We start from the raw sequence: 135,080 nt of genomic DNA on the forward strand, positions 1-135,080 counted from the left end.
CGACGCTAGTATGTAGCTCCATTTGCCCTTTCAGGAGGGCAGGATGGTTTGAAGAGGGATGCATCTCCAAGAATTATGTGATTCATTGGTAAGTATCTGTAGGTATCTGTCATCACTGTCATCCCTTCCATACAAAGTGAAACCAGGTGTGGTTTGGGCAGGAGGAGCAGACCGTATGGGTTGTTTCCCCACAACACCTTCTTCCCTTTGTTTCTATTCCTGTTTTGAGTTTATGTGAATCCTCTACCGTAGACTATCAGTGGCTTTAAAGGGAGGCATTGCTAGGAAACAACACTGAGGGAAATCCCAACGTGGCCCCAGAAAAAAAGGCTTCCTCTACCTTCTCGATGGGTCACCTGTACGGCATTACACTGCAGTACTGGCAACAGTTACCAAACGCTAGATGACCAAACTTAAACAAATTTAAGATTTTAGAACAGAAGTCTCAAGGTTGCTCAAAACCAGGCATTCAACTTTAAATTCTATAGAAAGGGCTGGATTTTAGAGGGGAGGGACTCATCTTCTAGAGGTTAAAAAAGGGTTTGTAAGTTGTGTCAACCTGGGTACGTGGAATGGATAAACATCATTGGAAATAGTTTTATCATTAAATAGCTGAAGAACTGAGGACAGGGTGTTGGATCTGAGGGAGAAATCTGCTGAAATAAGCAGCCCATCTTCTGCATCAGCTGAAACTGCACTATAAGATGCCAGCCCAAGGTTTTCCTAGGGTGATGCATGGCTTCACTCCCTGACCTGTTTCATCCCAAACCATGAATCGTTCATCACTCAGGAGCACTGAGGTCTTCAGCAATGATCCCATGGGGTGCCTGACAATGAAATCTGGGCATGAACTTCTCATTGTCTGAGGTTCCTGTCCCCCCATGCCAGGGCTGGAAAACAGCAGCTCCCTGCTTATAGGTTCCTCCACCTGTACTTTTAAAGCTTGAAGTGGGACATGTGTTTCGTGTTTGTTTCTTAGCCAGGAGGATGGGAACAAATGCTTCCCATTTCCAGACTCAGTAGGAAGGTGTCTGTGGAGTCTAATGTGCCTCATATCAGAGTCATAGGAATGAACGCGCGTGGGCACGATGGGATAAATTGCACAACGCCCCCTTCCTGGAGCATGACTTGGAAAAGTGGGGTAGTATCTCAGGCATGTCAGCATATTGTGTTTATGGATAAACTTCTGAGCAATCTTTGTTCCATGAGGCAATCAGAGAAATAGGAAAAAGCAATAAAAAAAAATATTACTCTGCCAGAGTAATGAGAAGAACGCAATAGTAATCACCATCACTGAGCAAAATAATTGCATTATCTGGGGCAGTTGCAGGTGGAGTGGATTTTTGTTTGATAATGCATTAGGACATCATACATGAAGAATGTTTCACATCCTCCTGATTGCCCAAGAAAAGGCATAAAAGCACTCACGGTTCTGGGCTGCTCTAACCATTTCTCCTGACTTGCTTTTGCTGTGAAGGGGTAAGTCTGAGCTTGACACTGTTGCTATTAGGATGTTGCTGTAATTGGGACATGCAAACTTATTGAGAGTAGGATTTAGTGAATCGCGATTTCCTCCAACCTAACCATCTTGCCTTTATGAATTTGCCTTATTTTGTTCGCGTTGACTTGCAGAGGTGACTACCAAGAAAACTAACTCTGAGTCTCAGAGTGAACTAGGAAGCCACCATTAGCAATAATGTTTTGTCCTGTTCTTTGCAATTATTTCTGCATTAATTTGGGGACTGTCATGCATTAGTACTTGTTATTGTCAGGACTTTATTCCTTTTTTTTATTCCCAGGCTTTCATTTTATGGGTTTTAGTAAGGCAGGACAGAGATCAAGAGGAGCTGCAAATTGATTTTATGAGTGAACAAGTGATCTTATGTTTCACACAGCTCCTAGTTCTGCCACACTCATCTGTCAACTCAGCCATCTTTGGCAGGACAGCTGGGACCACATTCACAGGGGTCCTAAATATACTGGAAACCTCACTGATACTGCATTCCCACCCCAAGGTGGGATATCCTGCCAAGCAAACTTTTTATGAGCTCTTCAGGGATGTGGCTGCTGCTCATTTTATCTGTGTAAAGCACGTGCAAGGGAACCTTGGTGCCAGCTGTGGCATCTGAAAGCCTGGGGAATAACACTGTCATTAACCACCAGGCTTGTCTGAATTTTGCCTCATGAAATGGCTCTGGGCAAGACGTTCACTTCTCAGCCTCAGTTACCTCTTCCTTAAAGCTGGAATAACAATGACTTGCCTCATACAGTTGTATTGATTACAGGTGGTTCAGAACCAGCACAGGGTGCTACTATGTAAGTGCTAGCCAGTGTTTCTGTTCTTTTTTGCCATTGTTTATAAGAGAAATGGTTGAGTGTCACAGTTAAGTCAGATTCAAAAAGCAAATGGTAGAAAAGAGAAATGGTAAAGGATGGGGCATAGCTTGAGTTCAAATATGCGATTTCTTTTATTGTTAATGATGATTTTGTGTATCAAATTGGCTCCGTAATTAGGAGTCAAAAGAAACAGAGTTTGTTCCAGGGAAGAGGAGGAGGAGGGCATGAGAAGCTGAGAAAAGACACATGGCTGCTGAGACAAATCAGAAACCTTCAGCCTTCTTCTGGTCTTGCTGTCTTTTATTCTTTCTCTGCCAAGCTCAATCTCCATTATATTAGTATCTGAGCTTTCACCCTTGTGTTGCCTCGGTGCTGTGTGTTCCAGATTTCCCTCCATTCCCAGAAGATGTCTTCCTACCGAGGGATGATCAGCTCCCGCTGCCTTGTGCCCTGCGAGGTGACCTGTATGCAGCCAGTGGCGAATGCCTGGAGCCAGCCCTGTGTTACGTCCTGCGGTGATTCGAGGGCCGTAATCTACCCACCACCTGTGGTCATGACCTTCCCAGGACCCATTCTCAGCTCCTGCCCTCAGGAGAGCATAGTGGGCAGCTCAGCACCATCCAGCATTGGGAGCTTGTTTGGATCCATGAGCTCTCTGGGTACCAGGGGCTCCTATGGTTCCAGGAGCTTGTACAGTTATGGGAGGTCATATTCTTCCTATGGATCCAGTGGTTATGGTTTTGGGAGCTGCAGACCATGTTAAACATGCAATGAATAAGGAGCAATCACCCAACATGGAGGAAGATGTACCTCCACAAACCCTGTTGCTGACACCTCTTCCCTGGAGCGTGAATTGTGCATCTCTTGCATATAATTCTCAAGCTAATGGTTTAATTTAGTTTTCTGACAGTTCTTTCCAGTGGCTCCTGGTAATACTGGCCTCAAATTAGTTATATCAATGATCTTTGGCTGGAGGAAAGTGGGACAAGATTGTGTAAGTCTTCCCATGCCATGAAAAAGCAAGAGTAATGTATGTGGAATGCATAGCCCTGGAGCAGTTCTTTGCTTGCAGCCTTGAGACCCTGGCAACATTTTCCCATGTTTTTCATTCTCAATAAGATCTTTGGCTTCTTACTTTCTCATTAAATTACTGTGCATCAAAATCCTGAGCTTTTTTGTCTTTATTGTCCACCAACAAATTTGTTTAAATACAATTCTGGGTGAACATCAATCTCTGTAGCGAAACACGACAGCGTTTGCTTTCTCAATGCCTAAGGTTGAAAGGTGACCAGGACCATTAAGCAGGAGTAAGCATCATGACTGCCTTTTTTCACAAAAGTAATTTTATGCTGGATAAACATGTTTTGTAACCCTTACAACTAAATTTGAAATTTCCTCCAGGACAGGTGTGGTTACAATGTGTATTTGCTACATGCTAGCAAAGAAAGTTAAACACCCGAGTAACTTTGAAGAGCTTCCCTGAGTCTCACTACTTGCCTGAGGCTCCAACTTAATTACATCCCTGTATACTGGTTTTATAATATTCTTCATTGTTTAAAAATAGCATGTAAAAATCTGTGGGTAGAACTTTCCTTTGAGTAGCCAACAGGAATTCTCAACTGAATGGCAAATCTTTGCTGAAATTCTGTGAGATTGTTAAACTTTCCCATTAATACCTCTAAATTCTAGTAAATCCCAGTTAAAATAAAGAAAAGAATAATGCTTAAGTCTTCCCTGCAGAGCATCACATATAATTCAGACAAAATAATATTTCCATGTCATGAATTTTACACCCAAATTTCAGGCTACTCACAGGTGATTGGGGGTACTGGACATGTTCAGCACATCTTTGTTCAACAGCAACAAGGTTCCGGGCTTCTCAGCATGTCCTGTAGAGCTGTTTTTCTAGTGATGCAATTTGCATACAATTAGTACAGCTATTAAGTGGCATTCACCCCATCCTGTGTTTGCAATGCCAACCAGGACTCTGATAGAGCAGACGTCAGACACCGCTCAGCACTTCTGCTCTTCCCTGCGTGAAGGTGCTGTTCCAAGGAGTACCAGCAATACACTGACAAGCTCCGCAACACTTGGCAGGCTAATTCCAGGCAAACCCCTGTCTCACGCTGCAGAAATTTGTTTGGACAGGAGCAAGTATGTGGTAATAACTTTAAAGGGTTGGGAGGTGTGGCTTCGCTTGTAAAACTATCTGAAATGAGGTGAGGCTACAGTGAGGTAGGCAGCCAACACCTCTTTCTTGTCAGGATGTGTCTGAAGTCTTTGTCTTATTTTCATGCTTTCTCGGTCTGCAATGCACTGTGTCATTATTTTTGGAGTCGCTAGGATGCTGGCAAAAAAACCCTGTACTGATTTGTGCAGGTATGTAGAGTACTAAAGCAACCAGATCAGGTATTTTCAAGACGTGTCACTCTGGTGTCGATCACTACAGAAGTCCTCATTTCAAGATCTTTGATTTTATCCCACACAGAAAAACAGAATTACACCAATCCTTTTCTCAGCCTGTCTTGCAGCACCTCTGCACTGGACTTGCAATAGCAGCCAGTTTCTCACTGTGGGGGGAAAAGGTGCGGCCAGGCATCCTTTGGTGTGGATGCTGTCAGCATACCTGGATGAAGCTGCTCTGCCTACGTATTTGTTCTACTACAAAAAAGGCACACGTGGGAGCTAGAAGTTAGAGCCCGGACTATAAATAGATCACAATAGCATGTTGTGATTGATTGATGGATGCTACTGACTTTGAATGGTGTTTGAAGGCGTAGCGCTCCATTATTTTGTAAAGTAACCTGCAGAGGCGTCCCTTGGAGAGCAGGGAAGGGCAAAATTTGCATTGCCGATTCTCAGCTGCCAGCCTGAGTTTGCATGTTATGGCTATAGACCAGAGCAAACGCCAAAGGACTGTCCTTTAACTGCCTCCCATTGCTCTGTACTGAGGCGGACCACCAGCAGCCTGCCACTTCCCAAAGGCACTGGGTTACACTGTCATGCAAGCGTTTTCATGGATGAGCACGGTAGAAGAGAACCAGTTTCACTGGCAGCCCCAGTGCCTCTCGGGTCACTTCACGTGCAGATATGAGATGGGAGGAACACCAACTACTGTTTATCATGATAATTTGGAAGCGGTGCTTCTTGACATTTTCCTGGGCATGGCATCGTGGGGACCACATCTGGCTGTGAGGTCTCTGCAGTTCGGGGTCAGCCATGGGATGTCCAACCTGTTGACAGCACCAGCAACTCAGACTCCTGTTCCTCCTGCCATGAAACAAGTAATTACCCACAATAGGAAGCAACAATAAATGAAATCACGCTGTCTCATCTTGAACTACAGAGGTCACTACACTCTCCTCTGTCTTGTCTAAATGTGCTCTGAGCATGTTTTTAAATCCTAGTACAAGGTAACACTATTGTTAAATGAGATGCAATCAGAAGCTGATTCATAAAAGTGATGTAAACACAGCCTGAAGTGTATGTCCTCCCCACGCACTAAATCACAGTTTGAGACAGATATGTGTGGGTGTTAAGCCTTTCATGTTTGATTTAAATAGGTGGATTTGCTAAATATGTAGTCACTGCTAAAGCCTAATGGTTTTTTATGTGGTTCAGACTCACACCACTGGTAAATAGCCTGCAGGCACATGGCTCAACATAACAGAACCAGAAATAAGCCCTGATGAATTCCAGCTTCCTTCCAGGGCTTGATTCTGGAGGAATTAGTAAAGTCACTACTTGCACTCTACCTTTTATCACTTTTGTAATTGGAGAATCTGAACTTGAATGTTTCGGATGTTTTAAATAAAATACTCTATCAGAGAAACCCGAGGAAAGGAAACTTTTTTTTTTGTTTTTGTTCATTCTCCTCTTTTAGAAAGACATTATATAATAAGCCATGTCTTGAATCCTTAGGTTACATTTGGAAATGTTCAAAGCCAGGTTTGAGGGGGCTTTGAGCAACCTGATCTAGTGAAAGATGTCCCTGCCCATGGCAAAGGGATTGGGATAGATGATCTTTAAAGGTCTTTTCCAAGCCAAATCATTCCTTGATTCCACTATTCTATGATTTTATTTATTTTGTTTTATTTAAATTCTGTTAAATTTCCTTTGCCCTGTGTACTACCGGCCATGCCACATACCATCTTTCAGCCAAAACAAGCAGAATTCAATGAAAACATGTCAGTTGGATGGATTATCTCATTTTCAGAGTTCTATCTTAAAAGTATTCAGGACATTTTCATTTTCAGCATTATTGACTCACTCAAAGCAGTCAGAGTACTGACCTAGATTACAGGCAAATTTGAATATTAATATGGAGATTGACATCATTGAAATTCTCCCTGTTCCAATATATGCCAGTGCTCTTGATGCCACAGCAAAGAGACAGACAGGAATATTCCATGCTGTGCTCCTTATCTGGAGTTATTTTCCTCTTTTCCTGAAGGAGATGAGCGTAACAATGAAAAGCAAACCTGAAGCTAACTGCTGGAATAGAAAACCAGGAACAGAGACCATATGTCAGTGGTTAAATGGGGATATTGGAGAGTTCAGTTCTAGGCTTTGCCAAGAGATTATTTTGTCACCTGGGGAAGATATTTACTAATGTTTTTATCAGTATGGAAAACATGGCCTCTAAACTGTATAAAAGATGCCTATCTGCAAAAAAGGGGAAAAGAGCAATGATGTTCATGCTTTGCTTGTCTATTTACTCTGGAAGCACTTGAGGACAGGGATTGGGTTTATTCTTTGCACAGCACTGAACATGCTGCACCTGTAGCTTCATTACAATTTGCGTTGTTGCTGCTCCTGATACTGCACTACAGCTATTTCTTGGAGGAAACAGGGATTAGTCCTCCTTCTTGTTGGGGTGGAAAAGCTGACAGCTGCAAGGAGGAATAACTATTAGCTGCTTGGGATGTCTGGAGTTTAAGTACCACTGAGCAAGTTGATGCTGTAAGTTGAGCATCTATAGGTGCAAATTTACATCTGGAAAGTACTCTGCTGGGCACCCACTTTGGTGGCATCTGTGGCCATGCTGAGCTCAACATGGAAACCCACAATTCTCTGGCTGCTCATAGAAAGGCCCCACTGAAGTCATGTCTAAATAACAGGAGTTAAAATGCTATGTTATTTTAAACTTTTCATATCTTCAAAAGGTGGAAAGCTGCTACTCAGGAGCGTCATTACAGAAAGAGTTGTGACGCTGTAAATTCAGTCTGTGCTCAAATGTTCTGCAGTATTACTGCTCAGTTAGCAGCTTGGTCCTGCCCGTGGGAAGATATTGCCCAGGATGGGCTGTGGATGAAGGGAGGAAGGGAAACCAGAAGGCTGCTGTGAGATGCAACAAAATTTTAATGAGCAAGAAATGCCCGTGTTTGCAAAGCGAGACTTCACAGAGTACGAAAAATCTGTTTCCAAACAATTTCAGAGGATGTTCAATAAATGTCCTGTCCAGAGGTATTGCTCAGCTGGATTTCTTCTGTCTGCTGTGCAACTACTGAAGAAGACACTTGTCATTATGAGCGATGTCCATACACAACAGGCCGCCCCACGTTGGTTAAAAAAAATGGGAAAGCTGGAACAGGCAACAATAGCAAAAAAAAAATTAGAAATTGAAGGGCAAACAAAAATCAGAAAAAAGACTGGGAAGGGTAAGTGGCAGTAGCTCCATCGCAGGGCTGCAGGAACACTGAACCCCTGTCCTCATTGCTCTGCATATGGATCTTCATGTGGCTCTTCTGGGACCTCTCTGCTGCCTTTAGCAAGGCCCACAGGTGCTGCGGAGGAACCGGCTGTACTGGTGGGAGGAGTATGGGCTGCAGTACCCGCTGCTGAGTGTGGAGAGGGCTGAACTCCCATAGCCATACTGGGCCCCATATCCCAGAGAGCCCCCATAACTGTAGGGGCTCCCAGTGCCGTAGAGGCCCCCCAGCCCCAGGGAGCCCCCAAAGGCGGGTGCTCCGGAGGAGCCCACCACGGCTTGCTGGGGGAAGGAGCTGAGGATGGGGCCGGGGAAGGTGACGACCACGGGGGGCGGCTGGATCAAGGCCGTAGAGTCCGGGCACTGGCGGACACATGGCTCGTTGCAGCTGTTAGCAATGGGCTGGGGGCAGGCGATGCTGCTGGTGGTGGGGCACAGGTCGTAGCAAGACATTTCTTTGTGAGGATGAAGGTGATCCTGAAACAGAGAGCACAGAGCTGCATAAATACAAAGCACAAGATTGACTGGAGCAACAGGTCAAGGTTTGGTGATGGGTTGTTGGGGAACAGGCACAATGATCACCAGATGCATGAGCAAAAATGTTGACCCTATTCACAAACTTTCCTGTCAATCAGCATTGCTCTGATCTTCCCCATCCAGCAATCCCTGCACTTGTGACATCCACCAAGCCTTCTGAAATTGCTTCTGCTTTTTTTCTTCTTTTAATTTGCCTTCATAGAGTGTTGGTGGCACATTTTTTACTAAAACACCAGCACTCCTTCCTGGTGAATGTGGGTAGAAAGCCAGGAGCTGCAGGAGGCTACACCAGAGTTGACCTTCTCATTACATTGAATGGGACAGAAGCAGATTTTGTACTGGGAGCAATGGGATGGAGTCAAGAACCCAGCACTGCTTTAGCCACACATTTCTGCAGCTTTTCCTGGTCCTTGTTTCTTTTCAGGCTCTTTGAGGTACTATACTTTGAGTTTGTCCCCTTTCAGTTCTAGGCTCTCTTAATCTCTGTAATCCCTCTGGTAAAACCCCCAAAGCATTTGAGCCTTCATATAGATTCAGATACCTGATGTAATAAGTAAATATTCCCTATAAAATATTTATATCCAAATATTTCTTGGCATAGCAGTGTAATTTCATATGGAGCGTGGAGCAGATTGGTAAAATGTAAGGAGCTGATTTCCTTCATCAGATAAAAATTCAGTTTTCAAACTACCATTTCAGCTACGTCTGGTCCCAAAAGCTTGTGGCTTAGCACTTTTCCCAGTAAAAATAGGGAATATTATTTTGTTCACTTGATCAGGCCACCGGTCTACTTCCCTTATTATTGTGCCTGGTGAAAATAACCAGGCTTTAAAATAAGCAGGATTTAATTTTTACCTATCCATAAGAACTAAATACAAGCTAGGATTATTTTGCAATAATATTCCTATGTAGATAATGCTCTTTCTTCAGCTGGGTTATCAAACAGCTTAGGATATGGCCATGTCTCTCCAATTCAATCATTTACTGAAATGGTGCAGGAGAATTCTGCATTTTAAATTTAACGGCTTCCTACATTTTCACTCTGCTAACAGTACAAGAATGCCCAAATATGAATTGTAGTGATATAAATGCCTCAAGCCCTGATCTTGACTTCTAAAGACTACCATACTTGCCAACATACTGAAAAAAAAAAAAGAGAGAAAAAGAGAACAAATCAAAAAAAAGTCCTAAACCCCCAAATGTAATAGTGAGCAGTATTCTAAGCTGCAGTGCAAAGGCATTTTGGCATTAGGAAAGAGATGAAATGGCATCAGACTTACCTGATGTAGAAGAGAGTGCTCAGGAGCTGGAACAGGTCTGCGTACCTGCTCCTTTTATACCATCCTGCAGATTGCCTGGGGGATCTGTGGCACATGGTACACATGAAGTCATAATCACCAACCAGCCCAAATTTGAAGCACATATAACTTCCCAAAGTGATGAAACTGGTTTTGCTTGAAGTTTGCAAAATCACCCTAAATCTCTGAAGAGCATGACATGCACATTCCAGCTCCCAGTTCTCTTTCATCTTGAAGCTTAATTGACCAGCTTCATTGCTGGTATCATTCCACCCTCCTCATTGGCATCGCAGGAGGAATTAAACTGGTTCTATTTATTTAGCACTTCCTTTATTAACTTCCCATAATGATTTTAATCAGAGCTATAACCTGCTGGCATACACAGGTTTGTATTTAAGTGCTTTAGATCTAGGCTGTAATCTAATCTACTCACACATTTTGCAATGAAATGTTCAGTGAGGTGGAAGACACCTTCGGATGCTTTTTCCACCCACAACCACAAAACATGAGAGAGGTGCTGGACCTGTGACAATCATGGCCATTGTTTAATGGTCTTTGATTTAGAAATTCTGGATTTTCCTTGCTGCTTGGCAAGACCAGCAAAAAAAGAAAAAGTATTTTAGTATCTGAAATGGTGTTTAAACTAAAAGCTGAAGTTTCCTCTGAAGGGTTATATGTATTTTTTTTTCCTTATTTTTCACCTGGAATCTGCAAATCCAATCTGCAAATCACAGAGATTATCTGGCAGGTTCAGCAATGCAGAAGGGCTGCAAATGCAAAGGGATTAGCAGGGAATAGCTGCTCTGTGTCAACACTACACAGCTCTGAAGGAGAAAGTAACACAAGGCAGTGGTGAAAAAGGTGCAAATTTCTTGGTTTCTTTTTGGCATTATACATTTCTGTCCACCACTGCATTCAGTTAGTCTTTATCTTTTCCTTCTTTTTGTTCATATGATGAAGATCTAGTTTGCCCTTAGATCTACTCTTCCATCTTACAAAGGAATTGAACCAAAGTTTTGCTGAAGGATGTCACAGAAACAATTTTTGAGTGCTTCCTTCCCAGAATAAGTGGCAGAAAAAGCAATAGAATTATCCAAGGAATAGTTATTGCAATGATAGATATTTCACCCCCCACCCCTCAACCCCCCCTCTTCTTTCTTTCTGGGCTAGCAGGGCTTTGCCTGCAGAGTGCATACTGTTGCAGAGACCAGTTTCGACTGCCCAGGTTACAAGTGACTTGTCACTTGAAATTACTCAGGCTTCCCCAATACTTATTGGGGTGGGACGAGTATTACTGCAAGGCAACTCATCCCATCTCAGGTGCTTACCTTACCAGAATTGGTATCATCCTCAAAACATACCAATTTTGCTTTCATTGGCTACGGAGACACACAACAAGCTCAACCGAAACACCCAGCTTTTAAGCAGGGAAGGTTTGATGAGATGTGTCCCACCCATATTCCCACCTTCTGAAAGTGTGTGCAATGAACGGTGCCTGGACCAGCCTCATAAATCCTCATTTGCCTGTGGATCAGTTGTTTGGTAATAAACACTGCAACATTTCTACCAGAAGTTATACTTAAATTATGAGGTTCTTTCCTCCAGACTTTGAGGTGGCCCTAGGGGATTACAAGAGCAGTAATACCCACAAAGGGTGTTCAAATACTTTTTGTGTGTTTTTAAGCGCTTCCCAAACCCTCCTTAGTAGTTTACGCATGAAGTCATGTGTCATCATTGTAATATAAGTGTGTGGTTGGATTCAAACAGCCCAGCATTTTTATTTATTTATTTATTTATTTATTTATTTATTACATTGCACTGGTCAAGCACATTCTTCCTCTTCCCTTTACCACCTCATGATTTCTAACCTTAGGATTTCAGTTGATTTAATTTTATAATTTAGGTTTTTCTGTATTTGTTTAAGTTTGTGTACCGGCTCCTTCAGTGCTGATGTATTAATTCACATCCCCTTCACTGTTTGTAGCAAAAATTGCTGCAAAATCTGCCTTTGTTCCCATGTTTTGAAAGTTTTTCCCAGGACTTTCCTAGTCTGAGAGTGGTCTACCTTTCTTTCGTGTTTTAAACAGATGCTCAGCTTCTCTAGGAAGCTGAATACATAATATGATATATTTTTATATTTGTGCATTTATATATATAGTGAACATGTTGCCTGTAATCTGGTTAAGAAACTGTTTACCTTTGTTGTGACCAATGAATTTACTTCTCAAATGTGAAGAAATGGAACAACTGGGTAGTCTGGGAGAGAAGGCATGGGCCTGGCTGATTTTTAAAAGTATTTTGCAATATATCTTTTGATTTTTCCTTCTAAAAAGCACAGAATGGGCCTGTCCAACTCTGAACTTTGATTTCATATACAGGTTGGTTGCTGATTCTGCAAGAAAGAGGCTGTGTTTTGCATCTGTTATACTTCATCTAGCATAGGTAACAAAGAAGGGAAAAACCCCTGCATATTCAAGCAGATGGCAATTACGATTAACATTTGAGCCACCATCATTATGTCAGCCAATAAAAGAAGAGGTAAATAAATGAAGCCAGCATAATTCCTCCTGTCATTCTACTGTATTTAATGGAACGTTACCAGGAATGAATCTTGCCAATTAAGTGCTAAGATGAAAGAAATATTTGTTTTGTAATTTGCATTTCATGCAGCGTGAGAATTTGAATCAAGTAATAAACATAAATATTGAGCAAAGCTGTTTCATCATTTTGAGGTGAACCATGTGTGATAAATGTGGGCTGGTGTTAATGGGAGTTTCAGGTTCTTCAGGCAGTTTGAGAAAACATATATAGTCCCTCCTCAAAAGTTTCTTGTATTTACTTCTCTTGCCACCTTCTTCCCAGAGCCAGCTGTTTTTTAGATATCAGACTGTTCTTTTTCTGTAAATTCAAATTACTCTTTTGTCATTTATGAGGAGGTAATGTTATATACAGGTTTTAACAGCTATTATACCAGGAAAACTGGTATTTTCCACAATGGATTAAATAGGAGATGTCAGCTCTCCACTGGTTCAAATGTCAGAGTTATAATCTGCTGAACTGACACTAAAAGACAAAAAAATCCCATGGGTTGTAGTCCTACAAACCACACCACAAAGGACTCAGTCGCTGCCACATTTAACCGATGCTATGTCCTCTTGATAGTTAAAGACTTGGTCTTCCAGCTGCTCTTTCAAATTAGTTTGTATGGAAGAAAGCCAAAGCTTGAAATGTATGTAAGCAAAGCCTCCTTATAGCAAACAAAAGACCTCCAGGGTGCTGGGAATCAGGTGAGCCTTTGGACAGTTCATTCAATAAATTCAATAATTTATTTGAATTTGAATGAAGTTTGGACAGTTCATTCAATAAAGCATCAGGAGTTTTACAGTAAACTTCAGACCACGTGGAACTGACTTTTAGCAGAGACAAGGTATAGGGTAAGAGCAACCATTGGTCTGAGGAAGCATGTGACTTTCTATATTCCTGTGTTTCCACTCACTAACCATCACTTAAAAATAGTTTTTCTTACAAGGTTTAAAAAACTTGAGGAATTACATCCACAACAGCAAGCAGATCTTGGTGGGGTAGCTACGATTAGATGGGATGGATCTGGAACTAAATGAGTGCTGCAGAGGATCCCGGCTGCTCTGCCTTTCCCATTTCCGTGGGATCTAAACTTTTCCTTTTGTTCCAAGGGAATCTGTGCGGTGGTACTCTTACACTTAGTCATGTTGCCAGCTGACCAGTTCACGGCCAGCACCAGCCTCAGTAGCTGCAGGGAGCTGATTGCCCTGACCTGAGGGCAGTGGCTCAGACACCAGCCATTGTCATCACTTTGTCAGCCCAGATACTTAGCTCCTTCCTTCAGGACAGCTTAGCAGGATATCTTAACACCCATACTTAAGGGCTTCTTTTGCTATGGGAGCTTTTGTTCTGGTCATCTTTACCACAACAGATTTGCTTACAGATTTTCCAGGTCCTGACAGCAAGCAGAACATCCCTTCAGGCTGTTGTTTTGATACCGGATACCACTGTGGAAGCTGTGGGTCTTGCTGGAAGAGCAATTCAATTTACCAGAGACAATTAAATGAAATAAAAGGCAGATTTATAGTTGGCTTTGTTGGGCAATGAGTGCTGAGAAATGTGCTGTGTGCACTGCTGCGTTATGGAGTAAAGTTGGGCATGCCCAGCAGCTCTTGTCCTTGTTTCTGCATCTTCAGCCTTCAGTTTCTGGTCAGATGTTCTCTGAACACTGCTGCATTATGCTTCACCATACTTTTTAATGTAGCAAAATATATAGCCTAAGATCTTTTGGCAGCTGAACCACAAAAAGAAAACCATCTTGTGAGATAAGCATCTTGAATCAGGAGATGGTGACATGCTTTCCTCATAACTTAAAAAGATATGCCACGTGGGGTGCAGTATTATTCCTTGGGTTTAGGCTACCTATATAATATTTACACAGATTCTATTGATATTTAATATATACATAACTCAAACCAAAGAAACCCAAACCCAGGAACCAGTCAGATGTACTGTGAAATTACGCACATGGTCCTTATTGTGGTTTTGAAGAATTATCATCTGCACACAGACAACATTTTGGAGAGTGAGACAATTCAAGAGCATGGATCTAGGCTACTCTGTGCTAGAGAGACACAGAATCTGAAATTCATTTATTATATCAGCCACCGATCTTCCGTGAAGAGCGGTGGCGGTGAAATTATTTGTATGACTTTGGATTAGAAGTCTGCAGTGGAATAAGCAAGAACTTAACTTTCAGGGTGCCAACAGTCACTTGTAGTTCAAAGAATTATCTCACAAACTCATGAATGGGGAGTCTAATAAAGTAATGTGTAGAGAAGGCTGCTCTTCATCCATGGCCAGCCTGCTGGGACCATGTTGTTGCAATTCAGTGGTGAAACAGGCCTGGCAAGGACTCCTCATGGAGACTTTCACTATGTGGGCAGGGTTTGCACAATGTTATTGCAGCCATATGTACGACAGGCAGCTTTATCCAGAAAAGTTGGCAAATTCAGAATGGATGAGGACACAAAATCACAACACACTTATTTTAAATGATGCAACACAATTTTAATGAGAACGAAAAGAATAAAAATACTTTGCAATAGCAAGGATGTATATCCAAGATGTCAGAGTCAAATGCATTTTGAAAGACGCTGTTAAATGTCTCACTGCATTCCGACAACTGTGATGAAGCAGAAGATAACAAGGAATTGGACCCCTGAAGAGATCAGGAAAACATTCAAAGGAAAAAAAGGAAAGGTGAGTAGCATGCAGAAGGCTCCGCGCTGAACAGGATTTGTGAGTGCTTTCACAAAGCCGTCACTCATCTGCTCACTGGTGAATCTGCATTTCGTTTTTCACTTTTGCATTATTCAGTGGATATTTCTGCTGTGTTTACCAGAACCCGCAGCTGCCACGGCTGTACCTGTTGGACCAGTAGGAGTAAGGGCTGCAAGAGCCAAACCCATACGATCTACCATAGCCATACAGACCTCTGTAACCCAGGGAGCCCCCACAGCCATACAGACCCCCATAGCCCAGGGAGCCATAGCCCCTGTAGCCATACAGACCCCCGTAGCCCAGCGAGGAGCCCCCATGGCCATACAGACCCCCATAGCCCAGGGAGCCGTAGCCCCCATAGCCAAGGGAGCCCCCGTAGCCCCCAAGGACGGGTGCTCCAGAGGATCCCACAACTGAATCCTGCGGGAAGGAGCTGAGGATGGGGCCGGGGAAGGTGATGACGACTGGAGGTGGCTGGATCAGGGTGGTGGAGTCAGGGCACTGACGGACGCATGGCTCATTCCCGCTGTCAGCGAGGGGCTGGGGGCGGTAGATGCCACCAATGGCAGTGGGGCACAGGTCGTAGCAAGACATCTTGCAGGGATGGAGGTAATCTGCAACACACACTGATGAGTAAACAAAGCACAAAATCAATGGGAAAAAGAGTTTGGAAGTTGGACATATGGACTAGAATAATGGCTTTATCTTTCAGGTCTTGGTTGTTCTTCTTTCTCTTCAGTATTTTTCATGAGACACCTCTCCCTCTTGTAAATCAGCATTGCCCAGATTGCACACTGAGCAGTCATCTCTTCTATGGTCTCGTCCCTAATTTCTGATGCTTGGTTCCCTTTAAGAAGCGTAATGGCTTTAAACTCAAAGAAGGGAGATTTAGATTAGGTACCAGAAAGAAATCCTTCACTGTGAGGGTGGCGAGGCACTGGCACAGTTTGGCCAGAGAAGCTGTGGATGCCCCATCCCTGGAAGTGCTCAAGGTCAGGTCAGATGGTGCTTTCAGCAGCCTGGTCTAGTGGAAGGTGTCCCTACCCGTGGCAGTGGGTTGGAGCTAGATGATCATTAAGTTCCTTTCCAACCCAAACCATTCTATGGTTCTATGATTCTGTGAAGTAGTTCTTTGTTCTACCCCACTGCCAAACACTGCAAAATTTTTACGCAGCCCTTTATTTTGCAAATGGCTTCCACTATACTTTGCAGCCACTCTTACAATGCCTGTGTCTGAAAGGTCATTTCATGTTTGTTTTGTACTAGCAAAACCAAAGCGGTGTAACCTGACAACCAGCAAAGTTGATATAGTAAATTAATGGGTAGCTTGAAGAACAACTCTGCCATATTGACCTGTAATGTGCTTCCAGAAGCAACAGCTAGAATCATGCTGCCGGTATGCTGAACTTGCTATAAACATGGATTAAATAAGGCATTCCCTGCCCTGAAGTGCTTGCAAAGTAGCTTGAGAGTCACAGAGTGGGTGAAAAGATTGTCTTGATTTCCCAGATGGGAAACTAGTACACTCAGATAACTAGGGCCAGGTTTCTACTGCAGGTAAGTATGTCGGGATCTGAGCTCTTCAAGAAGACTTTCATCATAGGATCTGATCCAATCTAAAAGAAAACCTGTGGCAGGACTAGGAATATCGCCTGTGAACAATTTTTTTCGTCATTAGAACCAATAAAATATTAGATTAGAAGAGAGTTCCAGAGCTCACCTAGTCGAACTCCCTGTTCAAAGCAAGGACATTGTAAAGGGTAGGTTGGGATTTCCTAGTTTCTTCTCCATTTTCCAATACTTGTTCTTTCTGGTTAAGCTTGTCCTCTCAAGAAATGCATACATTTACATAGACACATAAGAAACGTAGATGAAAAAGCCTTAAAAAATCCCTAGTGCTTGAAAAAGTCTTCTGTTGATGTTTTGGAAGCTGCTTTGATAGCTCAAATTTGTATGAACAGGAAACAGTAATTTTTGAAAAAACAGGTTTTACCATTTTAAACCTGAATACATGGATGTTCAACATCAAATAAGAAAAATAAGCATCATGAAATAATCCAACGTGTTTAAGAATCTTAGAATGCTTACAGATGATTCCGACCTTAACTAAAATTGGCAGAAAAGAGATACTCGAATTTTAGGAAAGAGATCACACAGAATGACACTTACCCTTTTCACCGAGGTGGATAAAGCAGGCAAGGTGGAATGAAGAGCCCTGCGTTGGAAGAGCTTTTATACAGTTCCCTGGATCATGGGGATCATGTAAGCTGCAATTTGTGCATGTGCCTAATTGGGGCAAACCCAAAACTAATATGACACGCAGGTCCTCAAAGTTTTGCTGACTATTTATGGTTCGAAGTCTCATGAAATACGGTAGATGCATTTCATCACAGAAGCCTCTTTCATCTCAAATGGTTACATGTCATATTCATTCCTGTTATCATTCCATTCACATCCTTGGTGTTACAACAAGCATTATACTAATGCTTTTCCTTAGCTTCTCCATTAATAATGGCAAAACCTGGCTGCTCGTTGCGTGACTGCGGTCATCTGATGTGCACAGATTTTTCCATTAAATCCAGACTGTAGAGATACCGGTCGGTAAAATGGAGTTCCATTAGAGCAACTTTGATGTCACCATTTTTATCTTTATCTGTGCTCTCAGCTACTTAACGTGAGACCAATACTGGACCCAAAGGAAGACACAGAAAACATCCTGTGGTCCTCAAATGCTTTTCTAGTGTCTGGCTTTTGCTCCTGAACACGATGATGGCCTCATCTAATGAACAAGGGACTTGGTGAAATACCCCTTGCTTTCTTTTGAGTGCATTCAGCTGTGGGTTACTCTCCCTGTCCTTTCCTCAAATACTGGCAAGTCTTTTGGACCATTTAAAGCAGAAGGCTGAGATAGAACATCCTTTCAAACCACCCACATTTCCCAGTTCGCTGTCCCCTGATACAAAGCCTTCAGGAATCATTTTTAGGTCCATCTTCAAATCAGGCAATACTGAAGCCTACTGAGAAATGGAGTTAAACGAAACATGACTGGTGGGAACTTGCTAAAGCTATCCAGAGATACACCAAGATAGAGACAGATAAATAATTTGTGTGGATAAAGTCTGACCATTGGTAGAACTGTAACATCTTGAGCAAATAATAAAATCCTCTCTTTCTGTGGTCTGATGTGCAGCTGAAAATTATAAAGATACACTGATTAAACACCTTATGAAATGTTTTATTGTGTTTAAAAGTTTATATTTCATTCTAGACTTCTACACCGAAAAAACCTGAAGATACACAAATCCCCAGTATTTAGCCATGAACTGATTATACCAGGGACACAAGTATCTTGACTTACACATTTAAATGCGGTGTCATTCCACAATTGCTAGGCGCCTAATTCCAGGTACATACCTTTCATCTAATTGTAAGAACACATTCACAAACCATTAGTGGATAGTTTGTGGCATTTGAAAAGACTTGCTCCCTGGAAGCTTGAAAATATTATTGTCCAAAAAAACTTCTAACCACCTCAAAGGCTGAGAAACCCACCTCATAATTTAGAGCTAACTTATGAGGTAGAGTCTGCAGTATTAAAATAGCACATCTGTAAACAAGGGAAGACCCAGCCTTTGTTTTGCATGGTGCACTCCAAGTTCCCAATTGTTCCCTGGTCACAGAAACTGCCAGCTCAGCCCTGTCCTGGACTTAAGTTTGCAGCAACAAAAATGTATTACAGGACATCATGAATTCTCGAGAATCAAAGTCAATAATTCATAGCACTTCTGTCACATTTCAATTTTTGCACCAGAGGATCCATTTGTACTGAGAAAGCTTAGGTTTCCTCAGGCATATTAAACATTCTCAAGCACAACCTTTGTATTGACAACATCAAACCCACAATACCTGGGGAAAGTCTCTTTGGGATCACCAATTTCTTTGTAGTTTTAGATAAATTCAGAAACTCATTCCTTGTTTATCTCTCAAAAAACAATTGCAAGCCTCAGGGATACAAAGGCTTGCTCTCTGTCTCCTACGCAAAACCCTGCAGACTTAACCCTACACATTTTTTGTAAGAGAATACAACTGTTCGAGTGACTGATGGATGGAGAAATCAATTCCACTCATATCCACATGAAAAGAGTTCCCAGCACCCCAAAATGAGGGGTTTCACCATTTTTTTCTGCTCAAAAGTAAATTTTAGTTTCCACATAAGCCCTATTTAGAGAGTGAAGCACGCGTTGCAGGTCCCTGGGGCTGCTGCTGCTCTTCTGAGCTGAATTGTCCCCATTACCGCCAGTGTCCAATACTACTGGAGAACATCATCAGGTCTCAATGGTGCCTTGTCCCCCAGCTGTAGGTAGGGATGCTAAACATGTAGGAACCACCCCCAGCCTTCCTGCATATCTCATTGACAGTCTTTAACTTCTTTTCTGGCAGGTTGTAATGTGAATTATATGTACTTAAACAAAATTCCTGTCCATGACAGCAGTTTCTAATTCTGATAAACCCATGAGACAGTCTCCAGGTGTTAATATGAGAGGAGCTAGCTTAATAATTTCTGTTGTCATTTTAAGGAAGTGACTGGAATAATGTCAGGTACTAATTTTCCCCAAGTTGTCACAAGATGAAAGAATTCTCTATAATCTGAAGTAATGTTTAGGTCCTTATTACAAACAAATTTGAAAGGACTCATAAACTCCAATAATGAACACAGCAATTTCATCATCTTGATGGGTTACACGTGTTTGAAATTGGGGCGGGCAACCAACGTTGATCTTGTACCTCCAGCTGCTCCGATATAAAAGCTGTTCCCTCTCATAGCTCTTCCAAACAATTCCCTTGACTTCTTGGTGACTTGGGTAAGTCTGATTCTTCTCTATTGCTATCAATGTCTCTTTTTGTGGCTGTTTTCAACTTCAGTTGATGTCCATCATCCATACTGTGGATGTATCTGTGTTGCCTTGAGACACGGATTCTAATGCTGGCTCTGGGGTGGCAGATACACCTGTTTGGTGCGTGGGTCTCTGTGGAGTTCTGTGTCAGAAACACTGGACCTTGGAGTAATTGGAAGACACTCTTAGTCATCTATTTCAGTTTTAGGTAGTCCTGCAAGGAACAGGGAGTTGGATTCAATGATCGTGATGGGTCCCTTCCAATTTGAGATATGCTATGATTTTATGATTCTTACTTCAGTGCATTTAATGTATTCCAAAGTTTGTCCTGGGAATAATAATGAGCTTTTGGAAAGACGTTAGGGACTAAAAGGCTGTTTATATTGAAACTCTCTAGATACTATCCATACAGTGGCTGCATAGATGGGAACTGGGATAATAACGTTTCCATCTGTCCTTTACTGTCTTGTCAACCAGCTTTCTGAGCAATCTGGCCAGTCACAATCCTATAATCTGTTGTTCCTACAACTCTCAGTAAAATTGGGATGAGTGGGAAGAAGAAGCTACTGTAATTAAGTCATATATAAACTACATCTCATGTAAACCTGCTGAACCCAAATCCAAGTTTTCCTCCTGACTCATCAAATGACCTTGAACAAAGTCATGCTCTTTCAGCTTTTGCTTCTCAGTTTCCAGTTTAATGTGTAGAAATCTATATAAGTTCTTCACGGGATAATTGTGAGTGACAACACTTTCACAGCTAGGTATAACATTTCCCATATGCTTTTGTATGTGTAGACATCTTTTGGACACTTTTTGAAAATCTACTCTTTGAAAAAAGAGGATTATGATTGCAAACTGTGAAATCAATTTATTTATACAAAATCCTGTACTTGATTCATTAAACTGATGAATTTTGAAGTCTTCTTCTACTTAGTCTAATCATCAGTGTTTGTTGCAGCTTACTTCCATCCTTCAAGACGTCTTGCTATGACCTGTGCTCCCCTGTTGTTAGTAGCATCAACCCTAATGTTTGATATTTCTTCAATGTTAACATAAATTACCGTGTCTTACAGACTGACTTCCATCTCTACGAGATGTCTTGCTACGACCTGTGCTCCACCTCTGCCTGTGGCGTCTACCGCCCCCAGCCCCTCGCTGACAGCGGGAATGAGCCATGCGTCCGTCAGTGCCCTGACTCCACCACCCTGATCCAGCCACCTCCAGTCGTCGTCACCTTCCCCGGCCCCATCCTCAGCTCCTTCCCGCAGGATTCAGTTGTGGGATCCTCTGGAGCACCCGTCCTTGGGGGCTACAGGGGCTCCCTTGGCTATGGGGGCTACGGCTCCCTGGGCTATGGGGGTCTGTATGGCCATGGGGGCTCCTCGCTGGGCTACGGGGGTCTGTATGGCTACAGGGGCTATGGCTCCCTGGGCTATGGGGGTCTGTATGGCTGTGGGGGCTCCCTGGGTTACAGAGGTCTGTATGGCTATGGTAGATCGTATGGGTTTGGCTCTTGCAGCCCTTACTCCTACTGGTCCAACAGGTACAGCCGTGGCAGCTGCGGGTTCTGGTAAACACAGCAGAAATATCCACTGAGTAAGGAATAACCGGCAATGGAGAGACAGAATCTTGATCCACAGTAGTGGTCCCGAAGGAGATGTTGTGAAATCCTGATCGCTGCCAGCCACTGCAGTGGAGCTGAGAGCACACCACACATCCTTAATTTCTTCACTTTCTACTCATGGTCATTTGGGCTTTTTTTCCAACTATGTGTATAATGAGTGGGATAAACCAAATATATTATATTCTTATAAAATGGCACTTCACTGTCTAACAAGAATAATTATGGAAGGAACTACTTGTACTCTGATGCATATTCTTGAAAATTCTACAATGCTTTTCTGTGAACATTTTTTTCTCATTAAAGTGATTCTACTCTGCATCAAACAAATCAACTTTTGGTTTTCATTTTTTCTGCTATGGATATGCAGCTCTCCTCTCTGTAAATGCGGGAAACTCACATCTTTACATAGAGTGAGGCTCAGACTTCAAAAACACAGCTGAAATGGTTCAGCTATCAGTGAATTCAGTCACCCTGTGTTGCAGACATTTGGGAGCAGGAATCCTCCCTCCCCAGCTGTCCTGGGTTACGATAATAACATTAGTTTAGAAAGAAACCACACTAAACCTCCATTCCCTAATGAGCCACTTGAACATCTTTGCTGATCACAGCAGAAGCAGAGCTGGTGCCTCAGCTGAGGCTGGATTCAAAGCAGATTATGAAGAAAAGGGTGGTGGATGGTGCCCTCAGGCAGGAGGGATTTAGGGAGAGAATGGTGAAGGTTATTTGCACAGAGCAGTTGAGAGGGAGAGGGTAGGAGGAGCTGCAACAAGGAAAACAGCTCTTCACAGGTGGGTAGACCATCTAATGGACGTTTTAGATGAGGAATATCATGGGAGAGGCTGCAAGTTAGAGCTGCTGAAAATGGGGGTTTATGTTGTGAGAACTTCACACGTAGAAGGAACTGGGAAACACAACAACAGTGTTGAGGTTATGTATGCTGCGTTGTGACTTTTTCTACCTTTTAAGCTTTTCAGGCACCATAACTATGTTCTACCCGTTCCAGCCATTCTCACTGGTATATAAGAATTAGCCTTTGGGGTAGCTGTCTGGAGTAGCTACTTTGACTTTTCTGTCAAAAATCATCCAACATCATCAGATTTTGTGATTATACAGAAAGACCATTCAGATTTAAAAGTTTTATTGTATGCCCCAGGAAAATTTCTTCAAGGATTTGACAGGAAATTAATTCAGCTTGCTGCAGAGAGTATTACTGAGGACAGAGTATAAGTATTTGAGTTAGAACCTGAGGTTCAAAGAGATTACTCAAAGATTTACCTGGAAGTAAGTCTTACTAAAATTAACACTTTTAGGAAAGAGTTTAAAATTAGTGACCTACTGTTTCATTTCTCTACCAGCAGTAATGTGGAACCAGTGGATGTACAACCAAGAAGCCAAATTCTTCAAAAATCTCAAGAATCTTTAGCTGAAAATGGGGAGGCCAGGGCAATAGCTCCTTCTCTGCTGAGGCTTCACAATGCTTTTGTACAATTGAAATCCCTGGGTTTTTTGGGGGCAGGACATTCCTCTACATAGTTTAGACTGATGAAAGCACAGGTTAAACTTCTAAAACAAGTAACAAGGGCAAAGCCATGAGAAAAGAACACCAGAACATGTAAACTTCGATGCAATAAACTTTTAATAACAGTGAGAGAAGGAATACATTTTCAGAGTCTCCAAGAAGTAGGAAACTGTTCTCCACTCAGGGATACGTTCACATATGATTGATCTGGGTTTTTTAGCTGTTGATTTGAACAAACAGGAACATTTTGAGCAACATATTGCCCCAAGAAATATGGAAATGTGACAGGAGAAGCATTAAGGCAGAAAATAAAGGCAGGAGTTGAGAAGAAAAATTCAAAAGGGGCTGAAGGGACACAGCTCTGTGGTCTTGGAACAGAGCAGTGGAGGTGCAGACCTCTTTAGCTGTGAAACCATCAGATCTCATTTATCAGTTATACCTCACTTGGGATATTTCTATAGGATTTAGCAGGGACCACAGCTGCCACGGCTGTACCTGTTGGACCAGTAGGAGTAAGGGCTGCAAGAGCCAAACCCATACGATCTACCATAGCCACACAGACCTCTGTAACCCAGGGAGCCCCCACAGCCATACAGACCCCCATAACCCAGGGAGCCATAGCCCCTGTAGCCATACAGACCCCCGTAGCCCAGCGAGGAGCCCCCATGGCCATACAGACCCCCATAGCCCAGGGAGCCGTAGCCCCCATAGCCAAGGGAGCCCCCGTAGCCCCCAAGGACGGGTGCTCCAGAGGATCCCACAACTGAATCCTGCGGGAAGGAGCTGAGGATGGGGCCGGGGAAGGTGACGACGACTGGAGGTGGCTGGATCAGGGTGGTGGAGTCAGGGCACTGACGAACGCATGGCTCATTCCCGCTGTCAGCGAGGGGCTGGGGACGGTTGACGCCACAGGCAGAGGTGGAGCACAGGTCGTAGCAAGACATCTCGTAGGGATGGACGGTCTTTTATGTTAACACTGAAGAAATAACAAACAGGAGGTTATGATGAAGCAATGCTACAGGGTGTCAGTAATAAATTTGGGAATTCAGCATATTTCCTATTACTATTCTTCCTAGCACTGTAATCTGGAGGCTTATTTTGACTTTAGTGTGACAAAGTCATGTACTTTTCTGTTGTATCTTTGGTATTTCCAGTTGAACTGATTTGATAGTATTACATTACTGTTAGTTGATGGCTTCAACTTAATAAGTTTCATCTTTCCTGTTATAAACTCAGCAGAGCTCTGCTAAATGCAGCCGTATACAACCACGTATATGAACTGGTTTTTATCTTCTAAAATAGACAAGGAATTCTCTGAAGTGCTAAAACGTTACAAGTTTGCAATTCAAAATTGCTTGATATGCCCCTCTGCTGAAGCGTATCTTTACAGACCCTAGTAATGAATGAGAAACCAAATATTATTTCCAGTAGCAAATGATCTACATATCACTGGCAGCCTTGCAGCAACTGAAGAAGGCTTGGTCTGGAGTTAATAAGTTTAGTAAAGTCTGAGAGAAATCTGACTTACCAAATTCACGAAGGCGAGTAAGGTGAGAGAAGTGGAATGAAAGGCTTAATGCAGAAAGCTTTTATACAGCTCCATAGATTGCCTGGAGGATATTAGGCATCCTTTGCGTGAGTTCATAATTAGGTACCAACCCCAAATTGTAGGACACGTAGTTCCTCAAAGTGCTGAAATTGTTTTTGCTTATTCCTTGTGCGTTGTAGGCACTTCAAACCCACGCATAGCGTGACATCCACCACAGACCTCTCTATTATCTCCAGGCTTTATGTGTGGAATTGTTTTTTATTTTTCCATTGCTCTTTTTAGCATTAGGGGAGGAAGTAGAGCTGACTTGATTTATTTAAGAGTCCTACTTAATTAAGATGACAGGAGGGCAGTCATTTCTTTTGTTCAATTACAGGTCTTTTAGTGTAATCAACAATATACCTGGAGACAAAATGAAATTTCTTTTGGGATTGCAAACGAAGGCTAGAGACAAGCAACAAGGGTAAAAACATTCTTTCTGCAAGGCTTAGCAGTTCTACCTCCAGCTACTCAGTACAAGGCAAACACCATCATCAGGAGCATCTTTTAATGGGTTTTGGATGTTTCTCCGCTAGTTGTCTTTCAGTCCTGGGGACAGAGAAATATTTCAGCCGGCAGTCACAAGTCACAATTGAAGCTGGTTTTTCTGAGTTGTTCCATTGAGCTTTGTTTTCCTTTATATTTTATCATGTATTCTTCTCCTGTTACATGTTAGAGAGATGTACCACGGAACATGGGATTAAAGAAGCAAGTAAATCAGGCAATAAGACATGACCACTGAAAAAGGGATTCTAGCCTCACACAGTGAAGATGGACCTCATTGTACCCTATATTGTTGGGGTGGTTTTCGTTAACAGTTCAGTTAACATAAACAGATTTCTGTTTCTGGATCAATGTGTAATAGAAAAGAACATAGATTTTATTTTTAAAGTCAAAGAAAGGACAGTCCAAAAAGTGTTATAAACCATGAACTGGTTACAGGAAAAACCCAAGTGACCTTAACTTACCTACTTTAGTGTGATAATCTCTTGTAATAGTGGGGTGTATGAATCCAGGCATACTTTTTATATAATTATGACACAGTATCTGCAAGTTAGCAATGGGTGTTCATGAGGTATTTGAAAATCCCTTGGAATGTCCTTGTAAAACTTTGAGATGGCTTTTGTTTTCGGTATTATAGCTCTGGAAATCATCATATGTATCCCCAGATTTGGAAAAGCTCGTAGTTTAGAAACAATATGAAGATAATTATGTTAACAATTATGATAACAATTATAATGATATAGTATTACAATAATGGCATAAACAAAGAAAGAAGCCTCAGCAAAAGCCAGCATTTGCCTTTCCCAGTGGATTCCCACCCCATAATTGCTCTCTACTGAAAGGTGCCATCAATGATGGGGTTAGCTGCAAGATCAGGATCAAGGAGCCCTGAAGGCTAAGCTAGAAAATAAAGGAAACTTGAGGAAAATGTACCCTCTCAAACTTGTGGATCAAACTGAGCTGAAAGTTTTGGTATATCCCTGACTGCTTATGATTTCAGATACTGGGAATCCGTCCACGTTTTGATGTCACTTTGATGACACTTTACACACTCTGATGTCTAAAAGATTGCTTTTCTCGATTAGATATGCAAGTGAAATAAGAGCTACAGAAGTCCTTTAACACCTGTGAACAGCCTTTGATTCAAGCAGGAGGTCTCAGCAAGTTTTCAAAAGCCAAAAAGGATCCTGTTTGATGTATCTGCAACCAGGTCAGAAGAAGGGCAGAGATAAAACATAGAAGATGAGTAAATGGGACACCAGTAAGGGTTGCTTATTCTGGGATGAATCCAGTGAGTTGACAATGCTATTAGACTGTGGCTTAGTCTGAAATCTCACTTCAAAGTGCTCTTCTTCCGAAGTAAACACGTTTTTTCTAATACAGTGAAATCTGGGGTTTCTCCAATACACCTACAAAAACACACAGTAAAACACAAATTTAGATATTAATTCAAAGTACACTTTGATTATTTTGAGCTTTCCATCCTGAGCATTAAAAATATAAATATCTCTCCTTTCAGAACTAAATCCAGCTTTAAGCTGTAGTTTGAGGGTCAGATAAAACTGAAGGCTGTTTTAGACATCTGCCACTGTGTGTTTGGGAAAGTTCACAATATAATTTGATTTAGAGAGTACTGAGAATCCTCCATGGATTACACTATGAATTGTATCACATCTGAAATAAACCTAAGTACACAAAAAGTATTGCTCACCTGCCTGAGAATTTAACAGGTTGTATTTTAACTTTAAGAAGAGAGAACACTTACGTAAGGGATTTCAAAAGAAACACCTGACAGCAGGTTATTTCTGATAAATGTCTGAGCATCATTGTCATATAGGACAGCAAAAGAAGAATATCTGTGTATAAGTAGCTTACTACATGGTGCAACTCCAAAGAACAGAAAACTGATATTCATTTCATGAATCATGTTTTAGGATGAAAGATACATTAATTTCACCCATCACTCTTTTAGGTGAAAGAACTTTGTGTGATGTAATATGTGTGTTATGTTACATGATAATTGAAATCAATTAATAAACAAAAACAGAAAACGAAACAATTTCATCACTTTGGAGCCATCAGTACAAAAAATGTGCCGTGTCAACTAATTAGATCCACGTTCACAAAACCAGCTTCTCATCCCTCAGGCAGTCTGAACAGTATAAAAGCTCTCTCCACTCAGGGTTCTTCCAACCTCTTTTCTTCCCTCGCTCCTCTCGGCAAATTGGGTAAGTCTGAATTGGCTCTTTAAGACTACTAGAATAGCTCTTTGCTCTACAGTTTAATCTAGGATGGTCTCTTCCATGGAGAACTAGTAGGTAAAATTTTAGGTGAAAAGATAAAGCTTACAAAAATGATTAGAAGTGTTATGTACAGCTGTGCTCTGCATTCAGGATTGGCATTTAATTTCAAAGCCAACTGAAAATTTCTTGATATGGAAGAAAATTAAGTTCATTATTAGGTCACTTCCAAGAGCTGAAGGAATGACGTAACTAGTTCAATATGCATTCCTTTTCTCTATTTTTTCATATGCATAACTGGAAATTATTTGAAAAAGCTTAAATCTTCATGGCTTACAGGGAAATGCTGAGCTTAGAAGCAGGCTTTCCATTGTCTCCAGTTTATTCTACTACAGATCACTCAAAATTCTTTTACATTAGTTCAAAGCATGAATATTACCAAAGACCAGGCACTGGCTTAGATAGAGTAGGACACAGAGAGGAATTGAGAGCTGTTGAAAATGTTCTGTAATAAATGTATTTCATGAAGAGGTTATGGAGAGAATTTAAGGAGCTGACGGATGAAGTGCTGGGGTTTTCATGTTAATGGGGGCAAGTTGTTTGGGGTAAGACTTTTTCAAAATAGTTTAGAGCCCAGAATCAAAACACTGTGTTGTTAAGCTAGTCGTAAATATCTCAGTACCCTGACTCAATTTGGAAAATGGAGACAATGATCTTTGAATTCCCTTGTAATGGTCTCATCAAACAAGTTACTGAGCAAATCTGCACAGACAATGACTTATAATCCCTGCTCTGACAAGGCTGAGCACAAAGATCAGTGGGAATGAAGAGTTAGTCATGAAATCATGCATAAGAATAAACTCCATTTTTGGAGTCCCTGTCCTTGCAGACCCGCTGACTCACCAAAGCATCTTAGCAAGCAATTTTGTTGTTCTGCTTCAATTTTCCTTTCTAATAGACATTAGTAAATTGGTGTACTTCAAAGCAGTCTTGTCTGAGGAAAGGCAGTGAACATTACAGTGCTTTTATGTGTGTAAATAATGTCTTGTACTTTGTAAAATCAACTCTTGTAGATTGACTTCCATCCCTGCAAGATGTCTTGCTACGACCTGTGCCCCACTGCCGTTGGTGGCATCTACCGCCCCCAGCCCCTCACTGACAGCGGGAATGAGCCATGCGTCCGTCAGTGCCCTGACTCCACCACCCTGATCCAGCCACCTCCAGTCGTCGTCACCTTCCCCGGCCCCATCCTCAGCTCCTTCCCGCAGGATTCAGTTGTGGGATCCTCTGGAGCACCCGTCCTTGGGGGCTACGGGGGCTCCCTTGGCTATGGGGGCTACGGCTCCCTGGGCTATGGGGGTCTGTATGGCCATGGGGGCTCCTCGCTGGGCTACGGGGGTCTGTATGGCTACAGGGGCTATGGCTCCCTGGGCTATGGGGGTCTGTATGGCTGTGGGGGCTCCCTGGGTTACAGAGGTCTGTATGGCTATGGTAGATCGTATGGGTTTGGCTCTTGCAGCCCTTACTCCTACCGGTACAACAGGTACAGCCGTGGCAGCTGTGGGCCCTGCTAAATCCTATAGAAATATCCCTTGATTAAAGAATGACCAGCAAGTGCATGATACAATCTTGATCCTCAACTGAGCTCCTGAGGAAGGAGCAGAGCATCCAAGACTTCCACTTAATACAATAGCATCAGTGTATCTCCATAAATTACACTTCTCATTTCCTTCTTCGTTTGGTTCATCTCCTCTTCCTTGCCCCTGCCAGTGGCCAAATGTGTGACTCCACCACCACCCCAGAGGACACTTGTCCCTGAAACTGCCACCTTCTGGGAGAAGCCTGCAGGAACACATTTCTTGAAGCCCTGGGTGACAACCTGCCTGCCTCTGCCTTATGTGTCTTTCTCCACTGCAATAAAACACACCTGCATCCAACGCCTGCCTCTCGACCTTTCCTTTCAATGCCCAGCCTTGGCTGTGGGGTTCCCTCGTCCTGCGCATGGCCCCTGCCAACCACACCAGGGCAGTGTCCCAACCCCAGCAGAGCCAGAAGGAGACATCTTTTGGGGAGACCTCACAGCTCTGGCCACACATAGCCCTGCTACTAAGAAACCTATCTGCCTAGTCTTTCACTGTTACTAAGCTGAAATTATTGTTTCCCTCCCCCTAATTATTCTAGCCGTCAAACTTCTGGTAGTTAGTCCAATTCCCCCCCACATCCCCCCCACCCCATTTAATTTAGTGCTGAAATTCCTTTTAATTTTCCACATTCCCAGATGGTATGCTAGAAATCATCAAACCATGCTCAAAGACAAATTAAAAAAAAGGTGGCCTGAAGTTCTGTCAAAGCCTATTCCGAAAAGGAAAAATGGGAGGAAGGTAAACAATGGGAAACAATTTTTTAGATAGGTATCTGATGAGCAACAATCACGCACTGCCTTTTTCTGTTAATCACTGCTATGATAACAGTTGCCTCAGGGAAGTTTTGGCTGAGTCTGTAAGTCATCTGGGTGAAATAAAAAGAATATGAACAAATGCGTTACAGAGGATTTACCACTTACTTCACTGAGACTCTTTCAAAGAAAAGCTCCATGCGTGAATGTACAATTTCTTGATCTCAACCCTCTGTCAGTGTCATGGAATAGCAAGTCTGATTTTAACAGGTAATTTCAGCGTGTGTCCCCCACCAGTGTAACTGCACACGTCAGATGGCTGTGTGCTATAAGCAGGAGCAAGTTGAAATGACAATTAGCCTATGGTACTAATGAATCTCACTTTTATTTTAAGGAAACACTATTTTATTTTTACTGATTAACGAATACTGAGAATATTTTGATCAAAAAAAGCCCTTCACTGAAAGATTCTCCACTCTCTGCCTGCTTCATCCTCCCTGTCCCAACACCAGCTGCCCTCATGGCCCTGGGATTTTTGGGAAAGGTCTCAGAAGGGACTGGAGCTTGCAGGGCCCAGCTGAGAGCTTCACTCCTGCCCCGTGAGTGCCTGGGATGTGTGAAGAGCCCAGGCAGCTTAAGTGGAGAGGAAAGGCTCCTGCCTTTTGGGCACAGGGAAATGGCACTCTGTCCCTGCTGCTGCTCTCCATCCTTACATGGCTTCAGGCAAGGACACTGCTGCCATGAATCCCAAGGAGCTCAGCAGCCCACCTCCTGGTTTGTGCTGCACCAGCCCTGCATCCCCTTGGCTCAGGTGCCTCCTTTGTGCTGAGCAAAGCCCTCTTTCCTCCCAGCTAGCTCAGCCCAGGACAGTTCCTGGGACAGCTTTACAGAACATACATGCCTGGTTTCCTCTTTTTCTCTTCAGCTTGACAGCATGATCTTTGCTCTCATGCACAGCCTCTAAGAGCTACTTCGGTGCAAATCATACGTGATCACCACTGAACACCTGAGCTCCAACTGCCAAGTTTTCTACTGATTCTCTCACTGAGGCAGTATCAGGCAGGTACCAGCCAGCACCCAATTAGATGTGTATTGTATCAGCAGCAAGTGCCTAGCCCAAGAAAACAAGACTGGTGAGAGCTAACAGGACCCAGCTGACATGATTACGTAGCTTCTGTTCGGGCTGGATACCTGTTCAGGGTGAGCTCATGTCTGATTGCAAAATACTACACAGACATACCCTTTCTGTCAGTGTCTAATGTTATATGGGAGTTATAGGAATGGAGGGAGTTTACTACATTGGTTAGTCAAGGATCAGTCTCAAAACCTCTATTTATGTGTTTGCATTAGTGGCATTGGCACATAATTTGGGAGCATTCTGTTTTATGTGCTAGTAACATGAAGCTGAATGGCATTAAACAGCAAGGAATCAGAGTTTAAGACTGGAAAAACGAGATGGCTTAACTGATGGGAGTAACAGTAACGGTATATTTAGCAACACAGGGAAAAGCCATGCACCTGCTGACTACAGAGGAAAGATCTGGTATAAAACAGGCTGTCATAAGAAAGAAGTGACAGAAGCAGAAAAATTTTCTGAGTAACCCCAAATAGGTGATGGTGAGGTATAGGGAGACTACATGCTCTTGAGTGAATCCATTGGAAATACAGAAAACCAGAGAGTAGTGGTAATACAAGCAGAACCGGTAAAAACAAGGGGAAGAGTACACCTGGTTTCCCTTTTACTGCCAACACAACAGTACTTCTCCACAAGACAGGGTGAGTCTGAGAAATAATCTTAAACTAATTAATTTCCCACATACAACAGTAAGGGGAAAAAGAATGCTGTGGGATGGGTCATCCTAGAGTAAAACTAGGAAAAAGATGCTCTGTGTTTGCTTTTGACCTAAAGGGGGTTACAATTACTTGAATATGATACAGTAGCAGATTTGTACAATTACAGTGTTTTGGAGAGTGACAGGACACAATCACTCCTTCTTCCAGAAGACCATGAACAGTAGCTAAGAATCCACACTCTAATATATGAATATTATCGCCCAAATATATTAATACATAAATATATAAATAAGTATGCACATATTTCTTGAAGAGGCAGCTGCAGACCATCCTCCTGCTCCCAGATAATTCCTGCAATTCTGCATTACCTCATTCTTCTTTCCTAGACAGTGAAAACATTTTCCCTGAATTCAAGAACTATTCATTGGCACCTGGATAAGAAGAAACCAAAAGAGGCCTCTCCTTTCATACGTACCACAAAATGTACGATATCCCCTGGTGAAGTCTGGAGAGAAACGCGTAAGTGCTGTGGAAACTGTGAGCATGAATCATTTGACACAAAAAGAGGGAGACATAACTTGGATGCAGGAAACATTTATTATGCCCAGAGCGGCACCAGGGGCTGTCAGGAGAGAGTAGACAAGATGCAAAGATTCTGGCTGCCATGTGATGGAGGAGGCAGAGGCACCTTCTCTGGAGCATGGCTTCTCGCTCCAAATGTCGCCTTGGTGAGGCATTCCAGCTGCCCAGGAATTGGCCCGTCAGCCCTGCAGGGCTCTTTGGGTGTCCCTCCTGCCCCATCTGACAGCGAGGAAGAGAGTGGAGAGGAGGAGAGCAGAGGGCGGGAGAAGAGGTCAGGGAAGGGCCGAGGCTGTGCTGCACTGCCAGCTGCGCTGGTGTTGTGCGGCGCTGGGGATGCTCAGTACTCCTCAGTGGCCCGTGCCCACCAGCTCAGCGCGGCATGGTTGGTGGTGGCGTTGGGCTGCGGCTGGGCTGGGTCTAGCAGGGCCCACAGGTGTCCCAGAGCTTCTTGCCGTAGCGGGGCCAGGCGCAGGGGGTGCAGGCCGCAGAGGTGTAGGGTCTGCCAAAGGTGCAGAGGCCGCCCGAGCCCTGTGTGGCCCCAGCGCCGTAGAGGCCCCCCAGCCCCAGGGAGCCCCCAAAGGCGGGTGCTCCGGAGGAGCCCACCACGGCTTGCTGGGGGAAGGAGCTGAGGATGGGGCCGGGGAAGGTGACGACCACGGGGGGCGGCTGGATGAAGGCCGTTGAGTCGGGGCACTGGCGGGCGCACAGCTCGTTGCAGCTCTCAGCGATGGGCTGGGGGACGGCAACGCTGGTTTTTGGTGGGCACAGGTCGTAGCAAGACATCGTGGCGAGGGTGGGAGAGCGGATCCTGAAAGACGCGGCCCAAAGACAGGTGTCATGAGTGAAGGAGATCGCCCGGCCAAGCCGTGCCCTGTTCCCAGGCCTGTGCTGGAGCTGGAGGAGCCAGAGCCAGCTCCTTGCCCGCACTGCCTGCTGCTTGCCCTTTGCCCAGCCAGCCCACCGGGTGCCCTGCTCTCCCCACACGCCAGGCACACAAAGCCTCCCCGAGAGCCCGTGCAGGGCCTGGCTCTGCGGGTCCCAGCCATGGGGCTCCCTCCTCCTCTTGCCGTGCCTCCGCCCACCCTGGCCACTGCAGCCCGCCGCCAGCACAGCTCTCCTGGCCATGGAGGCCCCACACCAGCCCCTGCCACAGGAGGCCGAGACCCCCAAGCCCCCACCTACCCTTGTCCTGAGCAGAGCGAGGCAAGAGTGGTGGATGCTGGCACTCGCCGACAGCAGCCCTTTTATGCTGGGGTGGCGAGCGTGGGGAGGAGCTGGCCGTGCTGGGGACACGTGGCTCATGGTGCCAAGCCCCTGCATCCTCCCCGTGTGGCACGGGGCTGTTGTGCTGATGCCGTTTCCTGGCCAGCCCCAACCCGCTCTATCAGCCCCTGCAATCACCCCACTCGGACGCTTGCCAGCTGCCACCTAATGCCACCAATTAGCCCCACTGTCTTTTCATTATCTCGCTGTGTAAGAGGGCACGCAGCGTGACAAAGGCTGACTGGTAGCGCCCTGCGTGCCATAGCTCTTCTCCAAGGGCTTGGTCTCAGGCTGGCCTCATGCCTTCATCGCAGAGCCACACGGCAGAGCATGGTCCTGCCGCTGGCCAGGAAGGCAGCCTTGCAAGGGCCTCCCGCACACCAGCCACCGCATGACGTACGCCGCGTGGCTATTATCTACAGAGGCACGAGGTTACGAAACGAAAAATCAAAGGCACTCCTCTCGGGCACTGCCTGCTCAGCACGATGCATCACTCGCCAGCCCAAGGGAACTGGGTGCCATTCCCCTCCAGGCACTGGCCATCGACTTCTGCACGTCGGGGGGCAAGACAGACCCCTTGTGCTCTTCCCCAAGGTGCATGGGGCAAGGAGCACCGATGCCCAACTGCAGCCACTTTGTCACAGGGTCATGTCAGCTGACCCCCAATGCGACCAGGTCCTCACGGGTGTCCCGGGAGCCCCATGTCTGGGGGATGGTGGTGGGCAGGGGCTGCCCTCGGGGTGCTGGGGAGCTGGGAGCCCCGTCTGAACGCGCAGCTGCAGCAGCCCCCGCTGGGCTGGCCCGGCTGGTGCTCGGTGCCGGCCCTGGTCCCGGCAGGGCCTGGCTGCGGGCACAGGGCAGAGATGTCCTGCCAGGGCAGAGCACAAGGCCGGCACCGTGCGCAGCCCCCAGCAGGGAGGTTCCTGCTCTCATTTAGCCCACGCGGCAGGACCGGGAGGAAGGCTGGGAAGCGGCAGGTGCTGGTCGGTGCAGGGGATGCTGACTCAGGGAGGGACAGGAGCCGGACAGCCCCGTTGTCATCGGCAGGAGGGAGTGCCGCCTCTGCAGATTGGCCCAGGTGGTGCTGAGCAATGGCGCGGCCGGTATAAAAGCTCTGCCTCTGCCCGGCTCTCCACACAACTGCTCTGGTCGCCTTCTCCTCTGGGAACAGGGTAAGTCTGTGAGCGCTTCCCCTCCTGGCCCCCTGCTCATGCCCCAGCCCCTCCAATTCGGGTGCTTACGTCTGCTGCTCTCTTTCAACCTCTGCCCTCTTGCAGAGCACCGTCCGATCCCTCGCCACGATGTCTTGCTACGACCTGTGCCCACCAAAAACCAGCGTTGCCGTCCCCCAGCCCATCGCTGAGAGCTGCAACGAGCTGTGCGCCCGCCAGTGCCCCGACTCAACGGCCTTCATCCAGCCGCCCCCCGTGGTCGTCACCTTCCCCGGCCCCATCCTCAGCTCCTTCCCCCAGCAAGCCGTGGTGGGCTCCTCCGGAGCACCCGCCTTTGGGGGCTCCCTGGGGCTGGGGGGCCTCTACGGCGCTGGGGCCACACAGGGCTCGGGCGGCCTCTGCACCTTTGGCAGACCCTACACCTCTGCGGCCTGCACCCCCTGCGCCTGGCCCCGCTACGGCAAGAAGCTCTGGGACACCTGTGGGCCCTGCTAGACCCAGCCCAGCCGCAGCCCAACGCCACCACCAACCATGCCGCGCTGAGCTGGTGGGCACGGGCCACTGAGGAGTACTGAGCATCCCCAGCGCCGCACAACACCAGCGCAGCTGGCAGTGCAGCACAGCCTCGGCCCTTCCCTGACCTCTTCTCCCGCCCTCTGCTCTCCTCCTCTCCACTCTCTTCCTCGCTGTCAGATGGGGCAGGAGGGACACCCAAAGAGCCCTGCAGGGCTGACGGGCCAATTCCTGGGCAGCTGGAATGCCTCACCAAGGCGACATTTGGAGCGAGAAGCCATGCTCCAGAGAAGGTGCCTCTGCCTCCCCCAGCACATGACAACCAGCATCTCGGGGTCTGGCCTACTGTCCCCCTGAGAGACCCTCCTGCCCCTCTGGGCACAATAAAGATTTCCTGCATCCAAATCTTGTCTCCGTCCATCCTTGTTCCATGTTGGGAAGACCCTGGGGTGGGTGCCTGGCAGGTGTGGGAGAGCAAATTCTAGTCCTGAGCTTCCCAGGAATGGTGAGTGTGGGCAGTGCAGGGACAGGGGTGATGCAGGCAGCAGTCAGGGGAGAGAAAGCCTTTTGGTGGTGTTTGCAGTAGCTGAGGAAAGGGCAAAAGGCAGAGAGCAGGACAGGCACTGGCAGTGCTGCTTTGCCTGGTCTTCTCAGCCTGGGAGCGGCACCAGATCCACCGTGTCCCACTGCCCCGCAAAAGCACGGCAATGTGTCTGTGCACCTGCACAGAGGTGGCCAGACCAGAGCCAGTCTTCAACCCCTGGGCTGAGAAATGACGCCCGACTGATGGAGAGCAGCTTGTCGGGAAAGGCCGTGGGGGTGCTGTGGCCACCAAGGTGAGCATGAATGTCCACATGCCTTGGAGCAAAAGCAGGGAGCAGAAGTCTGGGATGCATGTGGAAGAGGTGGAATGAGGAAATCCTTGCCCTCCACTCAGCACTGGCGAGGCCGCCCCAGCACAGGAGACATGTGGGGCTACTTGGAGAGAGTCCAGCATGGGGCCACGCAGACAATTGTGCTGGTTTGGACTGGGGTGGCGGCAATTTTGGCCTTACTGGCAAGTCTTGGTCTATACTTTTGATTTATACCGACAACAGTGTTGCTAATACCGGGATGTGTTCTTTAGAGCTGAGCAGTGACTACACAGAGCCAAGGCCTTTTCTCCTTGTCACGCTGCCCCACCAACAAGTAGCCTGGTGGTGCACATCGAGCTGAGAGGGGACACAGCTGGGACGGCTGCCCCGCGTGACCCAAGGGATATACCTTACCACCGGTTGTGATATTCTCTAGCCTGACAGTTTCCTCGCTTTTACCCTTCCAGTTGCCTCCTCCATCCCAGCGTTGGGGAGCAAGCAAGCGAGCAGCTCTGGGGTGTTAACTCGCTAGCTGGGGTCAAGCCACACAAATGATGAAGGGGCAGGGAGCATGCCTCTGCTGCGGAGAGCCTCAGAGAGACGGCACTGTTCCTGCTGGCATCGGGGATGCTCAGGGCAGTCTCCCCAATGTGCATACACGTCTGATGGGAGGCTTTCAAGAAGATGGAGCCAGGCTCCTTTTGGAGGTGTCCCTTGGTAGGACAAGTGGTGATGGGCTCCAGCTGAAACACCAGAGGCTCTGCCTCAACATCCCAATCCTCTTTTTCACTGTGAGGGTGAGCAAGCACAGCCCCTGCTTGGCCCGGGAGGTTGTGGTGTCTCTGTCCCTGGAGACATGCACCAAGTGTCTGGGCATGGCGCTGGCTGCACTGGCTGGAGGTGGCAGCATGAGAAGATGCCCTGCAAGGACTCCTCCCACAATGGTCAGGCTGTGATTTCTGTGATTTTGTCTCTGCGGCAGAGAAGCTATGAGCACCAAGTGTGTTGGTCAGTGCGTGGTGTGAGCACAGGGAAGGAGAGAAGAAGAAAAAGAAGAGGGAAGGGAAGGGAAGGGAAGGGAAGGGAAGGGAAGGGAAGGGAAGGGAAGGGAAGGGAAGGGAAGGGGAAATGTGTAAAGAAGAAGGAACAAAGAGGAAAGAAGAGGAAAGTGTAGGGTTTGAGCCACTGATGTCAAAGGTCTCTTCATCCCTAAATACTTCAATGATTTGATGATGCTACCATAGGGAACAGGACGTGTACGCCTTCCCTTTCCTTCCTCCCCAAGGCTCTCAAGCAGACCCAAGGAGGCACAAAGTGTGGCAGCCATGCCAGGTATTGCCTCTGGCTGGCTTCCAGCCCCTGGGGCATCCACGCTCCTCTGTAAGGAGGCTGGAGGCCTGCAAAGGGCCCCAGGCTGCATGTCCTGCTGGCAGGGGGGCAGCCTGCCTTCAGGCAGGGCCCTTGGACGTCGGGCGTGGGACCATGTATGGCCAGAGGCACCAGAGCTGTGAGGTCTCCCCAAAAGACGTCTCCTTCTGGCTCTGCTGGGCTTGGGACACTGCCCTGGTGTGGTTGGCAGGGGCCACATGCAGGGCAAGGGAACCCCACAGCCGAGGCTGGGCGTTGAAAGCAATGTTAGAGAGGCAGGCGTTGCATGCAGGTGTGTTTTATTGCAGTGCAGAAAGACATACAACTCAGAGGCAGGTAAGCTGACAAGCGGGCCCTCAAGAGCGATGTTGCTGCAGGCTTCTCCCAGGTGGTGGCTGTTATAGAGACAAGCCGTTGCCCTGTGGGACACTGGTGGAGTCACACATCTGGGCACAGGCAAGAGCAAGGAGATGGGGCCTCACAAAGAAAGGGGAAAGAGGGGAGAAATGAGAGGAGGCGTGAGCCTGAGATGGCCCAGGGACTGTGGAAGCTCTGGGGCTGGGTCTAGCAGGGCCCACAGGTGTCCCAGAGCTTCTTGCCGTAGCGGGGCCAGGCGCAGGGGGTGCAGGCCGCAGAGGTGTAGGGTCTGCCAAAGGTGCAGAGGCCGCCCGAGCCCTGTGTGGCCCCAGCGCCGTAGAGGCCCCCCAGCCCCAGGGAGCCCCCAAAGGCGGGTGCTCCGGAGGAGCCCACCACGGCTTGCTGGGGGAAGGAGCTGAGGATGGGGCCGGGGAAGGTGACGACCACGGGGGGCGGCTGGATGAAGGCCGTTGAGTCGGGGCACTGGCGGGCGCACAGCTCGTTGCAGCTCTCAGCGATGGGCTGGGGGACGGCAACGCTGGTTTTTGGTGGGCACAGGTCGTAGCAAGACATCGTGGCGAGGGTGGGAGAGCGGATCCTGAAAGACGCGGCCCAAAGACAGGTGTCATGAGTGAAGGAGATCGCCCGGCCAAGCCGTGCCCTGTTCCCAGGCCTGTGCTGGAGCTGGAGGAGCCAGAGCCAGCTCCTTGCCCGCACTGCCTGCTGCTTGCCCTTTGCCCAGCCCGCCCACCGGGTGCCCTGCTCTCCCCACACGCCAGGCACACAAAGCCTCCCCGAGAGCCCGTGCAGGGCCTGGCTCTGCGGGTCCCAGCCATGGGGCTCCCTCCTCCTCTTGCCATGCCTCCGCCCACCCTGGCCACTGCAGCCCGCCGCCAGCACAGCTCTCCTGGCCATGGAGGCCCCACACCAGCCCCTGCCACAGGAGGCCGAGACCCCCAAGCCCCCACCTACCCTTGTCCTGAGCAGAGCGAGGCAAGAGTGGTGGATGCTGGCACTCGCCGACAGCAGCCCTTTTATGCTGGGGTGGCGAGCGTGGGGAGGAGCTGGCCGTGCTGGGGACACGTGGCTCATGGTGCCAAGCCCCTGCATCCTCCCCGTGTGGCACGGGGCTGTTGTGCTGATGCCGTTTCCTGGCCAGCCCCAACCCGCTCTATCAGCCCCTGCAATCACCCCACTCGGACGCTTGCCAGCTGCCACCTAATGCCACCAATTAGCCCCACTGTCTTTTCATTATCTCGCTGTGTAAGAGGGCACGCAGCGTGACAAAGGCTGACTGGTAGCGCCCTGCGTGCCATAGCTCTTCTCCAAGGGCTTGGTCTCAGGCTGGCCTCATGCCTTCATCGCAGAGCCACACGGCAGAGCATGGTCCTGCCGCTGGCCAGGAAGGCAGCCTTGCAAGGGCCTCCCGCACACCAGCCACCGCATGACGTACGCCGCGTGGCTATTATCTACAGAGGCACGAGGTTACGAAACGAAAAATCAAAGGCACTCCTCTCGGGCACTGCCTGCTCAGCACGATGCATCACTCGCCAGCCCAAGGGAACTGGGTGCCATTCCCCTCCAGGCACTGGCCATCGACTTCTGCACGTCGGGGGGCAAGACAGACCCCTTGTGCTCTTCCCCAAGGTGCATGGGGCAAGGAGCACCGATGCCCAACTGCAGCCACTTTGTCACAGGGTCATGTCAGCTGACCCCCAATGCGACCAGGTCCTCACGGGTGTCCCGGGAGCCCCATGTCTGGGGGATGGTGGTGGGCAGGGGCTGCCCTCGGGGTGCTGGGGAGCTGGGAGCCCCGTCTGAACGCGCAGCTGCAGCAGCCCCCGCTGGGCTGGCCCGGCTGGTGCTCGGTGCCGGCCCTGGTCCCGGCAGGGCCTGGCTGCGGGCACAGGGCAGAGATGTCCTGCCAGGGCAGAGCACAAGGCCGGCACCGTGCGCAGCCCCCAGCAGGGAGGTTCCTGCTCTCATTTAGCCCACGCGGCAGGACCGGGAGGAAGGCTGGGAAGCGGCAGGTGCTGGTCGGTGCAGGGGATGCTGACTCAGGGAGGGACAGGAGCCGGACAGCCCCGTTGTCATCGGCAGGAGGGAGTGCCGCCTCTGCAGATTGGCCCAGGTGGTGCTGAGCAATGGCGCGGCCGGTATAAAAGCTCTGCCTCTGCCCGGCTCTCCACACAACTGCTCTGGTCGCCTTCTCCTCTGGGAACAGGGTAAGTCTGTGAGCGCTTCCCCTCCTGGCCCCCTGCTCATGCCCCAGCCCCTCCAATTCGGGTGCTTACGTCTGCTGCTCTCTTTCAACCTCTGCCCTCTTGCAGAGCACCGTCCGATCCCTCGCCACGATGTCTTGCTACGACCTGTGCCCACCAAAAACCAGCGTTGCCGTCCCCCAGCCCATCGCTGAGAGCTGCAACGAGCTGTGCGCCCGCCAGTGCCCCGACTCAACGGCCTTCATCCAGCCGCCCCCCGTGGTCGTCACCTTCCCCGGCCCCATCCTCAGCTCCTTCCCCCAGCAAGCCGTGGTGGGCTCCTCCGGAGCACCCGCCTTTGGGGGCTCCCTGGGGCTGGGGGGCCTCTACGGCGCTGGGGCCACACAGGGCTCGGGCGGCCTCTGCACCTTTGGCAGACCCTACACCTCTGCGGCCTGCACCCCCTGCGCCTGGCCCCGCTACGGCAAGAAGCTCTGGGACACCTGTGGGCCCTGCTAGACCCAGCCCAGCCGCAGCCCAACGCCACCACCAACCATGCCGCGCTGAGCTGGTGGGCACGGGCCACTGAGGAGTACTGAGCATCCCCAGCGCCGCACAACACCAGCGCAGCTGGCAGTGCAGCACAGCCTCGGCCCTTCCCTGACCTCTTCTCCCGCCCTCTGCTCTCCTCCTCTCCACTCTCTTCCTCGCTGTCAGATGGGGCAGGAGGGACACCCAAAGAGCCCTGCAGGGCTGACGGGCCAATTCCTGGGCAGCTGGAATGCCTCACCAAGGCGACATTTGGAGCGAGAAGCCATGCTCCAGAGAAGGTGCCTCTGCCTCCCCCAGCACATGACAACCAGCATCTCGGGGTCTGGCCTACTGTCCCCCTGAGAGACCCTCCTGCCCCTCTGGGCACAATAAAGATTTCCTGCATCCAAATCTTGTCTCCGTCCATCCTTGTTCCATGTTGGGAAGACCCTGGGGTGGGTGCCTGGCAGGTGTGGGAGAGCAAATTCTAGTCCTGAGCTTCCCAGGAATGGTGAGTGTGGGCAGTGTAGGGACAGGGGTGATGCAGGCAGCAGTCAGGGGAGAGAAAGCCTTTTGGTGGTGTTTGCAGTAGCTGAGGAAAGGGCAAAAGGCAGAGAGCAGGACAGGCACTGGCAGTGCTGCTTTGCCTGGTCTTCTCAGCCTGGGAGCGGCACCAGATCCACCGTGTCCCACTGCCCCGCAAAAGCACGGCAATGTGTCTGAGCACCTGCACAGAGGTGGCCAGACCAGAGCCAGTGTTCAACCCCTGGGCTGAGAAATGACGCCCGACTGATGGAGAGCAGCTTGTCGGGAAAGGCCGTGGGGGTGCTGTGGCCACCAAGGTGAGCATGAATGTCCACATGCCTTGGAGCAAAAGCAGGGAGCAGAAGTCTGGGATGCATGTGGAAGAGGTGGAATGAGGAAATCCTTGCCCTCCACTCAGCACTGGCGAGGCCGCCCCAGCACAGGAGACATGTGGGGCTACTTGGAGAGAGTCCAGCATGGGGCCACGCAGACAATTGTGCTGGTTTGGACTGGGGTGGCGGCAATTTTGGCCTTACTGGCAAGTCTTGGTCTATACTTTTGATTTATACCGACAACAGTGTTGCTAATACCGGGATGTGTTCTTTAGAGCTGAGCAGTGACTACACAGAGCCAAGGCCTTTTCTCCTTGTCACGCTGCCCCACCAACAAGTAGCCTGGTGGTGCACATCGAGCTGAGAGGGGACACAGCTGGGACGGCTGCCCCGCGTGACCCAAGGGATATACCTTACCACCGGTTGTGATATTCTCTAGCCTGACAGTTTCCTCGCTTTTACCCTTCCAGTTGCCTCCTCCATCCCAGCGTTGGGGAGCAAGCAAGCGAGCAGCTCTGGGGTGTTAACTCGCTAGCTGGGGTCAAGCCACACAAATGATGAAGGGGCAGGGAGCATGCCTCTGCTGCGGAGAGCCTCAGAGAGACGGCACTGTTCCTGCTGGCATCGGGGATGCTCAGGGCAGTCTCCCCAATGTGCATACACGTCTGATGGGAGGCTTTCAAGAAGATGGAGCCAGGCTCCTTTTGGAGGTGTCCCTTGGTAGGACAAGTGGTGATGGGCTCCAGCTGAAACACCAGAGGCTCTGCCTCAACATCCCAATCCTCTTTTTCACTGTGAGGGTGAGCAAGCACAGCCCCTGCTTGGCCCGGGAGGTTGTGGTGTCTCTGTCCCTGGAGACATGCACCAAGTGTCTGGGCATGGCGCTGGCTGCACTGGCTGGAGGTGGCAGCATGAGAAGATGCCCTGCAAGGACTCCTCCCACAATGGTCAGGCTGTGATTTCTGTGATTTTGTCTCTGCGGCAGAGAAGCTATGAGCACCAAGTGTGTTGGTCAGTGCGTGGTGTGAGCACAGGGAAGGAGAGAAGAAGGAAAAGAAGAGGGAAGGGAAGGGAAGGGAAGGGAAGGGAAGGGAAGGGAAGGGAAGGGAAGGGGAAATGTGTAAAGAAGAAGGAACAAAGAGGAAAGAAGAGGAAAGTGTAGGGTTTGAGCCACTGATGTCAAAGGTCTCTTCATCCCTAAATACTTCAATGATTTGATGATGCTACCATAGGGAACAGGACGTGTACGCCTTCCCTTTCCTTCCTCCCCAAGGCTCTCAAGCAGACCCAAGGAGGCACAAAGTGTGGCAGCCATGCCAGGTATTGCCTCTGGCTGGCTTCCAGCCCCTGGGGCGTCCACGCTCCTCTGTAAGGAGGCTGGAGGCCTGCAAAGGGCCCCAGGCTGCATGTCCTGCTGGCAGGGGGGCAGCCTGCCTTCAGGCAGGGCCCTTGGACGTCGGGCGTGGGACCATGTATGGCCAGAGGCACCAGAGCTGTGAGGTCTCCCCAAAAGACGTCTCCTTCTGGCTCTGCTGGGCTTGGGACACTGCCCTGGTGTGGTTGGCAGGGGCCACATGCAGGGCAAGGGAACCCCACAGCCGAGGCTGGGCATTGAAAGCAATGTTAGAGAGGCAGGCGTTGCATGCAGGTGTGTTTTATTGCAGTGCAGAAAGACATACAACTCAGAGGCAGGTAAGCTGACAAGCGGGCCCTCAAGAGCGATGTTGCTGCAGGCTTCTCCCAGGTGGTGGCTGTTATAGAGACAAGCCGTTGCCCTGTGGGACACTGGTGGAGTCACACATCTGGGCACAGGCAAGAGCAAGGAGATGGGGCCTCACAAAGAAAGGGGAAAGAGGGGAGAAATGAGAGGAGGCGTGAGCCTGAGATGGCCCAGGGACTGTGGAAGCTCTGGGGCTGGGTCTAGCAGGGCCCACAGGTGTCCCAGAGCTTCTTGCCGTAGCGGGGCCAGGCGCAGGGGGTGCAGGCCGCAGAGGTGTAGGGTCTGCCAAAGGTGCAGAGGCCGCCCGAGCCCTGTGTGGCCCCAGCGCCGTAGAGGCCCCCCAGCCCCAGGGAGCCCCCAAAGGCGGGTGCTCCGGAGGAGCCCACCACGGCTTGCTGGGGGAAGGAGCTGAGGATGGGGCCGGGGAAGGTGACGACCACGGGGGGCGGCTGGATGAAGGCCGTTGAGTCGGGGCACTGGCGGGCGCACAGCTCGTTGCAGCTCTCAGCGATGGGCTGGGGGACGGCAACGCTGGTTTTTGGTGGGCACAGGTCGTAGCAAGACATCGTGGCGAGGGTGGGAGAGCGGATCCTGAAAGACGCGGCCCAAAGACAGGTGTCATGAGTGAAGGAGATCGCCTGGCCAAGCCGTGCCCTGTTCCCAGGCCTGTGCTGGAGCTGGAGGAGCCAGAGCCAGCTCCTTGCCCGCACTGCCTGCTGCTTGCCCTTTGCCCAGCCAGCCCACCGGGTGCCCTGCTCTCCCCACACGCCAGGCACACAAAGCCTCCCCGAGAGCCCGTGCAGGGCCTGGCTCTGCGGGTCCCAGCCATGGGGCTCCCTCCTCCTCTTGCCGTGCCTCCGCCCACCCTGGCCACTGCAGCCCGCCGCCAGCACAGCTCTCCTGGCCATGGAGGCCCCACACCAGCCCCTGCCACAGGAGGCCGAGACCCCCAAGCCCCCACCTACCCTTGTCCTGAGCAGAGCGAGGCAAGAGTGGTGGATGCTGGCACTCGCCGACAGCAGCCCTTTTATGCTGGGGTGGCGAGCGTGGGGAGGAGCTGGCCGTGCTGGGGACACGTGGCTCATGGTGCCAAGCCCCTGCATCCTCCCCGTGTGGCACGGGGCTGTTGTGCTGATGCCGTTTCCTGGCCAGCCCCAACCCGCTCTATCAGCCCCTGCAATCACCCCACTCGGACGCTTGCCAGCTGCCACCTAATGCCACCAATTAGCCCCACTGTCTTTTCATTATCTCGCTGTGTAAGAGGGCACGCAGCGTGACAAAGGCTGACTGGTAGCGCCCTGCGTGCCATAGCTCTTCTCCAAGGGCTTGGTCTCAGGCCTGGCCTCATGCCTTCATCGCAGAGCCACACGGCAGAGCATGGTCCTGCCGCTGGCCAGGAAGGCAGCCTTGCAAGGGCCTCCCGCACACCAGCCACCGCATGACGTACGCCGCGTGGCTATTATCTACAGAGGCACGAGGTTACGAAACGAAAAATCAAAGGCACTCCTCTCGGGCACTGCCTGCTCAGCACGATGCATCACTCGCCAGCCCAAGGGAACTGGGTGCCATTCCCCTCCAGGCACTGGCCATCGACTTCTGCACGTCGGGGGGCAAGACAGACCCCTTGTGCTCTTCCCCAAGGTGCATGGGGCAAGGAGCACCGATGCCCAACTGCAGCCACTTTGTCACAGGGTCATGTCAGCTGACCCCCAATGCGACCAGGTCCTCACGGGTGTCCCGGGAGCCCCATGTCTGGGGGATGGTGGTGGGCAGGGGCTGCCCTCGGGGTGCTGGGGAGCTGGGAGCCCCGTCTGAACGCGCAGCTGCAGCAGCCCCCGCTGGGCTGGCCCGGCTGGTGCTCGGTGCCGGCCCTGGTCCCGGCAGGGCCTGGCTGCGGGCACAGGGCAGAGATGTCCTGCCAGGGCAGAGCACAAGGCCGGCACCGTGCGCAGCCCCCAGCAGGGAGGTTCCTGCTCTCATTTAGCCCACGCGGCAGGACCGGGAGGAAGGCTGGGAAGCGGCAGGTGCTGGTCGGTGCAGGGGATGCTGACTCAGGGAGGGACAGGAGCCGGACGCAGGAGGGAGTGCCGCCTCTGCAGATTGGCCCAGGTGGTGCTGAGCAATGGCGCGGCCGGTATAAAAGCTCTGCCTCTGCCCGGCTCTCCACACAACTGCTCTGGTCGCCTTCTCCTCTGGGAACAGGGTAAGTCTGTGAGCGCTTCCCCTCCTGGCCCGCTGCTCACGCCCCAGCCCCTCCAATTCGGGTGCTTACGTCTGCTGCTCTCTTTCAACCTCTGCCCTCTTGCAGAGCACCGTCCGATCCCTCGCCACGATGTCTTGCTACGACCTGTGCCCACCAAAAACCAGCGTTGCCGTCCCCCAGCCCATCGCTGAGAGCTGCAACGAGCTGTGCGCCCGCCAGTGCCCCGACTCAACGGCCTTCATCCAGCCGCCCCCCGTGGTCGTCACCTTCCCCGGCCCCATCCTCAGCTCCTTCCCCCAGCAAGCCGTGGTGGGCTCCTCCGGAGCACCCGCCTTTGGGGGCTCCCTGGGGCTGGGGGGCCTCTACGGCGCTGGGGCCACACAGGGCTCGGGCGGCCTCTGCACCTTTGGCAGACCCTACACCTCTGCGGCCTGCACCCCCTGCGCCTGGCCCCGCTACGGCAAGAAGCTCTGGGACACCTGTGGGCCCTGCTAGACCCAGCCCAGCCGCAGCCCAACGCCACCACCAACCATGCCGCGCTGAGCTGGTGGGCACGGGCCACTGAGGAGTACTGAGCATCCCCAGCGCCGCACAACACCAGCGCAGCTGGCAGTGCAGCACAGCCTCGGCCCTTCCCTGACCTCTTCTCCCGCCCTCTGCTCTCCTCCTCTCCACTCTCTTCCTCGCTGTCAGATGGGGCAGGAGGGACACCCAAAGAGCCCTGCAGGGCTGACGGGCCAATTCCTGGGCAGCTGGAATGCCTCACCAAGGCGACATTTGGAGCGAGAAGCCATGCTCCAGAGAAGGTGCCTCTGCCTCCCCCAGCACATGACAACCAGCATCTCGGGGTCTGGCCTACTGTCCCCCTGAGAGACCCTCCTGCCCCTCTGGGCACAATAAAGATTTCCTGCATCCAAATCTTGTCTCCGTCCATCCTTGTTCCATGTTGGGAAGACCCTGGGGTGGGTGCCTGGCAGGTGTGGGAGAGCAAATTCTAGTCCTGAGCTTCCCAGGAATGGTGAGTGTGGGCAGTGTAGGGACAGGGGTGATGCAGGCAGCAGTCAGGGGAGAGAAAGCCTTTTGGTGGTGTTTGCAGTAGCTGAGGAAAGGGCAAAAGGCAGAGAGCAGGACAGGCACTGGCAGTGCTGCTTTGCCTGGTCTTCTCAGCCTGGGAGCGGCACCAGATCCACCGTGTCCCACTGCCCCGTAAAAGCACGGCAATGTGTCTGTGCACCTGCACAGAGGTGGCCAGACCAGAGCCAGTGTTCAACCCCTGGGCTGAGAAATGACGCCCGACTGATGGAGAGCAGCTTGTCGGGAAAGGCCGTGGGGGTGCTGTGGCCACCAAGGTGAGCATGAATGTCCACATGCCTTGGAGCAAAAGCAGGGAGCAGAAGTCTGGGATGCATGTGGAAGAGGTGGAATGAGGAAATCCTTGCCCTCCACTCAGCACTGGCGAGGCCGCCCCAGCACAGGAGACATGTGGGGCTACTTGGAGAGAGTCCAGCATGGGGCCACGCAGACAATTGTGCTGGTTTGGACTGGGGTGGCGGCAATTTTGGCCTTACTGGCAAGTCTTGGTCTATACTTTTGATTTATACCGACAACAGTGTTGCTAATACCGGGATGTGTTTTTTAGAGCTGAGCAGTGACTACACAGAGCCAAGGCCTTTTCTCCTTGTCACGCTGCCCCACCAACAAGTAGCCTGGTGGTGCACATCGAGCTGAGAGGGGACACAGCTGGGACGGCTGCCCCGCGTGACCCAAGGGATATACCTTACCACCGGTTGTGATATTCTCTAGCCTGACAGTTTCCTCGCTTTTACCCTTCCAGTTGCCTCCTCCATCCCAGCGTTGGGGAGCAAGCAAGCGAGCAGCTCTGGGGTGTTAACTCGCTAGCTGGGGTCAAGCCACACAAATGATGAAGGGGCAGGGAGCATGCCTCTGCTGCGGAGAGCCTCAGAGAGACGGCACTGTTCCTGCTGGCATCGGGGATGCTCAGGGCAGTCTCCCCAATGTGCATACACGTCTGATGGGAGGCTTTCAAGAAGATGGAGCCAGGCTCCTTTTGGAGGTGTCCCTTGGTAGGACAAGTGGTGATGGGCTCCAGCTGAAACACCAGAGGCTCTGCCTCAACATCCCAATCCTCTTTTTCACTGTGAGGGTGAGCAAGCACAGCCCCTGCTTGGCCCGGGAGGTTGTGGTGTCTCTGTCCCTGGAGACATGCACCAAGTGTCTGGGCATGGTGCTGGCTGCACTGGCTGGAGGTGGCAGCATGAGAAGATGCCCTGCAAGGACTCCTCCCACAATGGTCAGGCTGTGATTTCTGTGATTTTGTCTCTGCGGCAGAGAAGCTATGAGCACCAAGTGTGTTGGTCAGTGCGTGGTGTGAGCACAGGGAAGGAGAGAAGAAGGAAAAGAAGAGGGAAGGGAAGGGAAGGGAAGGGAAGGGAAGGGAAGGGAAGGGAAGGGAAGGGAAGGGAAGGGAAGGGAAGGGAAGGGAAGGGAAGGGAAGGGAAGGGGAAATGTGTAAAGAAGAAGGAACAAAGAGGAAAGAAGAGGAAAGTGTAGGGTTTGAGCCACTGATGTCAAAGGTCTCTTCATCCCTAAATACTTCGATGATTTGATGATGCTACCATAGGGAACAGGACGTGTACGCCTTCCCTTTCCTTCCTCCCCAAGGCTCTCAAGCAGACCCAAGGAGGCACAAAGTGTGGCAGCCATGCCAGGTATTGCCTCTGGCTGGCTTCCAGCCCCTGGGGCATCCACGCTCCTCTGTAAGGAGGCTGGAGGCCTGCAAAGGGCCCCAGGCTGCATGTCCTGCTGGCAGGGGGGCAGCCTGCCTTCAGGCAGGGCCCTTGGACATCGGGCGTGGGACCATGTATGGCCAGAGGCACCAGAGCTGTGAGGTCTCCCCAAAAGACGTCTCCTTCTGGCTCTGCTGGGCTTGGGACACTGCCCTGGTGTGGTTGGCAGGGGCCACATGCAGGGCAAGGGAACCCCACAGCCGAGGCTGGGCATTGAAAGCAATGTTAGAGAGGCAGGCGTTGCATGCAGGTGTGTTTTATTGCAGTGCAGAAAGACATACAACTCAGAGGCAGGTAAGCTGACAAGCGGGCCCTCAAGAGCGATGTTGCTGCAGGCTTCTCCCAGGTGGTGGCTGTTATAGAGACAAGCCGTTGCCCTGTGGGACACTGGTGGAGTCACACATCTGGGCACAGGCAAGAGCAAGGAGATGGGGCCTCACAAAGAAAGGGGAAAGAGGGGAGAAATGAGAGGAGGCGTGAGCCTGAGATGGCCCAGGGACTGTGGAAGCTCTGGGGCTGGGTCTAGCAGGGCCCACAGGTGTCCCAGAGCTTCTTGCCGTAGCGGGGCCAGGCGCAGGGGGTGCAGGCCGCAGAGGTGTAGGGTCTGCCAAAGGTGCAGAGGCCGCCTGAGCCCTGTGTGGCCCCAGCGCCGTAGAGGCCCCCCAGCCCCAGGGAGCCCCCAAAGGCGGGTGCTCCGGAGGAGCCCACCACGGCTTGCTGGGGGAAGGAGCTGAGGATGGGGCCGGGGAAGGTGACGACCACGGGGGGCGGCTGGATGAAGGCCGTTGAGTCGGGGCACTGGCGGGCGCACAGCTCGTTGCAGCTCTCAGCGATGGGCTGGGGGACGGCAACGCTGGTTTTTGGTGGGCACAGGTCGTAGCAAGACATCGTGGCGAGGGTGGGAGAGCGGATCCTGAAAGACGCGGCCCAAAGACAGGTGTCATGAGTGAAGGAGATCGCCCGGCCAAGCCGTGCCCTGTTCCCAGGCCTGTGCTGGAGCTGGAGGAGCCAGAGCCAGCTCCTTGCCCGCACTGCCTGCTGCTTGCCCTTTGCCCAGCCAGCCCACCGGGTGCCCTGCTCTCCCCACACGCCAGGCACACAAAGCCTCCCCGAGAGCCCGTGCAGGGCCTGGCTCTGCGGGTCCCAGCCATGGGGCTCCCTCCTCCTCTTGCCGTGCCTCCGCCCACCCTGGCCACTGCAGCCCGCCGCCAGCACAGCTCTCCTGGCCATGGAGGCCCCACACCAGCCCCTGCCACAGGAGGCCGAGACCCCCAAGCCCCCACCTACCCTTGTCCTGAGCAGAGCGAGGCAAGAGTGGTGGATGCTGGCACTCGCCGACAGCAGCCCTTTTATGCTGGGGTGGCGAGCGTGGGGAGGAGCTGGCCGTGCTGGGGACACGTGGCTCATGGTGCCAAGCCCCTGCATCCTCCCCGTGTGGCACGGGGCTGTTGTGCTGATGCCGTTTCCTGGCCAGCCCCAACCCGCTCTATCAGCCCCTGCAATCACCCCACTCGGACGCTTGCCAGCTGCCACCTAATGCCACCAATTAGCCCCACTGTCTTTTCATTATCTCGCTGTGTAAGAGGGCACGCAGCGTGACAAAGGCTGACTGGTAGCGCCCTGCGTGCCATAGCTCTTCTCCAAGGGCTTGGTCTCAGGCTGGCCTCATGCCTTCATCGCAGAGCCACACGGCAGAGCATGGTCCTGCCGTTGGCCAGGAAGGCAGCCTTGCAAGGGCCTCCCGCACACCAGCCACCGCATGACGTACGCCGCGTGGCTATTATCTACAGAGGCACGAGGTTACGAAACGAAAAATCAAAGGCACTCCTCTCGGGCACTGCCTGCTCAGCACGATGCATCACTCGCCAGCCCAAGGGAACTGGGTGCCATTCCCCTCCAGGCACTGGCCATCGACTTCTGCACGTCGGGGGGCAAGACAGACCCCTTGTGCTCTTCCCCAAGGTGCATGGGGCAAGGAGCACCGAAGCCCAACTGCAGCCACTTTGTCACAGGGTCATGTCAGCTGACCCCCAATGCGACCAGGTCCTCACGGGTGTCCCGGGAGCCCCATGTCTGGGGGATGGTGGTGGGCAGGGGCTGCCCTCGGGGTGCTGGGGAGCTGGGAGCCCCGTCTGAACGCGCAGCTGCAGCAGCCCCCGCTGGGCTGGCCCGGCTGGTGCTCGGTGCCGGCCCTGGTCCCGGCAGGGCCTGGCTGCGGGCACAGGGCAGAGATGTCCTGCCAGAGCAGAGCACAAGGCCGGCACCGTGCGCAGCCCCCAGCAGGGAGGTTCCTGCTCTCATTTAGCCCACGCGGCAGGACCGGGAGGAAGGCTGGGAAGCGGCAGGTGCTGGTCGGTGCAGGGGATGCTGACTCAGGGAGGGACAGGAGCCGGACAGCCCCGTTGTCATCGGCAGGAGGGAGTGCCGCCTCTGCAGATTGGCCCAGGTGGTGCTGAGCAATGGCGCGGCCGGTATAAAAGCTCTGCCTCTGCCCGGCTCTCCACACAACTGCTCTGGTCGCCTTCTCCTCTGGGAACAGGGTAAGTCTGTGAGCGCTTCCCCTCCTGGCCCCCTGCTCACGCCCCAGCCCCTCCAATTCGGGTGCTTACGTCTGCTGCTCTCTTTCAACCTCTGCCCTCTTGCAGAGCACCGTCCGATCCCTCGCCACGATGTCTTGCTACGACCTGTGCCCACCAAAAACCAGCGTTGCCGTCCCCCAGCCCATCGCTGAGAGCTGCAACGAGCTGTGCGCCCGCCAGTGCCCCGACTCAACGGCCTTCATCCAGCCGCCCCCCGTGGTCGTCACCTTCCCCGGCCCCATCCTCAGCTCCTTCCCCCAGCAAGCCGTGGTGGGCTCCTCCGGAGCACCCGCCTTTGGGGGCTCCCTGGGGCTGGGGGGCCTCTACGGCGCTGGGGCCACACAGGGCTCGGGCGGCCTCTGCACCTTTGGCAGACCCTACACCTCTGCGGCCTGCACCCCCTGCGCCTGGCCCCGCTACGGCAAGAAGCTCTGGGACACCTGTGGGCCCTGCTAGACCCAGCCCAGCCGCAGCCCAACGCCACCACCAACCATGCCGCGCTGAGCTGGTGGGCACGGGCCACTGAGGAGTACTGAGCATCCCCAGCGCCGCACAACACCAGCGCAGCTGGCAGTGCAGCACAGCCTCGGCCCTTCCCTGACCTCTTCTCCCGCCCTCTGCTCTCCTCCTCTCCACTCTCTTCCTCGCTGTCAGATGGGGCAGGAGGGACACCCAAAGAGCCCTGCAGGGCTGACGGGCCAATTCCTGGGCAGCTGGAATGCCTCACCAAGGCGACATTTGGAGCGAGAAGCCATGCTCCAGAGAAGGTGCCTCTGCCTCCCCCAGCACATGACAACCAGCATCTCGGGGTCTGGCCTACTGTCCCCCTGAGAGACCCTCCTGCCCCTCTGGGCACAATAAAGATTTCCTGCATCCAAATCTTGTCTCCGTCCATCCTTGTTCCATGTTGGGAAGACCCTGGGGTGGGTGCCTGGCAGGTGTGGGAGAGCAAATTCTAGTCCTGAGCTTCCCAGGAATGGTGAGTGTGGGCAGTGTAGGGACAGGGGTGATGCAGGCAGCAGTCAGGGGAGAGAAAGCCTTTTGGTGGTGTTTGCAGTAGCTGAGGAAAGGGCAAAAGGCAGAGAGCAGGACAGGCACTGGCAGTGCTGCTTTGCCTGGTCTTCTCAGCCTGGGAGCGGCACCAGATCCACCGTGTCCCACTGCCCCGTAAAAGCACGGCAATGTGTCTGTGCACCTGCACAGAGGTGGCCAGACCAGAGCCAGTGTTCAACCCCTGGGCTGAGAAATGACGCCCGACTGATGGAGAGCAGCTTGTCGGGAAAGGCCGTGGGGGTGCTGTGGCCACCAAGGTGAGCATGAATGTCCACATGCCTTGGAGCAAAAGCAGGGAGCAGAAGTCTGGGATGCATGTGGAAGAGGTGGAATGAGGAAATCCTTGCCCTCCACTCAGCACTGGCGAGGCCGCCCCAGCACAGGAGACATGTGGGGCTACTTGGAGAGAGTCCAGCATGGGGCCACGCAGACAATTGTGCTGGTTTGGACTGGGGTGGCGGCAATTTTGGCCTTACTGGCAAGTCTTGGTCTATACTTTTGATTTATACCGACAACAGTGTTGCTAATACCGGGATGTGTTCTTTAGAGCTGAGCAGTGACTACACAGAGCCAAGGCCTTTTCTCCTTGTCACGCTGCCCCACCAACAAGTAGCCTGGTGGTGCACATCGAGCTGAGAGGGGACACAGCTGGGACGGCTGCCCCGCGTGACCCAAGGGATATACCTTACCACCGGTTGTGATATTCTCTAGCCTGACAGTTTCCTCGCTTTTACCCTTCCAGTTGCCTCCTCCATCCCAGCGTTGGGGAGCAAGCAAGCGAGCAGCTCTGGGGTGTTAACTCGCTAGCTGGGGTCAAGCCACACAAATGATGAAGGGGCAGGGAGCATGCCTCTGCTGCGGAGAGCCTCAGAGAGACGGCACTGTTCCTGCTGGCATCGGGGATGCTCAGGGCAGTCTCCCCAATGTGCATACACGTCTGATGGGAGGCTTTCAAGAAGATGGAGCCAGGCTCCTTTTGGAGGTGTCCCTTGGTAGGACAAGTGATGATGGGCTCCAGCTGAAACACCAGAGGCTCTGCCTCAACATCCCAATCCTCTTTTTCACTGTGAGGGTGAGCAAGCACAGCCCCTGCTTGGCCCGGGAGGTTGTGGTGTCTCTGTCCCTGGAGACATGCACCAAGTGCCTGGGCATGGTGCTGGCTGCACTGGCTGGAGGTGGCAGCATGAGAAGATGCCCTGCAAGGACTCCTCCCACAATGGTCAGGCTGTGATTTCTGTGATTTTGTCTCTGCGGCAGAGAAGCTATGAGCACCAAGTGTGTTGGTCAGTGCGTGGTGTGAGCACAGGGAAGGAGAGAAGAAGGAAAAGAAGAGGGAAGGGAAGGGAAGGGAAGGGAAGGGAAGGGAAGGGAAGGGAAGGGAAGGGAAGGGAAGGGAAGGGAAGGGAAGGGAAGGGAAGGGAAGGGAAGGGAAGGGAAGGGGAAATGTGTAAAGAAGAAGGAACAAAGAGGAAAGAAGAGGAAAGTGTAGGGTTTGAGCCACTGATGTCAAAGGTCTCTTCATCCCTAAATACTTCAATGATTTGATGATGCTACCATAGGGAACAGGACGTGTACGCCTTCCCTTTCCTTCCTCCCCAAGGCTCTCAAGCAGACCCAAGGAGGCACAAAGTGTGGCAGCCATGCCAGGTATTGCCTCTGGCTGGCTTCCAGCCCCTGGGGCATCCACGCTCCTCTGTAAGGAGGCTGGAGGCCTGCAAAGGGCCCCAGGCTGCATGTCCTGCTGGCAGGGGGGCAGCCTGCCTTCAGGCAGGGCCCTTGGACATCGGGCGTGGGACCATGTATGGCCAGAGGCACCAGAGCTGTGAGGTCTCCCCAAAAGACGTCTCCTTCTGGCTCTGCTGGGCTTGGGACACTGCCCTGGTGTGGTTGGCAGGGGCCACATGCAGGGCAAGGGAACCCCACAGCCGAGGCTGGGCATTGAAAGCAATGTTAGAGAGGCAGGCGTTGCATGCAGGTGTGTTTTATTGCAGTGCAGAAAGACATACAACTCAGAGGCAGGTAAGCTGACAAGCGGGCCCTCAAGAGCGATGTTGCTGCAGGCTTCTCCCAGGTGGTGGCTGTTATAGAGACAAGCCGTTGCCCTGTGGGACACTGGTGGAGTCACACATCTGGGCACAGGCAAGAGCAAGGAGATGGGGCCTCACAAAGAAAGGGGAAAGAGGGGAGAAATGAGAGGAGGCGTGAGCCTGAGATGGCCCAGGGACTGTGGAAGCTCTGGGGCTGGGTCTAGCAGGGCCCACAGGTGTCCCAGAGCTTCTTGCCGTAGCGGGGCCAGGCGCAGGGGGTGCAGGCCGCAGAGGTGTAGGGTCTGCCAAAGGTGCAGAGGCCGCCCGAGCCCTGTGTGGCCCCAGCGCCGTAGAGGCCCCCCAGCCCCAGGGAGCCCCCAAAGGCGGGTGCTCCGGAGGAGCCCACCACGGCTTGCTGGGGGAAGGAGCTGAGGATGGGGCCGGGGAAGGTGACGACCACGGGGGGCGGCTGGATGAAGGCCGTTGAGTCGGGGCACTGGCGGGCGCACAGCTCGTTGCAGCTCTCAGCGATGGGCTGGGGGACGGCAACGCTGGTTTTTGGTGGGCACAGGTCGTAGCAAGACATCGTGGCGAGGGTGGGAGAGCGGATCCTGAAAGACGCGGCCCAAAGACAGGTGTCATGAGTGAAGGAGATCGCCCGGCCAAGCCGTGCCCTGTTCCCAGGCCTGTGCTGGAGCTGGAGGAGCCAGAGCCAGCTCCTTGCCCGCACTGCCTGCTGCTTGCCCTTTGCCCAGCCAGCCCACCGGGTGCCCTGCTCTCCCCACACGCCAGGCACACAAAGCCTCCCCGAGAGCCCGTGCAGGGCCTGGCTCTGCGGGTCCCAGCCATGGGGCTCCCTCCTCCTCTTGCCGTGCCTCCGCCCACCCTGGCCACTGCAGCCCGCCGCCAGCACAGCTCTCCTGGCCATGGAGGCCCCACACCAGCCCCTGCCACAGGAGGCCGAGACCCCCAAGCCCCCACCTACCCTTGTCCTGAGCAGAGCGAGGCAAGAGTGGTGGATGCTGGCACTCGCCGACAGCAGCCCTTTTATGCTGGGGTGGCGAGCGTGGGGAGGAGCTGGCCGTGCTGGGGACACGTGGCTCATGGTGCCAAGCCCCTGCATCCTCCCCGTGTGGCACGGGGCTGTTGTGCTGATGCCGTTTCCTGGCCAGCCCCAACCCGCTCTATCAGCCCCTGCAATCACCCCACTCGGACGCTTGCCAGCTGCCACCTAATGCCACCAATTAGCCCCACTGTCTTTTCATTATCTCGCTGTGTAAGAGGGCACGCAGCGTGACAAAGGCTGACTGGTAGCGCCCTGCGTGCCATAGCTCTTCTCCAAGGGCTTGGTCTCAGGCTGGCCTCATGCCTTCATCGCAGAGCCACACGGCAGAGCATGGTCCTGCCGCTGGCCAGGAAGGCAGCCTTGCAAGGGCCTCCCGCACACCAGCCACCGCATGACGTACGCCGCGTGGCTATTATCTACAGAGGCACGAGGTTACGAAACGAAAAATCAAAGGCACTCCTCTCGGGCACTGCCTGCTCAGCACGATGCATCACTCGCCAGCCCAAGGGAACTGGGTGCCATTCCCCTCCAGGCACTGGCCATCGACTTCTGCACGTCGGGGGGCAAGACAGACCCCTTGTGCTCTTCCCCAAGGTGCATGGGGCAAGGAGCACCGATGCCCAACTGCAGCCACTTTGTCACAGGGTCATGTCAGCTGACCCCCAATGCCACCAGGTCCTCACGGGTGTCCCGGGAGCCCCATGTCTGGGGGATGGTGGTGGGCAGGGGCTGCCCTCGGGGTGCTGGGGAGCTGGGAGCCCCGTCTGAACGCGCAGCTGCAGCAGCCCCCGCTGGGCTGGCCCGGCTGGTGCTCGGTGCCGGCCCTGGTCCCGGCAGGGCCTGGCTGCGGGCACAGGGCAGAGATGTCCTGCCAGGGCAGAGCACAAGGCCGGCACCGTGCGCAGCCCCCAGCAGGGAGGTTCCTGCTCTCATTTAGCCCACGCGGCAGGACCAGGAGGAAGGCTGGGAAGCGGCAGGTGCTGGTCGGTGCAGGGGATGCTGACTCAGGGAGGGACAGGAGCCGGACAGCCCCGTTGTCATCGGCAGGAGGGAGTGCCGCCTCTGCAGATTGGCCCAGGTGGTGCTGAGCAATGGCGCGGCCGGTATAAAAGCTCTGCCTCTGCCCGGCTCTCCACACAACTGCTCTGGTCGCCTTCTCCTCTGGGAACAGGGTAAGTCTGTGAGCGCTTCCCCTCCTGGCCCGCTGCTCACGCCCCAGCCCCTCCAATTCGGGTGCTTACGTCTGCTGCTCTCTTTCAACCTCTGCCCTCTTGCAGAGCACCGTCCGATCCCTCGCCACGATGTCTTGCTACGACCTGTGCCCACCAAAAACCAGCGTTGCCGTCCCCCAGCCCATCGCTGAGAGCTGCAACGAGCTGTGCGCCCGCCAGTGCCCCGACTCAACGGCCTTCATCCAGCCGCCCCCCGTGGTCGTCACCTTCCCCGGCCCCATCCTCAGCTCCTTCCCCCAGCAAGCCGTGGTGGGCTCCTCCGGAGCACCCGCCTTTGGGGGCTCCCTGGGGCTGGGGGGCCTCTACGGCGCTGGGGCCACACAGGGCTCGGGCGGCCTCTGCACCTTTGGCAGACCCTACACCTCTGCGGCCTGCACCCCCTGCGCCTGGCCCCGCTACGGCAAGAAGCTCTGGGACACCTGTGGGCCCTGCTAGACCCAGCCCAGCCGCAGCCCAACGCCACCACCAACCATGCCGCGCTGAGCTGGTGGGCACGGGCCACTGAGGAGTACTGAGCATCCCCAGCGCCGCACAACACCAGCGCAGCTGGCAGTGCAGCACAGCCTCGGCCCTTCCCTGACCTCTTCTCCCGCCCTCTGCTCTCCTCCTCTCCACTCTCTTCCTCGCTGTCAGATGGGGCAGGAGGGACACCCAAAGAGCCCTGCAGGGCTGACGGGCCAATTCCTGGGCAGCTGGAATGCCTCACCAAGGCGACATTTGGAGCGAGAAGCCATGCTCCAGAGAAGGTGCCTCTGCCTCCCCCAGCACATGACAACCAGCATCTCGGGGTCTGGCCTACTGTCCCCCTGAGAGACCCTCCTGCCCCTCTGGGCACAATAAAGATTTCCTGCATCCAAATCTTGTCTCCGTCCATCCTTGTTCCATGTTGGGAAGACCCTGGGGTGGGTGCCTGGCAGGTGTGGGAGAGCAAATTCTAGTCCTGAGCTTCCCAGGAATGGTGAGTGTGGGCAGTGTAGGGACAGGGGTGATGCAGGCAGCAGTCAGGGGAGAGAAAGCCTTTTGGTGGTGTTTGCAGTAGCTGAGGAAAGGGCAAAAGGCAGAGAGCAGGACAGGCACTGGCAGTGCTGCTTTGCCTGGTCTTCTCAGCCTGGGAGCGGCACCAGATCCACCGTGTCCCACTGCCCCGCAAAAGCACGGCAATGTGTCTGTGCACCTGCACAGAGGTGGCCAGACCAGAGCCAGTGTTCAACCCCTGGGCTGAGAAATGACGCCCGACTGATGGAGAGCAGCTTGTCGGGAAAGGCCGTGGGGGTGCTGTGGCCACCAAGGTGAGCATGAATGTCCACATGCCTTGGAGCAAAAGCAGGGAGCAGAAGTCTGGGATGCATGTGGAAGAGGTGGAATGAGGAAATCCTTGCCCTCCACTCAGCACTGGCGAGGCCGCCCCAGCACAGGAGACATGTGGGGCTACTTGGAGAGAGTCCAGCATGGGGCCACGCAGACAATTGTGCTGGTTTGGACTGGGGTGGCGGCAATTTTGGCCTTACTGGCAAGTCTTGGTCTATACTTTTGATTTATACCGACAACAGTGTTGCTAATACCGGGATGTGTTTTTTAGAGCTGAGCAGTGACTACACAGAGCCAAGGCCTTTTCTCCTTGTCACGCTGCCCCACCAACAAGTAGCCTGGTGGTGCACATCGAGCTGAGAGGGGACACAGCTGGGACGGCTGCCCCGCGTGACCCAAGGGATATACCTTACCACCGGTTGTGATATTCTCTAGCCTGACAGTTTCCTCGCTTTTACCCTTCCAGTTGCCTCCTCCATCCCAGCGTTGGGGAGCAAGCAAGCGAGCAGCTCTGGGGTGTTAACTCGCTAGCTGGGGTCAAGCCACACAAATGATGAAGGGGCAGGGAGCATGCCTCTGCTGCGGAGAGCCTCAGAGAGACGGCACTGTTCCTGCTGGCATCGGGGATGCTCAGGGCAGTCTCCCCAATGTGCATACACGTCTGATGGGAGGCTTTCAAGAAGATGGAGCCAGGCTCCTTTTGGAGGTGTCCCTTGGTAGGACAAGTGGTGATGGGCTCCAGCTGAAACACCAGAGACTCTGCCTCAACATCCCAATCCTCTTTTTCACTGTGAGGGTGAGCAAGCACCCCCAAGCCCCTGCTTGGCCCGGGAGGTTGTGGTGTCTCTGTCCCTGGAGACATGCACCAAGTGCCTGGGCATGGTGCTGGCTGCACTGGCTGGAGGTGGCAGCATGAGAAGATGCCCTGCAAGGACTCCTCCCACAATGGTCAGGCTGTGATTTCTGTGATTTTGTCTCTGCGGCAGAGAAGCTATGAGCACCAAGTGTGTTGGTCAGTGCGTGGTGTGAGCACAGGGAAGGAGAGAAGAAGGAAAAGAAGAGGGAAGGGAAGGGAAGGGAAGGGAAGGGAAGGGAAGGGAAGGGAAGGGAAGGGAAGGGAAGGGAAGGGAAGGGAAGGGAAGGGAAGGGAAGGGAAGGGAAGGGAAGGGAAGGGAAGGGGAAATGTGTAAAGAAGAAGGAACAAAGAGGAAAGAAGAGGAAAGTGTAGGGTTTGAGCCACTGATGTCAAAGGTCTCTTCATCCCTAAATACTTCGATGATTTGATGATGCTACCATAGGGAACAGGACGTGTACGCCTTCCCTTTCCTTCCTCCCCAAGGCTCTCAAGCAGACCCAAGGAGGCACAAAGTGTGGCAGCCATGCCAGGTATTGCCTCTGGCTGGCTTCCAGCCCCTGGGGCGTCCACGCTCCTCTGTAAGGAGGCTGGAGGCCTGCAAAGGGCCCCAGGCTGCATGTCCTGCTGGCAGGGGGGCAGCCTGCCTTCAGGCAGGGCCCTTGGACATCGGGCGTGGGACCATGTATGGCCAGAGGCACCAGAGCTGTGAGGTCTCCCCAAAAGACGTCTCCTTCTGGCTCTGCTGGGCTTGGGACACTGCCCTGGTGTGGTTGGCAGGGGCCACATGCAGGGCAAGGGAACCCCACAGCCGAGGCTGGGCATTGAAAGCAATGTTAGAGAGGCAGGCGTTGCATGCAGGTGTGTTTTATTGCAGTGCAGAAAGACATACAACTCAGAGGCAGGTAAGCTGACAAGCGGGCCCTCAAGAGCGATGTTGCTGCAGGCTTCTCCCAGGTGGTGGCTGTTATAGAGACAAGCCGTTGCCCTGTGGGACACTGGTGGAGTCACACATCTGGGCACAGGCAAGAGCAAGGAGATGGGGCCTCACAAAGAAAGGGGAAAGAGGGGAGAAATGAGAGGAGGCGTGAGCCTGAGATGGCCCAGGGACTGTGGAAGCTCTGGGGCTGGGTCTAGCAGGGCCCACAGGTGTCCCAGAGCTTCTTGCCGTAGCGGGGCCAGGCGCAGGGGGTGCAGGCCGCAGAGGTGTAGGGTCTGCCAAAGGTGCAGAGGCCGCCCGAGCCCTGTGTGGCCCCAGCGCCGTAGAGGCCCCCCAGCCCCAGGGAGCCCCCAAAGGCGGGTGCTCCGGAGGAGCCCACCACGGCTTGCTGGGGGAAGGAGCTGAGGATGGGGCCGGGGAAGGTGACGACCACGGGGGGCGGCTGGATGAAGGCCGTTGAGTCGGGGCACTGGCGGGCGCACAGCTCGTTGCAGCTCTCAGCGATGGGCTGGGGGACGGCAACGCTGGTTTTTGGTGGGCACAGGTCGTAGCAAGACATCGTGGCGAGGGTGGGAGAGCGGATCCTGAAAGACGCGGCCCAAAGACAGGTGTCATGAGTGAAGGAGATCGCCCGGCCAAGCCGTGCCCTGTTCCCAGGCCTGTGCTGGAGCTGGAGGAGCCAGAGCCAGCTCCTTGCCCGCACTGCCTGCTGCTTGCCCTTTGCCCAGCCAGCCCACCGGGTGCCCTGCTCTCCCCACACGCCAGGCACACAAAGCCTCCCCGAGAGCCCGTGCAGGGCCTGGCTCTGCGGGTCCCAGCCATGGGGCTCCCTCCTCCTCTTGCCGTGCCTCCGCCCACCCTGGCCACTGCAGCCCGCCGCCAGCACAGCTCTCCTGGCCATGGAGGCCCCACACCAGCCCCTGCCACAGGAGGCCGAGACCCCCAAGCCCCCACCTACCCTTGTCCTGAGCAGAGCGAGGCAAGAGTGGTGGATGCTGGCACTCGCCAACAGCAGCCCTTTTATGCTGGGGTGGCGAGCGTGGGGAGGAGCTGGCCGTGCTGGGGACACGTGGCTCATGGTGCCAAGCCCCTGCATCCTCCCCGTGTGGCACGGGGCTGTTGTGCTGATGCCGTTTCCTGGCCAGCCCCAACCCGCTCTATCAGCCCCTGCAATCACCCCACTCGGACGCTTGCCAGCTGCCACCTAATGCCACCAATTAGCCCCACTGTCTTTTCATTATCTCGCTGTGTAAGAGGGCACGCAGCGTGACAAAGGCTGACTGGTAGCGCCCTGCGTGCCATAGCTCTTCTCCAAGGGCTTGGTCTCAGGCTGGCCTCATGCCTTCATCGCAGAGCCACACGGCAGAGCATGGTCCTGCCGCTGGCCAGGAAGGCAGCCTTGCAAGGGCCTCCCGCACACCAGCCACCGCATGACGTACGCCGCGTGGCTATTATCTACAGAGGCACGAGGTTACGAAACGAAAAATCAAAGGCACTCCTCTCGGGCACTGCCTGCTCAGCACGATGCATCACTCGCCAGCCCAAGGGAACTGGGTGCCATTCCCCTCCAGGCACTGGCCATCGACTTCTGCACGTCGGGGGGCAAGACAGACCCCTTGTGCTCTTCCCCAAGGTGCATGGGGCAAGGAGCACCGATGCCCAACTGCAGCCACTTTGTCACAGGGTCATGTCAGCTGACCCCCAATGCCACCAGGTCCTCACGGGTGTCCCGGGAGCCCCATGTCTGGGGGATGGTGGTGGGCAGGGGCTGCCCTCGGGGTGCTGGGGAGCTGGGAGCCCCGTCTGAATGCGCAGCTGCAGCAGCCCCCGCTGGGCTGGCCCGGCTGGTGCTCGGTGCCGGCCCTGGTCCCGGCAGGGCCTGGCTGCGGGCACAGGGCAGAGATGTCCTGCCAGGGCAGAGCACAAGGCCGGCACCGTGCGCAGCCCCCAGCAGGGAGGTTCCTGCTCTCATTTAGCCCACGCGGCAGGACCGGGAGGAAGGCTGGGAAGCGGCAGGTGCTGGTCGGTGCAGGGGATGCTGACTCAGGGAGGGACAGGAGCCGGACAGCCCCGTTGTCATCGGCAGGAGGGAGTGCCGCCTCTGCAGATTGGCCCAGGTGGTGCTGAGCAATGGCGCGGCCGGTATAAAAGCTCTGCCTCTGCCCGGCTCTCCACACAACTGCTCTGGTCGCCTTCTCCTCTGGGAACAGGGTAAGTCTGTGAGCGCTTCCCCTCCTGGCCCCCTGCTCATGCCCCAGCCCCTCCAATTCGGGTGCTTACGTCTGCTGCTCTCTTTCAACCTCTGCCCTCTTGCAGAGCACCGTCCGATCCCTCGCCACGATGTCTTGCTACGACCTGTGCCCACCAAAAACCAGCGTTGCCGTCCCCCAGCCCATCGCTGAGAGCTGCAACGAGCTGTGCGCCCGCCAGTGCCCCGACTCAACGGCCTTCATCCAGCCGCCCCCCGTGGTCGTCACCTTCCCCGGCCCCATCCTCAGCTCCTTCCCCCAGCAAGCCGTGGTGGGCTCCTCCGGAGCACCCGCCTTTGGGGGCTCCCTGGGGCTGGGGGGCCTCTACGGCGCTGGGGCCACACAGGGCTCGGGCGGCCTCTGCACCTTTGGCAGACCCTACACCTCTGCGGCCTGCACCCCCTGCGCCTGGCCCCGCTACGGCAAGAAGCTCTGGGACACCTGTGGGCCCTGCTAGACCCAGCCCAGCCGCAGCCCAACGCCACCACCAACCATGCCGCGCTGAGCTGGTGGGCACGGGCCACTGAGGAGTACTGAGCATCCCCAGCGCCGCACAACACCAGCGCAGCTGGCAGTGCAGCACAGCCTCGGCCCTTCCCTGACCTCTTCTCCCGCCCTCTGCTCTCCTCCTCTCCACTCTCTTCCTCGCTGTCAGATGGGGCAGGAGGGACACCCAAAGAGCCCTGCAGGGCTGACGGGCCAATTCCTGGGCAGCTGGAATGCCTCACCAAGGCGACATTTGGAGCGAGAAGCCATGCTCCAGAGAAGGTGCCTCTGCCTCCCCCAGCACATGACAACCAGCATCTCGGGGTCTGGCCTACTGTCCCCCTGAGAGACCCTCCTGCCCCTCTGGGCACAATAAAGATTTCCTGCATCCAAATCTTGTCTCCGTCCATCCTTGTTCCATGTTGGGAAGACCCTGGGGTGGGTGCCTGGCAGGTGTGGGAGAGCAAATTCTAGTCCTGAGCTTCCCAGGAATGGTGAGTGTGGGCAGTGTAGGGACAGGGGTGATGCAGGCAGCAGTCAGGGGAGAGAAAGCCTTTTGGTGGTGTTTGCAGTAGCTGAGGAAAGGGCAAAAGGCAGAGAGCAGGACAGGCACTGGCAGTGCTGCTTTGCCTGGTCTTCTCAGCCTGGGAGCGGCACCAGCTCCGCCTTGTCCTGCTGCTCGTTTAATCCTGTAGGATTCCTTGGTTTGGGGGCCCCTTCAGTTTCTTGTCCATCTTCACAGCCCCTCCTGACTATATGATTTCCTTTCTCTCCACACTGAGCAGCAAGTATTGCAGCCCATATTTCTTATGCCAGTTCAGCCGAGTCCTCTGCAGCAGCTTTGGGCTTTACTAAATGTAGCAGGGGTTTCCCTGTTCGCCTCCTGAAATTCTTTTTCTTTGGAGTAGTTATGTACTTTCTTCCCATCTTGGTTCTCATTTTGTGCTGATAGAGGATATTTGTCATGGAGTAATTTAAGATGTGGGGAGAGTTCAACTCTGTCAATGAAGGAGAGGCTTGTGGTTGTTTTCCTCTTATTTTTTTACTGAAGTTCTGCTGTATAACACAATGAGATTTCTGTGCCCCCCCTCCCCACCCTCCTTCAAGTGTGGCTTTGTTTACAGTTTTATAGGCTGTGAAGGTCAGTTTTTGACATCAGGTTTCCACCCACATCAATGGCAGACAAAAGCAGTTCATAAACCCTGCAGAAATCCCACTCCTACCTCCCATGGGGCTTTCCCTGTCATCTCTGAGCTTCTGTTGTTTTATGGTACAAGAACATTTAGAGCTAGGAAAAAAACATATTTCCATCATCATTTAATTGAGCTCTTCTGGCAAGGAGAGCAGAGGTTGTGAACTCATCTGAGCTTAGCACAGTACAGGTTCTGTCATGGCATCTATGAACAGTGGTTCAGGAAACCACACCTTCAAGAAAAATGTACAAAATATGTTAATGAGAACTAGGAATGAATTTCAACTATGACAAAATTTTATGCTGAGGAAAGAAAGTCCTTCTTGTCACTAAAAAAGAACCCCAACTTCTTTTTCACATAATAGTCTTCTGATATTTTAATTTATTTGTAGATTTTTAAATCCAAGCATAACTGTGCCTGTGATGTATTTAATCATAATGGCACAAATACAGGAAGCAATTTTAGATCACTTTGCAGTGACAGAAAATTTCGGCAGAGTACTTACTAAGTAAAGCCCTGGAAAAAAAAAAAAAATTAAACAGACACGCTTAAGAAATCCACGAAGGACTAAAACAAAGCTCCATGTTTGTCAAGACACTTGGACTGCTGAGAGACTCCAGGCACTTCTTCCCTACACAAGAGTGAATATTGCTCCCAGAGGAGGCTGAAGGACAAATGAAAACCAAGAGGCTCTTGTGCAACACCACGGGGTTTTAATGTCAAAGAGAAGCAGAGCAGCCAATTACAGAAAATCAAGGCAGTACAAGGGGAAAGGGGTAATGCAGGTAGCACGCCCTGGTACTGGTGCCCCGCTCAGGACACAGCGGACAGCCAAGGTGGTGGAGGGATGCAGGGGATACTGAGGCTCAGCCACGCAGCCAGGGCACACCGTGGCATAGGAGAGTGAGCTGCTGGCACACACAGCCTCCTCCTGTCCCCATGCCAGGGCAGCTGGCACATGCCGCTGGTCCCCAGGATCTTGTTCCACATCCTCATGCCACGGTCCATGTTTCAGGGCTGCTGCAGGCTCTGGGCACCATCCTGAGGGCTTTAGAAAGCCCCGCAGCTCCCACGGCGGGACCTGCCCCACCCCTGGGACCCAGGCAGGTAATACCCCGTGCCACAGGAGGAGAAGCCGGAGCTGTAGGACCTCCCACAACTGCCAAAGCTGCTGGACCCATGTTGGCCCCCATAGCCCACATCATCTCCATAGCCCAGGGAACGGCTGTACCCAAGGGAGCCCCCAGAGCCTCCCAAGCCAAAGGGGTTCCCATAGCCCCGCAAGCCCCCATAGCCAGAGGAGCCCCCCAAACCCAGGGAGCCCCCATAGCCTCCCAAACCAAAGGAGCCCCCGTAACTCCGCCACCTCCCATAGCTCAAGGAGCCCCCAGAGCCACCCAAGCCCAGGGAGCCCACAGAGCTTGGGGAACCAAAGGAACTCCCTAGCCAGGCTGGGCCTGATGATCCCACAATGCTCTCCTGGGGAAAAGAGCTGAGTATGGGGCCCGGCAAGGTCACCACAGCCGGCGGGGGGAAGATGACTGCTCTGGAGTCGGGGCATTGCTGCACACATGGCTCATTGTAGCTCTCGGCAATCGGCCGAGGGCACGTCACCCCACAGGGTCTGCAGGACTCGCTGTAGCCAGACATCCTTCTTGCAATGGCTGTGAGTCTGCAACACACAGCAGTTAGGAGATTTAGGGTAAATGAACTAATACCACAGCTGGAGGGGGAGGAGACGAACCAAGATTATTAAGCAATGACTCTGTCTGAAATATCAGAAGTTAACAGGGAAGCAGATTTATACATGCTAACAAATAAAACTCGTTCTGGTATCAATGCAAATTTTATCATTTCTTTCATCCCATCGTGATCACCTTTGGAAATAATTTTACATGAAGCAGAAATTCAATACTGGGTAAATTAGACAAGTCTGTTTGCAGGAACTTGGACTGGTGAGGATGCACTCACAAAGTGTAAGAACCAGTGAAAAAGAATCCAAGAGGAACAAGACAAAAGGCTCATTGAACATATGTATTCATTCCCTTTATGAGGTATAAGTTGCCCCAACTATTTCTACAGCCTGAAGATCTACTTCCTATCCTAATGCAATGACTCCTGATACTGCACACATACAAAACAACATTTTCAGAAGGAAAGAAAAGGTAGAAGACTGTAAAAACACTTACAGGAATCACCTCTGTGACAAAAACATTGTTAAAGTGCATACTAAGAGTAGCAGAACAAATGAATGAAATCACACTTACCTTGTTCACTACAGATGGAGGCAAGAGAAGCAGATAGAAGGGCTGTGGGTGATACGAGCTTTTATATGCTTCTTTAAGCCACCCTTTGTGCCTCTGGTCCTAATATGTTACAAAACAGATGCAATAGTGGGAGCTTTAATTTTGTCATCTCAGCACTGTCCCTCCCAAATGTTAGTGTGGGTGTGATACAGCTGCTGCTGACAATCAATTATCTGTGATTGTCAGTTTAGGGGATTTTAGGAACTTGCAGCTGAAGGGTTGCCATACAGTCATCAACTGAAAGCCAGAATAAGACTGGTGTGTCACACCAGTGCTATTTTAATATTCAAGGTAGTACTTACACGGTGTGGAGCCCTTTTTGGTGCCATGTGCACAAACCAGGTGAAGGTCATCCAACAAGAGATAGAAGTTTGGCTTTGACAGGACACAAGTTCTTGCAGTTGGCATGGGACCTGTAAATGTTGTTATACAGCAGAGCAAAGACCTGACATGATGCAGGCTCGCTCCTGATGGGATATCACTATTGCTAACAACAGCATGAAAGCAATAAGCCCTAGCCAAATCTTTAGTTTGTGCTTTAAGCTTTTCATTTTACCTATCATTTACCCAGGCGGGGAGATCTGTGTCTGATTTACTGCACCTGTCAATGCTACAGGGGAACGACAGGCCCATCATCACCAGAGATTAACTATAACCCACGTGGAGCTAGCATTGATCCATTGAAACCGTTCCCAACATCCTTCTATCAAGTCTTCTGAGACAAATAAATGACTCTGGGTTAACAGAGGAGTATCTAGGCTAAGTGACACCTCCAAAGAGGCAGAAAAGGCTTAATTTATATAGCCAGAACTGTTGACAAGGTCTCTGTCTAAAGCTAATACCAAACATTGCAAAATTTAATTTGAAATCTCTATATCTAGAAGTTCAGTTAGAAATACCTTTAAAAATAATCCTAATTTTCTTTTCCTTCACCCCGAAGTACTGACTACTTAAGAAAAAATAGGAAATTAATAAAATGGTATTAAAAAGGATTTATTTTAATGGGATAAGCCTGTGGCATCATAGTTATGTGCAAATGTGTTGTTTTCTAATTTTACAATATTGCAAAAGATAGGCTATAAATTACCTCTAAATTTTAAGATAGCTGTGCCTTTGAAGTGTCATCAGGATTTGCTGATAATAATGAGAGGCACCTGGAAGATAATGACTTTAAGCTGCTTCACAAATACTCGTTAATACTTACTGCTTGCAATTTATGTTATTATCATATTAAAAAAAGAAGGGCAGGATTTAGAAGCTCCCTTGTTATGAAACAGCAGCATTTTAAAATATGCCTATGTCACTTGTTTTGATTCCCTAATCAGACTTTGATTTGTAATTTCAGTGCTTGCAATGATTCGATTTTCATTCATGGTGTTAATTTCTTCTTTTTACTATGTATTGGTATGTTGGGGAGACTATGACATGTCCATGCTACAGACTAATAGTAGCCTCATGTCCCTTTATAAGCCAGTTTTTTGCTAATATGCCTGAAATGCCTATTGCCTTTAATTCTTGGAGGGAAAAAAGAGCCCTATTACAAACTATCTGAATTTTCAGGCTATCTGCCCATGTTCTGAAAAATGAGGGGTCTCAGATTGGTGTCCTAAAATCTCTACTCTTAGGCTCTCCAGACGACTTGTTCTCACCTATAAATGACCCCCTCTCTCATGCATGAAGCTGTACCTAACGACATAGAGCACTTCATTCACACATCTCTAAATTGGTGCTCTTGCACAAGGTTTGTGTGCTGATAGTTGCATGTTTGTGTATAGCAATGGTACAGCACATCAAATATGAATTTTTAGTGAGTGTAAAGCCTCTTATAATTCTCAGGAATGTCTCTGAAGTGTCACTGCCTCCAAGACGTTCCAAAGACAGCAATAAAAATAACAATGGAATCCACCTTGTAATTCATGAGTAATTATTGGTATTTGATCTGCAGATATGGATGTTAAAACCCCTCTGTTTCTAAACTGGGTATAGATACCTGAAATTCTCCCTTTTCCTATTACATCTCTCCCACTTTTTACCCAGCTTGCATGTATTTTCACAATGTTCACTCAAACTACACTATTCTTAAAAGATAGATAACTAACTGATTCTTACTCATCTACCATAAAAAGAGTAGATGCCCCAGTGCTGGTGTTGGGTGTTAGATATCTGAAAGATCTCATAATTCTCCAGACCAATGCCCACAAGTCGGTATTGACATTGTATCACACCTCTTTTTGAAGGTGGGGAGTGGCAATGCGAAGCAAGCAAAATTAAATCCATCAATGTGAAGGCTGTTACGTTACCATGTAGGACCTGAGGCTTAAAGGGTGTTTCGTATCTGTAAGCAGTTTGAGGAAGATATAAAAGCTGTCTCCACTCTGAGCCTCTCTATCCACATCTCCTGGCTTATTCTCCTTGGTGAACAGGGTAAGTCTGATTTGGCTCAAACTTTGTCCTTCTCAAGCTTTATTCTTTTGATGCTAAATTCTGCATGATGTTATAGATTGGCAGGTTAGAGAAGTGCAGGTGTCAGAAGGTGTTCTCCTTAGAACAAAATGGGAAGTTCCACTATGCCACCTGAATAACCATTTCCCAGGCATTTTAGTTCCAATTCAGGATCTACATGCATTATAAAATTCCAAAATACCAGAGTGCTCTTAGTATCTACCACCTTGTGGTAGTATTTGCCCCATAAGGGCAAATATTCCTGTTGGAAGCTGAGTGTTACTGGGGAAGCAGTATGAAACTATTAAAATAGCTGGCTACATCTGACATCTCTTCTCTTAACTTGCTGTTAATACATTACCAAACTTCAGTCTCTTTCAGCTGGTCTTAATAAATTAGATTAATCACGCTCCAAGTAAGAGCAGTGATGTCAAGTGTGGGATTCACCACACATGACATTAGATGTCTGCTTAATAATCTTGGTTCGTCTCCTCCCCCTCCAGCTGTGGTATTAGTTCATTTACCCTAAATCTCCTAACTGCTGTGTGTTGCAGACTCACAGCCACTGCAAGAAGGATGTCTGGCTACAGCGAGTCCTGCAGACCCTGTGGGGTGACGTGCCCTCGGCCGATTGCCGAGAGCTACAATGAGCCATGTGTGCAGCAATGCCCCGACTCCAGAGCAGTCATCTTCCCCCCGCCGGCTGTGGTGACCTTGCCGGGCCCCATACTCAGCTCTTTTCCCCAGGAGAGCATTGTGGGATCATCAGGCCCAGCCTGGCTAGGGAGTTCCTTTGGTTCCCCAAGCTCTGTGGGCTCCCTGGGCTTGGGTGGCTCTGGGGGCTCCTTGAGCTATGGGAGGTGGCGGAGTTACGGGGGCTCCTTTGGTTTGGGAGGCTATGGGGGCTCCCTGGGTTTGGGGGGCTCCTCTGGCTATGGGGGCTTGCGGGGCTATGGGAACCCCTTTGGCTTGGGAGGCTCTGGGGGCTCCCTTGGGTACGGCCGTTCCCTGGGCTATGGAGATGATGTGGGCTATGGGGGCCAACATGGGTCCAGCAGCTTTGGCAGTTGTGGGAGGTCCTACAGCTCCGGCTTCTCCTCCTGTGGCACGGGGTATTACCTGCCTGGGTCCCAGAGGTGGGGCAGGTCCCGCCGTGGGAGCTGCGGGGCTTTCTAAAGCCCTCAGGATGGTGCCCAGAGCCTGCAGCAGCCCTGAAACATGGACCGTGGCATGAGGATGTGGAACAAGATCCCGGGGACCAGCGGCATGTGCCAGCTGCCCTGGCATGGGGACAGGAGGAGGCTGTGTGTGCCAGCAGCTCACTCTCCTATGCCACGGTGTGCCCTGGCTGCGTGGCTGAGCCTCAGTATCCCCTGCATCCCTCCACCACCTTGGCTGTCCGCTGTGTCCTGAGCGGGGCACCAGTACCAGGGCGTGCTACCTGCATTACCCCTTTCCCCTTGTACTGCCTTGATCTTCTGTAATTGGCTGCTCTGCTTCTCTTTGACATTAAAACCCCGTGGTGTTGCACAAGAGCCTCTTGGTTTTCCTTTGTCCTCCTCTGGGAGCAAAACTCCCGGGTGTGCTCAGCGTATCAAACAATCTGCCCTACTCAATCTCTCTTTAAAATGTGGAATGAAAGTTTAATTTGGATCCTTAAGGCATCAACTGCATTGTGTTAATGAATGTTTGTTTAGCAATTTAGCAGTCATTATCTTCCCCAAGGTTCAGAACAGGCAGGGTAATTGTTATTGCTCTGAGGATTTCTGGTGACATCCCAAAGGCCCCCAAATCATCACACAATTTAGCAACCAATTACCAGATAATTGCAGCATTCCTAAACTAGGAAGTCAAAAAAGGAAGAATCATACATATTTGTTTTAATTTGTTGATTTTTAAATGTTCTTCCTGATACTTACTGCCATTCTTAATGGCAAAATCTTCTTCATAGTCTTAAAAAAAATATTAATAGCACAGATTGTTGGGATTTTACGAGCTTCAAGGAATTGGAATATCAGGAGGTGAAATTACATATTGCTTGTAAGACAGGGTTAGCTTTCCCACCTCTTTTCCCACATTGATTGTTAGCCTGCAGCGATTATTTTATATTGTGCTTAAAGAAGTATGACTAAGGGAAAATATACTCTGTAAAAAAAGGGGTATTACTCATTGCTTACATTTATCTGTTATTACCTCCTTACTAATTGGTATGGTATGATTTAAATTAAGATGTCTGTTACTCACAATTTATGCACAGGCAAATTTCTCCCAGAGAAGTCCCCAAAGAGGAAAAGGGAGGAAGAACGTTGCAAGACAATTATTATGATGCAACATAAATTTAATGAGTGAGAAGTAGAATTTAAAAAAAATGTACAGCATAAGAAAGCAGTAGGGTTAAATATGGATAAAATTAATCATCCATTTCAAGGCAATGCTTTATAGCTGGACACCCAACTCCTACATGCAACAATAAAAGTTACATTTGTCACCTCACTGATAACAGAGAAAGGCATTAAATCAGAAATGCCAAGCTCCTGCAGTCCCATTAGCTTAGGGAAAAGCTGAGGGTGGTCAGCAAGCATTTGGCTATGGTCATGAGCTCAGTCCTGCATCTGGATCACGTTCTTAAGCTTCTGGTGGTTCATTTGTGGTTTTACCCCCAGGATTTCTCACGGCCCACACCGGTTGTAGCGACGGTAGGACCTCCCATAAAGGCCACCTAGACCTGAAAATCCAAGGCTCCCAAGTCCTGAGGAGCTGCCAGAGGAGATGGGAACCCCTCCAGCACTGAGAGCATCCCCTACAGCTGCAGATGCTGAGGATCCCACAGTGGTGTTCTGGGGGAAGGAGCTGAGGATGGGTCCAGGCAGGGTCACCACCACGGGAGAGGGCTGGATCACATATGTCGAGTCCTGGCACTGCCTGATGCAGGGCTCGTTGCAGCTGTTGGCAAGCGGGGTTGGGCCACAAGTGGTGGGAGGACACAAATCATAGCAGGACATGTCTGCAGGATGGAACCAAGTCTGAAACACAGGGAAGGAAGTAAATACAAGCAAGAAGTTGTAATTACAGCCATGTAATTAAGGTGCTGAGACGATGCAGGGTGCAAGAAACTAACTAGATACTATATGGAAATGGAATAATGTATTAGTATTAGGCTGAAAGACTTTGGTGAAACCCAGGCTCCTCTGTGCTACAGAGGACAGCTCAAGGGTTAGCTCTACCTGCTCCAGAGCAGTCTACAACAGCTCCTTTCCCACAACACTCTTCCAGGATGCATGCATCCCTGTAATAGGTGGGAAGCAAAGGACAAGGCTTATGATCTCCTATGTGATACAGCTTGGAGAAACTTTGCCGTACAACAGAGGGGAGAAGAAAAAATTCCTCAGCAGGTAGAAGTGAGGAGCACAACCTGATAACATGACACCTGTGAAAGGGAGCTGTTATCCACCCCACAGATGGGCTTGTCTCTTAAACAGTCAAATAATAAGTATTCTGCCTAATTCTTATTTAATCATCCCCTTCTCTTTGTGCTTATTTCATCTTACATCAGTCTTACAGAGAAAGCAACTTTCAACCTGTTTCTGAAGGGGGGTCAAACAGAAGTTGATGGTCCACAATGATCTGATAAGCAAATAGAACAGGCAGAAGCTTTACTATTGATATTTCAGTTACAGGTTACTAGTGCCAAAGTATTCACATCATTTTAGGAGGACATGATTCAAATATTTCTGGTCCCAAAGTGCTTAGGAATGGAGAAGGATTATTTACGTGGTATCCTGGTGCAAGAAGTGATATACTTTCAGTATTTACCACACTTTTGAAAATTTGAGCCCACTTATCTATCTACAGAAAAAGCTCTAAGAAAGCCAAAATCCCTGTGTAGATTCTTCACATTTGCTTCTAGCTGCTGAGCAATTCCCATGCAGAGATTTGAGCATCTTGGAACTGAATGATCCAGCGAAACAAATGAAAAATGAGTCCTGCGTCCAGCACTTGCCACCCTTCAAAGAACAGCTACCGTCTTTTACAGAAAGAGCTAGTCACAGATCTCACACACACACTGATGAAAAGCATAAATCTTAGACTGCTAGAGACAAGAGAGCGTAAAAATAAAATACGATGAAGGCAACAATTCAGGACATTGAAAGATAGCAGGCAGATTCAGACTTACCCTTTCCACCAAGGAGAATAAAGCCGAAGTAGTGGATGGCAGCAACTTGCACCGTGCTGGCTTTTATAGTGTCCTAGAGTGCCTGAGGACCCGAGACATACTTTGTGTATGTAGGTATTTACCAGCCAATTGCTAAAGACTTCTTGTATGCAAAATATTCCCAGCTGATGATTTACTTTTTCCTCACTGTATTTATTGCCTTGATTTAATTTCCTCACCGTAATGTATGTATTCCACCAAAGAGGCTTCTTTTATCTTAAAATCTTATGAGCCTAGTTAATTCCTGGTCAGAAGAAGTGATTCATCTGAGTTACTAAAGAAATTATTTTGCATTCTAAGGGAAATATATGCAGTGTATGTCATTTGACACAGATGAATACATTAGGAAAGACACATGTGAACTCTCTTGTGAAATCCCCCTTCATGGAGAGCACAAGTTTTTGACACATCTCACTCTGAAAAGGCCAGAAGTTACTATTTCTCACTCTGAATTGGACTGTAGGTTTGCCAAATTCATCTCAAACAGCCAGCCAGCCACACAAATTCAGAAAATAAAATTGTTACAGGAAGCACTTAGCAGAGCTGATTACCAGTCTCAGAGGTACTTACTGGGAAATAGATGATCTGAGGGAACATACTGTTTTACTTTCTTGACTCAGGAGGCAGGATGAAAGAGTATCAGCAGCCTCATCTATTTATTCAGTATTAAACTACCACACTTCCATAAAGAAATTTGAGACACAGCTCTGCAATTTGGGAACTGAGTGCCAAAGTCCTTAATCTAAGGAGTCTGCAGTTTTAACTTTCTTCCTACATAAAACTCCAGGAAAACAATTCAGATCAGATTGAGGATGCATGTGAATTCTGGGCTAGTCAGAGACACTGGCACGCAAAGTCTTGCACAAGCTTACCTACAGGGTCATTAGAGACGCCAAACAGTTTAACATTTGCCATCAAATTATTATTTTCCCCTACTGTGTCCTGCACTATTATACAAAATTATACTGCAAATTAATGGTAGCTACTTACAGAACTTTATAATATTCTTGTACTTTTTTCCTCTTTTGAAAGCAAATAATGTTGTCTTCGATTTGCATGGCCTTAAAGAACATTGCAATGTGCCACAATTCAATTTCTTTTTCAAAGACAATTTCTAGATTAAAACGTAATTGCATACACTGCATAAGCAGACTTTAGGGCAGGGATCAGTATTCCAATCTCTCCTCTCCTAATGTTTAAATCATGTAGCTAGAGACATGCAAATTGTCTCTGAACTGTGAGTATCTTCATGAGGATCTCCTGGGAAATAAGTGCTGATTGTACACTTTTGAAGAACAAAAGTCTTCAAAGTTCACAACACATTTTCATCAACAGCTCAGACATGTAAATAACACATTATCAGAAAATGTGAAGATATATGACCAGTGTTTAAAATTTGTGACCAGGATTACTAATGAATTTCACAAACTTCCTCACATTATACGGTGTTGCAAACCAGAGTCCTTCCATTTTTCACTTCAAATACAAATCAGTATTTGCACAAAATCACATTAAAAACCTAATTCCAGTCATCAGTCACTGGATGTCCTTAGGTACGTGATGACCCCCATCAGTGACACCAGTGACTGAAGCTCTCCTGTCCCCGAGATTTACTGGTCTTTCTCCAATAACCTTACCAACACACACATGCAGACACACTACAGCAGTATCAAAATGTTAAAAACCAGATTCCTTTATAGCAATAACCATCTATTGACTATAAGAGAAGCATGGGGTTTTGAAAACAAATTCATCAGAAAGTATAATGATGATATAAAGAAGCACAATGTTCTCCTGAAGGTGATGATATGAGCCAGTCAGGTTGTTTCGACAGTCTCATCCCAGGAGCTGAAAGCTTTGGGATATGGCTTATTGGAATATTACAAAGAGTAGTGATCCTAAATCTCAGTCACTTATCAGGGATGAAATTGCACACTCCGGACTTAAATTAAAAGCTCTTGCTGTGACAGCAGGTGGTACTCCCATGGGCCAGTGTGACCAAAATGCTAAAGAGCAGACAAAATGCCTAACCAAACCGAATTTTGACTCATCCACATTTTGGGAAGGTGGAGTCAGTATAATGGAGCCAGGCATATTTAATGGATGCAAACCAAAAAGATGAAAGAGACCACGGATTGTGTTTTTCATTCAGCACCGGGATAAGTCCAGGCAATAAACATAAACAGTAAACAAAAGAATTTCACTAGTGGGAGGTCAGCCATATGAAAAAAAAAAAAAAAAGGAAAAAAAAAAAGAAAAAAGTAGAAACTAGTAAGTAAATGTGCAAGAACATCTCAGATCCTTCAGGCAGCCTGAAAAAGCTATAAAAGCTCTTAGTCCTCAGAGCCTTCCTGCCTCTTCCCTCATCCCTGTATGCACAGTACAAGCTACAATTCAAGTTTCAGCTTCACAAAATTTAATATTGAAATACATTTTCACTGACAGCGCTAGCAAATACTTAGTGTCTTGCAAAACCAGCTCATGTTACTCTTTTTGGCCATGGGACCAACTTGTCCCAGCCATTCAGTGATAGATGTTAACAGACGCAAGTTTATAAACCGAGAAAGAGCAGATGCAGACAGTTCTTCAGTTCCGTGCACATGTACTCTGGCATGCACTGGGTTTTATGCTGCTGTGCTATTGTCAAGTACAAGGTGTCATTGCACACACATTGCCTGATCATGTAGACCCCACTCTAACACAGCAGGACGTTTCCAAAACAAATGCAATAACAACTTGAGAGGTAGTGCCTGAGCTTGTCTTGTCACGAAAATTTTCTCTGTAACATAATAATCTAGCTCGTATTCTTCAGCAGTGAACAGAACACTTTCTGATTAACTACAAAGCCAGAGAAACCTTTTACTTTGGGACTGTGCTATACTTGTTGCTATGATAAGTTTTAACCCACAGAAGGCAGTCTGGGACAGGAAAGAAGAGGAGAAACGAAGCTTGAGGACGGTTTTTGCTTCGTGTTTTGAAGAAGTGAACTGCATACCAGACTTTTCTGCTACAGTTTCTGCATGCTTGAAGGAATTATCCCAACTTTGGAAAGAGCATATGGGCACAGGAGTTACCTCTGAGGAGAGGTTTGTGCACTTGATTAGAAGAAAGCTTAACAGGATTGCAGAAGGGGATTGCAGGAGTAGGAAAATGTGCATTGTCATAAGAAACATCATTATCTGCCCACCTGAATATATTAAAGATACCTTCACTGTAGTGGCTCAGCCACAACTTTTCCCAGCCACATTGGTACTGTGGGATTGTAACCTCTCTGCTGTGTTACGTATACAGCTTGACCTCCATAAAAGAAAGCTATTTTGCAACAAACTGCAAATGAATGGTGACTTCTTTGGAATGCATGTTCTTTGATCAAGCAGTAGCTTCAGCTGAGGTGGCAAAAAATATAACACATATTTAATTCAGACCAAACTTCTGCTGTATCATAATATCAAACTATTAACTTCCCATTCACTTCTGTTGTTTGTTAAGAAAACCTACTCCTTAAAATTATTAATTCTTTCATGGAACTGATGTACCTCTTTTAATTTAGCTCCACTAATGACTGTAGTCAATATAACTTTGTCAGCATCTTTCCCTGGATTTAATTACAGTTCAACATCACTCTGTAAAGACACAGACTCCAAGCAAGAAATTTCACAGATATCAGGCTGTGAGCTGTATGGGCTGATGGGAAACTGAATCATCCAGAGCCTTCAGGTTGAGTTTTTCAAACCTTCTTCCTTCAGGGACCGAAGCTCCCAGTCCTAATCACCACCTTTATTACAACACAGACAATCAAGCTAGAAAATGGCAATGCCCAACAAAGATCAGATCTACTAGACACAACAGATAGGAGTCAGTTTATAAAGACGCAGTAAGAAAGGGTTAGAACTTCAAACCTTTTAATCTCTTTCTCCCAGACATGCTTCCCAGGCCAGCAAATTTCAAAGGCCAATTGCCTGGCAAAAACACCACATAGCCTCCTCTTCCTCCCCTCCAATATTTACCAGGGTTTGATCTCAGCGGCCAAGAGGTGCTGCGATCCAAGGTTGCTGCCTCTCTCCTACAGCCTCTGCTCTGAGCAAGCTCAGCTGTGCTCAATAAAAGAATAATCTCTCCCTTCTTTTAAAGGGGTCTTCCCAAGTATCACAGATAGGGTGAAGAAAGCTACAGTCTTCCAGGTTGCAAGCTGAGAGCAGATGTAGTGCTTCAGGAAAAGGTTTATCCCTATAATTTCTAGTATTCCTCATGTCCCTGTAGATTTTCCTGCTGTATCCTTCTGTCTTCTTTCCTACATAGATAACCCTGTCTACCACATCTATGGAAGGATAAGGAGAAACAGTATTCCCTTCTGAGCTTTTCCCTGAAAGTCCCCCTTCTCAAATCAGCTTATTGTCCCATTCTCACCCCTCTTCAAAGACATCCATCTCAACACAAACATTTTCTCATGAAACAGAAATATTGAAACAGTGAAAGGGCCTTTTTGCATCTCTGTGGTACAGTAGGTAAAGGGTCTTTACAACCCAAACAGAAGCAGCTCCTTTACTTTCAGTTTTCTTGCTTACGCGATGGCAGGAGACGCAGCCATTGCTGGTGAACATTGTCTCTTTCTAGCCTTTGATAAATTGTCTCAGGCATGATTTACCATGTATAAACAAAAGAAAATCTTTTCCCACAACTGAAATCTGACTTGTTCTCCCTTGGCAATTGGCATGAAATTATGTCATGGTGTTTTCTGGAACTGATGACTTGCAAAGGGATCTGTTTCACCACACACAAGCTGGAAAAGGGGCTGGGACAAGAAAGAAGTACAGGCAGACTCTGAGTATGATGCAGCACAAATTTAATGAGGCTGAGGAATGGAAGGAAGCAATGTAAAGCGTAAGGAATACATTTCCATGGTCCACTAAGGACGGTACGCACTCATCCCTCTCACAATGGCACACTCAGCAAAATGAGATCTTCCTTCTTCATTGTTTAAGTGGACTGTACTAAATCAGCCATGCAGAACAATTTGTAATAATTACATATTTTACCTAGTTGTTGTCAAATACAAAATAGCATAAGAGAACAAGACATTTGATCAGAAATATAAAGTAAAGCATAACAAATGTAAGACAAGCAGAGGCCTGATTTTAGGAGATGCCAAGCTCCCACAGCTCCGTCAACTCTAGGTTGTGGGTATCTAACATCACATCTGGAAACCACGGCCATGAGCTGAGTCTTGCATGCGGTCGTGCTTCAGCGTTCCTGGTCATTTCTTTCTGCTTGCTCCTCATGCTTTAACATGGCCCCTAGAAGCCACTGCGGTAGGTGTTGTAGCGACGGTAGGGTCGGCTGTACCCACTGCCCAGGCCTGGATAGCCAAAGCTCCCAAACCCCAAGGAGCTGCCGGAGGAGATGGGGACCCCTCCAGCACTGAGAGCGCTCCCGACAGCTGCAGATGCTGAGGATCCCACGGCGGTGTTCTGGGGGAAGGAGCTGAGGATGGGTCCGGGCAGGGTCACCACCACGGGAGAGGGCTGGATCACCACCGTTGAGTCCTGGCACTGCCTGACGCAGGGCTCATTGCAGCTGTTGGCAAGCGGGGTTGGGCCACAGGAGGTGGGTGGACACAGGTCGTAGCAGGACATGGCTGTGCAGTGGAGGTAAACCTGAAACACCAAAAAAAAAGAAAAAAAAAAGAAAAGAAAAAAGAAAAAAGCAAGGATTTAAATAAAATTCTTCTTGTACAACTGAAATTTTCTGGTAAGGGGAGTATATAACAAAGTAACAGATTCCATGGGGAGCAAGATGACATTTTCCACCAGGTCCAGAGGAAGTACTTTGAAAACAGGATTGAGCTTGCATTTTCTTTAAGGAGATTGCTCAGGAAGGTAGCACAGGTGCATCTCAATCAGGAACTTACCCTGAAGCCTTGGTTTGTCAACTCACCCAGAAACCTGGGTACATGCTGGTGCTGAAAGCCTCTTCATTCCCATGGCAGAGAGTGCCCTAACCATGTGGCCATAATGTTACCCTGGGGAAAAGCACTTTCAGCACTTCCCCTTGCAGCTGTGGCGGCACACCAGGAAAGCTCTTAGGGCTCTCCATGTCCTAGAAAAATGGAGGGTGACTGTAGCCTTCAGACAAAGGTGCTCTGCTGGAATGGGTAAGACTCGGCTTGTTATTCCTGCTCCAAGGCTCGCCTCTTTACTGAGCAGTTGATGACAAGAAACAATCCCACCTAACGCTAATACAGTAAATAACCTTTCCCATTTCATTCCTGTCACTTTCTCTCATGCATGTTCCATCCTGGAGGTCCCTTCTCCCAGTTCTAGAAAATGGATAATAGAAGCTTAAGCACTTAAAATATGTTCAATAAAAAAAGGAAGGCCAGGCAGCTGAATTCAGGAACATTTCTGGTTTTGTGTATTGCTATTAATATTAAAATGATCAGCAGATCTCAGAAGCTACAGTGCAGATCTATCCACAGTTGTCTGGAGGATGGAGAAGCAACTGGTTAAAGCTCCTTGTCTGTGGATGGACCACAAATTGAGTTTCAAAGGCAGGCATGGACTGATGATTGCTTTCTATGTGGAGACCTAGTCACCCAGGACTGCAAGTACTGGCCAATATCCCCACATTCTTCTGATCTGCTGGCCTTAGCTGAATTTTCCACAGACCAGCACCCTACTCTGAACAGATCCAAGAATTCACTACAGATATTTTATGTTCATCTGCAGGACCTGAATACTTGTTGGAAACCAAAGTTGGATAGTCCTACCTGGCTAACCTGTGGCTAACTGCCCCATTCCATGATTTTCATAACTGACTACCAACAGAACCCCTCTCTCATATGAAACCCCCTTCCTCCCTCAGAGAAAAAAGCTGAATGTTCTACAACATTAGTGGGGAAAAGCTACAAAATCGTCAAGGCAACAGTTCAACATATAGAGAACGAACGGGTTCCAACTTACCTTATTCTCCAAGGCAAAGAAGGCAAGAGAAAGGGATGGAAGAGCCTTGAGTTGCTCAGGTTTTTATACTGAGCCCCAAGTTGCCCAGCAACTTGGGACATTCTTTGTGCATGAAGTTATTTATGAGCCACTACTGATTACATGGTTTTTTGCCTCAGTATTTGTGTTTATTACTGCTTCACTTCCTTATCTTGTGGCATGTATATCTGACCACAAGTTTCTTTCATCTTAAAATATTCTGGGCCAAGTTAATTTCTGGGAACACTAGAATGATTAATTCAGAAGAATTTATTCTGCCTTCAAAACCCTTTTGGATCTGCATGCTGTCATCAAAGGAGATTAAGCATAATTTACATAATGCAGTCCCTTGTACCCTCCTCTGCAAGGTAAATACTGTTGGAAATCATTAAGAATTTCAGCTTTTGGGAGCCAACCCATGAGCATTTGTAGTGTGATTCAAACCTGTAGTACGGGATTCAAGCTGCTTTTAAGGAAAAGAGAAATGAAACAGATTTTCTCAGAAAATGGCCAGGAATGTATATGCAATTTTCACCCAACTCCAGCCTCCAAAATAAGAGAAGCAGCACAAATGTTGTTAAAAGGGAAGGACATGGAAGAGCCCTGAGAAAGGAACTGGAAAGTGTTATGGCTGTGAACAAAGGCTGTGATGTAACTAGAAAAACACTTCTTTGATGCTTCTTTGACATGGAAGAAGAAACAAAAAAAGAGTATTAGAAGCCCAGTCTAATATCAAATGGTAGCACTTCTGTGAAAGACACTGAAGGACAATTCTTATTAATCCAAGGTCTTTCCTGGCTTTCTCTGATTCTGGGCCTGATCTCTTTGACATTTGTTATCTGCAGAATCCACAAATCCACTTTTATTCTTACCTCAGAACCTCAAAATATCAACAACTGCGTTTAGGTTAACTTCCACATGCACAAGTAAGTTGCATTGCTTGCTAACATCTGTTCTCAGGGAAGAGTTTTGCAAAAGATGAGGCTTTGCAAAACTCAACCATGGAGGCAGAGGTTGTCATGTACAAGAATTCTTCCTTTCTTATTGCAGAATTCATTTCTCCAGCTGTCCCTGCAGTGTCTGCTACAGATGTGTTATAGACCATCTGGTAGCCAGCTGGAGAAGTGTCAGAAGTATATAAAGCATCAATAATCTCTTCACTCATAGTCAATATTTCTGTCACATTACAACAGCCTTTGGATTGCACAATGAAATTGAGCCTATTCTATAGGGGGTGGGGGGGTGGCTTACAGGATAAGTAGTAAAGGGGTAAAACTCATACGCAATCCTAGAGACAGAGATTAGTACCGAGGTTTTTGCTCTCCTAGCACTCTAACTACTGAGACATGCAAATCATCCCTAAATTAGGAGTGTCTTTGTAAAGATCTCCTGGGAACAGAAACTTGTTTGGCTTGGTCATAGGTTCCTGAGAACTTCAAAGTTTATCAGAAGCGTTTATTAAAGTGCTACGCATGCAAATTATCATATTATGTGCAAATGTAAGACATGTGACCCATATTTGAATTCTCATATCACTTCTGTAACAATACATTATTAAGATTTGGAAGTGCAGGTCAGTCATTTGGTTTAAAATTTATGTCATTGTTCCTGGATGCAGGAATTACAGATCTTTTATTTTTAATTAAAAAAATAGCTCAAGGTTTCATTGAAGGCATCTCATATTTCAAGGAGATTCTCAAATAAATTGCCCTAGCCTTTTTTAGCTTCATCAGTCTTGTCCACTCCTCGGTAATTCTCTATATTCTAAGGGATTAGCAGGCTTTTTTCAACAATAATTTCCTCTATAGCAGCTGGTATCTAACAGATATTTGAGGAATTAATTTGCAAAACAGTTTCCATAATTCATTTTCTTAATTTTTTTATTCTTTCTTCATTTAAGCTCTGCTTGAAAAACACAAAATACCTTAAAAACAAGACTATGAGTCGTAAAAAAAAAGGATCTAGCAACATTTTCAGAGATGTCTACAGCCTTCCCTGAAAATAATTACAATAATTATTGTTTGACTCCAGCCACTTTGTTGTACAGTCAGAATGACTGAACGGCATGATCTTTTAGATGAATTAAAGTGAATGAATCAGAAGTTCACAGTTCTTTTTCTATAATCAAGGACAGATTTATGTATTCAGATTATAATTAAAACTTCTTGCATAATGTGTGAACATCCTCCTGAGACACCTGTGAGTGACTAAATGTCTGGAAAAAAAAAATCTTAATCAAAGTGGACCTGGAAGCTTACTCACAGTAATCCCCACGTAATGGCTTCAGACACAAAAGTGACCCAAAAAATCTGCGCATGGAGAAACAGACACACAGAAAAATGGAAGATTCCCTGGCAAGAAGTGTGCCATCTGCAATAAATTTTGAATTGTAACTAATTAGCTCATCATAAAGAAATGGATGCCTTAGAGGCTTCGAGCAGTTTAACAGTTCTTGCAACTCAGAGCCCTCCTATGCCATTCCCTTCTCTCACTGCTCACAACAGCTCCTATAGTTCTTGCTTTTATCTCAGCCTTCAGTCTTAGCTAATTGTACTAATACAGATGCTTAGTGACAGCATTAGCAAGAGCCTGCACATCCTACACAGCCATCTGAAGTTCATGCAATAATCTAGGGCACCTGGTCCCAGGCCACTGAGAGTGAACTCTGCTAATGCCTTCACAGTATTAGCAATTTCTAGCTTATTGCTTAAAACAGACGTATCTATGGATTAAGTTTTTTTAGTTCAGAGTGGATGCCTCTGCATGGCCTTGCTGTTCCTATTGCAACCCACTGCTCATTATCTGATGTAATTTGTCGTTTGGCCCAGGCAGCTGACTAGTACCTGCCATATGGGTGCCTTTTGGTGTAGGCAGAGCCTCCGTCTTGAGCTTCACAACTTCAACTTCTGCTGCTCAAATAGCTCCCCTGAAGGCAAAGGTGTTCAAATACAGGTAGATACGTAGTCCCCAAAGTTCATCCCTGAACAAAGCTATTTTCATTGTTAATGCCATTCAAATACTGTTACGACGAACTTTAAAATGACTGCAGTTTGAGGTTTGGGTTTGCATCTTTCTGTGGTCTCATAAGCTTAAACAATTCAAGTTACCATTTCCCTTTTTGTCAAAAAATAAATGTAACTAACTGCTGCATACAGATCTGCAGAGTGTTTCTGCAAAGAGCCGGGTGTAGTGCTGTCATTATGCTGGAATGCAATGGGGAACAGTAGAAGAGAACAACAACAAAAATTAATTTACGCTGGAGGGAAGAAATTATTTACTCACCAGAACTTCTGCAAAACACCACACCCAAAATGGGTGGGCTTTAGTTATTTTTCAAATATGTTTGAATAACTTTTCAAGCACAAACTTTAATTATACTTCAAATTGTAGGAGTGCAATTAGTATTTCTCTACCCACGGCCCTATATGTCAGATCCACCTTCCTTGCAGAACAATGTCTCGGTGCTACCAAGACTGATGAATGTGTATTTGCAATCCATCACCTCAGAGCAAGGGATGGCTCCACGACCATTGGCATAAATCCTTTCCACAAGGCATCGTTTCTTTCTGCCAAGGTTTGCATGAGATATCCCTCACCTGCATTTTGTTGCAATTACGTGCCAGATCCCTGATTTTTACATTTATTTCCATTAATCATTTAGGAAGGAAAAGATCACAGCCTACTTGTTTGGAGCTAGAAACCCAGCTTCATTTGAAGTCTTTCCATCCCAGCAAGAAAAGTAAGGTTTTAATGCTCAAAATAAACTTCAAAATTACAGGCTTTCACATGCGGTGAAAATTCGGCCTTCTGTTTAACTCCACAGATGCCTGCAACCAGTTAGCACACGCAAGCAGCTCTGCCAAACCCAAATGATTTAGCACCAGCACATGAAGATCCACAGAAGCACCAGGAGCTTTGTTTAAAACACGCATTAAAAATCTACATTTAAGTAGCCTTAGAGAGGTTGGCATTAATTACGAAAAATACTCAATTTTTTAAAATTATACATAATATAAATTATATTTAATAATTAATAAAAATATATTTAATAATAAAAATGAATGCAAAAATTATTTGCAGAGGGAGCAGGTTCCTTTTAGAACATTCCCCTCCAAAATCCCTACGATCTTTTCTCTTTGGGGTCCCACTTTGCTCAGACCATGGCCATAAGAAATGCTTTCTGATGAACAAGAGGAATTTAATGAGCAGTTTAAGTGCATGGTCTTATGCCATCTCAAAACAGAGTTGGGTAAGGAAATGTAGGAAATCTATAGTACCTGTAGTCCAAGTATCTACTCCATATATAGTATCCACTTTGCTACGATGTATCTAATTTATTTCCAGAAAAAAGCTTCTACTTTATTCCAAATTATCCACCTGGCATATAAATTGTTCCTGAAGTTTCCTGGCTACAAAAGTATTTCTTGGCATAAAGGTCATGAGCCAAATCCTTTCTCCTAGTCAACATGCAAAAGTAAATTTCAATTAATAAAACAGAGGAAAAGTAAGAAATTTTACAAAAAGTGAGCTGCTAAAAGTTTTTCAATCAAACACCAGGAGACTTGGAATGTGATGCTGCATAACTTTAATGAGAGCAAAAAGCATAATAAAAAAGTACAAAGTATAAGTATGCATTTCTAGGATTTAATAAGACAACAGATAATATGTGTTTTGATCCTGGGTTTCTTTTCTCAGTGCTGATGTGAACCGAGACAATAAAGTCCCATTTATGGTTATAGAAAAAACAACAGTTTCATCAGAATATGAAGTATTCAAAGAATAAGACAAGCAAAGGCCTGATTTTAGGAGATGCCAAGCTCCCACAGCTCCGTTAACTCTAGGTTGTGGGTATCTAACATCACATCTGGAAACCACGGCCATGAGCTGAGTCTTGCATGCGGTCGTGCTTCAGCGTTCCTGGTCATTTCTTTCTGCTCACTCCTCATGCTTTAGCATGGCCCCTAGAAGCCACTGTGGTAGGTGTTATAGCGACGGTAGGGTCGACTGTACCCACTGCCAAAGCTCCCAAACCCCAAGGAACTGCCGGAGGAGATGGGCACTCCCTCCTCACTCAGGATGCTGCCCACAGCAGCGGAGGTGCTGGATCCCACGGCGGTGTTCTGGGGGAAGGAGCTGAGGATGGGTCCGGGCAGGGTCACCACCACGGGAGAGGGCTGGATCACCACGCGGGAGTCCTGGCACTGCCTGACGCAGGGCTCGTTGCAGCTGTTGGCAAGCGGGGTTGGGCCACAGGAGGTGGGTGGACACAGGTCGTAGCAAGACATGTCTGTAGGACAGAGGGAAGTCTGAAATACAGGATCAGAAGTGAACACAATATAAAGGCTGTATTAAGTTTAGAAAGGTCAGTTAAGACAATATAGACAAAAGTTCCTAGGGAAGGTGGTTGGAGAGAGAATCACTTATTGGATCAAAAGCCACAGTAAGCCATCTGAAAATAGCATCGAGGTTTCTCTTATTTTATATAGCTGCTGGAGGATGTCTCTGCTCTGCAGCTGGCCCCTGAGCTGTGGTGCTGGTCACATTGAAGTTCGCCCTAACCCTTTCTTTGTCAGTTTCCATTTCACTGTGTCTCTAGAGAAGGTGCAATTGTGGTGGTACCAGAAGATGAGAGCTCCAGTTGCTCTCATCAGGCATGGAATGGGACCCTCAGCTGAGCACTGATGCATAGCTGGGTTTAGTGCCTTAGTGCCAGAACTCAGTTACAGCCCAGCCAGCAGCATTTGCAGAACTATAGAAAAGTGCTTGAGATGTGTCCCTTGCTCCCAAATGTCATGTGAGCAGAACAGGCAAACTTGGAGTTTGAAGAAGGATTATCTTCTCAATCAGAGATTTCTGCCTTGATTTGAATTCAATGTCTTTGAGTCTGCTGGGATCCCTGCTTTTCTGCCTGTTGAAAACAGGACTTGGGGATAGATCCTGGGACTCAGCGCTTCTTTTTCTTTTTCTTTTTTGTTTCTTTTTTTTTTTTTTGTTGGTCCCAGTTTCTTAAGATGAGACTGTCTTTCCAACCAGGTTCACTGGCTAGCTACTCCCTGAGTGCTGGTCTCTAAAATGGAGCATTAAGTTGTTTTGAGAGACAACATTGCCAGTATCATCTGAGTCCTGTCTCGTTACACCCTTCTTCGCAAGTAGTCTTTCTTTTTGATAGAAGTAAGCCTTTCTAATTTTCCTTACCAAAAGGAAAAAAGCTAGCAATATTTATAAAGAACTAAGAATAACAAAAACAACAACAAAAAAAGCAGTCATCAAAGTAACAGTTTAGCATTTAAAAAGACACTGGGTAGATTCAGACTTACCTGTTCACCTGGGCAAATAAGGCACGAGAAGTGGATGGAAGAGTCTTGTGTTCTATAGGCTTTTATACCATGTTCCAGACGGCCTGCAGACCAGAGACATATATTATGCATGAAATTATTTAATGATCTGTACTTTTGTATGCAAAATCCACCAAACTGATCACCCCTTTTTTTTTCCTTTCAAAATTTCTTTTAGTATTGCTCTGTTTTTTTCCCCTCCCCTTATTACATTCATATTTCAGTACAGACAAAGCTTTCATCTTCACCAGTGTGCACCCACTTAATTGCTTGGAAGACTGTGGTGACTCGTTTGAATGACACCAATAATTATGTCGCCTCCTAAGGCCAATGTACATTTCATGTTTCATTTTAGTCATCAAGACACTGCTTAAGGGGAGTGTATGTGATGCACAGCCCTTACTCAAGACTTCACTCCTTTAGGTGAATAATCATTTAGCTCTGAGGTGGCAGCCTGGGCTCAATTCACAAGCATTTCCATTTCAAGGACTCAGCTTTACCACAAGACAAGATGTATAATAGATATTCCCAAATTTTGCACTTCTGCACTGTTTCAATCCTGCACAAACATACAGCTGAGAAAAGCACCAAATCTCCATGAGTATTGTAAAGGTTAATGAAAACTAGGACCAGTGAGAACTGCTGACCAGAGACAATATAACATGTTCTTGAACGGCTTGGGCTAACCCAGTTTTCCCAGTTTGTATGAATACAGCTAATACAAACACATATAAGAATGCATTTCTTTACCCAATTATAAATTTTAACTTCATTTTCCATGCCAAAGTCAAATAACCACAGTTTTAAGGAAAGGGCTTGATTATCTTACTACTTTGTAATGTTTATTAACTGTCTCTAATTCTCAATACGAGTTCTATGCAGTCTCTCATCTGAGGATTATCATCACCACTATTCCTACCTGAAATCCCAGTAAGTCACCACGATGTGCTGCAATTTTCGCATCAAATTAAGTATGAATGTACATGTTAAGGATTGCTTTCAAGCACTGGTTCTTAGAGGCAGCGCTCTGCCCGAGCTAAACCACGGCGTCAGCAGACATTACACCCAGCAGTTCTCCAGTATATTTATCATTACACGATTTGTGTACTCCAGCTTGCTGGAAATACTAGCACAGGCGGAAAGTACACAAAAAGCAGGGATCAGGTCTCTCCTCTTAGCACCACCATCCCTCAGCAAGAGATATGAATTAACTCTAAATGAAGAGTGTCTTTATACATAGGTTACTCTTGGTCTTCAGAAGAACAAAGGACTTCAAAGTTCAGAACAGCTTTTCACTAATGGCTCAAATATGAAAAGTTTCATGCTACCTAATGTTCAAGGTACGCGACAAGATCTCAGCACTCGCATCACGGGGCTAATAAGCTAATTTCAAAGCATGTGAGTCAAGATCACTCAAAGGACTTCACAAACTAATTCAAGAATTCAGGATTTTTTTTAATTAAAAATTTGCATAATTGATTTTTAAAAATAAAGCCAAATCTTCTGCAAAAATCCTATAACTCTATATATTTTAATGATTCTCCACATGAAAATTCTCCTCTCTTTTTCTACGGAGAGAGTCTTTTTCTTCCTTTTCCTTAAAATTTCTACTATCCAACATACTACGTGTAGTCTTTGTATATATTTTTTTAAATTATTTCCTTATAGTAGGTGAAAGCTATCACTTACCTTTCATCTGTAAAATAAGATAGCCAAGGAATGCTAGCTTTGCCTCACTTCCCTCTAGGGATATAAACAACATTTCTTGGAGGGTATACAATGTTTTAGAAACAGACTCATTAACAGCCTGGAAATGTTTTCATTGATATTCTGCCAGTTTAGTCTAATTAACACCTAGAGTTCACCCCAAAGGTTGAGAGCCTTTGGATCTCGCTTTTTGGGATTGTTAAGGCTGGTGAACCAGGACGTAACAGCTCTCACTTCTGGATTGGTAATGGAATTTCACATTCTACGCACTCAATTAAAACCTTTTGTCTAACAACAGTGTTCCCATGGCAGGCTGGTGAACTACCAAATTGCCGAAGAGCTGACAAATTATGTACGTGAATTGAAATTTGTATAGTCTTTATGTTGACTTCAGAGGCTTGAGTGTAATAGTGCAAGGCATTCAAATGATCCGCAGGTCTTTGAGATGAAAGAAGCTTTGAGGAAGGCTTTTCATCTGATGCCAGGATGAGACTAGACTGGTACATAAACCATAAGCAATTTAACTACTGGCAACACTTTTAACTATTGGGGACAATTTAACCAGCTGCAACTGAATTTATGGAATTAGAATTATTTGAATGCCTCAGCCCTTCACAACATGAGAATCTCTTCAATTTTTCCCCAAAATCTAGCTTCAGTGGCTGTTGCAAATCTTGCTTAAATCTCAGGCCCTTACCTTTAGGGGAAACAATTGCAAGGATTTCTAAAGGCTTTAAGGCCTAAAAGTTTCCTACATTTATTTTATGTTAGCACACTTCATTCTTTGAAATAAGCTTTTTGTTGGAACTCTGTAGGGCTGCAGCCAGAACAGTCAAGACAGCTAGGTTTTTATAAGGAGTCCTAAAACACAGTGTTTATACAGTAAATAGCAAGTAAATTGATTAAACAGTTTTGCCCCCTGTGACAAAAAGCTATGTATACCTCCTTCGAGAATTCTGCTGCTGTTCATGTTTTACTTCACAAACCCAAGTGTTCAAGCAGTGAGTTGATGGTAAAAGAATGTAAATCTTTCTTTGCACCCTGCAGCTCCAGGCCAAAGTTATTGAGAGTGCGAATCACAACAGGATTCCTTAAAACAAATATCATTGTATGCTAGATTAGATACCCTGTTATTCTGTTAGATCATAAAATGCTCCCAGCCTTGACAATAATTTCTTGGCAGAGATGCAGAAAGCCAAGTGTTATGATGAGTCAGTGTGGAATCAACATGCATTTCAGCTGCAAAATTAAATATTTTCTTGATCTTGAGCTATAAGCATGTGGTCTCCTCTTATTAGTGGCCCCAGTAGTATTCATATCATGTCTCTGCCTGGTAGAGATCTACGCAGTGATGAATTTCACCCAGAACAAGTTTCAAAGGGATGTAGGAGGGGAAGGAAAAATAACAGAAGACTGCAGACACAATAAAAGCATATATTTAATAATACCAAAGAGTGGATTAAAATACCGCAAAGCAACAGGTTTCAATATGGGAAGAATGGCACATCTCATGGTGATGTATTCCAGACAGAGTTCATCTTTCAGTGTAGCATTGCACCTTGACAATCAAGTCCCATCTACAGTTCAAGTTATAAGTTTTACACCAGGCAGTATCAAATACAGTGATGCACAGCAGAACTACATACTTGATTAGAAATATAAAGTAGTGTAAGAAGAGTAGGGGCCTCATTTTAGGGAATCATTAAGTCCCACAGCTCCGTTAACTTCAGGTGGAGTTGTGGGTGTCATCTGGAAACCACGGCCATGAGCTGAGTCTTGCATGGGGTCATGCTTCAGTGTTCCTGGTCATTTCTTTCTGCTTGCTCCTCATGCTTTAACATGGCCCCTAGAAGCCACTGCGGTAGGTGTTGTAGCGACGGTAGGGTCGGCTGTACCCACTGCCCAGGCCTGGATAGCCAAAGCTCCCAAACCCCAAGGAGCTGCCGGAGGAGATGGGGACCCCTCCAGCACTGAGAGCGCTCCCGACAGCTGCAGATGCTGAGGATCCCACGGCGGTGTTCTGGGGGAAGGAGCTGAGGATGGGTCCGGGCAGGGTCACCACCACGGGAGAGGGCTGGATCACCACCGTTGAGTCCTGGCACTGCCTGACGCAGGGCTCGTTGCAGCTGTTGGCAAGCGGGGTTGGGCCACAGGAGGTGGGTGGACACCGCTCATAGCAGGACATGTCTGCAGGATGGAGATAAGTCTGAAATACAGGATCAGAAGTGAATGCAATCTAGTTGTATTGCACCTAAATTTATGCAGCTCAGATAACAGGACAACAGGAGCTTTCCAGGAGTCCTTTTAGGAGTTGAGTGGGAAGGGAGTTGAGCAGAAAACCAAAATGTGAAACATGCTCCAAGAAAATGGAGGCTGAAATACTCCTCTCTTGGCTGTTTGGCTATCCAGTGGAATAGCTGGCAGCACAACAAAAGGATGCATACCTGTATCATTCCTTTAATTTTAGTCTTTTGATTGGCTGTATGTCTGGAAAAACACTACTGAGATCCAGTTCCAGGTATTCAGAGCATTGTAGAAGTAGTAATTATGAGTAATACATAGCCACAAATGTACTTATGGATGGAGTTCAACAGACAGCTGGAAAATGAAATTAATTATTTTCCAGCTACCATGGTCACCTATGAAGAGGTACAAATTTCAATACAATTAAGCATACTTGAAGTTGAGGTCTTTGGAAATCTTTCCCAGACAAGCTGTCCACAGATGTGCCATCTATGAGAAAGCCAGGAGTTCCCTGCATATTCCCTGTGTCTGCTTCCAACACACCAATAAAAACCAAGTTCACTGTTTGCTATGCCCATCTCAGTTGGATAGACGCTCAGCTCTCCTCTGGTTTTGGTGTTCTTTCCCCTTGTCCTCAGTCTCTGAAACCACTTCTCTAAACCTGCAGGAGATATCCTTGCACTCTATAACATAATTTCAAAATTCAGCAACTATTAGATACCCAGCAGAACTTTTTGATGACGTCTATCATATTGAAGTCCACATTGATTACTATAGCAGAAGGACGTTGAGGATAAGTGATTAGAGCCAATATCCTTGCTGAACTCAGTATGACTATTCCTTCTAAACTCAGTGCTCAGCTTTGTTTTCTCTTTGTTTGGAATGTGGTAGTTAGAGCTCATAAACTTATGGTACGACATAATTGATATTTAAAACCCACAAACCTCTGCTTTGAACCTTCCTAGCTTCCTTGCTCTCCAGCTGTTTCTTTTAGAATCTGGTTCATTTTACCCTTTTCTTCCCCACTGTGCCCAGTAATAGATTCATCATAACAAAAATGGGAACACTGGAGAAGCTTCCCATGAAAGAAACAACAAAGAAATTTTTCTAGATGACATTTCTGAAGATAAATGCATCCACATCCTTTACAAACACTGTTGTTTTCATATCAAACCAGCTGAAATTTCAGGCATTACAGGTGATGGATAAGACCCTTAAAGATATAAAATGCACATTGCTACTTGAAAGATGACTGAGCACATAAATCTCTAATAACAGAATCATAGAATGGTTTGAGTTAGAAGGGACCTTTAAAAATCACCTAGTTCCAACCCCCTTGCACAGGTATTCTACTCATTCACTTTGTAAATCTTTATTGTTATTAGGATTTGCTAAGTCACTTAGCATGTCTGAAAGCCCACATTTGAATAAATTTATATCACCATTTCAAGGATCTATATAGCCAACTCAGGACTCCAGAAATACCTGCAATTCTAACAGCAAAAAATCTACTTTTTAAAAAGAAAAATTCTTCCCCCAGAACAATCCAGCAACTAGAGAACACTGTGGAGGAAAAAGAACAGCAATCAAATTGTACGAAGGCAAGAATACAGCAAATAGAAAAAGAGAAGTAGATTCGAACTAACCTTGTTCACAAAAGAGGAAAAAGGTAAGAGAAGTGGTAGGAAGGACCTTGAGTTGAGTTAGCTTTTATACTGCATCTCAGATGGCCTGAGGACCACAGACATCCTTTGTGCATGAAATTATTTACCAACGAGTATGTCCTGAATGCAAAATGCTTCCAACTGATTAAATGTCTTTTCCTCACTGTTTATTACTTTGTTTTGATTTCCTTATCTCCTGACAGACATATTCCGTCATACAAGTTGCTCTCATCTTCTGGTATTATGGACCAAATTTATTTCAGTGCCACCTTTCAGTCACAAAAAAATTTATGCTCCAGTGTATGTTTCACTTTAGTCATTAGGAAAAATACTAAGAAGAATGTATACAATATACAATTCATCATTCAAAGTTGTTCTTTTATTAAAAATTTGAGTGTAAATCCTTAGTAAATTCCGGTCTCCACCAGTGTTTACAAAGTTGTGATTCCAGCCAAGCATAAGAACAATCTAGACTGAACTCCTGTGTTTTGTGAAGGCCCTGCAAAAAAAACCCGAGCATGTGCACACCTGAAATCCTACTGAATCTGATGAGAGAGAATTACAGCCCTTTGTGAAATTGAGAAAAAAAAAAAAGTATTCTATCATACCAGATTTGGATAGTAGCACACTACTACTGCAGTAACACAGGCTGAGGCACAGCTGCTAGCACACAAGGACAGTGAAATGTGAATTATCAGTTCTTTTACAAAGGGAACCTGTAACTCCCTTCTGTACCATCTCAGACCACAAACATGAATAGCACTTCACACGTCATCTTGAGGAAACACACGGATTTTAAACTATTTTGAGGTATTGCCCTTGCACAAGCTTAAGTGTGGAGTCATTGGAGGAAAAAACCACACAAAGGGCTATTTGCCATTGTATTTTTTTCCCTTGCTTCCCTCATTTACACTGCAGACTGATGGAAGTTCATTGGGTAAGTGGAATATATATACAAAATTTTAATATGTTTTTTAACTTCACTGTGCAGTCTCTCTCCTGTACAAGCTGCAGGGTTTGAACTTCTCCTTGGAGAAGAGGTATTAAATAGTGTGCATGAGGATTCATAGAGATCTGGGAAACAAAAGTTCTTGTCTTAGTTTCCTAAAGAAGAAAGGCATTAAAGTCCTTCACAATTTTCATTAACAATGTGCTGATTCACAGAATTAAGTTATCAAACTGTTCATGATATATAACGAGGTTTTAATGCCCTCATCATCCACCCGATGGGATGTCTCTAAAACCTCTGAACCAAGATCATTCTTTGCCATCTGTAAGCCCACACATAGGTTTATACATTCACAAAGTGAAGCCATTTGTATTTTAACAGACTATGGAAACCAGCCTTGAACAATTTAAAAACAAAAATAAAAATCAGCCTTTTATAAAGTTTTACACAGATTTTCATACTTCAATAAAATTATCTAAAGGAACCCATGTACACTCTGAAGTATTTCCCTTCCTTTCCAGACCTAAACAGTGCTACCAACCCATAAACATGTAAACATGTACATTTTTGAAATACAAATTCTTCTGTAGCATCAGGTGCTTGCTGGCAACCTGGGGAATTTATTTTCCTGTACACTTGTAACAATAGCCACAGTTTTCAACACTTCTGCTTCCTTTTATTAACATGAGAGCTTCTATCTGGTATAGTACCTCGTATTTTAAAACCAAACTCATCAGAGATCACTGCAGTATTTCCAAAAAGACTCCTGAACTGTCTCCTGACCATGGCTCAGCTCCAGATTAGTCTGACTGCCTCAAAGAACTCATCCAAGAGGCTTGAAGTCCTCCTTGGAGATCTCCTCAGAGATTTTTTTAAAAGATGGTGAACAAGTTAACCGGCAATTGTTCTTAAGTGGGTCAGACAGGAAATTGCACACAAAGAGTTTTAGAAAATGTCTTGAATGTAATCTTAGATTGTGCTCCTGAGACACCCACAAGCTAACAAATTGCTGAGGAGCTGGAAAAAAGTCTTTATTAGACTGAGCATGCAGTAATTTCATGTTGACACTCACAGTCAGTATAAAAGTACCATAAATTAAAAGTACCCATAATTTGTGAAGATGAAAGATTTTTTTATGGGTAGAGTATGCTTCTCATGCAATGCCAGGCTGAACGCAGACTGGAAAACAAAAGCAAAACAATTTCATTATCAAGAAAAGGTTCCAACTGCAAAAATATGTGTGGGAACTAACTCATGCAAAAAAGGATGTCTCAATTGTCTCATACATTCATAAACATCCATATGCATAGTTATTGTACCAATTTCTTCAGTCTTAAAGTACAAACATGGCTTTCAAATTTATGTTCACATTCTTCAGGAGCTCTAACGCTAATGATTTAGTAAAGGCTTCAACATCATGCACAAACACAGCATGATGCCATGCTGTCTGAAGATGGCTAGTGCCAGGACACTGCTTGCTTTTCTTCTTTTAAATCAGCAAGCCTAGATTTAGGGGCTTATGGCAGAGAGTAGTTCTCCAAGCTTCTTCATTCACAACAAGCAACACAAAATGTACCTTTCAGGACATGCTGTTGTTGTACATAGGCCACTTAATGGGATATTTCATCCTCCTGAAATTCATTGCTGTACTCTTTAGGCTACATGTCCGTTTGCATTATAGAAAGTTGCCTTCCTGCCACCAAGAATGAAGCCATTCTTTGATGTACATCAGAGTGAAATCAGTGATCCCTCATAGATCTGAGCGAATAACTGATTACTTCAGTCATACCAATTCTGTCAACAGGGCACTATATGCTTGTGCATGCATTGCAGTCCTTTGTATTATTTGTTTAGAAAATACGCTCATAGAAACCAATATTTAAGTAAAGACTCTACTCAGTTTCATACCTATGGATTTCCCATCTTTCATACTTTTTTGCTGCCTCAAGCCACAACCTAAAAGGGGGCATATACTATCTTATCTCTAAACTATATTTTACCCTCGTCTAGAAAATTTGTATGCAAGTAATTCTTAAGTAAAGAGAACATAAGTGTAAAACATTCGGGGGGGAAAAAAATAAACCTACATCTTTTCCCATACTGTGTGGACATTTGGACTGGTTCCCACACTGAACTTGAATGCCGGTATCTTCCCACTGGTTCCTCCACTATTTCTGTCTCAGCACTATGAAACTTTAATTACACAACTCTCATTCTTACTGCTTTCCTCTGCTGTGTCCTGCAGGATCCCAAGTAGCTCCAGGGGGAGAGCAAAGGAGTTGATACAATAAAAAACTTGGATAATTTTCTCAAAGTCTATGTGCCTAATGACAAAGGTATTCTTTATTGTTCTTTAATGACTCTTACTTGCACACAATGTGCTGAATTTTAACACCTTTGAGAAAATTCCCAGATGGTGAGCAACAGGATTAAAACCAAACTGATCTTAAGGGAAATACCTATGGCCATTCGTCTAGTTTTTCACTCACATAATTTTTCCTCTATATTATGAGTCCTTGTGTGGATTAGCTAAGGAATAATACTTCTCAGATTTTGTTTCAGGCTTGAAAGAGAGGACCTCAAAGCCCATCATAAAAATTTATTAATGATACAATAATATAAAGAGTCTTATTACTCTAATAAGGTTTGAACACTCACATCACCTTTAAAGTCTTGAGTGAAGAGCACTAAAAGTGTATAATGGTTTAAACATCAAAGTCTGGTAGCATTCAATCTAACCAAAAATATACACCCAAATATTACTTCTGAAACAATTATTATGCATTTTCAAATTCTCAGAGTTTAAAAGATGTCAATTCAGTGATAAGCTCTAAACCTGAAATAGCACAATTTTACTTTTAAAAACAGAAGTGCAAAAAAATTTGGAAAAAAACCCTAGCAAAAGATATATATATATATGTAAAACATTTCAATGCTTCACCAGAGCGTGAACAATGATATTATTCTTATTATATAGACTGAGGTAAATATTCAATTCGCATTTTCCATTGAGAAGGTAGTCTGCATAGATTTTTTCCATATAGTGAAAAATTCCACCTTGAGGGAATGAAAAAGTGAGAAGAAAACCACACTTAAACTGAAATTTTTATGCAGCATCAGTTTAATGATAGACAAGTAGCATTCCGCCAAAAAAAACCCGGAATATATATATATATATATAAAAATAAATGAAAGAAGCCATGTAAACCATTCCAACTAAAAGACAGCAAGCAAGATTCCACTATTCCTTAATTCCTGAATAAACCCCTCTACTGATCATTTAAAAGTACACCATTATACCAAGACAATGTGAGATTAAAATCACAGATGAAAGGAAAGTCATCAAAAGTAGGAATTTCAATAACAAGAAAATATGGCCATGTGTCCAGATAGAACCATAATTCCTCCTTTGCAGGAGGGCACGCGGGTGCTCAGCCCATCTGGAAACTCTGGCCAGCCGCTCCGTCCTCAGTCCGGCACCTGGCTTTGGGCTTCCCGGTCAATGCACTCGCTGGACGTCCGGCCCGGCTTTAGCAGGGCAGGCATCTTCTGCTCGTGTAGCGGCCACCAAGGCCAGAGAGGCTAAAGCCCCCGGAGTTGATGGGCACTCCCTCCTCACTCAGGATGCTGCCCACAGCAGCGGATGCTGAGGATCCCACGGCGGTGTTCTGGGGGAAGGAGCTGAGGATGGGTCCGGGCAGGGTCACCACCACGGGAGAGGGCTGGATCACCACGCGGGAGTCCTGGCACTGCCTGACGCAGGGCTCGTTGCAGCTGTTGGCAAGCGGGGTTGGGCCACAGGGGCGGCACAGATCGTAGCAGGACATGGCTGAGGGACGGAGGTGCACCTGGGAGGGAGGGCACGGAAAGCACACGCAGCATGAGAGGGGCAGCCTGACAGCCTGCTCGGCAAGAGCAACGCCACAGGCTGGGGAGCAGGGACAGCCTGCGTTTGGGAGAAGAGAGGTTCAAGAGCCCAGAGCCCACAGGGAGCCTGGAAAACAAAGCCCAGGATCTTCTCCGAGAGAAGTGCAGCAGACAGTAAGGTGGACAGAGACACTGGGAGCACGATGAAGGAGCAAGGCTCTCAACAAAAGCTACACCGAGACAAAGGGACAAAGAGGAGAAGAAGAGAAAGAGGAGAGTGAGGCAAAGGTGTTTGCAGCTCACCTTGTTCACCAAGGAGGAGAAGGCAGGAGAAGTGGATGAGGATACCTGCAGCTGGACTGGCTTTTATACTGCTCCAGACCGCCCCAGGCCCAGAGGCACCCTTTGTGCATGTAATGTGTTTACCAACAAGCCCATCTTGCATGCAAAACTTCTCAATTAAAGAAATGAGAACACTGCTTATGTTCCCTGCAACGCTGCCTTTTCATTTCCCTGTTTATGACATGGCCATTCAGCCACACAGGCTCCTTTCATCTGATGGTATTAGACGCCAAAACATTTCAGGGAAAATGAAACGGAAGAAAAAGAAGGATCCCTCCGCACAGTAAGTGAGCAAGGAACATCCACAGACAGGAGACAGGTGCAGCCCAGAGACCAGCTCAACCATCAAGTTCATGGATGAAGCAGGACTGGCATCAAGCAGGACAGTCAGTCCCCACATCAGGAGCAGACCCAGTCACAGTGACCTGGTCCAACAGAGCTCACTGAATCCTGACCAGGGCCATAGTGTCCAGACACGCCCAAGGAGAGGCTGGCACATCAGTGGGTTCCTTGCACTCAGGATCAAGGGGGTTCGTGGTCAGTCATAAGCCAGCCTGCAAAGGAGCAGGAGGCTTACAGTCCTGCCAGCCAGCTGAGGAAAGGGATAAAGGCCAGGACAGAGCTTGAATAAAGGTCTGGGTCAAAGGGAAGAGGGAGGAGAGAGAGACCGCAGGTGAGGCTGAGCAGAGCCATCGGCCTTGTTGGTACTGCACTCAGGTCACTGATGGGCAAGAGGAGGGTATCTCCTGTGCACCTGGCACAAAGGACACCAGCTCCACCTGTCACAGCAGTGGGGAGAAGGACTTGTTCCTGCAAGAAAGGATTTCATAAATAAATATAAATATTTTTAATTTTATTTTTATAAATAAAAATACATACACTTATTTTCCATAAATGCAAGATAGGTCTCTTCTTCTAAGGGTCATTTCCATCACGTCCCTGACCCAGAAAATTCACAGGTAGTGTCTCCTGCCAGGCCTTGCTACTCCCACTGTCAGCACCTATGGCAAGGCCCTGCCCAAAGGCTCCAGTGCCCGGCCACAGCCCGCTCTGGTCACGTCCTGCAGATGCCGCCTTCCCTCCCTGGTACCATCTTCTCACCCCACCTTGCTCCTGCTGGCAGCTCAGCCTGGCTCAGGAGCGTTGCTGGAGAGGGCATTTCCTGAGGGCCTTCCTGCGGAGCAGGGCACAGGGGCCTTGCGGTGGCAGCTGTCCTGCAGGGAAGACAGGCCTTGAGCCATGGCAAAAGGCACTGTAGGGGTTCACGCAGCGTATGGGACAGAACAGGAGGTGCCCCTCTCTCCACCTGAAACAGGACAGGGGCACGGGATAAAAACACCAGTTGTGGAGGACTAGAGCACGCTGGAGCAAGGCAGAGGCAGTTGTCCTCTCCCACATCTCCTGTGGCAGGAGCAACCACCACATCCCGGTGGAGTAGGCCCCACCAACTACACGCCGCCTCCATGTACCAGCAAAGTCACTTTCCTCCCTGACATCTGAGGTCTTGCAATTCAGGGCAGAAGGGCAGGAAGAGACAATGGCTGCATCGTGGAGGGTGCCTTCTTTCCTTCCCCTGCTGTGCAAGGGAACGAGAGGGACTTGCTAAATGCCCACACTTCACTGTCATGGCCCACAGGCCACGTGGCCTCCCAAGCAGGGACTGTGGCGCTGTGCCAGTGTTGCTGAGTACTTGAGAAAAACGGCCTGGTGGGCACAAAGAGGTGGCCTGTGGGCAGAAGTGAAGGTTCACAATTCCATTGGCATCTGGCACACATCAAGCACCTCTTGGAGCTATTGAAAACACGGCAAGGGATATGCCATTAGCCACAAAGGTATGGTGTTCAGGACCAAGTGATGTGGGTGGCCTCAGGAAGGACATACCGCATATAAAACGAGTCCCATACAACTGTGGGAGAGGGGGTTAAATGGAGAAGGAGCAGCGTGGTCTGACCTCTGGAGGAAGGAGATACAGCACAGACAGTAGAATCTAACCCACAGTAAAGCCTTGTGGCAGCCTAATAGTTTGTTTGTGCTGCAACAAAGCTTTACCATTGGTTAGATCAAGGGTCCTCAAACTAAGGTCCGTGGGCCAGATACAGCCCCCCAGGGCCCTCAGTCCAGCCCCCGGTATTTACAGAATTCCACCACCAGGAGTTGGGGGGAAACCAAGCAGCCACAGATGACTTCCTACTACTTAATCCACATACCAGGCCCTGTTTAAAAAGTTTGAGGACCCCTGGGTCAGGCTCTACTACCTGTTCAGCAGCACCTTCCACCAGAGGTCAAACAACACTGAAACTCCTACACCTGACCACACACTCCTCAGGGCTACTTAACCACTTAGCGGGAACAAGCTACAGCTGCACACCATCCAGGACAATCAACCCCCTGCCTCTGAGGCAAGGCCACAGCTACATGTTATCAATGTCAATCAACCCACTGCCTTCATTCCTCTACGCCATACAAGTGACCATTTCAGCTAAACACCAACCCCCAATCCCCCAGGAATAATAGAAATGCACAACATTCCTTCAGCCACACATTTCCCTGTGTAGCATCCCATCTCCCTCTGAACAGTTTGGCTGGGCATCCCAGGAGGGAAGGAACATGAGGAGACATCAAGTTACAATGCAGCATCAGCTTTAATGAGTCTAAAGAGAGAAACAAAGCAGTGTGTGTTGGAAGGGACGCGGTCCAGGCTGCTACAAGGGCAGTGACAGCCAGGCATGCCCTCACAGCAATGGGACGCATGTCATGGATACACATGGGGAGAGGGTGATGAGCAGGACCCCTCTCAGCTTGCTTCAGGATGAACCCATGGCACAGGACAGCACGAGGCATCAGGGCATCATGAAATGGAGAAGAAAGCGGGAGGAGAAGGAGATGACAACACCAGCTGGCCGTGTTTCCAGACAGCCCAGGATGGCACCTGGCTTCCTTCCCTCCTTTGCAGGAGGGCACGCGGGTGCTCAGCCCATCTGGAAACTCTGGCCAGCAGCTCCGTCCTCAGTCCGGCACCTGGCTTTGGGCTTCCCGGTCAATGCACTCGCTGGACGTCCGGCCCGGCTTTAGCAGGGCAGGCATCTTCTGCTCGTGTAGCGGCCACCAAGGCCAGAGAGGCTAAAGCCCCCGGAGTTGATGGGCACTCCCTCCTCACTCAGGATGCTGCCCACAGCAGCGGAGGTGCTGGATCCCACGGCGGTGTTCTGGGGGAAGGAGCTGAGGATGGGTCCGGGCAGGGTCACCACCACGGGAGAGGGCTGGATCACCACGCGGGAGTCCTGGCACTGCCTGACGCAGGGCTCGTTGCAGCTGTTGGCAAGCGGGGTTGGGCCACAGGGGCGGCACAGATCGTAGCAGGACATGGCTGAGGGACGGAGGTGCACCTGGGAGGGAGGGCACGGAAAGCACACGCAGCATGAGAGGGGCAGCCTGACAGCCTGCTCGGCAAGAGCAACGCCACAGGCTGGGGAGCAGGGACAGCCTGCGTTTGGGAGAAGAGAGGTTCAAGAGCCCAGAGCCCACAGGGAGCCTGGAAAACAAAGCCCAGGATCTTCTCCGAGAGAAGTGCAGCAGACAGTAAGGTGGACAGAGACACTGGGAGCACGATGAAGGAGCAAGGCTCTCAACAAAAGCTACACCGAGACAAAGGGACAAAGAGGAGAAGAAGAGAAAGAGGAGAGTGAGGCAAAGGTGTTTGCAGCTCACCTTGTTCACCAAGGAGGAGAAGGCAGGAGAAGTGGATGAGGATACCTGCAGCTGGACTGGCTTTTATACTGCTCCAGACCGCCCCAGGCCCAGAGGCACCCTTTGTGCATGTAATGTGTTTACCAACAAGCCCATCTTGCATGCAAAACTTCTCAATTAAAGAAATGAGAACACTGCTTATGTTCCCTGCAACGCTGCCTTTTCATTTCCCTGTTTATGACATGGCCATTCAGCCACACAGGCTCCTTTCATCTGATGGTATTAGACGCCAAAATATTTCAGGGAAAATGAAACGGAAGAAAAAGAAGAAGGATCCCTCCGCACAGTAAGTGAGCAAGGAACATCCACAGACAGGAGACAGGTGCAGCCCAGAGACCAGCTCAACCATCAAGTTCATGGATGAAGCAGGACTGGCATCAAGCAGGACAGTCAGTCCCCACATCAGGAGCAGACCCAGTCACAGTGACCTGGTCCAACAGAGCTCACTGAATCCTGACCAGGGCCATAGTGTCCAGACACGCCCAAGGAGAGGCTGGCACATCAGTGGGTTCCTTGCACTCAGGATCAAGGGGGTTCGTGGTCAGTCATAAGCCAGCCTGCAAAGGAGCAGGAGGCTTACAGTCCTGCCAGCCAGCTGAGGAAAGGGATAAAGGCCAGGACAGAGCTTGAATAAAGGTCTGGGTCAAAGGGAAGAGGGAGGAGAGAGAGACCGCAGGTGAGGCTGAGCAGAGCCATCGGCCTTGTTGGTACTGCACTCAGGTCACTGATGGGCAAGAGGAGGGTATCTCCTGTGCACCTGGCACAAAGGACACCAGCTCCACCTGTTACAGCAGTGGGGAGAAGGACTTGTTCCTGCAAGAAAGGATTTCATAAATAAATATAAATATTTTTAATTTTATTTTTATAAATAAAAATACATACATTTATTTTCCATAAATGCAAGATAGGTCTCTTCTTCTAAGGGTCATTTCCATCACGTCCCTGACCCAGAAAATTCACAGGTAGTGTCTCCTGCCAGGCCTTGCTACTCCCACTGTCAGCACCTATGGCAAGGCCCTGCCCAAAGGCTCCAGTGCCCGGCCACAGCCCGCTCTGGTCACGTCCTGCAGATGCCGCCTTCCCTCCCTGGTACCATCTTCTCACCCCACCTTGCTCCTGCTGGCAGCTCAGCCTGGCTCAGGAGCGTTGCTGGAGAGGGCATTTCCTGAGGGCCTTCCTGCGGAGCAGGGCACAGGGGCCTTGCGGTGGCAGCTGTCCTGCAGGGAAGACAGGCCTTGAGCCATGGCAAAAGGCACTGTAGGGGTTCACGCAGCGTATGGGACAGAACAGGAGGTGCCCCTCTCTCCACCTGAAACAGGACAGGGGCACGGGATAAAAACACCAGTTGTGGAGGACTAGAGCACGCTGGAGCAAGGCAGAGGCAGTTGTCCTCTCCCACATCTCCTGTGGCAGGAGCAACCACCACATCCCGGTGGAGTAGGCCCCACCAACTACACGCCGCCTCCATGCACCAGCAAAGTCACTTTCCTCCCTGACATCTGAGGTCTTGCAATTCAGGGCAGAAGGGCAGGAAGAGACAATGGCTGCATCGTGGAGGGTGCCTTCTTTCCTTCCCCTGCTGTGCAAGGGAACGAGAGGGACTTGCTAAATGCCCACACTTCACTGTCATGGCCCACAGGCCACGTGGCCTGCCAAGCAGGGACTGTGGCGCTGTGCCAGTGTTGCTGAGTACTTGAGAAAAACGGCCTGGTGGGCACAAAGAGGTGGCCTGTGGGCAGAAGTGAAGGTTCACAATTCCATTGGCATCTGGCACACATCAAGCACCTCTTGGAGCTATTGAAAACACGGCAAGGGATATGCCATTAGCCACAAAGGTATGGTGTTCAGGACCAAGTGATGTGGGTGGCCTCAGGAAGGACATACCGCATATAAAACGAGTCCCATACAACTGTGGGAGAGGGGGTTAAATGGAGAAGGAGCAGCGTGGTCTGACCTCTGGAGGAAGGAGATACAGCACAGACAGTAGAATCTAACCCACAGTAAAGCCTTGTGGCAGCCTAATAGTTTGTTTGTGCTGCAACAAAGCTTTACCATTGGTTAGATCAAGGGTCCTCAAACTAAGGTCCGTGGGCCAGATACAGCCCCCCAGGGCCCTCAGTCCAGCCCCCGGTATTTACAGAATTCCACCACCAGGAGTTGGGGGGAAACCAAGCAGCCACAGATGACTTCCTACTACTTAATCCACATACCAGGCCCTGTTTAAAAAGTTTGAGGACCCCTGGGTCAGGCTCTACTACCTGTTCAGCAGCACCTTCCACCAGAGGTCAAACAACACTGAAACTCCTACACCTGACCACACACTCCTCAGGGCTACTTAACCACTTAGCGGGAACAAGCTACAGCTGCACACCATCCAGGACAATCAACCCCCTGCCTCTGAGGCAAGGCCACAGCTACATGTTATCAATGTCAATCAACCCACTGCCTTCATTCCTCTACGCCATACAAGTGACCATTTCAGCTAAACACCAACCCCCAATCCCCCAGGAATAATAGAAATGCACAACATTCCTTCAGCCACACATTTCCCTGTGTAGCATCCCATCTCCCTCTGAACAGTTTGGCTGGGCATCCCAGGAGGGAAGGAACATGAGGAGACATCAAGTTACAATGCAGCATCAGCTTTAATGAGTCTAAAGAGAGAAACAAAGCAGTGTGTGTTGGAAGGGACGCGGTCCAGGCTGCTACAAGGGCAGTGACAGCCAGGCATGCCCTCACAGCAATGGGACGCATGTCATGGATACACATGGGGAGAGGGTGATGAGCAGGACCCCTCTCAGCTTGCTTCAGGATGAACCCATGGCACAGGACAGCACGAGGCATCAGGGCATCATGAAATGGAGAAGAAAGCGGGAGGAGAAGGAGATGACAACACCAGCTGGCCGTGTTTCCAGACAGCCCAGGATGGCACCTGGCTTCCTTCCCTCCTTTGCAGGAGGGCACGCGGGTGCTCAGCCCATCTGGAAACTCTGGCCAGCAGCTCCGTCCTCAGTCCGGCACCTGGCTTTGGGCTTCCCGGTCAATGCACTCGCTGGACGTCCGGCCCGGCTTTAGCAGGGCAGGCATCTTCTGCTCGTGTAGCGGCCACCAAGGCCAGAGAGGCTAAAGCCCCCGGAGCTGATGGGCACTCCCTCCTCACTCAGGATGCTGCCCACAGCAGCGGAGGTGCTGGATCCCACGGCGGTGTTCTGGGGGAAGGAGCTGAGGATGGGTCCGGGCAGGGTCACCACCACGGGAGAGGGCTGGATCACCACGCGGGAGTCCTGGCACTGCCTGACGCAGGGCTCGTTGCAGCTGTTGGCAAGCGGGGTTGGGCCACAGGGGCGGCACAGATCGTAGCAGGACATGGCTGAGGGACGGAGGTGCACCTGGGAGGGAGGGCACGGAAAGCACACGCAGCATGAGAGGGGCAGCCTGACAGCCTGCTCGGCAAGAGCAACGCCACAGGCTGGGGAGCAGGGACAGCCTGTGTTTGGGAGAAGAGAGGTTCAAGAGCCCAGAGCCCACAGGGAGCCTGGAAAACAAAGCCCAGGATCTTCTCCGAGAGAAGTGCAGCAGACAGTAAGGTGGACAGAGACACTGGGAGCACGATGAAGGAGCAAGGCTCTCAACAAAAGCTACACCGAGACAAAGGGACAAAGAGGAGAAGAAGAGAAAGAGGAGAGTGAGGCAAAGGTGTTTGCAGCTCACCTTGTTCACCAAGGAGGAGAAGGCAGGAGAAGTGGATGAGGATACCTGCAGCTGGACTGGCTTTTATACTGCTCCAGACCGCCCCAGGCCCAGAGGCACCCTTTGTGCATGTAATGTGTTTACCAACAAGCCCATCTTGCATGCAAAACTTCTCAATTAAAGAAATGAGAACACTGCTTATGTTCCCTGCAACGCTGCCTTTTCATTTCCTTGTTCATGACATGGCCGTTCAGCCACACAGGCTCCTTTCAAGTGACGGTATTAGAGGCCAAAATATTTCTGGGCCGCTGACACAGAACCAAAGAAAAAAGATTAAGGCAAAGAGAAGGAAATGGCGTAATTCGCCGGACGATGCCAACATCTTGCCCTCCTGGCGTTGGTTTTCAGATTTTGGCCCACCAAATGCAGCCTCATCGCCTTGTAAACCTTTCATTGAAGGCCAGGCTTCCAACAAGCTTCCCATGGGAGGCCAGTCAGCTTTCCCTATCGACCAGCTCAGGCTGCCTGAGGCACCAGCTTCCCAAGCACGCCAGCTCTGCCCTTGGGCTTTAGCCCTTCCTTGATACTGAGCGTTGCTCTCGGCAGAAATAAGCCTAGCTCTTTTCTCTCTCAGCTCTGTCAGCAGCATCTAGAGGTCCCCAGTCCCCACCACAGGCACCTTTCGGAAAGAAGGATGTTGCTCTGACACAACCAGGTATTGTTTGCCATTCCTGGTAGACTGGCATGCACCCCCAGAACAAGGCACCTGCTGGGGACTAAATACAAGCCCTTTCCTCCTCCTCCTCCTCCTCCTCCTCACGGTCCATGACTCAGCTTCTGCTGTGGCTCCGCATACTGGCAGGACAGCACATGCAGTTCCAAACTCTCAGCAAGATTTCCATGCAACACATCACTCTCCACAGAAACAAGCGAGGGCTGGCAGTGCCAGCAAGGACAGCCTGGAGAGCAGCAGGTGTCAGGATCTCCCCAGGGATGCATTCCAAGGGAAGGATTCCATGCTCGGCACAAGTGTTCCCAGGGCAGAAAGCCAGCTGAATGTCCCCAACAGGAATGAAAGCCCAGCTTGGGGCACAAGCCGCATTCCTCTGACACCCCAGCCATGTCCTCACTGCAAGGAGTCCTTCCCCAATTAGGCTGGGACTCCACCAGGGACAGGCAGCTCTCTAATCACACGGGCGCGGGCCAAATTCCTCATTTAAGGTGATGAAGAGAGCTTAGAAGTCACGTTGGTTAAAATGATGACAGTGAAAGCCCATCAAAGTAGAAACGCTGCCAGGGGTCAGTGAGAGCCAATTGCTCCCTGCCGGCTGAGAGCCAGGAGGTGAGATGACAACAAGGCCAGGAGGGCAGCAGCCTCACTAGCAATGGCCCCGTTGCACAGTAAGTGAGCAAGGAACATCCACAGACAGGAGACGGGTGCAGCCCAGAGACCAGCTCAACCATCAAGTTCATGGATGAAGCAGGACTGGCATCAAGCAGGACAGTCAGTCCCCACATCAGGAGCAGACCCAGTCACAGTGACCTGGTCCAACAGAGCTCACTGAATCCTGACCAGGGCCATAGTGTCCAGACACGCCCAAGGAGAGGCTGGCACATCAGTGGGTTCCTTGCACTCAGGATCAAGGGGGTTCGTGGTCAGTCATAAGCCAGCCTGCAAAGGAGCAGGAGGCTTACAGTCCTGCCAGCCAGCTGAGGAAAGGGATAAAGGCCAGGACAGAGCTTGAATAAAGGTCTGGGTCAAAGGGAAGAGGGAGGAGAGAGAGACCGCAGGTGAGGCTGAGCAGAGCCATCGGCCTTGTTGGTACTGCACTCAGGTCACTGATGGGCAAGAGGAGGGTATCTCCTGTGCACCTGGCACAAAGGACACCAGCTCCACCTGTCACAGCAGTGGGGAGAAGGACTTGCTCCTGCAAGAAAGGATTTCATAAATAAATATAAATATTTTTAATTTTATTTTTATAAATAAAAATACATACATTTATTTTCCATAAATGCAAGATAGGTCTCTTCTTCTAAGGGTCATTTCCATCACGTCCCTGACCCAGAAAATTCACAGGTAGTGTCTCCTGCCAGGCCTTGCTACTCCCACTGTCAGCACCTATGGCAAGGCCCTGCCCAAAGGCTCCAGTGCCCGGCCACAGCCCGCTCTGGTCACGTCCTGCAGATGCCGCCTTCCCTCCCTGGTACCATCTTCTCACCCCACCTTGCTCCTGCTGGCAGCTCAGCCTGGCTCAGGAGCGTTGCTGGAGAGGGCATTTCCTGAGGGCCTTCCTGCGGAGCAGGGCACAGGGGCCTTGCGGTGGCAGCTGTCCTGCAGGGAAGACAGGCCTTGAGCCATGGCAAAAGGCACTGTAGGGGTTCACGCAGCGTATGGGACAGAACAGGAGGTGCCCCTCTCTCCACCTGAAACAGGACAGGGGCACGGGATAAAAACACCAGTTGTGGAGGACTAGAGCACGCTGGAGCAAGGCAGAGGCAGTTGTCCTCTCCCACATCTCCTGTGGCAGGAGCAACCACCACATCCCGGTGGAGTAGGCCCCACCAACTACACGCCGCCTCCATGCACCAGCAAAGTCACTTTCCTCCCTGACATCTGAGGTCTTGCAATTCAGGGCAGAAGGGCAGGAAGAGACAATGGCTGCATCGTGGAGGGTGCCTTCTTTGCTTCCCCTGCTGTGCAAGGGAACGAGAGGGACTTGCTAAATGCCCACACTTCACTGTCATGAAGGCCACGTGGCCTCCCAAGCAGGGACTGTGGCGCTGTGCCAGTGTTGCTGAGTACTTGAGAAAAGGGCCTGGTGGGCACAAAGAGGTGGCCTGAGAGCCAAGTGAAAGTTTGCAATTCCATTGGCATCTGGCACACATCAAGCACCTCTTGGAGCCATTGAAAACATGGCAAGAGATATGCCAAGAGCCACAAAGGTATGGTGTTCAGAACCCAGGAAGGTGGGTGGCCTCAGGAAGGACATACCACGTATAAAAAGTCACATACAACTTAAAATTTCCATTGGACACATACCCCCAATTCCAAAGGAATGATGCAAGAGCAACACATACTTTCAACCTCAACTTTGCCCTGTATACCATCCCATCTCCCTCTGAACAGTTTGGCTGGGCATCCCAGGAGGGAAGGAACATGAGGAGACATCAAGTTACAATGCAGCATCAGCTTTAATGAGTCTAAAGAGAGAAACAAAGCAGTGTGTGTTGGAAGGGACACGGTCCAGGCTGCTACAAGGGCAGTGACAGCCAGGCATGCCCTCACAGCAATGGGACGCATGTCATGGGTACACATGGGGAGAGGGTGATGAGCAGGACCCCTCTCAGCTTGCTTCAGGATGAACCCATGGCACAGGACAGCACGAGGCATCAGGGCATCATGAAATGGAGAAGAAAGCGGGAGGAGAAGGAGATGACAACACCAGCTGGCCGTGTTTCCAGACAGCCCAGGATGGCACCTGGCTTCCTTCCCTCCTTTGCAGGAGGGCACGCGGGTGCTCAGCCCATCTGGAAACTCTGGCCAGCAGCTCCGTCCTCAGTCCGGCACCTGGCTTTGGGCTTCCCGGTCAATGCACTCGCTGGACGTCCGGCCCGGCTTTAGCAGGGCAGGCATCTTCTGCTCGTGTAGCGGCCACCAAGGCCAGAGAGGCTAAAGCCCCCGGAGTTGATGGGCACTCCCTCCTCACTCAGGATGCTGCCCACAGCAGCGGAGGTGCTGGATCCCACGGCGGTGTTCTGGGGGAAGGAGCTGAGGATGGGTCCGGGCAGGGTCACCACCACGGGAGAGGGCTGGATCACCACGCGGGAGTCCTGGCACTGCCTGACGCAGGGCTCGTTGCAGCTGTTGGCAAGCGGGGTTGGGCCACAGGGGCGGCACAGATCGTAGCAGGACATGGCTGAGGGACGGAGGTGCACCTGGGAGGGAGGGCACGGAAAGCACACGCAGCATGAGAGGGGCAGCCTGACAGCCTGCTCGGCAAGAGCAACGCCACAGGCTGGGGAGCAGGGACAGCCTGCGTTTGGGAGAAGAGAGGTTCAAGAGCCCAGAGCCCACAGGGAGCCTGGAAAACAAAGCCCAGGATCTTCTCCGAGAGAAGTGCAGCAGACAGTAAGGTGGACAGAGACACTGGGAGCACGATGAAGGAGCAAGGCTCTCAACAAAAGCTACACCGAGACAAAGGGACAAAGAGGAGAAGAAGAGAAAGAGGAGAGTGAGGCAAAGGTGTTTGCAGCTCACCTTGTTCACCAAGGAGGAGAAGGCAGGAGAAGTGGATGAGGATACCTGCAGCTGGACTGGCTTTTATACTGCTCCAGACCGCCCCAGGCCCAGAGGCACCCTTTGTGCATGTAATGTGTTTACCAACAAGCCCATCTTGCATGCAAAACTTCTCAATTAAAGAAATGAGAACACTGCTTATGTTCCCTGCAACGCTGCCTTTTCATTTCCTTGTTCATGACATGGCCGTTCAGCCACACAGGCTCCTTTCAAGTGACGGTATTAGAGGCCAAAATATTTCTGGGCCGCTGACACAGAACCAAAGAAAAAAGATTAAGGCAAAGAGAAGGAAACGGCGTAATTCGCCGGACGATGCCAACATCTTGCCCTCCTGGCGTTGGTTTTCAGATTTTGGCCCACCAAATGCAGCCTCATCACCTTGTAAACCTTTCATTGAAGGCCAGGCTTCCAACAAGCTTCCCATGGGAGGCCAGTCAGCTTTCCCTATCGACCAGCTCAGGCTGCCTGAGGCACCAGCTTCCCAAGCACGCCAGCTCTGCCCTTGGGCTTTAGCCCTTCCTTGATACTGAGCGTTGCTCTCGGCAGAAATAAGCCTAGCTCTTTTCTCTCTCAGCTCTGTCAGCAGCATCTAGAGGTCCCCAGTCCCCACCACAGGCACCTTTCGGAAAGAAGGATGTTGCTCTGACACAACCAGGTATTGTTTGCCATTCCTGGTAGACTGGCATGCACCCCCAGAACAAGGCACCTGCTGGGGACTAAATACAAGCCCTTTCCTCCTCCTCCTCCTCCTCCTCCTCACGGTCCATGACTCAGCTTCTGCTGTGGCTCCGCATACTGGCAGGACAGCACATGCAGTTCCAAACTCTCAGCAAGATTTCCATGCAACACATCACTCTCCACAGAAACAAGCGAGGGCTGGCAGTGCCAGCAAGGACAGCCTGGAGAGCAGCAGGTGTCAGGATCTCCCCAGGGATGCATTCCAAGGGAAGGATTCCATGCTCGGCACAAGTGTTCCCAGGGCAGAAAGCCAGCTGAATGTCCCCAACAGGAATGAAAGCCCAGCTTGGGGCACAAGCCGCATTCCTCTGACACCCCAGCCATGTCCTCACTGCAAGGAGTCCTTCCCCAATTAGGCTGGGACTCCACCAGGGACAGGCAGCTCTCTAATCACACGGGCGCGGGCCAAATTCCTCATTTAAGGTGATGAAGAGAGCTTAGAAGTCACGTTGGTTAAAATGATGACAGTGAAAGCCCATCAAAGTAGAAACGCTGCCAGGGGTCAGTGAGAGCCAATTGCTCCCTGCCGGCTGAGAGCCAGGAGGTGAGATGACAACAAGGCCAGGAGGGCAGCAGCCTCACTAGCAATGGCCCCGTTGCACAGTAAGTGAGCAAGGAACATCCACAGACAGGAGACGGGTGCAGCCCAGAGACCAGCTCAACCATCAAGTTCATGGATGAAGCAGGACTGGCATCAAGCAGGACAGTCAGTCCCCACATCAGGAGCAGACCCAGTCACAGTGACCTGGTCCAACAGAGCTCACTGAATCCTGACCAGGGCCATAGTGTCCAGACACGCCCAAGGAGAGGCTGGCACATCAGTGGGTTCCTTGCACTCAGGATCAAGGGGGTTCGTGGTCAGTCATAAGCCAGCCTGCAAAGGAGCAGGAGGCTTACAGTCCTGCCAGCCAGCTGAGGAAAGGGATAAAGGCCAGGACAGAGCTTGAATAAAGGTCTGGGTCAAAGGGAAGAGGGAGGAGAGAGAGACCGCAGGTGAGGCTGAGCAGAGCCATCGGCCTTGTTGGTACTGCACTCAGGTCACTGATGGGCAAGAGGAGGGTATCTCCTGTGCACCTGGCACAAAGGACACCAGCTCCACCTGTCACAGCAGTGGGGAGAAGGACTTGCTCCTGCAAGAAAGGATTTCATAAATAAATATAAATATTTTTAATTTTATTTTTATAAATAAAAATACATACATTTATTTTCCATAAATGCAAGATAGGTCTCTTCTTCTAAGGGTCATTTCCATCACGTCCCTGACCCAGAAAATTCACAGGTAGTGTCTCCTGCCAGGCCTTGCTACTCCCACTGTCAGCACCTATGGCAAGGCCCTGCCCAAAGGCTCCAGTGCCCGGCCACAGCCCGCTCTGGTCACGTCCTGCAGATGCCGCCTTCCCTCCCTGGTACCATCTTCTCACCCCACCTTGCTCCTGCTGGCAGCTCAGCCTGGCTCAGGAGCGTTGCTGGAGAGGGCATTTCCTGAGGGCCTTCCTGCGGAGCAGGGCACAGGGGCCTTGCGGTGGCAGCTGTCCTGCAGGGAAGACAGGCCTTGAGCCATGGCAAAAGGCACTGTAGGGGTTCACGCAGCGTATGGGACAGAACAGGAGGTGCCCCTCTCTCCACCTGAAACAGGACAGGGGCACGGGATAAAAACACCAGTTGTGGAGGACTAGAGCACGCTGGAGCAAGGCAGAGGCAGTTGTCCTCTCCCACATCTCCTGTGGCAGGAGCAACCACCACATCCCGGTGGAGTAGGCCCCACCAACTACACGCCGCCTCCATGCACCAGCAAAGTCACTTTCCTCCCTGACATCTGAGGTCTTGCAATTCAGGGCAGAAGGGCAGGAAGAGACAATGGCTGCATCGTGGAGGGTGCCTTCTTTGCTTCCCCTGCTGTGCAAGGGAACGAGAGGGACTTGCTAAATGCCCACACTTCACTGTCATGAAGGCCACGTGGCCTCCCAAGCAGGGACTGTGGCGCTGTGCCAGTGTTGCTGAGTACTTGAGAAAAGGGCCTGGTGGGCACAAAGAGGTGGCCTGAGAGCCAAGTGAAAGTTTGCAATTCCATTGGCATCTGGCACACATCAAGCACCTCTTGGAGCCATTGAAAACATGGCAAGAGATATGCCAAGAGCCACAAAGGTATGGTGTTCAGAACCCAGGAAGGTGGGTGGCCTCAGGAAGGACATACCACGTATAAAAAGTCACATACAACTTAAAATTTCCATTGGACACATACCCCCAATTCCAAAGGAATGATGCAAGAGCAACACATACTTTCAACCTCAACTTTGCCCTGTATACCATCCCATCTCCCTCTGAACAGTTTGGCTGGGCATCCCAGGAGGGAAGGAACATGAGGAGACATCAAGTTACAATGCAGCATCAGCTTTAATGAGTCTAAAGAGAGAAACAAAGCAGTGTGTGTTGGAAGGGACACGGTCCAGGCTGCTACAAGGGCAGTGACAGCCAGGCATGCCCTCACAGCAATGGGACGCATGTCATGGGTACACATGGGGAGAGGGTGATGAGCAGGACCCCTCTCAGCTTGCTTCAGGATGAACCCATGGCACAGGACAGCACGAGGCATCAGGGCATCATGAAATGGAGAAGAAAGCGGGAGGAGAAGGAGATGACAACACCAGCTGGCCGTGTTTCCAGACAGCCCAGGATGGCACCTGGCTTCCTTCCCTCCTTTGCAGGAGGGCACGCGGGTGCTCAGCCCATCTGGAAACTCTGGCCAGCAGCTCCGTCCTCAGTCCGGCACCTGGCTTTGGGCTTCCCGGTCAATGCACTCGCTGGACGTCCGGCCCGGCTTTAGCAGGGCAGGCATCTTCTGCTCGTGTAGCGGCCACCAAGGCCAGAGAGGCTAAAGCCCCCGGAGTTGATGGGCACTCCCTCCTCACTCAGGATGCTGCCCACAGCAGCGGAGGTGCTGGATCCCACGGCGGTGTTCTGGGGGAAGGAGCTGAGGATGGGTCCGGGCAGGGTCACCACCACGGGAGAGGGCTGGATCACCACGCGGGAGTCCTGGCACTGCCTGACGCAGGGCTCGTTGCAGCTGTTGGCAAGCGGGGTTGGGCCACAGGGGCGGCACAGATCGTAGCAGGACATGGCTGAGGGACGGAGGTGCACCTGGGAGGGAGGGCACGGAAAGCACACGCAGCATGAGAGGGGCAGCCTGACAGCCTGCTCGGCAAGAGCAACGCCACAGGCTGGGGAGCAGGGACAGCCTGCGTTTGGGAGAAGAGAGGTTCAAGAGCCCAGAGCCCACAGGGAGCCTGGAAAACAAAGCCCAGGATCTTCTCCGAGAGAAGTGCAGCAGACAGTAAGGTGGACAGAGACACTGGGAGCACGATGAAGGAGCAAGGCTCTCAACAAAAGCTACACCGAGACAAAGGGACAAAGAGGAGAAGAAGAGAAAGAGGAGAGTGAGGCAAAGGTGTTTGCAGCTCACCTTGTTCACCAAGGAGGAGAAGGCAGGAGAAGTGGATGAGGATACCTGCAGCTGGACTGGCTTTTATACTGCTCCAGACCGCCCCAGGCCCAGAGGCACCCTTTGTGCATGTAATGTGTTTACCAACAAGCCCATCTTGCATGCAAAACTTCTCAATTAAAGAAATGAGAACACTGCTTATGTTCCCTGCAACGCTGCCTTTTCATTTCCTTGTTCATGACATGGCCGTTCAGCCACACAGGCTCCTTTCAAGTGACGGTATTAGAGGCCAAAGCTTTTCCAGAGGAAATGACACGTCAGCACAGGCAGATGATGCAGCCAGTGATGGGGAGTGTCCCACCTCGCCAGCCCCATGCCCTGCAGGGCATCACTTTAAAGTGTTTCCTGATGAATGAGGCAGGCCCCCCCAGAGCCCACAGGCTTCAGCCTGGACATCCACATGCAAGGGTCGGCACCATCAGTTGCGCTCTCTCATGCTGTACTCACTCACACCGTGTCACGCATGCTCTTTCTAGGCTGGGCACCTCTGCTCTTGCCTTTCAGACTCTCTCTCTCTCTGAGATTGGGCTTTGATCTCGGCAGAGCTTTGCCTGCCTCTTTTGCCATCTTCCATCAATCCTCCATCCCCACATGCCTCAGCCAGCAGACAGCCCGTGGCTCAGAATGAAGGCTCTTCCCCTCCCAGCGCTCTTTGCTGGACACCTCTGGCTAGGTGTGATGCACGCCTGTGACCAAGGCACGTGTTGACCAATCCATACGCGTCCTTCCTCCAGCCCGTGCCTTGCCCACAACTTTGCTTTGGCCATCAAGGCTGCTGGCACAGCACGCACAACCAGATTCGTGGCAGGATTTCCACAGGACACCCAACAGGCTCAGGGGCAAGCAGGGTCCATGACCCTCTGCAGGGACTCCTGGAGAAGCACAGCTCAAGAGGTGCCTCCTTGAGGATCTACCTGAAGCAGGACCAGAGCAGCAGGACCAATGTATTGGCATTGGAGGACATGGGCATGGGAAGGAGGGACCGAGAAGCCAGCTGGCGGGGTCCCACTCCCTCAGCCTTCCCAGCCTGGGGCCTGATGAGGGGGGCACAAGGATCACTGCTTGGGACGCCTCCAGGCACAGCCTGCGCAGCAGCAAGCGTGGGCTTTCTGGAGAATTTGCTGTGCGTCTGCTCCAGACTCACGTCCCTTCAGGACACTGTGACATACACTGAAGGACTCTGCAATACTTAGTGATTCTGACCACAAAACTGCTCTGGTGGGGGCAGAGAGGCTTTTCCTGCTCCCTTCCAGCCAACGGCAGAGATTCCAGGACACGTCACCAACACTACCCATCACTTTCAGATGAGGCAGGACGATCCCTTTCATTCCATGCCCCTCACTTGCCCATGTTACACACCCATGCTCAGCCTGTGCCTCTTGTGCCAAAATCTAGCAGAGGGCTCACATCTCCCTTTACACAGCTGCCCTGGCTGCACATGCCCCTCCAACTCCCTGGGGGCTCCCTGCAGTTCCAGCCTTGGGAAGATGTGCTGGCAGGAGAAAAGGGCAAGAGCACATTGCAGGCAGTAACGTGCAGTCAGAGCCTTGGCCCGGTGGGTGTCAGCCTGTACAGAAATGTCCTCCAGCAGGTCAATGGCTTGCCTCACCATCTGGAAGCCAGTATCCAACCACGCTTGTTGCTCTCATGGCCCTTGGGGAAGCTCCTGGATGCCCTTTGCATAATCACACAATACCACACACATTTCCACCACCTGATGTCTCTTCCAATGACTGTGGTTATTGAGGGTTCTCAACTCCTCCAAGCATGATGCTGGTCCACTACTGGCCCTTACGCACACACCCTTTCCCCTCCAGGGCATCCCATCTCCCCCTGGACAGCATTTCTGGGCATCCCAAGAAGGAAGGAACATGAGGAGACATCAAGTTACAATGCAGCATCAGCTTTAATGAGTCTAAAGAGAGAAACAAAGCAGTGTGTGTTGGAAGGGACACGGTCCAGGCTGCTACAAGGGCAGTGACAGCCAGGCATGCCCTCACAGCAATGGGACGCATGTCATGGATACACATGGGGAGAGGGTGATGAGCAGGACCCCTCTCAGCTTGCTTCAGGATGAACCCATGGCACAGGACAGCACGAGGCATCAGGGCATCATGAAATGGAGAAGAAAGCGGGAGGAGAAGGAGATGACAACACCAGCTGGCCATGTTTCCAGACAGCCCAGGATGGCACCTGGCTTCCTTCCCTCCTTTGCAGGAGGGCACGCGGGTGCTCAGCCCATCTGGAAACTCTGGCCAGCCGCTCCGTCCTCAGTCCGGCACCTGGCTTTGGGCTTCCCGGTCAATGCACTCGCTGGACATCCGGCCCGGCTTTAGCAGGGCAGGCATCTTCTGCTCGTGTAGCGGCCACCAAGGCCAGAGAGGCTAAAGCCCCCGGAGTTGATGGGCACTCCCTCCTCACTCAGGATGCTGCCCACAGCAGCGGAGGTGCTGGATCCCACGGCGGTGTTCTGGGGGAAGGAGCTGAGGATGGGTCCGGGCAGGGTCACCACCACGGGAGAGGGCTGGATCACCACGCGGGAGTCCTGGCACTGCCTGACGCAGGGCTCGTTGCAGCTGTTGGCAAGCGGGGTTGGGCCACAGGGGCGGCACAGATCGTAGCAGGACATGGCTGAGGGACGGAGGTGCACCTGGGAGGGAGGGCACGGAAAGCACACGCAGCATGAGAGGGGCAGCCTGACAGCCTGCTCGGCAAGAGCAACGCCACAGGCTGGGGAGCAGGGACAGCCTGCGTTTGGGAGAAGAGAGGTTCAAGAGCCCAGAGCCCACAGGGAGCCTGGAAAACAAAGCCCAGGATCTTCTCCGAGAGAAGTGCAGCAGACAGTAAGGTGGACAGAGACACTGGGAGCACGATGAAGGAGCAAGGCTCTCAACAAAAGCTACACCGAGACAAAGGGACAAAGAGGAGAAGAAGAGAAAGAGGAGAGTGAGGCAAAGGTGTTTGCAGCTCACCTTGTTCACCAAGGAGGAGAAGGCAGGAGAAGTGGATGAGGATACCTGCAGCTGGACTGGCTTTTATACTGCTCCAGACCGCCCCAGGCCCAGAGGCACCCTTTGTGCATGTAATGTGTTTACCAACAAGCCCATCTTGCATGCAAAACTTCTCAATTAAAGAAATGAGAACACTGCTTATGTTCCCTGCAACGCTGCCTTTTCATTTCCTTGTTCATGACATGGCCGTTCAGCCACACAGGCTCCTTTCAAGTGACGGTATTAGAGGCCAAAGCTTTTCCAGAGGAAATGACACGTCAGCACAGGCAGATGATGCAGCCAGTGATGGGGAGTGTCCCACCTCGCCAGCCCCATGCCCTGCAGGGCATCACTTTAAAGTGTTTCCTGATGAATGAGGCAGGCCCCCCCAGAGCCCACAGGCTTCAGCCTGGACATCCACATGCAAGGGTCGGCACCATCAGTTGCGCTCTCTCATGCTGTACTCACTCACACCGTGTCACGCATGCTCTTTCTAGGCTGGGCACCTCTGCTCTTGCCTTTCAGACTCTCTCTCTCTCTGAGATTGGGCTTTGATCTCGGCAGAGCTTTGCCTGCCTCTTTTGCCATCTTCCATCAATCCTCCATCCCCACATGCCTCAGCCAGCAGACAGCCCGTGGCTCAGAATGAAGGCTCTTCCCCTCCCAGCGCTCTTTGCTGGACACCTCTGGCTAGGTGTGATGCACGCCTGTGACCAAGGCACGTGTTGACCAATCCATACGCGTCCTTCCTCCAGCCCGTGCCTTGCCCACAACTTTGCTTTGGCCATCAAGGCTGCTGGCACAGCACGCACAACCAGATTCGTGGCAGGATTTCCACAGGACACCCAACAGGCTCAGGGGCAAGCAGGGTCCATGACCCTCTGCAGGGACTCCTGGAGAAGCACAGCTCAAGAGGTGCCTCCTTGAGGATCTACCTGAAGCAGGACCAGAGCAGCAGGACCAATGTATTGGCATTGGAGGACATGGGCATGGGAAGGAGGGACCGAGAAGCCAGCTGGCGGGGTCCCACTCCCTCAGCCTTCCCAGCCTGGGGCCTGATGAGGGGGGCACAAGGATCACTGCTTGGGACGCCTCCAGGCACAGCCTGCGCAGCAGCAAGCGTGGGCTTTCTGGAGAATTTGCTGTGCGTCTGCTCCAGACTCACGTCCCTTCAGGACACTGTGACATACACTGAAGGACTCTGCAATACTTAGTGATTCTGACCACAAAACTGCTCTGGTGGGGGCAGAGAGGCTTTTCCTGCTCCCTTCCAGCCAACGGCAGAGATTCCAGGACACGTCACCAACACTACCCATCACTTTCAGATGAGGCAGGACGATCCCTTTCATTCCATGCCCCTCACTTGCCCATGTTACACACCCATGCTCAGCCTGTGCCTCTTGTGCCAAAATCTAGCAGAGGGCTCACATCTCCCTTTACACAGCTGCCCTGGCTGCACATGCCCCTCCAACTCCCTGGGGGCTCCCTGCAGTTCCAGCCTTGGGAAGATGTGCTGGCAGGAGAAAAGGGCAAGAGCACATTGCAGGCAGTAACGTGCAGTCAGAGCCTTGGCCCGGTGGGTGTCAGCCTGTACAGAAATGTCCTCCAGCAGGTCAATGGCTTGCCTCACCATCTGGAAGCCAGTATCCAACCACGCTTGTTGCTCTCATGGCCCTTGGGGAAGCTCCTGGATGCCCTTTGCATAATCACACAATACCACACACATTTCCACCACCTGATGTCTCTTCCAATGACTGTGGTTATTGAGGGTTCTCAACTCCTCCAAGCATGATGCTGGTCCACTACTGGCCCTTACGCACACACCCTTTCCCCTCCAGGGCATCCCATCTCCCCCTGGACAGCATTTCTGGGCATCCCAAGAAGGAAGGAACATGAGGAGACATCAAGTTACAATGCAGCATCAGCTTTAATGAGTCTAAAGAGAGAAACAAAGCAGTGTGTGTTGGAAGGGACACGGTCCAGGCTGCTACAAGGGCAGTGACAGCCAGGCATGCCCTCACAGCAATGGGACGCATGTCATGGATACACATGGGGAGAGGGTGATGAGCAGGACCCCTCTCAGCTTGCTTCAGGATGAACCCATGGCACAGGACAGCACGAGGCATCAGGGCATCATGAAATGGAGAAGAAAGCGGGAGGAGAAGGAGATGACAACACCAGCTGGCCGTGTTTCCAGACAGCCCAGGATGGCACCTGGCTTCCTTCCCTCCTTTGCAGGAGGGCACGCGGGTGCTCAGCCCATCTGGAAACTCTGGCCAGCAGCTCCGTCCTCAGTCCGGCACCTGGCTTTGGGCTTCCCGGTCAATGCACTCGCTGGACGTCCGGCCCGGCTTTAGCAGGGCAGGCATCTTCTGCTCGTGTAGCGGCCACCAAGGCCAGAGAGGCTAAAGCCCCCGGAGTTGATGGGCACTCCCTCCTCACTCAGGATGCTGCCCACAGCAGCGGAGGTGCTGGATCCCACGGCGGTGTTCTGGGGGAAGGAGCTGAGGATGGGTCCGGGCAGGGTCACCACCACGGGAGAGGGCTGGATCACCACGCGGGAGTCCTGGCACTGCCTGACGCAGGGCTCGTTGCAGCTGTTGGCAAGCGGGGTTGGGCCACAGGGGCGGCACAGATCGTAGCAGGACATGGCTGAGGGACGGAGGTGCACCTGGGAGGGAGGGCACGGAAAGCACACGCAGCATGAGAGGGGCAGCCTGACAGCCTGCTCGGCAAGAGCAACGCCACAGGCTGGGGAGCAGGGACAGCCTGCGTTTGGGAGAAGAGAGGTTCAAGAGCCCAGAGCCCACAGGGAGCCTGGAAAACAAAGCCCAGGATCTTCTCCGAGAGAAGTGCAGCAGACAGTAAGGTGGACAGAGACACTGGGAGCACGATGAAGGAGCAAGGCTCTCAACAAAAGCTACACCGAGACAAAGGGACAAAGAGGAGAAGAAGAGAAAGAGGAGAGTGAGGCAAAGGTGTTTGCAGCTCACCTTGTTCACCAAGGAGGAGAAGGCAGGAGAAGTGGATGAGGATACCTGCAGCTGGACTGGCTTTTATACTGCTCCAGACCGCCCCAGGCCCAGAGGCACCCTTTGTGCATGTAATGTGTTTACCAACAAGCCCATCTTGCATGCAAAACTTCTCAATTAAAGAAATGAGAACACTGCTTATGTTCCCTGCAACGCTGCCTTTTCATTTCCTTGTTCATGACATGGCCGTTCAGCCACACAGGCTCCTTTCAAGTGACGGTATTAGAGGCCAAAATATTTCCATGGAAAATTAGAAATCAGCAGAGGCAGATGATGCAACCAATGATGAGGAGTGTCCCACCTCACCAGGTGATGCCAGACCCTTGCCCTCCAGGGCCTCACTTGAAGGATTCTCATAATATATGAGGCATGTTTTCTGGCCTTCCTAAAATTTAAGGCCAGATTAAAATATTTGCTGTGACAGTGGTCGCTATATCCATCACAGTATGCAATATTTTACTCTATCAATGTTAGGTTTAAATTACTCAGTCAGCATGTAAGTTGACTAAAACACTTTTAGGTTGTATTTTCAAAACATTTTTATCAAGATAAATCCGTATGCTCTTTGTTATTTTTTAACTTACTTCGACAACCTCCAGCAGCCTCCAGTGTACAGAAGAAGAATGATTGAGAGGTGGATAGACTGGTCTCCAACACACATGAAGTGTACTCCCCACCCAAACTCCAAAACTCAGTGTTGGGGCTTCCCAATTGTTCATTTTTCATCTGCAAAGGTACCAAACACCTCTTCTTTGACCTGACACATTATCTCCATAATAGGCACTGCAAAAACCCTGGATAGCATTCCATGAGACAATAAAACTCATCACAAGTACTCATGGTGGGGGAACATCAACAAGGGTATGCTGGAGTCCAGCAGACATAAGGATCTCCGTTTCCTCTGCCCAAACGTCTCAGCATATGCACACATCCAGTTTCCCAGTGGCCTGTGCAACACCCACAGTCAGAACCTATGGGCTCCAGTGACGGGCCACAGCGTGTTCTCTCTGGTCACGTCCTGCAGATGCCGCCTTCCCTCCCTGGTACCATCTTCTCACCCCACCTTGCTCCTGCTGGCAGCTCAGCCTGGCTCAGGAGCGTTGCTGGAGAGGGCATTTCCTGAGGGCCTTCCTGCGGAGCAGGGCACAGGGGCCTTGCGGTGGCAGCTGTCCTGCAGGGAAGACAGGCCTTGAGCCATGGCAAAAGGCACTGTAGGGGTTCACGCAGCGTATGGGACAGAACAGGAGGTGCCCCTCTCTCCACCTGAAACAGGACAGGGGCACGGGATAAAAACACCAGTTGTGGAGGACTAGAGCACGCTGGAGCAAGGCAGAGGCAGTTGTCCTCTCCCACATCTCCTGTGGCAGGAGCAACCACCACATCCCGGTGGAGTAGGCCCCACCAACTACACGCCGCCTCCATGCACCAGCAAAGTCACTTTCCTCCCTGACATCTGAGGTCTTGCAATTCAGGGCAGAAGGGCAGGAAGAGACAATGGCTGCATCGTGGAGGGTGCCTTCTTTCCTTCCCCTGCTGTGCAAGGGAACGAGAGGGACTTGCTAAATGCCCACACTTCACTGTCATGGCCCACAGGCCACGTGGCCTGCCAAGCAGGGACTGTGGCGCTGTGCCAGTGTTGCTGAGTACTTGAGAAAAACGGCCTGGTGGGCACAAAGAGGTGGCCTGTGGGCAGAAGTGAAGGTTCACAATTCCATTGGCATCTGGCACACATCAAGCACCTCTTGGAGCTATTGAAAACACGGCAAGGGATATGCCATCAGCCACAAAGGTATGGTGTTCAGGACCAAGTGATGTGGGTGGCCTCAGGAAGGACATACCGCATATAAAACGAGTCCCATACAACTGTGGGAGAGGGGGTTAAATGGAGAAGGAGCAGCGTGGTCTGACCTCTGGAGGAAGGAGATACAGCACAGACAGTAGAATCTAACCCACAGTAAAGCCTTGTGGCAGCCTAATAGTTTGTTTGTGCTGCAACAAAGCTTTACCATTGGTTAGATCAAGGGTCCTCAAACTAAGGTCCGTGGGCCAGATACAGCCCCCCAGGGCCCTCAGTCCAGCCCCCGGTATTTACAGAATTCCACCACCAGGAGTTGGGGGGAAACCAAGCAGCCACAGATGACTTCCTACTACTTAATCCACATACCAGGCCCTGTTTAAAAAGTTTGAGGACCCCTGGGTCAGGCTCTACTACCTGTTCAGCAGCACCTTCCACCAGAGGTCAAACAACACTGAAACTCCTACACCTGACCACACACTCCTCAGGGCTACTTAACCACTTAGCGGGAACAAGCTACAGCTGCACACCATCCAGGACAATCAACCCCCTGCCTCTGAGGCAAGGCCACAGCTACATGTTATCAATGTCAATCAACCCACTGCCTTCATTCCTCTACGCCATACAAGTGACCATTTCAGCTAAACACCAACCCCCAATCCCCCAGGAATAATAGAAATGCACAACATTCCTTCAGCCACACATTTCCCTGTGTAGCATCCCATCTCCCTCTGAACAGTTTGGCTGGGCATCCCAGGAGGGAAGGAACATGAGGAGACATCAAGTTACAATGCAGCATCAGCTTTAATGAGTCTAAAGAGAGAAACAAAGCAGTGTGTGTTGGAAGGGACGCGGTCCAGGCTGCTACAAGGGCAGTGACAGCCAGGCATGCCCTCACAGCAATGGGACGCATGTCATGGATACACATGGGGAGAGGGTGATGAGCAGGACCCCTCTCAGCTTGCTTCAGGATGAACCCATGGCACAGGACAGCACGAGGCATCAGGGCATCATGAAATGGAGAAGAAAGCGGGAGGAGAAGGAGATGACAACACCAGCTGGCCGTGTTTCCAGACAGCCCAGGATGGCACCTGGCTTCCTTCCCTCCTTTGCAGGAGGGCACGCGGGTGCTCAGCCCATCTGGAAACTCTGGCCAGCAGCTCCATCCTCAGTCCGGCACCTGGCTTTGGGCTTCCCGGTCAATGCACTCGCTGGACGTCCGGCCCGGCTTTAGCAGGGCAGGCATCTTCTGCTCGTGTAGCGGCCACCAAGGCCAGAGAGGCTAAAGCCCCCGGAGTTGATGGGCACTCCCTCCTCACTCAGGATGCTGCCCACAGCAGCGGAGGTGCTGGATCCCACGGCGGTGTTCTGGGGGAAGGAGCTGAGGATGGGTCCGGGCAGGGTCACCACCACGGGAGAGGGCTGGATCACCACGCGGGAGTCCTGGCACTGCCTGACGCAGGGCTCGTTGCAGCTGTTGGCAAGCGGGGTTGGGCCACAGGGGCGGCACAGATCGTAGCAGGACATGGCTGAGGGACGGAGGTGCACCTGGGAGGGAGGGCACGGAAAGCACACGCAGCATGAGAGGGGCAGCCTGACAGCCTGCTCGGCAAGAGCAACGCCACAGGCTGGGGAGCAGGGACAGCCTGCGTTTGGGAGAAGAGAGGTTCAAGAGCCCAGAGCCCACAGGGAGCCTGGAAAACAAAGCCCAGGATCTTCTCCGAGAGAAGTGCAGCAGACAGTAAGGTGGACAGAGACACTGGGAGCACGATGAAGGAGCAAGGCTCTCAACAAAAGCTACACCGAGACAAAGGGACAAAGAGGAGAAGAAGAGAAAGAGGAGAGTGAGGCAAAGGTGTTTGCAGCTCACCTTGTTCACCAAGGAGGAGAAGGCAGGAGAAGTGGATGAGGATACCTGCAGCTGGACTGGCTTTTATACTGCTCCAGACCGCCCCAGGCCCAGAGGCACCCTTTGTGCATGTAATGTGTTTACCAACAAGCCCATCTTGCATGCAAAACTTCTCAATTAAAGAAATGAGAACACTGCTTATGTTCCCTGCAACGCTGCCTTTTCATTTCCTTGTTCATGACATGGCCGTTCAGCCACACAGGCTCCTTTCAAGTGACGGTATTAGAGGCCAAAATATTTCTGGGCCGCTGACACAGAACCAAAGAAAAAAGATTAAGGCAAAGAGAAGGAAACGGCGTAATTCGCCGGACGATGCCAACATCTTGCCCTCCTGGCGTTGGTTTTCAGATTTTGGCCCACCAAATGCAGCCTCATCGCCTTGTAAACCTTTCATTGAAGGCCAGGCTTCCAACAAGCTTCCCATGGGAGGCCAGTCAGCTTTCCCTATCGACCAGCTCAGGCTGCCTGAGGCACCAGCTTCCCAAGCACGCCAGCTCTGCCCTTGGGCTTTAGCCCTTCCTTGATACTGAGCGTTGCTCTCGGCAGAAATAAGCCTAGCTCTTTTCTCTCTCAGCTCTGTCAGCAGCATCTAGAGGTCCCCAGTCCCCACCACAGGCACCTTTCGGAAAGAAGGATGTTGCTCTGACACAACCAGGTATTGTTTGCCATTCCTGGTAGACTGGCATGCACCCCCAGAACAAGGCACCTGCTGGGGACTAAATACAAGCCCTTTCCTCCTCCTCCTCCTCCTCCTCCTCACGGTCCATGACTCAGCTTCTGCTGTGGCTCCGCATACTGGCAGGACAGCACATGCAGTTCCAAACTCTCAGCAAGATTTCCATGCAACACATCACTCTCCACAGAAACAAGCGAGGGCTGGCAGTGCCAGCAAGGACAGCCTGGAGAGCAGCAGGTGTCAGGATCTCCCCAGGGATGCATTCCAAGGGAAGGATTCCATGCTCGGCACAAGTGTTCCCAGGGCAGAAAGCCAGCTGAATGTCCCCAACAGGAATGAAAGCCCAGCTTGGGGCACAAGCCGCATTCCTCTGACACCCCAGCCATGTCCTCACTGCAAGGAGTCCTTCCCCAATTAGGCTGGGACTCCACCAGGGACAGGCAGCTCTCTAATCACACGGGCGCGGGCCAAATTCCTCATTTAAGGTGATGAAGAGAGCTTAGAAGTCACGTTGGTTAAAATGATGACAGTGAAAGCCCATCAAAGTAGAAACGCTGCCAGGGGTCAGTGAGAGCCAATTGCTCCCTGCCGGCTGAGAGCCAGGAGGTGAGATGACAACAAGGCCAGGAGGGCAGCAGCCTCACTAGCAATGGCCCCGTTGCACAGTAAGTGAGCAAGGAACATCCACAGACAGGAGACGGGTGCAGCCCAGAGACCAGCTCAACCATCAAGTTCATGGATGAAGCAGGACTGGCATCAAGCAGGACAGTCAGTCCCCACATCAGGAGCAGACCCAGTCACAGTGACCTGGTCCAACAGAGCTCACTGAATCCTGACCAGGGCCATAGTGTCCAGACACGCCCAAGGAGAGGCTGGCACATCAGTGGGTTCCTTGCACTCAGGATCAAGGGGGTTCGTGGTCAGTCATAAGCCAGCCTGCAAAGGAGCAGGAGGCTTACAGTCCTGCCAGCCAGCTGAGGAAAGGGCTAAAGGCCAGGACAGAGCTTGAATAAAGGTCTGGGTCAAAGGGAAGAGGGAGGAGAGAGAGACCGCAGGTGAGGCTGAGCAGAGCCATCGGCCTTGTTGGTACTGCACTCAGGTCACTGATGGGCAAGAGGAGGGTATCTCCTGTGCACCTGGCACAAAGGACACCAGCTCCACCTGTCACAGCAGTGGGGAGAAGGACTTGTTCCTGCAAGAAAGGATTTCATAAATAAATATAAATATTTTTAATTTTATTTTTATAAATAAAAATACATACATTTATTTTCCATAAATGCAAGATAGGTCTCTTCTTCTAAGGGTCATTTCCATCACGTCCCTGACCCAGAAAATTCACAGGTAGTGTCTCCTGCCAGGCCTTGCTACTCCCACTGTCAGCACCTATGGCAAGGCCCTGCCCAAAGGCTCCAGTGCCCGGCCACAGCCCGCTCTGGTCACGTCCTGCAGATGCCGCCTTCCCTCCCTGGTACCATCTTCTCACCCCACCTTGCTCCTGCTGGCAGCTCAGCCTGGCTCAGGAGCGTTGCTGGAGAGGGCATTTCCTGAGGGCCTTCCTGCGGAGCAGGGCACAGGGGCCTTGCGGTGGCAGCTGTCCTGCAGGGAAGACAGGCCTTGAGCCATGGCAAAAGGCACTGTAGGGGTTCACGCAGCGTATGGGACAGAACAGGAGGTGCCCCTCTCTCCACCTGAAACAGGACAGGGGCACGGGATAAAAACACCAGTTGTGGAGGACTAGAGCACGCTGGAGCAAGGCAGAGGCAGTTGTCCTCTCCCACATCTCCTGTGGCAGGAGCAACCACCACATCCCGGTGGAGTAGGCCCCACCAACTACACGCCGCCTCCATGCACCAGCAAAGTCACTTTCCTCCCTGACATCTGAGGTCTTGCAATTCAGGGCAGAAGGGCAGGAAGAGACAATGGCTGCATCGTGGAGGGTGCCTTCTTTCCTTCCCCTGCTGTGCAAGGGAACGAGAGGGACTTGCTAAATGCCCACACTTCACTGTCATGGCCCACAGGCCACGTGGCCTCCCAAGCAGGGACTGTGGCGCTGTGCCAGTGTTGCTGAGTACTTGAGAAAAACGGCCTGGTGGGCACAAAGAGGTGGCCTGTGGGCAGAAGTGAAGGTTCACAATTCCATTGGCATCTGGCACACATCAAGCACCTCTTGGAGCTATTGAAAACACGGCAAGGGATATGCCATTAGCCACAAAGGTATGGTGTTCAGGACCAAGTGATGTGGGTGGCCTCAGGAAGGACATACCGCATATAAAACGAGTCCCATACAACTGTGGGAGAGGGGGTTAAATGGAGAAGGAGCAGCGTGGTCTGACCTCTGGAGGAAGGAGATACAGCACAGACAGTAGAATCTAATCCACAGTAAAGCCTTGTGGCAGCCTAATAGTTTGTTTGTGCTGCAACAAAGCTTTACCATTGGTTAGATCAAGGGTCCTCAAACTAAGGTCCGTGGGCCAGATACAGCCCCCCAGGGCCCTCAGTCCAGCCCCCGGTATTTACAGAATTCCACCACCAGGAGTTGGGGGGAAACCAAGCAGCCACAGATGACTTCCTACTACTTAATCCACATACCAGGCCCTGTTTAAAAAGTTTGAGGACCCCTGGGTCAGGCTCTACTACCTGTTCAGCAGCACCTTCCACCAGAGGTCAAACAACACTGAAACTCCTACACCTGACCACACACTCCTCAGGGCTACTTAACCACTTAGCGGGAACAAGCTACAGCTGCACACCATCCAGGACAATCAACCCCCTGCCTCTGAGGCAAGGCCACAGCTACATGTTATCAATGTCAATCAACCCACTGCCTTCATTCCTCTACGCCATACAAGTGACCATTTCAGCTAAACACCAACCCCCAATCCCCCAGGAATAATAGAAATGCACAACATTCCTTCAGCCACACATTTCCCTGTGTAGCATCCCATCTCCCTCTGAACAGTTTGGCTGGGCATCCCAGGAGGGAAGGAACATGAGGAGACATCAAGTTACAATGCAGCATCAGCTTTAATGAGTCTAAAGAGAGAAACAAAGCAGTGTGTGTTGGAAGGGACGCGGTCCAGGCTGCTACAAGGGCAGTGACAGCCAGGCATGCCCTCACAGCAATGGGACGCATGTCATGGATACACATGGGGAGAGGGTGATGAGCAGGACCCCTCTCAGCTTGCTTCAGGATGAACCCATGGCACAGGACAGCACGAGGCATCAGGGCATCATGAAATGGAGAAGAAAGCGGGAGGAGAAGGAGATGACAACACCAGCTGGCCGTGTTTCCAGACAGCCCAGGATGGCACCTGGCTTCCTTCCCTCCTTTGCAGGAGGGCACGCGGGTGCTCAGCCCATCTGGAAACTCTGGCCAGCAGCTCCGTCCTCAGTCCGGCACCTGGCTTTGGGCTTCCCGGTCAATGCACTCGCTGGACGTCCGGCCCGGCTTTAGCAGGGCAGGCATCTTCTGCTCGTGTAGCGGCCACCAAGGCCAGAGAGGCTAAAGCCCCCGGAGTTGATGGGCACTCCCTCCTCACTCAGGATGCTGCCCACAGCAGCGGAGGTGCTGGATCCCACGGCGGTGTTCTGGGGGAAGGAGCTGAGGATGGGTCCGGGCAGGGTCACCACCACGGGAGAGGGCTGGATCACCACGCGGGAGTCCTGGCACTGCCTGACGCAGGGCTCGTTGCAGCTGTTGGCAAGCGGGGTTGGGCCACAGGGGCGGCACAGATCGTAGCAGGACATGGCTGAGGGACGGAGGTGCACCTGGGAGGGAGGGCACGGAAAGCACACGCAGCATGAGAGGGGCAGCCTGACAGCCTGCTCGGCAAGAGCAACGCCACAGGCTGGGGAGCAGGGACAGCCTGCGTTTGGGAGAAGAGAGGTTCAAGAGCCCAGAGCCCACAGGGAGCCTGGAAAACAAAGCCCAGGATCTTCTCCGAGAGAAGTGCAGCAGACAGTAAGGTGGACAGAGACACTGGGAGCACGATGAAGGAGCAAGGCTCTCAACAAAAGCTACACCGAGACAAAGGGACAAAGAGGAGAAGAAGAGAAAGAGGAGAGTGAGGCAAAGGTGTTTGCAGCTCACCTTGTTCACCAAGGAGGAGAAGGCAGGAGAAGTGGATGAGGATACCTGCAGCTGGACTGGCTTTTATACTGCTCCAGACCGCCCCAGGCCCAGAGGCACCCTTTGTGCATGTAATGTGTTTACCAACAAGCCCATCTTGCATGCAAAACTTCTCAATTAAAGAAATGAGAACACTGCTTATGTTCCCTGCAACGCTGCCTTTTCATTTCCTTGTTCATGACATGGCCGTTCAGCCACACAGGCTCCTTTCAAGTGACGGTATTAGAGGCCAAAATATTTCTGGGCCGCTGACACAGAACCAAAGAAAAAAGATTAAGGCAAAGAGAAGGAAACGGCGTAATTCGCCGGACGATGCCAACATCTTGCCCTCCTGGCGTTGGTTTTCAGATTTTGGCCCACCAAATGCAGCCTCATCGCCTTGTAAACCTTTCATTGAAGGCCAGGCTTCCAACAAGCTTCCCATGGGAGGCCAGTCAGCTTTCCCTATCGACCAGCTCAGGCTGCCTGAGGCACCAGCTTCCCAAGCACGCCAGCTCTGCCCTTGGGCTTTAGCCCTTCCTTGATACTGAGCGTTGCTCTCGGCAGAAATAAGCCTAGCTCTTTTCTCTCTCAGCTCTGTCAGCAGCATCTAGAGGTCCCCAGTCCCCACCACAGGCACCTTTCGGAAAGAAGGATGTTGCTCTGACACAACCAGGTATTGTTTGCCATTCCTGGTAGACTGGCATGCACCCCCAGAACAAGGCACCTGCTGGGGACTAAATACAAGCCCTTTCCTCCTCCTCCTCCTCCTCCTCCTCACGGTCCATGACTCAGCTTCTGCTGTGGCTCCGCATACTGGCAGGACAGCACATGCAGTTCCAAACTCTCAGCAAGATTTCCATGCAACACATCACTCTCCACAGAAACAAGCGAGGGCTGGCAGTGCCAGCAAGGACAGCCTGGAGAGCAGCAGGTGTCAGGATCTCCCCAGGGATGCATTCCAAGGGAAGGATTCCATGCTCGGCACAAGTGTTCCCAGGGCAGAAAGCCAGCTGAATGTCCCCAACAGGAATGAAAGCCCAGCTTGGGGCACAAGCCGCATTCCTCTGACACCCCAGCCATGTCCTCACTGCAAGGAGTCCTTCCCCAATTAGGCTGGGACTCCACCAGGGACAGGCAGCTCTCTAATCACACGGGCGCGGGCCAAATTCCTCATTTAAGGTGATGAAGAGAGCTTAGAAGTCACGTTGGTTAAAATGATGACAGTGAAAGCCCATCAAAGTAGAAACGCTGCCAGGGGTCAGTGAGAGCCAATTGCTCCCTGCCGGCTGAGAGCCAGGAGGTGAGATGACAACAAGGCCAGGAGGGCAGCAGCCTCACTAGCAATGGCCCCGTTGCACAGTAAGTGAGCAAGGAACATCCACAGACAGGAGACGGGTGCAGCCCAGAGACCAGCTCAACCATCAAGTTCATGGATGAAGCAGGACTGGCATCAAGCAGGACAGTCAGTCCCCACATCAGGAGCAGACCCAGTCACAGTGACCTGGTCCAACAGAGCTCACTGAATCCTGACCAGGGCCATAGTGTCCAGACACGCCCAAGGAGAGGCTGGCACATCAGTGGGTTCCTTGCACTCAGGATCAAGGGGGTTCGTGGTCAGTCATAAGCCAGCCTGCAAAGGAGCAGGAGGCTTACAGTCCTGCCAGCCAGCTGAGGAAAGGGCTAAAGGCCAGGACAGAGCTTGAATAAAGGTCTGGGTCAAAGGGAAGAGGGAGGAGAGAGAGACCGCAGGTGAGGCTGAGCAGAGCCATCGGCCTTGTTGGTACTGCACTCAGGTCACTGATGGGCAAGAGGAGGGTATCTCCTGTGCACCTGGCACAAAGGACACCAGCTCCACCTGTCACAGCAGTGGGGAGAAGGACTTGTTCCTGCAAGAAAGGATTTCATAAATAAATATAAATATTTTTAATTTTATTTTTATAAATAAAAATACATACATTTATTTTCCATAAATGCAAGATAGGTCTCTTCTTCTAAGGGTCATTTCCATCACGTCCCTGACCCAGAAAATTCACAGGTAGTGTCTCCTGCCAGGCCTTGCTACTCCCACTGTCAGCACCTATGGCAAGGCCCTGCCCAAAGGCTCCAGTGCCCGGCCACAGCCCGCTCTGGTCACGTCCTGCAGATGCCGCCTTCCCTCCCTGGTACCATCTTCTCACCCCACCTTGCTCCTGCTGGCAGCTCAGCCTGGCTCAGGAGCGTTGCTGGAGAGGGCATTTCCTGAGGGCCTTCCTGCGGAGCAGGGCACAGGGGCCTTGCGGTGGCAGCTGTCCTGCAGGGAAGACAGGCCTTGAGCCATGGCAAAAGGCACTGTAGGGGTTCACGCAGCGTATGGGACAGAACAGGAGGTGCCCCTCTCTCCACCTGAAACAGGACAGGGGCACGGGATAAAAACACCAGTTGTGGAGGACTAGAGCACGCTGGAGCAAGGCAGAGGCAGTTGTCCTCTCCCACATCTCCTGTGGCAGGAGCAACCACCACATCCCGGTGGAGTAGGCCCCACCAACTACACGCCGCCTCCATGCACCAGCAAAGTCACTTTCCTCCCTGACATCTGAGGTCTTGCAATTCAGGGCAGAAGGGCAGGAAGAGACAATGGCTGCATCGTGGAGGGTGCCTTCTTTCCTTCCCCTGCTGTGCAAGGGAACGAGAGGGACTTGCTAAATGCCCACACTTCACTGTCATGAAGGCCACGTGGCCTCCCAAGCAGGGACTGTGGCGCTGTGCCAGTGTTGCTGAGTACTTGAGAAAAGGGCCTGGTGGGCACAAAGAGGTGGCCTGAGAGCCAAGTGAAAGTTTGCAATTCCATTGGCATCTGGCACACATCAAGCACCTCTTGGAGCCATTGAAAACATGGCAAGAGATATGCCAAGAGCCACAAAGGTATGGTGTTCAGAACCCAGGAAGGTGGGTGGCCTCAGGAAGGACATACCACGTATAAAAAGTCACATACAACTTAAAATTTCCATTGGACACATACCCCCAATTCCAAAGGAATGATGCAAGAGCAACACATACTTTCAACCTCAACTTTGCCCTGTACACCATCCCATCTCCCTCTGAACAGTTTGGCTGGGCATCCCAGGAGGGAAGGAACATGAGGAGACATCAAGTTACAATGCAGCATCAGCTTTAATGAGTCTAAAGAGAGAAACAAAGCAGTGTGTGTTGGAAGGGACACGGTCCAGGCTGCTACAAGGGCAGTGACAGCCAGGCATGCCCTCACAGCAATGGGACGCATGTCATGGATACACATGGGGAGAGGGTGATGAGCAGGACCCCTCTCAGCTTGCTTCAGGATGAACCCATGGCACAGGACAGCACGAGGCATCAGGGCATCATGAAATGGAGAAGAAAGCGGGAGGAGAAGGAGATGACAACACCAGCTGGCCGTGTTTCCAGACAGCCCAGGATGGCACCTGGCTTCCTTCCCTCCTTTGCAGGAGGGCACGCGGGTGCTCAGCCCATCTGGAAACTCTGGCCAGCAGCTCCGTCCTCAGTCCGGCACCTGGCTTTGGGCTTCCCAGTCAATGCACTCGCTGGACGTCCGGCCCGGCTTTAGCAGGGCAGGCATCTTCTGCTCGTGTAGCGGCCACCAAGGCCAGAGAGGCTAAAGCCCCCGGAGTTGATGGGAACTCCTTCAGCACTCAGGATGCTGCCCACAGCAGCGGAGGTGCTGGATCCCACGGCGGTGTTCTGGGGGAAGGAGCTGAGGATGGGTCCGGGCAGGGTCACCACCACAGGAGAGGGCTGGATCACCACGCGGGAGTCCTGGCACTGCCTGACGCAGGGCTCGTTGCAGCTGTTGGCAAGCGGGGTTGGGCCACAGGGGCGGCACAGATCGTAGCAGGACATGGCTGAGGGACGGAGGTGCACCTGGGAGGGAGGGCACGGAAAGCACACGCAGCATGAGAGGGGCAGCCTGACAGCCTGCTCGGCAAGAGCAACGCCACAGGCTGGGGAGCAGGGACAGCCTGCGTTTGGGAGAAGAGAGGTTCAAGAGCCCAGAGCCCACAGGGAGCCTGGAAAACAAAGCCCAGGATCTTCTCCGAGAGAAGTGCAGCAGACAGTAAGGTGGACAGAGACACTGGGAGCACGATGAAGGAGCAAGGCTCTCAACAAAAGCTACACCGAGACAAAGGGACAAAGAGGAGAAGAAGAGAAAGAGGAGAGTGAGGCAAAGGTGTTTGCAGCTCACCTTGTTCACCAAGGAGGAGAAGGCAGGAGAAGTGGATGAGGATACCTGCAGCTGGACTGGCTTTTATACTGCTCCAGACCGCCCCAGGCCCAGAGGCACCCTTTGTGCATGTAATGTGTTTACCAACAAGCCCATCTTGCATGCAAAACTTCTCAATTAAAGAAATGAGAACACTGCTTATGTTCCCTGCAACACTGCCTTTTCATTTCCTTGTTCATGACATGGCCGTTCAGCCACACAGGCTCCTTTCAAGTGACGGTATTAGAGGCCAAAGCTTTTCCAGAGGAAATGACACGTCAGCACAGGCAGATGATGCAGCCAGTGATGGGGAGTGTCCCACCTCGCCAGCCCCATGCCCTGCAGGGCATCACTTTAAAGTGTTTCCTGATGAATGAGGCAGGCCCCCCCAGAGCCCACAGGCTTCAGCCTGGACATCCACATGCAAGGGTCGGCACCATCAGTTGCGCTCTCTCATGCTGTACTCACTCACACCGTGTCACGCATGCTCTTTCTAGGCTGGGCACCTCTGCTCTTGCCTTTCAGACTCTCTCTCTCTCTGAGATTGGGCTTTGATCTCGGCAGAGCTTTGCCTGCCTCTTTTGCCATCTTCCATCAATCCTCCATCCCCACATGCCTCAGCCAGCAGACAGCCCGTGGCTCAGAATGAAGGCTCTTCCCCTCCCAGCGCTCTTTGCTGGACACCTCTGGCTAGGTGTGATGCACGCCTGTGACCAAGGCACGTGTTGACCAATCCATACGCGTCCTTCCTCCAGCCCGTGCCTTGCCCACAACTTTGCTTTGGCCATCAAGGCTGCTGGCACAGCACGCACAACCAGATTCGTGGCAGGATTTCCACAGGACACCCAACAGGCTCAGGGGCAAGCAGGGTCCATGACCCTCTGCAGGGACTCCTGGAGAAGCACAGCTCAAGAGGTGCCTCCTTGAGGATCTACCTGAAGCAGGACCAGAGCAGCAGGACCAATGTATTGGCATTGGAGGACATGGGCATGGGAAGGAGGGACCGAGAAGCCAGCTGGCGGGGTCCCACTCCCTCAGCCTTCCCAGCCTGGGGCCTGATGAGGGGGGCACAAGGATCACTGCTTGGGACGCCTCCAGGCACAGCCTGCGCAGCAGCAAGCGTGGGCTTTCTGGAGAATTTGCTGTGCGTCTGCTCCAGACTCACGTCCCTTCAGGACACTGTGACATACACTGAAGGACTCTGCAATACTTAGTGATTCTGACCACAAAACTGCTCTGGTGGGGGCAGAGAGGCTTTTCCTGCTCCCTTCCAGCCAACGGCAGAGATTCCAGGACACGTCACCAACACTACCCATCACTTTCAGATGAGGCAGGACGATCCCTTTCATTCCATGCCCCTCACTTGCCCATGTTACACACCCATGCTCAGCCTGTGCCTCTTGTGCCAAAATCTAGCAGAGGGCTCACATCTCCCTTTACACAGCTGCCCTGGCTGCACATGCCCCTCCAACTCCCTGGGGGCTCCCTGCAGTTCCAGCCTTGGGAAGATGTGCTGGCAGGAGAAAAGGGCAAGAGCACATTGCAGGCAGTAACGTGCAGTCAGAGCCTTGGCCCGGTGGGTGTCAGCCTGTACAGAAATGTCCTCCAGCAGGTCAATGGCTTGCCTCACCATCTGGAAGCCAGTATCCAACCACGCTTGTTGCTCTCATGGCCCTTGGGGAAGCTCCTGGATGCCCTTTGCATAATCACACAATACCACACACATTTCCACCACCTGATGTCTCTTCCAATGACTGTGGTTATTGAGGGTTCTCAACTCCTCCAAGCATGATGCTGGTCCACTGCTGGCCCTTACGCACACACCCTTTCCCCTCCAGGGCATCCCATCTCCCTCTGAACAGTTTGGCTGGGCATCCCAGGAGGGAAGGAACATGAGGAGACATCAAGTTACAATGCAGCATCAGCTTTAATGAGTCTAAAGAGAGAAACAAAGCAGTGTGTGTTGGAAGGGACACGGTCCAGGCTGCTACAAGGGCAGTGACAGCCAGGCATGCCCTCACAGCAATGGGACGCATGTCATGGATACACATGGGGAGAGGGTGATGAGCAGGACCCCTCTCAGCTTGCTTCAGGATGAACCCATGGCACAGGACAGCACAAGGCATCAGGGCATCATGAAATGGAGAAGAAAGCGGGAGGAGAAGGAGATGACAACACCAGCTGGCCGTGTTTCCAGGCAGCCCAGGATGGCACCTGGCTTCCTTCCCTCCTTTGCAGGAGGGCACGCGGGTGCTCAGCCCATCTGGAAACTCTGGCCAGCAGCTCCGTCCTCAGTCCGGCACCTGGCTTTGGGCTTCCCGGTCAATGCACTCGCTGGACATCCGGCCCGGCTTTAGCAGGGCAGGCATCTTCTGCTCGTGTAGCGGCCACCAAGGCCAGAGAGGCTAAAGCCCCCGGAGTTGATGGGCACTCCCTCCTCACTCAGGATGCTGCCCACAGCAGCGGAGGTGCTGGATCCCACGGCGGTGTTCTGGGGGAAGGAGCTGAGGATGGGTCCGGGCAGGGTCACCACCACGGGAGAGGGCTGGATCACCACGCGGGAGTCCTGGCACTGCCTGACGCAGGGCTCGTTGCAGCTGTTGGCAAGCGGGGTTGGGCCACAGGGGCGGCACAGATCGTAGCAGGACATGGCTGAGGGACGGAGGTGCACCTGGGAGGGAGGGCACGGAAAGCACACGCAGCATGAGAGGGGCAGCCTGACAGCCTGCTCGGCAAGAGCAACGCCACAGGCTAGGGTGTAGCCCTGGTATTGAATGGACCACTGTAATGAAAGACAAAATCCTTCTCCAACCTTCCAGGATGGTGTTAAGGAGCTGAGAGTATTGAACATGAAAAAGGAACAAACATTTCAGGAAAAGTTACGCCAAGGCCAGAATAGAAAGAGTAATAGGACAATGAATAGATACAGAGAAAGGCATTTGCTACTCACTGTGTTCACCAAGGAGGAGAAGGCAAGAGAAGTGGATGAGGATACCTGAAGTTGGACTGGCTTTTATAGTGGTCCAGACTGCCATAGGCCCAGAAGCATCCTTTTTGCATGTAAGGTGTCACCAACAAGCTCATCTTGTGTGGGAAGCACTCTCTATTACTGAAGTAGGCTTTGATTTGGTACTTGCATAGCTCCCTCCCCATTTTCTTGCTAATGGCTTGGCCGTTCCACCCTAGAGCCTTTTTTTATGTGACATACAGATCAAATTAATTTGATGCACAGCACTGTGGATTCCAGTGATTTAGACATTTATGGTGATCTGCCTGGAAAGCAACACATTTTTCCGGCTCTATCAGTTGAGTCACTGGCTTGTCTTTCACAAGGCCATTTACAAATTGGAATGAAGCGAGACTCAGATAATTTCCATAATTGGGAAGTTTGCATGTTTTGTGCAAATATACTTCCAGGTATTTTTCTCTGTTTCTTAGGATTGCGCCAAGTATTTAGTTTGAATCCCTCATTGAGAATGAAATACTTTCTTAGATAAAATTTATTTAGGTCACATACCTTGAATAGTAGCAATTTTGTTTACTTGTCAGTCAATATTAACCTGTTTACTTCAGAAACAACATCATGGTTTATAGCTTATTATTTCACCACCTTCTAATTTTGTAGAATATCCAACTGCTTTTAATTCCCAATACACAACAAGATACCATCAGAATATTTAAAAATACGTTTTGTTCCAAGCCAACTTAAAACTTCAAGCCATTTTTAGAAAAAAACTACCTCTTGGCCTGCCAAGCAATTTCTATAATGACTCAAAGAGGGTTTTTTACTCCCCTTCTTCCAATAGTAAGCTGATATCTGTTTGGAGGATATCGTACATTTTCACATTGAGTCAGAAAACGGAGCAACTACTTGTAAGAAGAATCCTTTCCTGACATCAGTCAGACTGAGAATTAGCTCACCAAGCTGAGACTGAAAACTTTCAGACTTTATAGACTCATGTTCAAACTGTGCAAGGACAATGAATTAGACTGGTCAGCTCTGTCTACCTGGCCAGATACCGAAGTGCACATTCAAGGGATCAATTAAAATCCATTGTGAAACACAGGACAGTCCAGATACCTATGAAGTACAAAAAAACCCGCTTTTCACAAGACTTTAACTCATCCATGTACTGTCGTCAGTGAAGACTGTG

General features: G+C 50.3%; 27 protein-coding genes and 8 pseudogenes across 29 annotated transcripts; 10 read left to right on the top strand and 25 right to left on the bottom strand.

The window, feature by feature from the left end:
* Positions 1-2,728: 2,728 nt before the first annotated feature.
* Positions 2,729-3,428, top strand: LOC106630848 (feather keratin 4-like). The gene has a single exon (XM_014276448.2). It carries the CDS (start codon positions 2,744-2,746, stop codon positions 3,098-3,100), a length of 357 nt encoding a protein of 118 aa, XP_014131923.1. The 5' UTR covers positions 2,729-2,743; the 3' UTR covers positions 3,101-3,428.
* Positions 3,429-8,104: 4,676 nt separating this feature from the next.
* Positions 8,105-8,500, bottom strand: LOC102056990 (scale keratin-like). Its single transcript, XM_005434778.1, has one exon. The coding sequence runs from the start codon at positions 8,498-8,500 to the stop codon at positions 8,105-8,107; it is 396 nt and encodes a 131-aa protein (XP_005434835.1).
* Positions 8,501-15,300: 6,800 nt separating this feature from the next.
* LOC102056818 (scale keratin-like) lies at positions 15,301-15,780 on the bottom strand. The gene has a single exon (XM_005434777.2). The coding sequence runs from the start codon at positions 15,778-15,780 to the stop codon at positions 15,301-15,303; it is 480 nt and encodes a 159-aa protein (XP_005434834.2).
* Positions 15,781-21,178: 5,398 nt separating this feature from the next.
* On the top strand, positions 21,179-21,658 carry LOC102056649 (scale keratin-like). Its single transcript, XM_014276423.2, has one exon. It carries the CDS (start codon positions 21,179-21,181, stop codon positions 21,656-21,658), a length of 480 nt encoding a protein of 159 aa, XP_014131898.2.
* A 2,033-nt stretch (positions 21,659-23,691) lies between these two features.
* LOC102054727 (scale keratin-like) lies at positions 23,692-24,171 on the bottom strand. The gene is made up of 2 exons (XM_055696935.1): positions 23,822-24,171; positions 23,692-23,770 (listed from the first exon to the last, which is right to left on the bottom strand). Exons 1-2 carry the CDS (start codon positions 24,169-24,171, stop codon positions 23,692-23,694), a joined length of 429 nt encoding a protein of 142 aa, XP_055552910.1.
* A 4,482-nt stretch (positions 24,172-28,653) lies between these two features.
* LOC102054553 (scale keratin-like) lies at positions 28,654-29,133 on the top strand. 2 transcript variants are annotated; one of them, XM_005434764.1, is made up of 2 exons: positions 28,654-28,957; positions 29,036-29,133. In XM_005434764.1, exons 1-2 carry the CDS (start codon positions 28,654-28,656, stop codon positions 29,131-29,133), a joined length of 402 nt encoding a protein of 133 aa, XP_005434821.1. The 2 variants fall into 2 exon arrangements, with proteins under 2 accessions (XP_005434821.1, XP_055552909.1); XM_055696934.1 differs by having other exon boundaries at positions 28,654-29,133.
* A 3,494-nt stretch (positions 29,134-32,627) lies between these two features.
* On the bottom strand, positions 32,628-33,573 carry LOC102060057 (scale keratin-like). Its single transcript, XM_005433297.3, has 2 exons — positions 33,509-33,573; positions 32,628-33,138 (listed from the first exon to the last, which is right to left on the bottom strand). The coding sequence occupies exon 2, from the start codon at positions 33,111-33,113 to the stop codon at positions 32,748-32,750; it is 366 nt and encodes a 121-aa protein (XP_005433354.1). The 5' UTR covers positions 33,114-33,138; positions 33,509-33,573; the 3' UTR covers positions 32,628-32,747.
* Positions 33,574-33,984: 411 nt separating this feature from the next.
* Positions 33,985-35,260, top strand: LOC102059890 (scale keratin-like; annotated as a pseudogene).
* Positions 35,261-38,064: 2,804 nt separating this feature from the next.
* LOC129734247 (scale keratin-like) lies at positions 38,065-38,890 on the bottom strand. The gene is made up of 2 exons (XM_055696937.1): positions 38,826-38,890; positions 38,065-38,455 (listed from the first exon to the last, which is right to left on the bottom strand). Exon 2 carries the CDS (start codon positions 38,428-38,430, stop codon positions 38,065-38,067), a length of 366 nt encoding a protein of 121 aa, XP_055552912.1. The 5' UTR covers positions 38,431-38,455; positions 38,826-38,890.
* A 1,155-nt stretch (positions 38,891-40,045) lies between these two features.
* LOC129734306 (scale keratin-like) lies at positions 40,046-40,577 on the top strand. The gene is made up of 2 exons (XM_055697155.1): positions 40,046-40,082; positions 40,172-40,577. Exon 2 carries the CDS (start codon positions 40,212-40,214, stop codon positions 40,575-40,577), a length of 366 nt encoding a protein of 121 aa, XP_055553130.1. The 5' UTR covers positions 40,046-40,082; positions 40,172-40,211.
* A 2,789-nt stretch (positions 40,578-43,366) lies between these two features.
* LOC129734305 (scale keratin-like) lies at positions 43,367-44,192 on the bottom strand. Its single transcript, XM_055697154.1, has 2 exons — positions 44,128-44,192; positions 43,367-43,757 (listed from the first exon to the last, which is right to left on the bottom strand). The coding sequence occupies exon 2, from the start codon at positions 43,730-43,732 to the stop codon at positions 43,367-43,369; it is 366 nt and encodes a 121-aa protein (XP_055553129.1). The 5' UTR covers positions 43,733-43,757; positions 44,128-44,192.
* A 1,017-nt stretch (positions 44,193-45,209) lies between these two features.
* LOC129734332 (scale keratin-like) lies at positions 45,210-45,864 on the top strand (annotated as a pseudogene).
* A 2,834-nt stretch (positions 45,865-48,698) lies between these two features.
* LOC129734308 (scale keratin-like) lies at positions 48,699-49,524 on the bottom strand. The gene is made up of 2 exons (XM_055697161.1): positions 49,460-49,524; positions 48,699-49,089 (listed from the first exon to the last, which is right to left on the bottom strand). Exon 2 carries the CDS (start codon positions 49,062-49,064, stop codon positions 48,699-48,701), a length of 366 nt encoding a protein of 121 aa, XP_055553136.1. The 5' UTR covers positions 49,065-49,089; positions 49,460-49,524.
* A 1,155-nt stretch (positions 49,525-50,679) lies between these two features.
* On the top strand, positions 50,680-51,221 carry LOC129734307 (scale keratin-like). 2 transcript variants are annotated; one of them, XM_055697158.1, is made up of 2 exons: positions 50,680-50,716; positions 50,806-51,211. In XM_055697158.1, the coding sequence occupies exon 2, from the start codon at positions 50,846-50,848 to the stop codon at positions 51,209-51,211; it is 366 nt and encodes a 121-aa protein (XP_055553133.1). In that variant the 5' UTR covers positions 50,680-50,716; positions 50,806-50,845. The 2 variants fall into 2 exon arrangements, with proteins under 2 accessions (XP_055553133.1, XP_055553131.1); XM_055697156.1 differs by lacking the exon at positions 50,680-50,716 and having other exon boundaries at positions 50,842-51,221.
* A 2,834-nt stretch (positions 51,222-54,055) lies between these two features.
* LOC129734309 (scale keratin-like) lies at positions 54,056-54,881 on the bottom strand. Its single transcript, XM_055697166.1, has 2 exons — positions 54,817-54,881; positions 54,056-54,446 (listed from the first exon to the last, which is right to left on the bottom strand). Exon 2 carries the CDS (start codon positions 54,419-54,421, stop codon positions 54,056-54,058), a length of 366 nt encoding a protein of 121 aa, XP_055553141.1. The 5' UTR covers positions 54,422-54,446; positions 54,817-54,881.
* A 1,155-nt stretch (positions 54,882-56,036) lies between these two features.
* LOC129734311 (scale keratin-like) lies at positions 56,037-56,568 on the top strand. Its single transcript, XM_055697168.1, has 2 exons — positions 56,037-56,073; positions 56,163-56,568. Exon 2 carries the CDS (start codon positions 56,203-56,205, stop codon positions 56,566-56,568), a length of 366 nt encoding a protein of 121 aa, XP_055553143.1. The 5' UTR covers positions 56,037-56,073; positions 56,163-56,202.
* A 2,859-nt stretch (positions 56,569-59,427) lies between these two features.
* LOC129734310 (scale keratin-like) lies at positions 59,428-60,253 on the bottom strand. Its single transcript, XM_055697167.1, has 2 exons — positions 60,189-60,253; positions 59,428-59,818 (listed from the first exon to the last, which is right to left on the bottom strand). Exon 2 carries the CDS (start codon positions 59,791-59,793, stop codon positions 59,428-59,430), a length of 366 nt encoding a protein of 121 aa, XP_055553142.1. The 5' UTR covers positions 59,794-59,818; positions 60,189-60,253.
* Positions 60,254-61,408: 1,155 nt separating this feature from the next.
* Positions 61,409-61,940, top strand: LOC102059727 (scale keratin-like). The gene is made up of 2 exons (XM_055697182.1): positions 61,409-61,445; positions 61,535-61,940. Exon 2 carries the CDS (start codon positions 61,575-61,577, stop codon positions 61,938-61,940), a length of 366 nt encoding a protein of 121 aa, XP_055553157.1. The 5' UTR covers positions 61,409-61,445; positions 61,535-61,574.
* A 2,272-nt stretch (positions 61,941-64,212) lies between these two features.
* LOC102053555 (scale keratin-like) lies at positions 64,213-65,514 on the bottom strand. Its single transcript, XM_055697283.1, has 2 exons — positions 65,430-65,514; positions 64,213-64,834 (listed from the first exon to the last, which is right to left on the bottom strand). The coding sequence occupies exon 2, from the start codon at positions 64,810-64,812 to the stop codon at positions 64,213-64,215; it is 600 nt and encodes a 199-aa protein (XP_055553258.1). The 5' UTR covers positions 64,813-64,834; positions 65,430-65,514.
* Positions 65,515-68,486: 2,972 nt separating this feature from the next.
* LOC114018065 (scale keratin-like) lies at positions 68,487-69,276 on the top strand. Its single transcript, XM_027816547.2, has one exon. It carries the CDS (start codon positions 68,487-68,489, stop codon positions 69,084-69,086), a length of 600 nt encoding a protein of 199 aa, XP_027672348.1. The 3' UTR covers positions 69,087-69,276.
* A 1,303-nt stretch (positions 69,277-70,579) lies between these two features.
* Positions 70,580-70,918, bottom strand: LOC129734344 (feather keratin B-4-like). The gene has a single exon (XM_055697264.1). The coding sequence runs from the start codon at positions 70,910-70,912 to the stop codon at positions 70,580-70,582; it is 333 nt and encodes a 110-aa protein (XP_055553239.1). The 5' UTR covers positions 70,913-70,918.
* Positions 70,919-77,417: 6,499 nt separating this feature from the next.
* On the bottom strand, positions 77,418-77,756 carry LOC102045777 (feather keratin 4). Its single transcript, XM_014286349.2, has one exon. It carries the CDS (start codon positions 77,754-77,756, stop codon positions 77,418-77,420), a length of 339 nt encoding a protein of 112 aa, XP_014141824.1.
* Positions 77,757-84,061: 6,305 nt separating this feature from the next.
* Positions 84,062-84,385, bottom strand: LOC102059558 (feather keratin 4-like). The gene has a single exon (XM_014286342.2). The coding sequence runs from the start codon at positions 84,383-84,385 to the stop codon at positions 84,062-84,064; it is 324 nt and encodes a 107-aa protein (XP_014141817.1).
* A 4,603-nt stretch (positions 84,386-88,988) lies between these two features.
* Positions 88,989-89,327, bottom strand: LOC102060229 (feather keratin 4-like). Its single transcript, XM_005433298.2, has one exon. It carries the CDS (start codon positions 89,325-89,327, stop codon positions 88,989-88,991), a length of 339 nt encoding a protein of 112 aa, XP_005433355.1.
* A 6,202-nt stretch (positions 89,328-95,529) lies between these two features.
* LOC102059384 (feather beta keratin) lies at positions 95,530-96,279 on the bottom strand. The gene is given in 3 exon segments (XM_055697062.1): positions 95,530-95,850; positions 96,174-96,212; positions 96,214-96,279. Coding segments are annotated over 3 exon segments (426 nt in total).
* A 2,763-nt stretch (positions 96,280-99,042) lies between these two features.
* On the bottom strand, positions 99,043-100,026 carry LOC129734267 (feather beta keratin-like; annotated as a pseudogene).
* Positions 100,027-102,792: 2,766 nt separating this feature from the next.
* LOC129734266 (feather beta keratin-like) lies at positions 102,793-103,776 on the bottom strand (annotated as a pseudogene).
* Positions 103,777-107,046: 3,270 nt separating this feature from the next.
* On the bottom strand, positions 107,047-108,013 carry LOC102059214 (feather beta keratin). Its single transcript, XM_005433293.3, is given in 3 exon segments — positions 107,047-107,584; positions 107,908-107,946; positions 107,948-108,013. Coding segments are annotated over 3 exon segments (426 nt in total). The 3' UTR covers positions 107,047-107,263.
* Positions 108,014-111,283: 3,270 nt separating this feature from the next.
* On the bottom strand, positions 111,284-112,250 carry LOC129734270 (feather beta keratin-like; annotated as a pseudogene).
* Positions 112,251-114,511: 2,261 nt separating this feature from the next.
* LOC129734276 (feather beta keratin-like) lies at positions 114,512-115,261 on the bottom strand (annotated as a pseudogene).
* A 2,027-nt stretch (positions 115,262-117,288) lies between these two features.
* Positions 117,289-118,272, bottom strand: LOC106631645 (feather beta keratin-like; annotated as a pseudogene).
* A 2,943-nt stretch (positions 118,273-121,215) lies between these two features.
* LOC129734277 (feather beta keratin-like) lies at positions 121,216-121,976 on the bottom strand (annotated as a pseudogene).
* Positions 121,977-125,797: 3,821 nt separating this feature from the next.
* Positions 125,798-126,781, bottom strand: LOC102059045 (feather beta keratin). The gene is given in 3 exon segments (XM_005433292.3): positions 125,798-126,352; positions 126,676-126,714; positions 126,716-126,781. Coding segments are annotated over 3 exon segments (426 nt in total). The 3' UTR covers positions 125,798-126,031.
* Positions 126,782-130,268: 3,487 nt separating this feature from the next.
* Positions 130,269-131,018, bottom strand: LOC129734265 (feather beta keratin-like). The gene is given in 3 exon segments (XM_055697020.1): positions 130,269-130,589; positions 130,913-130,951; positions 130,953-131,018. Coding segments are annotated over 3 exon segments (426 nt in total).
* Positions 131,019-133,279: 2,261 nt separating this feature from the next.
* On the bottom strand, positions 133,280-133,986 carry LOC102058872 (feather beta keratin). The gene is given in 3 exon segments (XM_055697063.1): positions 133,280-133,600; positions 133,881-133,919; positions 133,921-133,986. Coding segments are annotated over 3 exon segments (426 nt in total).
* Positions 133,987-135,080: the final 1,094 nt, after the last annotated feature.

The sequence above is a fragment of the Falco cherrug genome, chromosome 19 (genome assembly GCF_023634085.1).
Source record: "Falco cherrug isolate bFalChe1 chromosome 19, bFalChe1.pri, whole genome shotgun sequence".
In the NCBI taxonomy this organism is placed as follows: Eukaryota; Metazoa; Chordata; class Aves; order Falconiformes; family Falconidae; genus Falco; species Falco cherrug.

What these genes read in the sequence shown, in the direction of transcription:
- LOC106630848 (XM_014276448.2), top strand. Translation starts at nt 2,744, where the DNA reads ATGTCTTCCTACCGAGGGATGATCAGCTCCCGCTGCCTTGTGCCCTGC.
- LOC102056990 (XM_005434778.1), bottom strand. Translation starts at nt 8,500, where the DNA reads ATGTCTTGCTACGACCTGTGCCCCACCACCAGCAGCATCGCCTGCCCC.
- LOC102056818 (XM_005434777.2), bottom strand. Translation starts at nt 15,780, where the DNA reads ATGTCTTGCTACGACCTGTGCCCCACTGCCATTGGTGGCATCTACCGC.
- LOC102056649 (XM_014276423.2), top strand. Translation starts at nt 21,179, where the DNA reads ATGTCTTGCTACGACCTGTGCTCCACCTCTGCCTGTGGCGTCTACCGC.
- LOC102054727 (XM_055696935.1), bottom strand. Translation starts at nt 24,171, where the DNA reads ATGTCTTGCTACGACCTGTGCTCCACCTCTGCCTGTGGCGTCAACCGT. An exon ending in TCCCTGGGTTATGGGGGTCT is followed by an intron (nt 23,771 to 23,821) that starts GTATGGCTGTGG and finishes TGGCTATGGTAG; the next exon opens with ATCGTATGGGTTTGGCTCTT.
- LOC102054553 (XM_055696934.1), top strand. Translation starts at nt 28,654, where the DNA reads ATGTCTTGCTACGACCTGTGCCCCACTGCCGTTGGTGGCATCTACCGC.
- LOC102060057 (XM_005433297.3), bottom strand. Translation starts at nt 33,113, where the DNA reads ATGTCTTGCTACGACCTGTGCCCACCAAAAACCAGCGTTGCCGTCCCC.
- LOC129734247 (XM_055696937.1), bottom strand. Translation starts at nt 38,430, where the DNA reads ATGTCTTGCTACGACCTGTGCCCACCAAAAACCAGCGTTGCCGTCCCC.
- LOC129734306 (XM_055697155.1), top strand. Translation starts at nt 40,212, where the DNA reads ATGTCTTGCTACGACCTGTGCCCACCAAAAACCAGCGTTGCCGTCCCC.
- LOC129734305 (XM_055697154.1), bottom strand. Translation starts at nt 43,732, where the DNA reads ATGTCTTGCTACGACCTGTGCCCACCAAAAACCAGCGTTGCCGTCCCC.
- LOC129734308 (XM_055697161.1), bottom strand. Translation starts at nt 49,064, where the DNA reads ATGTCTTGCTACGACCTGTGCCCACCAAAAACCAGCGTTGCCGTCCCC.
- LOC129734307 (XM_055697158.1), top strand. Translation starts at nt 50,846, where the DNA reads ATGTCTTGCTACGACCTGTGCCCACCAAAAACCAGCGTTGCCGTCCCC.
- LOC129734309 (XM_055697166.1), bottom strand. Translation starts at nt 54,421, where the DNA reads ATGTCTTGCTACGACCTGTGCCCACCAAAAACCAGCGTTGCCGTCCCC.
- LOC129734311 (XM_055697168.1), top strand. Translation starts at nt 56,203, where the DNA reads ATGTCTTGCTACGACCTGTGCCCACCAAAAACCAGCGTTGCCGTCCCC.
- LOC129734310 (XM_055697167.1), bottom strand. Translation starts at nt 59,793, where the DNA reads ATGTCTTGCTACGACCTGTGCCCACCAAAAACCAGCGTTGCCGTCCCC.
- LOC102059727 (XM_055697182.1), top strand. Translation starts at nt 61,575, where the DNA reads ATGTCTTGCTACGACCTGTGCCCACCAAAAACCAGCGTTGCCGTCCCC.
- LOC102053555 (XM_055697283.1), bottom strand. Translation starts at nt 64,812, where the DNA reads ATGTCTGGCTACAGCGAGTCCTGCAGACCCTGTGGGGTGACGTGCCCT.
- LOC114018065 (XM_027816547.2), top strand. Translation starts at nt 68,487, where the DNA reads ATGTCTGGCTACAGCGAGTCCTGCAGACCCTGTGGGGTGACGTGCCCT.
- LOC129734344 (XM_055697264.1), bottom strand. Translation starts at nt 70,912, where the DNA reads ATGTCCTGCTATGATTTGTGTCCTCCCACCACTTGTGGCCCAACCCCG.
- LOC102045777 (XM_014286349.2), bottom strand. Translation starts at nt 77,756, where the DNA reads ATGTCCTGCTACGACCTGTGTCCACCCACCTCCTGTGGCCCAACCCCG.
- LOC102059558 (XM_014286342.2), bottom strand. Translation starts at nt 84,385, where the DNA reads ATGTCTTGCTACGACCTGTGTCCACCCACCTCCTGTGGCCCAACCCCG.
- LOC102060229 (XM_005433298.2), bottom strand. Translation starts at nt 89,327, where the DNA reads ATGTCCTGCTATGAGCGGTGTCCACCCACCTCCTGTGGCCCAACCCCG.